Below are 144,179 nucleotides of genomic sequence, written 5' to 3'. Positions count from 1 at the left end.
AAAAATACAGCTTCTCAAATATTAGCCCCCCTCCCCTGGGGCAACTTTCTGGTCCTGGAGAGAGAGGGGGCTCACCACCGGGCAGGAGAGCTTCTCGCTGTCACAGATGAACGTCTCACAGTGTAACCAAACCTTGGAGAGTTTGGGGATGTTCTGGAACCGGAAAGCATTGAATTGGAAGGTTGCCCTGTGATCTTTCCCGTTCTCATGCACAAAGACTGTTTCATCCGTGGGGCAGCTGAAGCACAGGGGGTGGGGGGATGGGGTGTGGGGCGGGGGAGGGGTGGAGAGGGTGAGAAAAGAGAAAATGTTACTCATGAAAGCCAGCAAGAGCTTCTCAGACATGTTCAAGCACAGCAACGACACTCCCCTGGGCCGTATACAGCCCATCATCTTTCCGGAGCACCTTGACCTGGCAGCATCTCACTCACTCTCATGACTATGCGGTCAAGGTGAGGAGCTATGAGATGGGCGTGGTCCTCCCCACTCCAAAGTCAGGCGGTAGCGAGGGGTGAGGGGAGAGACTTATGAGAAGTCACACAGGTGGTAAGGTACCACACATCTTTCCCAAAGGGGTGACCTCTCTGAGATAAAGGCCCCCGCCCCGCCAGAGGACTCGGATGTGTACAGACACCCAGGATGCATACACGATAAAGACAATGGGGCTGGGACAGCATCTCTCAAAGTGCTGCTGTGGCCACCGAAGTCCAAGTTACACTTCTCTGTGTGTGTTGTGAGGTTTTGCCACTGGGAATGTGAATTTACGTTATACTATTTAAATTCTATATTTATTATATAATTTTCTTGCAAAAATATGGTCATATTTTTCATACGAGAACAGAAACAAATGACTGGAAGGAGAGCATCTAAATGTTAACCGTGGCTATTGTGCAGTGGCAGAATTATGGACGGGTTTTTTTTTTCTTCTTTGTATTTTTATGTATAAGTCCCAAATGTAACAGTTGCAGTAAAAAAAAAAAAAAATAATGACACAGATGGGCATTTGTTGAAGCCATTTGTTTTCAGCTGGGGGCCATTTGGCATTGTGGATGTCATGACTTGGGGAAGGCGTTCCTGACATCCACCGGGCAGAGGCCAGGGATGCTGTGCGGCATTGTGCAATGCAGACACACGCCTCCGCCCCCGCCCCCGCCCCCCACAACGAAGAATGATCCAGCCCAAAAGGTCAATGCTGTTGAGATTGAGAAACCGTGGTTTAAGCAAAATACTTTTCCATTTACCAAACACATGCTGATTCCCTATTTAAGTGCTAGACATTCAACCAGCTGTTGGGAATAAATACAGTTGTTCTTGGGAATGCACAATGAGGTCCACATGAGTGTGGCGTTCGTTTTCTGCAGGTGACAGCAGCACCAAGATCTGTCCTTTGTGGAAAAGGCCTATGCGTTCAAAAGCTTAAGACCACTGGACCATACCACAGTGGGCCTCAACGTTAACACACCTCCCGGAGCATGTCTCTGCCTCTATTATCAGTCCAACTCCACGCGCACCAGAGAGCAGCTCAGCTACCCCAGAGGAGCGTCATGGTGTCCCCTCCCCCACCCCATCTCATCAGAACCAGACATGACGGGCCAAATGAGAGACAGCACTGAAGGAGTGTTGACTGTGATAGTGAGTGAGTGAAACAAGGAGCAAACACTGTGCCTTCTGTCGGGACCAGGGTCAGAAGCCGGCCTCGTCTGTGGTGGCCTCTGAGCAGGGACAGAGCTGAGGTCATTTTCAGGGTTGTGAAACAAGACTCTTGGAGGATCACTTGGTCCGTAAACCCGAGGTTCCTGTACAAACTCAAGACGTGAGCTCTTAAAATAGCTCCTTGAAGCTGGAGTGCCCAAGACGGGGCGTCAGCCAGTGGAAAACAGGGTAAGCAGAGCTTTGTCAGGGGCGGGGAGGAGGCAAGTAATGGGCAGGACTAGATGCCTTGGCACTGCTGCCGCTTGGCAATGGCCGTGGCATCTGTGCCTCTGTGACAGACACTTCTGGACGGTGGGATGCCCACAGGGAGGTTTTCCCGCCACTGCCACGGGAGTCTCCGTCCCCACATAGGGTCAAACTTCTGATAAGACATCTACTCTTATCTCTCCACGCACACTTGAAAACTGGTTTCCTCCAGAAGGGCCCAGTGTGACCCAAAAGCATCTGGCAGGTTGTGGGAGTGGACTTCCTTGTTCTCGCTGTTGGCACAGGTCTTTGTGCATGTGGCCCCAACCTCAAGGGCCATTTCAACTAGGCAGGTCATGGAAATAGATCAGGACTCCTTCCGTATGACTGTGTTTAAATGCAGATTCCCTGGGTCACCCAGGGACCTTCTGCATGTGCAACAGGCACCCTTGGTGATTTCTGTGTACACTTGAGTTTGAGGGGCACTTGTACAGACAACCCCAAAGCCACAAGCATTTCTTTTTCTTTTATATTACACATCTATTAGGCAAGCAAAAGCCCCAGAACTACCTGCAGGTAGGCAGAAGCCTTTTCCCAGGTGCCTGTTATCTGAGAGAAGTTCCCATTATCTGGCAGTAATTTTAGGTCCTGGTAAGTCAATGATTTACTTCAGCTGTCCCAGAGGCCATTTGATCCATTATCAACAGAACCTAAATGAATCACTCAACAACAGATGTGAAGTAAGCACCCAAACTAGGCTCCTTTCTCTGCAGGAAGCTGGGCGGGTCGCTCAGAGGTGGCTCTGCTGGCCTGTCCTAGTCATGCCACCCAGGAGACCATGCTACCTGAGCTTGGACCCCAGTTGTCTGTCCTACTGCTCTAGACTTTGGGCAACTTTCAAAACCTGTCTGTACCTCAGTTTTCTCATCCATAAAATAGAGGTTATTACATGCCTTAATAGGGGTTTGAAGCAACGTAAATGAATTAATATTTGTAAAGCTCCTAGCTAGAGCGTTTTGGTATGTTGTTAAGTACCTTTACAAGTGTTTGTTAAATAAAAATAAATAGTTGAAGATCCAAAGTGGCTCAGCCTTTGCTATCTAATCACTTTTGTCCCTGGCCCCATTGTTTACTCAAGCCCTGATGGGTTCTGGAAATAACAAGAGCGCACTGGTCTGCTTGGGTTTGGGGAACGGCCTCTGCTATGTTTACTGTTCATCATGGGGGTGGTGCTCACGTCTCTGGTCTAGCTCCACCTGACCTCTTTTTTCCAAAGTTATAATTGTGAGTGTTTCTGGACAGTTGTCATTTCAATCTTAACATGTCATCCTTGTGCTCAAGAAGAGTCCTGAGTCCCTTATCCAGAAAGCCCTGATCCCCTGCCACCAACAATAAACAATTCTTTACCTTCTCAATCATGGACTCAACAGGACAAAGCCATCTTTGTCACACGTTCCTCAAAATTCTTGTCCTGTCCTTCTCTGCACAACATAACCAATAGGTGGCTAAATTTTGGTCATTTCTCCCTTCCTTGGATGACCTCTCCATTCACTGGCTGCACCTCAGTTCAGGTTTTGTCACACTTGGCTCAGTAGCTGCCCCTGCCTCTAATCTAGTCTTTCCCCTCCCCTGTACTGTTTCTAAACCATCCTGTGCATGACTTTCAGAATTCCCTTTTCATTGTGCAATTCCAATACTTAGGTTCTCTACTCACAAATGTTAAGAGCTCTTTGTTATCTACCGAATGAATAATAAAAACTGATATTATTTAAATCAGTTGGATACTGACTGGGTACTCTGTGCTAAGTTTTTTACATGGATTATCTAATTTAGTCCCCACCAGGGTTCTTGTATCAGACAGATTGGATTTAAACACACTCTCCCTCCCCCTACACCAACTACGTGACAAGACTTAACCCCGCCTGTGACTCAGTTTTCTCATCTGGGAAATGGGGATGGTAGGAACAATATCTACCTATTGTAAGGCAAATGAGTTAATATATAATAAAACTCTCAGAACAGTACTTGGTACCAGAAATCACTACAGAAACATTTGCTAGCATCAGGACTCAGCCAGGAAGCACAGAGAATGTCACTAATTAACTACAGGGTCTCCACCTCTTCCTCCCAGGCTCTGTCAAGCCAGAGTAGTCCAGGATCTTCCTGGCCCCATCTCTCAGGCCTGTGTGCCAGAGAGCAGTACTTACCCCTTGTTGATCAGCTGCCACTGCAAGGGATACATGAAATCGGCTGAAGGTGTGGCCCAGCAGCTGTTCAAAACCACTTTGAACCTGGAAATGAAACCAAGGACATCGCTTTGAGCCAGAGGGTTGTATGCCTCAAAACATCTGGTGATTGAAAAGTCTCTTGGCTAGTCTTTTTTCCTTTTTTTTGTCTTTAAAAATATAAACATGGAGGAAATGTACTTACCTAACGCTTAACCCTTTGGCTTCTACTCCTGCAAACAGATCTGAACCGATCTCGTGTGTCTCCAGGACAAAGGGGGCTTCTTTCTTAATGGAGAACTTGGCATTCTTTGGAAGGAAATTGACACTGGGCATTATGACCTCTCAGACTGAGCAGTTGGGTCTGACAGGAGCCGATGAGTTGGGATGGGGTGGGGGTAGAGATCAATCCAAAGGGCACAGGTATATGAGACCACAGTGAGAAACCCCCAGGACCAGAGAAGCTGCCCCTCCTAGAACGCTGGCACCATCTTAGAAGGGATGAGGACATCACATGTCTGGATTTGCCAGTCTCAGTGAGACACATACTGTATGTCTCATCTGCGCCAAAGAGGAACAAGACTTGTCTGACCGAAAAAAGAGCAGAGTCCAGGAATGCCGAAGCACTGTGCATCACTGAATCATCAAGGGCATGCGCACCAGACACATGCATAACTGCTTTGTACTTATTCCTCTACTGTCTGAGCTGATCCCAGCCTGGGATGGAATGTTTATGATCTGATTCCCAGTACAGTTAACAATAATAACTCATTGCTCACCTACTATGTGTCAGGCACTGCTCTCTCTTTTGGGCTAGTCTCTATGGCAGGATGTTTTGTCTATAGGGATTATTGGGTAGCAAAGCACAGATCGCTGTCTCCGACCCCCCGACACTCTAGCAAAGGGAACAGACCATAGATATTAGGGAAGTAAACTATGTTTGTTAGAATAGACTATAATACATAATATAGAAAACTGAAGCAGGGTAAGGTGGATTGGGAGTGCAAGACATGGGGTGGGGGGGGCGGTAAGCTGCCATTGTAAATAGAGTAGTTGGGGAGGCCTGCTGAAGGATGTGACATGTGATCCAAGGTTTGAGGAAGGTGACAGAGGCTGGGCTTCCAGGCCAAGTAGTGATACAAAGAAACACTTCTGTAGTGCATGCAGAAGACTGTTTCAGCCAAAGTAAAGGCCCAGAGGTGCAAGTGTGGCCGGCAGGACAGCAAGGAAGCCAATGTGCCTGAGGAAAGGGGAGATGTGGCGGTGGGGGAGGTAGGAAGGGAGTAGGAGTTGAAGTGAAGTGGGGGGAGTAGGAAGGGGGACAGGAGTTGAAGGTGATCCAGAGGCTATAGAGATGGATCCAGTTGAAACTGTGGTTTCAACTCTAAGTGCATGGCCATGACTTGAGTACAGAAGTCATGGCCATGACTTTGGTCATGGGCCTGGCATGTATGGTCTTCAAAGGTCATCTTCATCAGACAGTTCTGGGTGAGTTATCAGAAATCAATAGCAGTGTTTTTGGTTGACTTACCCAAACGAGGCTGATTTCTCCATTCTTTGACTCCTGTGGTCATTCACCTCTAGCAATGATCTTTACTCCCTGAGTTTGACTTCCAGAGACAAAAGCATCGTGATGGGAGGACAAGGATCCTGAGCCAATCCTAGCTCCTTCCACTAGTTGGGACACGCTATGGGCAAATCAGCCTTTTGGACCTCAATTCCCCTATCTTCAAAATGGAAATAACCTTTGCCTTCACCTACCTTGCAGAAATCTTTTTATGATGGTGATTTTGTATAATAGAAGCATAAAGCTTAAATCAGGACACTAGTTAAAATATTGAGGTTCATGGACTTGCAGCTTTGCAGAACTGCAATAAATTAACAGTGGCAGCAAGGATATCTGGTTAAAATAAATTTTAACCCCCTTGTGGTTCAAATTCAGGGAATTTGCCGAGAGGCCTCAGAATCACCTTCTAGCAACTCTTACATTATTTCACTGATTGCAAGTCTGGCTAGGGCTCCTGGGCTCAAGTCACCTAGAAATTAGATGTATTCTTCCAATACGTCGGTCTTCTCCACCATTTACATGGTTGCAGTCATTAAACAAGAATGTTCTTAATCACAAGTGATTGACTAACTCAATGTGCACATTGAAGTGACAGATTAACAGTGGCGCTTATTTATTTTTTGTTATTTTCTGAGACTTGTCATATTTCAAGAGACCATTTCAAAATGTGGGAACTAGGGACCACGCTGTGGTCCCCAATTCAGTCCGACATGCCTCTCCTAGCTCCATCACCCAGGGTGCAGCCAGCAGACTATTGGGAGAGTGGAATAACCCCTCTACTCCTAGAGGAAGCTGCTGGATTGTTTCAAAGTGGAAAACAGAATCTACACTGCTGTTGCAATTGCTGAAGCAAAACGCTTTAAGTGTTTTTCCCTCCTAGCCCTATAGCTAAGGCAACGCTCAGCACGATACCCGCCTTGCTTTCTTTATAACATCCAAATTAGGGACCTAGTTCCAGATAGCTTCACCTGACAATAGAAGGAGAGTTTGTTTTGGCATCCCAGGAAAATGAGAATCTTACCACGTAAGCTACTCATTCAGTGAGCTGGGTGGAAAAGCACCTTGAAAACTCCTGCCATCTGGCCTGTCACTTGACCAAAAGATTGAGTCACAACTAGGTGGTGACACAGTGAGGATGGGCACATCTAGGTTAACAGCCAGTGCAAGTGGGCAAGATCTGGGAGCTCCTTCTGCTCACAAGCTCAAGGCGAGATCACAGTGAAAGACAACTGCCCAAAGCTAAATTTACCCTGGAAAGTGTTCTTAGAATTTTCTAGAACCTAGAAGATCACCTCTGACTCACTGCACCCTGCATTGGCCTGACAAGTTCTAGGATATAACATTTCAGTGCTGGGTTCTGCTTTTTAAAAAGGCCACTCAAGTGGATCACACTCAGAGTGACTAAGATGATGCGTGGACCCCCAATGGTGGGAAGAGGTGGAGTGGGAAAGACAAGTTTGAGAGGGTTGAAGGACTGTCAGCAGCAGCATTACATGGCATTATTCCAGAAGACAGAACCAAGACCAGTAAGTGGGGGTTCAGGATGTCATATATCATATACTCATCTAAGACGGGAAGACCCAGCTTGCCTTTGGAAGATGTAGGGAGAACTGCTCAGCAATCTTGCAGAAGGATTTTGGACTTTTCACGGAAAGTCAAAATGGATCACCTCTGCAATTTATTCTGACTCTGGAAGCCTGATTTTGACCTCTGTTGTTTGTATTGGTTCCGTCCCAAACTTCTCCATTTCTCTCTACCTAAGAGGAATGGTCAGCACCATTTCAACGGACTATGTCACCCCAACCCCACACTGATATTGACGTTCAACCCTATAAAGGTAACAATGCTTGCTCTGGAAGCTTTCAAAGTTCCCACTTTAAATGGGGTCAAAGGCTAAAATCATGAGAATGACTATTTTTACAGGTACTTACCTTGTGCTGGGCACTCTGGTAAGCGCTTTATAAGGATTATATCATTTAATCCTCATAACAAACCTATAGGGCAAATACTGTTATTATCCCTATTTAGCAAATATATAGGTGGAAGTCCAGGGAGGTTAATGAACTTGCCAAAGCTTACACGACTAGTAAAATGGTTGAACCAGGCTTTCAAACCAATGGTGTGATGCTCTGGCCTATTTTCTTAACCACAGTGCTAGGTTATGTGTGCAAGCTGACTACATTCCTTTATTGGTTTGGGAGTCAAAATAACTCTTTGCTAAGAAGACCAGTTATGGGGCATTGGCAGGAGTGGGTGGGAGGAGGTAGGAAGAGAAGAAAGGAAGCATGGTGAGTAGAAGTGGTGGTTACGGAGCCCAGCATTCGGAGTTCTCAGAATCCTGAGCAATTAGCAGAGCATTGATTCCATTGTGCAATCTAGGGCACAGCTCTGTCACTGCTAATTTGATGGAAATATATGCAGGGAGCAGCTGTTGCTTCAGAAACACACAAGAATGTCCTCAAAGCGGAAGAAGGCAGGGGAAGAAAAATACCAACCACATGGGTCAGGCAGAGAAAACAGAACCGGTGGTGGGAATATTAATCAGCACAAACAATCCAGTTGTAACATCAGAGCCCCGTTTTTGCTGAACCGTCTGTCCTGTAACGGTCTTGGTGGCCCCGAGGGGCCTTAGCCTCATTCCTAGCACAACTCAAGGAGGCATCCTGTAAAGTTTGCCCGTCCAGCCCAGAGGAGGGCCTGGTTGATGCTGAATAAAGAATAGGCCCCTTCTAGTTCTAAGATTCAATATTTATGTCTGAAACGTGGCCTAACATGGCTGATGGTAGATGATGATTTTCGACAATCCTGGTGCCTTTCCAATTCCCACTGCTGTAAGATCTTCATAAGCTGATGTCTGTCATTTTATCTGGTTAAAATAATAATCATGCACTTCCAGACAGGGACTCAGTTGTAAAGACAGCCTGTCATTAAGACATTCCATGACACTGCTGTCCATATGCGAAGCTTATTTTTCTCTCTGGACTACATTCATTAGTGGTTCCAGTGGTTTTGACGACCTCCTTTCCTTGCCCTGACCCTCAGCACTGCATTAACCGTCCTGATCACAGGCTCGGGGCTCTTCGGGGTTCTTTTTTCTCAGGATTCAACCGTGAGTATGTGTGGCCAGGGGTGCACCTAGGTTTGGTGGGACCTTGAAGCTTATTTACCGTATTTTGCCATGTATAATGTGCACCCATGTTTTTGGCCCAAACTTTCAGGAAAAAAAATCTTTTGTTTTAAATTGTTCAATTCAACGATTTATTTATTTATATTTAGATACTTGTTTTTTGTATTATAAAGGATTTTAGCATTTATTTTTGAACATGTTATGGTACAAGAAATTTTATGTAACAAATAATTACAAAACACAAGAACAGATACAAGGTATTTCAGGCATTACCCATGTATAATGTACATCTTTATTTTTCCCTCAAAAATTTGGGCAAAAAAAGTGCACATTATATGCAGCAAAATACGGTAATTGGAGGGCGTCCTCTTAATTAAAAGAACTAAAATTTCAATACAAAAATTAAACACAAGGCTTTGAAAGGGGCCTGTGCAAGTGGGGGGTTTTGAAACTTTGGCTTCATTCCCTTCTTAGGAAGTCTGCTTCAAGAAACAGGCCAGGGGACCTGTGACCAGACTGGGCACTGCTCTACGTGTGGGATGTGGGACCTGGGGCAGGTCACTTCCTCCTTCTGGGCCTCAGGTCCTCATCTGTAAAGTGGACCAGGTTATTATAGGGTCTCTTCTGGCTCTCATCTTCTGAGGTCAGCAGGGTTAATAGCTTCCAGGGAGTCAGTAAAGCAAGTTCAAAGAATTCAAGGTCCGTGGGGTTCCAGGCAGATGAGTTCTTTTTGGGGGAAATGAATGGGCCGAATGTGATGGCCTCTCCGGATGTCTTCTAGCTCTACCGTAAAGGTTTCTGTTTCTGCCTCTATCTTCCTCTGGCCCACAGGCTAGTGTCACTGTGTCCCCTCACTGCCTCCTCACTGCGAGCTGCAGGTTTCCAAAACAAAGCACCCCCTTGCCATTCAAAATAGCCAGGATTTGGAAGCTGCCCAAGCGCCCAACAGTAGATGAGTGGGTAAGCAGCTATGGGGCATTTACACAATGGAATTGCACTCAGCTGTAAAAAAGATGAAACGTTTACCCTTTGCAACAGCATGGATGGACCTGGAGAAGAGTATGCGAAGGGAAATAAGCCACTCAGAGAAAGACAAGTACCACATGATTTCACTCACATGTGCACCTAACGAACACATTGACCTAATAAACAAAATAGAGACGGAATCCTACATAGAGAGCAGGCTGACAGCTCTGGGGAGGGGAAGGCCGGGACGGTGGAGGAATTGAGCAAAAAAGAAAAAAAAAGAGAGAAAGAACTCATGAGCATGGACAACAGTTTGGTGATTGCAGTGGAGAGGGGGCAGGTGGATGTGGAAGAGGGTATAACAGGGATAAATTGTGATGGAAAAGAATTTTAAAAAGATAGGAACCAACATGGGAAACTTTGTAGGAAGATACTACTACTGCTACTAATGCGCCCTTCTAAACAGCAGGGCAGCTGGGCTAATGGCCATTGCCTATGTAGTTTTTCTGGAGCACTTTATTTTGAGAGAGACAAAAATGTGCCTTTAACTTCGGTGTCAACATAGGCAGCATGCCCAAATTAGACAATGAGGAAGCCCACTAAGTGGAGGGCTTCAGAGGCCAAAGAACTAGGGAGCAAGGCCAACCCCAACCTCTCTCCTTAGCCCTGTCCCAGGTGGGAAGCTCACTACTTCGTGCAAATGTTTTAACATGAGCTACATCATATATATATATGTGTATATATATATATAGATAGATAGATATAGATAGATAGATAGATCTATATATATATCTCTAGAGTGAGCTATAGTGGAAACTAATCTTGATTAATTAGGAGTTAGACATTGACTCTCACACTGTCTATTGACCCTTAGCAACTCATAGGATTTCTCTTGCCTCAGTTTTCTCATCCATGGAATGGGAAAGTTGATCTCTCTTTTTCTGTGGCACCTTTCAGCTCTTCTGTCCAGCTTATGAATCTGCCTTTCTGTTGCATTTAGTTTTTAAAGAGGGTTAGACCAGAGCTTCCATCTCAGCTTGAATTCAAGAACGAAGCTCTGCATAGAGCTTAGGGAAGAGCACATCCCGAGGAAGCATCCCATCACCTCTTAAAGAGGCCACAGGGCAGCGATGGGAACATGGACACCACTTACAGTGTAGAAGTTGAGAGACAATTGGCTTTCAAATGTGCCCATGCTCCCGTTCTTCACGTGAACAGTGGCCACTCTGAAAAGGGGAGAGAATTTTGCATAAGGACTGAAACATGCCTGATTGACAGGGACTGCAGGACACATGCAAGGCAGCCAGCCCTCCACTCTCCAAGCAACTTACCTCTGGTCAAAGGCAGCCTGGTTCACTAAGTAGGTGGAGTGGTAGGTACAGGAGAAGGAGTAATTCACAGGCTGGTTCTTCACGATCACTGTGCTGTCATTGGAAACAATGTGGCTGTAGAAGTGGTAGATGGGGGGCTTGTACTGGGGAAAGGAAGAAGTCAGTTAGGGCGGACCTGTACCCCCATGATGAGAAGGAAGATTCTGGGAAAAGTGATTGAAGATGGCTCAGAAAAATAAGCCCTATCTGATTACATGAATGTCTGCCATTGAGAGTAGCATGCACTTTTTTTTTTTGCCTGGGTGGGCTGATCACTTTTATAAAGAGTTCTTGAGCCTGCTCCACTATGATTGTTTAAAATAATCTACCCTGAATGTTGTATGCCTAAAGGAAATCCATATACCTGTTGGGCTTCTGGCCAAGAAGAACTGGCTCAGGAGTCTTTATTTTCCAACGTCGACTTTTTACCCATTTCCCCTGTCCAAGTCATCTTACGTGAATACTCTCACCCATTTAGGGTGATTTCTAGAAATTGACCATTTCTAGAACATTACTGTCTAATTCTTTGCTCTATTCTTATGATCATAAGCACTATTTCTGGGACTCTTGCCTCCTACTTGTTGAACAGTGAAATCACAGAGTATTAGAGTCTGGAGAAATCTTGAACATGTAATTAAGAAATGACCTAAGACCACACAGATAGTTTCTAGTTCACTTTACCAGGATAGTCAAAGACAGAATGTTTTCATCAATCATGACCATGACTCTTTCCACTTAATCACTGAATCTCTGTGTGGTCTTTAGGAGGTGGCTCCCATTTTCTGAGACCTAAATTCTATACAATCTTCTGTAGTCAAGGCAGTAGATATGCTGGACATCAGAGGTAGAACAGCCTCCCTTCCTGACCATGACTACATCTCTACTGGATCTGTGGCCCCCAACTGGTGACTTTATTGGGAGGTCTCAGATTTCTCCTCTGTCACATAGGATATTGGCAAGAGGTTGTCTGTGGTTCCCCTTAATTCTGATGGCCTTTCCTGGGTATATCATAAGACCTAATTATGAATTGTGTTGTACTTTGGCTACTCCTTTAAAATGTCCTTCCAAATGTACTTTATCACCACTTCAAAGTCTCGGACAGAGGATGTCCCATCCATACCCCCCCAGGAAGGATGGCAGCTTGTGAGCATATGCTCAGAACTCAGAGCAAAGTAGAGGTGGGAAAGGTATGTTGTTCTACTCACAGAAGGTAGCCTAGCTGGCTCTGGCAACAAATTAAGAGAATAAAATTCAAATTCAAAGAGTCACTTAAACTAGGTAGAAAAGAAGAATTTAAATAACACTAACATCCCAAGAAATGAGATTGACTGTTAAAAGGAAATTGGTGAATTCTAAATCCTTTTAAGGATAGACAGCAGATATCATATTCTTGGGCCCAGCTGTCTCATCTTAGCAACTCCTCATTGTGTGGCCTGAACTTACCTCAGATTGGGTTCCACAATACGACTTGTTTTTGGGTGACAAATCTGGGATTACAAATTGGTAGTAACCTCCTTCATGGACCCCGTTGTAACACACCCCACCGAGTGCCAGTTGATGCACTTCCCATCCATAGGGACACTCGGGGATTTTGGTGATGATGGTTTTGGGATAACAAAACACAAGAATGACATCTGGAAAAAGAGTACACATGGTTAGAAATCAGATACGGTGATCATATTAATCTACATAAATAACACAGGATTCTAGCCACACGTGAACATGCAAAACACTTGGTTAAAACCACTTTCCCTGCTATTCTTCATGGGCTATGATAAGTTTTTCTCAAACCTCAGTCACAGAAGTTCTACTTTTATAGTTTTTGCTACAGCTGTGTAATATCTGCACCATACCTAATAAGTGTGCAAAATTGGTCCACTTTTAAATTTTCATCTATTTCAAGGAATATATCTGTGAAACCAGATTTGATTGATTGGAGAGATATATAAATCATGAGTATAAAAAAATTTAAAAACCCCATGAAAATAAACATATAACTTAAAACAAAAAGTCTATTTATTTTTAAAAGTATCTATTCATGTGAAACATGATTCTGGCACAGGACAGAAATCTAACAGTCAAGTAGAAAATAGAAAAAAAAAATGCAGAGCTTTTTTTCTCTACCTATTTACCCGTCTATCTAGCATTCTCTAATTTTATCCAGTATATTTTTACTTCCTGTGGGAAAATTCTGATTGTTACTGGGGGGCTTAAGTGCTTCTACTTGGCTGTATTACTGCATTTTCATAACAGTATATGCACAGAGCTCTGAGCTTTGCAAAGGGAAGTTTTAGGAAACTTTCCTTTCCAGGAAAACGGACCGGCACCAGGACATACCTGCTTTATTTGGAGTGCATGACTTCGCCGAGGCTTCCACAAACACGGCCAACAGGACAAAGGCCCTCATCACCATTGCTTCTCAGAACCTGGTCTTTGCCAGGGGGCCAAACCAAGCTGGCCAGATGTTCACGGTCCTGCCCCGGCCCGAGCCTCGATCATTCTAGGTCAGAAACACGAGCGAGAAATTAGAATCAAGGGTGAAAACAAAGCAGCACACACAGTCTTGGGGGGGAATTTTCAAAGATCTGTAATGCTGTCTGTCCCTTCTTTCTAATGGTTCCTGGTTTGCACTGAGAGGCAAAAATCAAGGTTCATACCACTGGGAGTGTCAATAGCACATGGAGTTGCTCATGTTCCCGACTGTTTCATTCTCTCCGGACTGTGGATGCTGCCTCCCAGATGCTGCCCAGTCCTCCAGCCCCAGTCCTAGCTCGACTTTATATAGGCAGCAGGTGTAAAAGAAACCAGTTTCAGATAAATCACAATGAACACGCATTATCCACTGCGGGCGGAATAAAGGGGACCTTGCACAATAATCCGATGGGAAGCTCAGTTACGGCCACTTGAGTCTAATTTCTTTTACTTCACAGGGTTGGAAAAACTTTTTTTTTTTAACCACTTCAACCAGGATTGGAATAAAACGTTGAATTTTTTTCTCCCTTGTACAAGAAAATAACTGATTGGAGGCAACTTAATTTCTGCACAGTTCCAGGTGACAATTTTCTTTCTCTATGTCTTGCTTTCTTTGCTTTGTTTTTTATTTTTATATGTAAGCTAACTAAACTTTGAAGTTAAGAAGACTCAAGTTCAGCAGTGTTACACCTGACAAAAAAATATAAATAAGCTGTATAAATGCAAATACGTTAAGGTTTTTTCTTCTAGTATTTTTTAAAATAAACTCTGAACTTCAAGAGTTTCATCCTGAGGTTCCTCTAGAACTTCATCCTGAACTATAACTTTTGATTGTTGACCTCTAGGCTGCTAAAGTTTTGTTAGACCCCTGAGCAATGACACTGGAAGAAGGAACTTCAAAAGGTAATGTCATGATCAATCCTTAGTCGCCAAATATAATCCTGCCAAAAAACAACAGATAAAATGTTGCTCCTGGGAACTTGCCAAATATATTTGTTGCCTGGAAATTTTTAACACCCAGAAATTTAAAAATAAAAAATCAGGATTTGTTCCTAATTTTTGTTTTTAGAGGAAACAGGTTTTAAAAAAATCAATCAACTGAGTATATTGTACAGAAGCCACTATAGTCAGCTTTTTGAGAGACAGCTGTGGAAAGTGTAGAAAAGTGCCCTGCCTTGCAGGGCTTTATAATGTAGACAAGAGACAAGATTATCTATCCACCATGACTCAGAGTTAAAAGACTGGGTTAAGTCATTGTTTTGCTACTTGTATTTCCTTTATTTTAGGACACACGTCCTTCCCTCCAAGCCCACATAATTTAATGCCTTGGAAACATTGAGATGTGTCTTATAAGCAATATGCATAAGGAATAAAGTAGAGTTTCCTTACTTCCTCAAAACCTATGGTTAAGTTGATGATATGTCTTACCATCATGGTGCCTGAGGATTGAGGAAATAGCCACATGACAAGCTGCTAAAAATTTCTGTGACTCAGTTTCCTTCTCTGTAAATGAAGGCTATAGAGCAATCAAGAGAGGCTCCTGTAAACTGTAAAGTACTAGATAAATAAATAGATTACATGAACAGACAGCCAACAACTTCTGGCAACATATATTTGTTCATGAGTTGTTTTTCTTTTCCCCAAAGGAAAGTACCATGAAATGTCCATTGAAGGTTTATGTAACATGAGAGATATATAAATAAACATATATTTTATAACATATATGCAATTAATATATTTTATGGATAAAGACCAAATAGGCTATAGAAGAGAGGTGGGGGGAACATGCTATTGTTTTGCCTAGGGTCAAATTTAGTGTGGTCTGAAAATACCAGAAATTTATACTAGTCTCTATAGTTCACTATAGGCATTACTTACAGAGCAGAAAAATACATGTAAATTCTCTAAGTTTCTTTTTACTAGGGCTTAGCACTAACTCTGAACTTTTCCTCCCTCTGTTTTAAAAAACATTAAGCCCTTCCAGTATACCAGGCAATGGACTAGATTCTGGAAAGACACAGGCAAGTCAGTGGACCTAGGGGCTGGGTGGGAGGGCAGGGGATGCATAGAGTGATGGAAGTCTGTACTGACAACATGAGACGGAAAGGAGGGAAAAAGGGAGAGATCAACATGATTGACAGAGGATGTGACAAGCAAGTCAAGACATAGCAACCTAACAGAGTCCAGTTGCATAGATTATTCATCACTGATAATTCAGTATTGCTCTTCTATCTATGTACTCTTCTATGTATTTTTGGGAATTCATTCATGGAAAGGGTTGCAGTGAAAATAAAGGCTTTACCTGCCTCCCAGTGGAAATGTCAGATGATCTCCTACAAGATGCTATGAGGCACTGTAGGGTCAGGCTGGGCAGATAGACTCTGTAGTTGACTTGGGATCAAAAGCCCAGCTCTACCACTTCCTAGCTGTTTGTTCTTGGGCAAGTTACTGAGATTCTCTGAGCCTTCATTTTCTCCTCTCCTGAAAGTGCACAATAATATCTATGAAATACTGTTACTCAGAATACTAAATATACAATAGTACCCCCTTGTCTGCAGGGGATATATTCCTAGATCCTCAGTAAATGCCCAAAACCACAATTAATACTGAACGCTATAAGTGTATACTATATATTTTTTCTTATACTTTCATAACTTTCCACTTGAATTAAGCACTTTATAGTTTCTCTTTGGCGTATCCAAATTGCCAGCATCACTATTCCTACACTTTCAGGCCATTGTTAAGTAAAATAAGGGTGATTTGAACACAAGCACTCTAATATGATGACAGTCAACCTGATAACCTAGAAGGCCAGTAAGTGACTAACGAGTGGGTAGTGTATACAGTATGGATACACTGGACAAAGGAATGATGCGTGTCAATGGCAGGGTAGAGCGCGATGGCACAGGATTTTTATCATACTACTCAGAATGGCATGAAATTTAAAATTTATGAGTTTTTTTTCCTGGAATTTTCCATTTAATATTTTTGGAATGTGGTTGACTATGGGTCACTGAAACCTTGGAAAGCAAAACCGTGGATAAGGGGGGGCCTACTATAAATCAGTTTGCATAGACATGACTTATTTTCCTCTATAGGGGCAGGGCATCAGGGAAGAGTTTCATTTTTATGCTTAGCTCCGCTTGGGAAATCCAAAGAGGGCAGCTTGTTAGGAATGGGTCACTGCTAGATAGCATACATCATTATTGTCATCAGTGCTGAATTATGTCTTATGTAACTAAGAGCACAAGTTCTGGAATTAAGAAGTCATGGTTCTGTCACATTTCCAATGGTGTGATCTTGAGCAAGTAACTTGACCTTTCCAAACCCTTAGTTTTCAAATCTATCAAATAGGCTTCCTATCTCCTGTGTTGTTGTGAGAACCTAATGAAATAATGCATGCACATTACTTAACACAGTGCCTGGTACACAGAAGTGCTTAATACAGGCGCTTCAAGTTTATTCAACTGAGGTTGGTATCCTTGGGCTGGACATATCAGCAGTGTTCCCATATGAACTCTGGGTGTTCTCTAATGGGAATATTTCTCTCTTTAGAAGCCCACCTTAACAAAGAACAGGTGCTTTTGATTTCTAGAGAAGCCTGATAATGATAAAATCTCGCCTACAATTTCTTGGAGGGGGGACCCAGCTAACAATCAGGTACATGATACTCCTTTCAAGGACAAGTTGAATGAAGTCGGGAAGCAGAGTCAACTTTTGTGGCAGGCTAGGTTTCTAGATGTTGCATTTGCATAAGAAACAGAAAGGGACAAAATGTACTTGGGCCAAACAGTATTTGATACTTGCTCTGATAAAAGGTAGGAGGCTCCTATTTTTTCCTGGTAATTACCCGCCATTCCACCACCTGACCCCATCTCTTCTCTGCTTTCCAACACTCTTCCCCTTTCCTGAGATGAAGATGAAGTCAAGGGATGCCATTGGAAGAGACCCAAAAGCAACATCTCCCCCGGAGGCCCATTGCTATTTCTCCATAAGATACACAAATAAAACTGATGGGAAGGTTTTCACAGGATCTTGAAAGAGTCCCATAAAAAAGGGTTTTTATGGCAGACTCTTCTGAAAGGTGAGCTTGTCTCCCCTGTATCTTTCTTTTGCGAATTGCCAGGCAATAGAAACTACCTGTTCTATTGGAAGGTCCTGTATAATTTGTGAAAGTTGGCCCAGACACAAAATTGTCATTTGCAAAATCCCCATCAACATTTTCTTCCATTGCTCAGAAATCATATAGGTATTTGATTGAGTCATGATGACAAACAAGCCAGTAAACTCTTACTGAGTGAACAGATGGTACTTTCAAAATAAAGCTAATAAGCTGCGATCCCGTTTAAAAGGCTGCTCTACGAACTTATTTTTTGAAGCACATTGTTTCGAGTTCATTAAATGTTGGCTTTGTTAAATGGACTTCATTGTTTCCTCTAAGCCCTGAATCAATCAAGCCTTCTTCTACTTTGTGGGAGAGTCTGTTTGCCAATTTGCAAATGAGTGGGTGTTCCCATGCAGGCTTCAATGGTTTGTTCCTCGGGGAATTAACAGTTCTCCAGAGAAAGGAGAGTTCCCCTCATAGAAAACACACTTTATGAAGGAGAACTGGGAAGTAAGAAAGACCCTCTGCGGACAGTACATCAGAAATTTAGAGCAAGAAGATCTGCTTTATCCATTTCTTTCCAGACTTAACGGCCACCAGTTTCAGAGACCCAGATTGCCCAGGGCAGATCCCCTGGCCCTCCAGAAGATCCTCGGAGTCTTATCTGGCTAATCTCTAAGCAGGGGATAAAGACTTGCCCTCTTTTCCTAAGGAGGAGGGTCAATCAGCCCCTCCCTTACCTGTCTCCCCTTCATCCTCCTCACTTCCAGGCAGAACACTGAAAAATAAAAATTAGCTCCTCCTCTTAGCAAGAGTAAGGATCTCATTGCAGGTCTGAAGCATTCAAATTGAATAATTTGTTCTGTTCTTGAAACTTCCCGGAGTATTATTCATTTATTCTTTCACTCATTTACTCATTCATAGGTTCACCAGATACTTAACAAGTGTTATATACTGGGTAATAATCAAATACATAGGTATTATAGATAGTATATTTCTTATATACAGGGTCTGGCAGAAGTAACATCTGCTTGAATGTGGTGGGTAAGGTAATAATATGGGTGTAATATAGTTTTAATTTGAACACTTCACCTAAAATGTCATATGATGTGCTTGAGTGTGATATCATTATGTTACAGAATGACACTTACGATTTTCCAATAAAAGATTTTGTAATGAAAAAGGGGGCGTTATTTGTGCCAGACCCTGTATACTATTTACTTAGGATAAATGTAAGGATATTGAGAAAGGACACAAATAAGCTTTAAAGATAAAGAACAATGGGACAGAGAAAAGACATCTAATATTGACAGTCCTGGTCAAGGAAATCTCTTTTAAGAGACTTAAGGGTGAGCAGTTGAGGAGGGCACTGATGGAATATGTACATGAATATACACATGCTTGTGTGAGTGTGTATGTAGGAGCAGAATATTTTAGGCAGGGGGTGTGGCACTTAAGGAGGGTCTGACCTTGGATGGAGACGATACATTCACCAGCCCTCACACACTCTTCTTAAAGCTCTCTTCCCAGACACCCCAGCAAGTTTTCCTGTTTGACTTTCTGTTTGATTCCCATGCCATGAAAACTTCCATCCTAGATGGATAATGCCGTTGTGGGTTTTCTTCCTCTGTTTGGCACATTAGTGCCTCTTTGGTTATAGATTCATAAGTAAAATCAGAGTGCCCGTCCCTGGTATTTATAGAAACGAGAACTAAGGCACAGACTTACCCTGCAGGACCCCTGTCTGTTTCAGTTGACTGATTTTTCTTCCCAGGGCTTCATGGGAAGCCATGATATTGCCCAGTGACGCGCTGTGGCTTCTTCCTCACTCCCAGCCAAAGTCTAACCAAGCCTGATGCCTTTGTAATTATGCCAGAGATGGAGTAAGTTTCATTTTGCTTCATGTCTGTGGCAGTTTACTATAGGGGTACTGGCCAGCCCAGTTCTCAGATAACAAGAGATAGGTAGAAGAAAGAAGCACTAGGAGGAAAGATCTTATGCAATTATCTTCAACACCACTGTTAGATGACTGTGCAATTGTAAACACCCTTCATGTTGTTCTCGAATATCTGCACGCTCTTGATGGAAGCCAGGCACATCAGATACATATCACACATACTGCCACCTCCCACTTCTGCATCCATGCCGGACAACACTAATTAAGAACCTTTTCCCTTTGACCTTGAACAAGATCTCAGAAGCATTCTCAACACTGTTCTCCAAACACTATTAGTCAATTGGAATTAGTGTATAAATTGAAAACCATTTGTTATTTGTGATGTAAGAATCTACACTGCTTCTAGGACAGGATTATGGTACAATTCTACACAGCATTTACCGTAGTGTGACTTCACTTTTTTGCATGAAGCCGCCTTCATTAGACTGAAAACTCCATTAAGACAAGACTTACATCTGGGAGTTTGCTTAGCATTAAATCCCTAGCTCACAACACAATACCAAGCACATAGTTGATTTAGAAAATATTCACTGAATGAATGAATGACACAAAGTTGTTCCTTGGAAGAAACCGAAGAAATTTTCAAACTGCAATGCAACTGCCCTTAAGCACCAGCCTCTTCCAGAAGGTATAATTCTTATTTCCTTGTGAAGTCAATTAGATTTTGGCCAGTTAGCCTATAGAGACTTGGTCAGTCTCCTTCTAGAGCCCTTAAAAGTGTGTTTTTCTGATTTTCTGTCATCCAGATCATTGCAGTCAAAACTAGTTCTCACTACTAGTTGTAATTACTGCATCTCCTGTAGACACCAGGTGTTTCTTAAGAGAGGCACTTGTCGCATCACAGAGGTTTTGGTATCACTGCAGTGTATGCACCTGCCAATGTTTCCCCTTTGCTCTAAGAACCACATTGTGTCCTGGGGTCTGTGGGAGGAAGTGTTTTCAAAATCCTGCAGCTCCATTAGCATTCCACCTGCAAAATGCATGCTCGACATTGTGACCAGATGAGTTTTAAATGGTGTCATGTATCAAATTCTGAGTAGTGAGATTTTTCTGTTTTCCCTGACCCTGCAAATATGGGTCGCATTTGTTTAATAAATGGGCAGAATGATGTGTGACGGTTTTCAGTCCACTTCCCATATCAATGAATACATTGTGCATTTCTGCACCTAGAGAATTACAATGTTTGCATTAAAGAGTTTGGGAAAGCTACAAACTTGGGAAGTTACAAGGTAGTTTCTACTATTCATATACAATAGGGACCCTGACTGTTATTGAAGACTTAAAAGGTAAAAGTGTTCATTAAAGCAGGTTACAAATCATGGCAGAATTTCCATCATTTCATACATAATTCATTATTTGGTAGAAGGAAATTAAAGCAGTAAGCTATGTTGCAATTTTTCTTTACATGGTCATGATTAAAAACCAAAACTCATTGAATTGATCAACCTTTTGATTTCTGCAATGAAGCTCTTTGCTTGTATAGCTGGAGGGAAATGGTAATTAAAATAGATTGATTGATCAATAGCTATGAGGAGTAAGAAAAATACTGCAGCGATATACATGCGTAATTATAATCTCATTCACCAGCCATTTTCTTAAAGCCACAAACCCAGGGCTGTGTGATGAACCCAGGAGGAAAAGTATCAAAAATAAGCTAGAGGTTCTTCCTTTCTGGGGCCAGAGCTTCTGGGAAAGGATATTAGGTGATTTCAGAAGGTTGTAGCTGGTTGAAGACTATTGCATCGGAACCAGATAGCATTGGACACCAATGGTAGAAGACATGAGCAATGAAGGAATATTGGGCAAGAGCCCACTGGCAATGGGGATGTATACTGGATGATGGGGGACTTCTTATATTGATAAATAAATGGAGTCTCTATTATTTAGACAATTCATACTCATTCTTTAAAGACAAGCTCAAAGCTACCCGCTCTGTGAAACTGTCTCTGAAAATCGCCCTACCTCTGGAGACTTTGAACTTCTGTTGTCTGCACATGCACATGGCATCTAGTTTGTGCTATGTTTATGTCTTGTCTTCTTAAACTATAGCTTGTATGTCTTTGCATTTCCTCAAAATACCAAAAAAATCACAATAGTCATTTATTGGGGAATTATGATATCAGGTCTGTGCGAAAATAGAAAGACAAATATAAAGCCCCAGATCTTAGTGGCTTAGTATGATAGACATTTATTTCTCAAAGGAATCTGAAAAGGCGGGGTCTAAAAGTGGCAACATCATTTCTACTCACAGTTCTGTTCGCTAGAACTCAGCCATGTGGCAATACTAAACAACTGCTGTCTGCCTAGAGAGTAACAAAAATGGGTTTTGGTTTACAGATAGCAGCCAAACATATATAAGTACATTTTGCAAGATTGTGTCTATCTGTCTGTCTACCTACCCACCCATGGGACTGTGGGTTTATTATTTTTATTTTACAAGTTGGAAAACTTTCTTATGGTTTTAAAGCCACACACTGTATTTTCTTATTAATCTCCTTTTTTACACTCTTTTATTGTTTTGTATTTCCCTGTCACCATTCTTATTCAGGCCTCACAACTAAACTGTTGTAAGAGCCTTAAGCTGTGTTTATTGAAGTCAATCAACCAGGTAAATTATTGACATATTGCCCCTGGCTCTTCCTAAAACACAACTCTAACCTTATCGATTCACAATCGGAACATCTTTAACAAAGATTAAGTAAATATTTGTCAACTGACTCTCTAACGAATAAAAAGCAAAGATTGCAGCCTTGGTTCAAGGCCGAGATTAGAGAATTATGTGGAAACAATCTGAGAATATACACTGGGTCCCAGGATGTCCTAACATCGCATGTATAAGCCTTAGAGAAGGCTATGCTCAGCCTTCACTGACTCTGGGGTGTTAAAGAATGACTTCTTTTTGGATAGAATTTTAGAAAGGACCAGGTATCTTACTCCGTGAAAATCTTTATGTTTAGCCACACAGGCTTCTGTCTTTGGCAGAGAGAGAAAGAAAGGGTGCGGGGGACCAAGGGAGAAGAGGAGGAGAGGAGAGAAAACATTGCCTTTAGACATGCCACACAGTTCTTGAATCTTCTCCTTTGATTCCACATACTTAGTGAATGCTAGTACCAGCCTCTTCACTGGCTGTGGGCAGGGAAAGGCTGAGAGAAGGTTCCCGAGCCTTTGAAGGGGCTCTGTTTAATCTATAACCAGTTTATGCACAGGTTATCTATAAGGATTTAAAGCAGCAACCTAGTTGAAAAATGGTATGTTTGGGTGATTAACAGTAACTTATACATGGTTGAGAAAAGTCTCAGTTACTCATGAAGAAGAGGGCAGTGGTGAGTTATGGCTAAGCCGTGGTCCCCCAGCCTTCTCCACTATCTTGCACCGCAGTCCAGGGAACACTTTTCGCAGTCCTTAGGCTCACCTTGTACCCCCACCTCTGCTTCCTTTGGCAGCGTTGCCAGGCCCTGCCTGTCAATCCCATCTACATTAGAAGTGCCCACTGTTGGCCACCCCCTGGGCCCTGGCCCAGCAGAACTGCAGCCATTGTGGTGGTTTCTTCAATGGCAGCCGACTGTGTGGGAAAAAAAAACATCAAACAAGTGAACAGCAAAGGGGTTCATTTTCCCTTCTCTATTCTCCCCTGCTGAAACCTCAAGAGCAGGCCCTGCGGAGACCATGGGAATAGGGTCAGTGGGAAGACCACGTATTTCAGAGTGGCCAGGCGAGTCTGCCTCAGGCCTCAGGCAGGCTTTACAGCTGGCAGGGATTATGGTGATTATCTGGCCAAGAGCAGTTAATCTTGGCATAATGCTGCCACGTCCTCCTCTCTTGCTCAGGGCAGACATTCTGACTGCTCTACTGTCTGCTGAGTCCCTCTCTAGATTGTTAGTCAACCTCAAGAGAGCTCTTTTGCCAGGCCAGCTATCTGAATGGTTGCTGATCAGCCTATAGGTGGACCCACCCCTGGTCTAATCTGCTGAGATAAGAGAGTGAAGTTCAAGATGGATGCAGGATGGATCACATATAAGACAATCTTGGCTTCCTTTTCCTTCACATACGAATTGGTTTATCGTGCATGTTAACGGATCTTCTATCCATGCCTGGTTTATGGAATCACGTATTAGTCTTTTGGAAAATATTGGTATATTGAGTTATGCAGATTTTCCAAAGGTTGTTAGATTTCAAGTATAAAAAAAATCACATTCTTTAAAATCACCAATATCTCATCTGAAAATTCAGTGCGTATTGAGAAGCATGATGTGGTTGTTTCAGTAATGATGGGGAGGGGCATGGCAGTGGAAAGGTGGGTGTGATGGTTAGGAGCGGGGATGTGAAAGTGAAAGAGACCAGCCGTGTGTCTATGGGTAAGTTACTTAACTTCCCTTGGGCCCACTTTCCTTGTTTGGAGAAAGGTGGCCGTGCCAACACCTGCCGTCACGAGTTATTGTAAACACTAAATGAGATGAGGCAGATTAAGTCCTTGGCACCTAGCAAGCGCTCAATAAATGGTAGCTATTGCTATTATCTTCTCATTTTTTCTTCAAAGTCCCATAGGAGGATAGTTTTATCTGGCTCCTTCTTCTGTGCGGTTCAGTTCCCTTCATTTAAAGCACACCTTTCATCTGTGCCCTTCAGGCTTCTGCTGGACAGACCTCTACGGAGAGCTGGGGGCCCGCTTTTCACATTGCCAGCACTGTTGTCTTCAAGAGCCTGGGTGCTTGAGGTCTCAAGGTGCTCTGGCCCCCAGTGCACTCTTCCTGATACTAACGTGACATTTATATCACATGTTAAGGGACCATTTATCCACCAATTCTGTCTCATTAGGCGGTGTCTCCTCATGTGTTGGGAAATCAGATCAAAGGAGAAGAATATGCAGGATCTAAGTTTGCAGGAGAAATTTAGGTCAATCTCCTACCACCTTTCACCTGCACTGTTGGGACAGAGATGAGATACCTTTCTGGTTTTGTTCCCATTTGCTTTTATCTTCATAGGCTGTCTTTACAGAGCCAATTGATTTAGTGATTTTGTGGTCACTGAATATTTCCCCAGCTCATTAACAATTTACAGTGAAAGGACTTTATCTGGCAGTGGCCCAGTGAGCTGTTAGGTTGGTCCAAATAACGCTGTTGATATTCTGGGATGACCCAGAATTGTGCTCATGTATGCACAGCTGTGAAGTCTTTTATGGAAGAATATAGTGCAATGACCTTTTTTCTTTTGAAAAGAAAAAAAAACCCCAGAGTGGCCTAGTAATTTGAATTTGAGCAAATTAGGAGCTGCACGGTAAAGGTGATGCTATTTTTCCAAGTATTAGAAATGTTGGAGAGTTCTGTGATTTGGGGCCCTGACTTTTATACCCTACAACTTTTACTTTACCTTTAGATCATTTATATGATTTTAGATTTTGGTTTGAAACCAATTCTGTTCTCGTAGAGTGGGATTAAAAAGCTGTGGAAATTGATCATTTCCAGTGGACTTAAAATATGGTTAAATTGATAGGAAAGCCTTTCGCAACTCTAGGTACACTTTAAGATAACCAGAGCACAGCGCCGTCTTTCCTTTGAGAAACAGAGGGCTTGGGCTTGGGAAGGACTTATCTATACTCCTCCTCCCACTCAGTTCTGGTTCTGCCCTTAAGCTACTTGCAGCCTTGGGCAAATGGCTCCACTCTCTGACTATTCATTTCCACCAAGCTCCTTATAGGGTTGTGACGAGGACTAAAGGAGAGGCATAAAGTTAGAAACTGGATATCAAAGTATATTGTGTAATCTCTCTCTCTCTCTCTCTCTCTCTCTCTCTGTCTCTCTCTGACATCTCTTGCTACTAACTAGAGAGACAGATGGGGGAGATTGTGAAAGCATTTTCAAAATTATGAAGTCACATAGCGATGCAAGGCACTAGTAGAGACACCATTTCTAATAGTGAAGCTGGCCTTGTGGCTGCTGGTGTTTTTATCTTGAGGAAAGGCTGCTGATTCAGCTGTTGTACTGACTATAATTTATTGGATGTGCAAATGGAGATGGTCCCTGAGTGGTGACTGAGCTGTTGCTCAAATGGCTGGGGTTAGGATGAGACATTTCTTTATGCTCATCTCTTTTGACTTCTTCCTTTCATGTTTCTTGCCTTCATTCTCTCTTCTCCTTTTTTTAAAAATTAGTTCTTACTATAGAAGCAATATTTGCTTATTGCAGAATATCTAGAAAGTTTGTAAAATCTTAGAGAAACAGAGTAAAGTGCATAATTGCATCCCTTTGAGGCCGCTGCTAAGACTGTGATATATTTCTTTTATTGCTGTTACTGTTTTCTAACCATGCACTTTAAAAGCAGGCATCATTGAGAGCCTACTGCTATAGGAATGTTGGTATCCTGCCTACCCTCATCTCTGATGGCACTAGAGTGGAACCTTGATGATCTCTAGGGATGGATGTCAGGACCTTCTTGAATCCCCACATTTACTAACATTTGTATGGAATATAATTTCCCCAATAAAACTTCTCTCCCTATATCACTAGCAGTTGACTCGTGGTTCAGGGCTACTTCCCATGAACTCGTACATGGGTGGTAATAACCGCATTGTACTGTGGCCTGTTGACTGGGCTCCGTCACTAACTGTGAAACTGGATCCCATACCCCAGTGCCCTGCTACTTGAAACTCAACTTCACATGATCAGAAATAACAAATGACGCCATGTCTTGGATTTTCAGGATCACCTGTGAACAGTTTAAACTTCAAATATTCAGCTGTGACTGTCAAGGGCATCCTGGGCTCCAGGCTGTTGAGTAAGAGAGGCAGTTCAAGATTCTCTTTCTTATCTACCCTTCTGATCTCCCAGGCAGTTGGGAGAATTGGAGTCTCAGAGAATCATCTACCCTAGAATCATTGCCATGCCAGGAGGGGTGACCCACAGCAAAAATCTTTATTTCTCAGCTGCTGAAAAGGACTGAGGTGGGGATGACAGCAAGGGGACCTTAAGATGCCACCATAATCTCTCATCAGGGCCCAGTGGAAGTTTCCTATCAAATAGCCACTGGAAAAATGAAAAAATGCAAATGTCGAATTCTCCCCTCTGGGCTTGAACTTGTCCTGAGTGGAATCGGAATTTTCTCTCCCACATCACTCAGGCCCGTGACTGCTGCCGGGGGCTCCTTTTCTGAACACACTGAAACCATTATCCTGCAGGGCCATCCCTGTGTTTTTACCTTTGCCGATTCCAAGGTGCTGATGGTGTCATCCTCCATGGAGCGGGGGGCCTCATTCTACCACGCTTTATGGAACCCGTGTAAAATAACTTCAAGGTGGCCGGTGAGAGGCTGCTTTATGTTGCAAAGGAGAGTGACAAGAAAGGAGCTTTAGGAAAAAAGAACCAAGTCAAATCAGAGAGTCGGCGATGCTGCTTTGGGCTTGGGTTTCAGCTGCCCCGGTACCATAAAGGGCAGCAGCCTTCGCTGCCCGCCTCTGATGGCCGCCTACTGGTTTAGTTACAGGGAGAGGCATAGTTTTACACGTAAGAAAAAGAGCTTGGAGAGGTGTCTGTATTTTGTAAAACCTACAGCCAAGTGTCAGTCACTCCCTTGCTCAAACATATTTAATGGTTCTCTATTATTTCCTGGATAAATCAAATCCCCAGACATCAGTATAGGGTCCTTCAACGATCTCCCTTAACCTATGCTTCCAGTTTGATTTCCTTCTTCCCCATCCCTTCAGTAGATTGATCACAGCGTCCTCATTGTGTGTCATTGATTAACACTGACTTTCGCTCAAGCATTGCCACTCCGCTGGTACCGGCTTCTTTCCTTTCCTACTCTCTTTTCAGGGGCATGTCCCACTTCTAACCTAATTTATAACCATTTACAAAAGAGCATTCCCTTTGATCAGAGGTTATGAACAGGCAGGCTGGGGGCTGATTCAACCAGCAGACAGTGGGACTTGTTTGGCCTCTAGGGTTTTGCGATTTTGAGCCACCATTTGAAAATTGGGAGATTTTGCGTGATCACTTAGCTTTTTAACTTAACCGGAAGAAGGATAAGCTCTGGCAATACTGTGCTCACATGTCTGCACAGCGGTAGCTGTGGTTGCAGAGTAGCCCCTGTTCTCGGATGTGTCACACACCCTGCAGTTGTCACCATCCCGACCTCTCTCAGAATTGGTGTGTGTGCTTCCACCTCCTTCCGCTTCCCACATTCATATTCTCTGTCCGGACTCTGTAGGCATTCTTGTGTTTGCAGCGCAAAACAATAATAATTTTAAAATAATAAATAACACACACGCACACACACACACACACAAAGTCTCCTGAACGCAAAACAAACTCAAGTCCTGCCTAGAACATGAGATTGCGGAATGGGAAGGGGTGGCTGGCTTTTGATTTTCCAGTGAAAACCCCAGTAGCCCCACCCAGGCTGGATCCCATCAGAACTTACGTGGGCAGAAAGCGAGGAACAAGGTGGGGGTGGTGGTGAGAGACAGAGCTCAAGAGTAACGCCCAGGTTTTTCCCTTTGCAATTGGGTGAATGGAGTTGCCACTTACCAATATAGGGAAGACTCTACGAAAAATGAGCTGGGAGGAAATCCAGAGGTTGGTTTCGAGCCTGTTAAACTTGATGTCCTTATGAGACATCTTTTAGGACTTGGATTTTGTCCCCAAGAAAGATGCATTGACGTGCTAAACCCTCCTACCTCCGAATGGGACCGTATTTGGAAATAGGGTACTTGAAGATGTAATTAGTATGAGGAATCATGACTCCAACTTCCTTTCTCTCTGTGCAGAATTAGTTCTAACCCCTTCCCATCAGGGTGAACAGGGGACATCCCCATGTGCCTTCCTCGTCTCTGCTGCCCTCCAGAACCCAGGGCTTTCCACAGTGGAAGGTCAATGGATTGTTGTGGGCAGCCTCCGGAAAGGAGAAAATGTCACAAAAAGTCAATGTGCTGTTCGAGTGGGTTGTGAATGTGAACGGGGGCAGGAGGCAGATGTTTTAGGTAAAGATTTGGGGGTCAGGACCTATGGCCTGTGTGGCTCAGTTGGTTGGAGTGTTGTCCCATAACCGAAAGGGTGTGGGTTCGATCCCTAGTCTGGGCTTGTGCAATCCCCAGTCTGGGAACCTGTGGGAGACAACTAAGCAATGCTTCTCCTTTGCATTGGTGTTTCTCTCTCTCCCTTCCTCTTTTTCTGAAAGCAATGAAAAAATGTTCTCAGGTGAGGATAAAAAAAGGTTTGGCAGTCCGGGTGGGTATGGAGAGCAAGCCTGTGTCAGGCACTGAAGAGTTCTTAGAGCAAAAAAATCATGTCACCCCTTCTATTTGTAATTCAAAATAACGACAAAGTGGAAGCCAGTGTTGTTTGAATTTTTAGTGCTCTTTTCAAGTTATAAAATAACAAATTCCTTAAAAATTTTCTCTCATGGGTTGGTGGTGGGGGTGGGAGCTACTTGTGAATTTCCAGGCTCTTATCACAGCCCTGGCCCCCCAACAAGTGGTGATGAGCCACCTCCCTTTTCTGGTCGCCATGTCCACGTGTGGCCTGGAGCAAGCCACCTCTGTCTGGGTCTCAGTCTCTTATCTAAAGAACGAGGGGTTTGGAATAAATGTTCTCTAAATATGTTTCGTAAAGCTGATATTTTAATATTTTACAAATAGAACTGGTGCTCTATTTGTTTGTTTTTATAAGTTTATCTGCCCAGGAGTCTGTGTTAGTCCTTGCTGAAGGCAAGCAAACAAACATAAATTAGAAAACCTTGTAGTGTGTTGCATGAGAATCAATCAGGTTCTCGGCAGACCTGTCAGACCTGTCCACGTGTGGTGGGCTGGGGAACAGGAAGTAGAGTGAACAGTAATACCCTTGGGTGGCTTTCTCCCCCTGCAAATGGATACACTTTGGGGGCAGAAATGTGTGAGAATGTATGGAACATTCCATTCTGGTATCATCTGGCTCCTGTCCCAATATTATTGGAGGGATCTTGTAACAGTTCAAGCATTGTTTCAAGAGGCTTTTTGTTGCTTTCTTCTGCTGTTCAGAAAGTCCCCTTTTAATCCCCAAAGCTGGTAGTAGAAAGGAGGGGTCCTGGGGGAGACCTTGACAAGTTTGGCTTGTTCCTTTGTCTCACTTCGGCCAACTCTCTCCCTGCCCCCTTCTCCCCAAGGCCAAAATAGAGGAAGGTCCACCTTGACTTCAAACAGAAAAGCTCTTTTCAGGGGTGTGTGGGAGGGCAGAGGAGGTTCAGGGTAAAAGTGGCCATTTTCCAGCTTCTGAAAGAGTCTCCGGTGTTATATGAAAACATGAGAAACAGGAAGGAGAGAAATAGGATTTTTCTCGGATTTATAAAAGCAGTAGAGAGGCGGGGGTGTGCGATGTAGGGGCAATGGAGCCAAGTGAGCCCTCTTGGCTAGTTAGGGAGCCTCCTATATGTTCTGGCTGCTTCTACATTTTCAGGTAGGTGGCAAGTGATCCAAAGAAGCAGTGAGCTGAGTTGGTTCAGCGACAGGTGTGTTGTCCTCGGGGAAAGCTCCAGGGGTTGGCAAGAGTGACACCATCTCATTTCTTACAGGTGACACCATCCTGAGGCACCACCTGGATAAACCGTGCTGCCTAGGGGAAGCTGGTGCCCTCCCTAGGATGGTAAATAATTCCAGGGCTTTGAAATATCCAAGAAGAGTCTTCTTTCCTTCTTTTATAAGTTAGAAATAAAACAAAATAAATGTTTGGTTTTTTTTTTTTTCCTAAAAGTAGTGTATGGCTAGGTATTTTTGGAGACCTCTGAGACGGCAGAGGGGGATGGGTGTGTGCTTGCCCCAGCCTCACAGCCCTGGCCCAGGGCTCCATGCCCCTCTGGGACCTTCTGCAAGGACCACCCCCTGGATCTGGGGGCAGAGGCAGGTCGCCCTGTGGGTCTGCGACTGGCTAGCCTGGGCTTCGAGGGAGGGCCTGATTGTCAAATTTGGCCTAAAGCTTCTATGAAATCCTTTGCCATGTCCCAACCAGTGAATGACAGAATTCTTGTGAGGTTATGGGTGTGACTTGAATGTAAGTCCATTCCCAGAATGTTGCTGGAACTTGTTTCTACCTTCTAGAATAATCAAAGTAGCCATCCTCATCCTGGGTCTCATCGATTACAACTGCATTGGGAAAGTTTGGGATTAAACTGGCAAAAATGCTTCCACCAAAAGTCACTTCAAAGTGTTATTAGTTGTAGAACGTTGTTTGAGGCACTTAGGGGCATCATCGCATTAATTTTTCAAAGCAATCCGGTGAAGCACTACAGTACCCCCCATCATCCCTATGCCTCAGATGAAGAGACTAAGGTTTATAGTTTAGGCTGGTGAGTAGTAGAACTAGGATTATGGGCTCAGACAAGACTGACTTCAAAGCCTCTGTTTTACCATTGTCATATCTTCCCAGGGATGGAATGGATTAAATGTCATGTGTAGTTGGAAGGGACTGCAGGGACCGGTGGGCCCAACAGACTCCCTTTGTTGATGAAGAAACCATGACTGGGTCAGATTCATAGCGGTTAAGAGGATGCCCGGGTTCTGCCCTAGCCCCTCACAGGAAGGATACAATCCTGGCTGTGAACCAGGAAGTGGCCCCTTACCCGATATTGAATCTGCTCACACCTTGATCTTGGACTTCCTAGCCCCCCTGAACCATCAGGCTAGGCTGAGGGATGATGGTGAAACTGTGTGGATCTTCTCTGCCTGGACACAGAGTCAGTGGCCACTTCTCTGGAGCCTGGTGACCTTCCCAGGTCTTGTAAACTGATCCGGGATCACTGGATTGCTCACAAGTCTTCTGACTCTCTTCTCCCCTTGACGGCCCACCTTCTGGCTCACTGTAGTGGAAAGAGCAGAGGCGTGATCCCAAATCACAGGATTAAATTCAGGCTCTAACCGTGACCTTGGACAATTCCTCCCCCACTCCGGAGCTTCACTTTCCTTATCTGTAGTGTTATGGGGTTGAAGAGATAGAATGCACATGTCCCCCAAATGTCCACGGGCCCTCTGTTTCTACGGATTGTGCCTCTTCCAACCTCAACACAAAAGCTAAGCAGTTTGCTCTTTGAATGATCACCACGTGCTTCTGCTCTCAGCCCCTCCTCACTCTGCTCCAGCCGCGCGGCCAGCTTGATGCTTCTCTGACACACTGAGCCTGTTCCCGTTCTGGAATCTTTGCATTTTCTGTTTTTCTGCTTGGGATGCTCTTTTCTTAGCTATCTGCAGGGCTAACTCCCTCATTTCTTTTAGTTTTGGATGAAAGCTCACCTCCTCCATAAAGCCTTCCCTGGCCTGCCCAAACATGACTCCTATGCCCCTCTCACATACCACTCGCTCCATGTCTCCTTTCCTGACTTATGTTTCCTTCCAGTGCATATCACTCCCTACATTTGACATCCTTCTGCATTGTCTGTTACCCCCACTACAACATCAGCTACATGAGAACAGATTTTGACCTGTTGAGTTTGTTATTATAGTCCCAGTGTTTTGTAAGTATTTTTAAATGAAGGAAGGAAGGAAGGAAGGAAGGAAGGAAGGAAGGAAGGAAGGAAGGAAGGAAGGAAGGAAGGAAGGGAGATGGGGGAGACTATATTGTCCAGCTCATCAAATTCACTGTCTGCCTTCTGGGCTCAGCCCTTGAGGGGATTTCCTATCTGGGGACTTTCCAGCTTCTGAGTCTCCAGTTTCCCCCTCCTCTTCACATTTTTCCTGCCCCCAGATTTCTAGATATCTCATCATTTACTTTTGCACAGAAATTTAGCTCCTTTGAATCTATCCCACATGAGGAAGTTGGTCAAATGGAGCCTAGAGTTCAGGAGAAAACTTTTCAAACTCTTTTTTCCCTTGTTCTGTATAAAGTGCTTCTCAGACACCTGAATGCAAATGCCTAATGAGAAGTGCGTTGTGCTGATAGTAGCTCCTGCACACAGTAGGTACTCAGGTGCCACTGAGGGGACTTATCAAGACCCCGGAAATTCAGAGGGGCTGCCTCACCTCACAGCTGGAGATCACAGGAGGCAGATCAAGTCTCCAGATGTCTAGTCTCAGAATCCGACCACACCCTGCTCCACCTTCTCTTAGTTACTAAAAGCTAGTCAATGAAGGTGGGGCAGAGTCAGGAGGAGCTGGGATGCACATAGATGTTGTGGATCACTGCTCACTCATCTACACTCCAGGCCACACAAGGACATTTGTTGGTCACGTGGAAGGGGACTGACCAGAGGTGCTGGAACGACACTTGGAGGGTAAGGACTATGTCATTTTCTCCTACACTTGGCACTATAGCTAAGGTGATATAACTTAAGGCACTCGATCCATTTGGGGCCTGAGCAGCAAGTGGTCTAATAAATTGGACCTGCTTGGATCCAACTCTCTACTCACCTCCAACTTGCTGTGTGTCCTTGAATTACATTCTCAGCTTCTCCTAGCCTTTGGTTTATCCTCTATAAAGATGGCACCCTGGCAAATTAAAATACCAAGTGGTTTTTAGAAGTTGAGCTTGCCCTGGATGCTGAGGCCTTTGTGTACAACTTGCTGAGACCTAAAGCAGAAGTGAGAAATAGCTGCATGTCTGGTGGGTCAAGTTCTCAGTAAAGATGTGGACACCTTTTGGCAAAGCTTCAGGCACTGATGTCTTCCTGTGGGTATTTTAGGTTTGAATTGCACAGCTCAACTGGGCTTGCCGGTTTTCATTTCTCTCTTGTCAGTGGGAGGATCTGAGGACTCCTGTGAGGAAGCTGGAGCCTCGTCTTGACTCTCTTCTCTACCCTTCTGTCTAATCACCACTTTTGAGCAATTCCATCTCCTAAATTGCCTCCAGTGCCCCTACTCCCACAGGTTTCTGTAACAGCTTCCTGTATCCTCCCTGGTTTGCAGAGCAGCTAAGAGTGTGTTTGGAGCTAGACTAGGATCACTCCCGTCCCCTGCGTAAGCCCTTCAAGGCCTCCCGTTGTTGTCAGGTAAAGTCCAAACTCTTCTTAGGGCCCCCATTGCCCTCTATGATCACCTCTCCAGTCCCTTCTGCCACCTGCCCTTTAGAAACTTGGCCAAATGGAATCACTTGGCCAACCTTTTCCCACCTCCAGTCCTTGGTGCATGCTGTTTTTCTGGCTGGAACCGCTGTCTTTACCACCTTCACTTCGGGAACTCCTACGTGATCTTTCGGTCTCTCAATTCCCCGGCCCACCGTCTCTGTCTGCGGCTGAGATTTTCCCTCCTGTGCCAACTCTGATTAACTGGAGGCACCTGCCTGGAAAGGAAATGAGACGGGTTTATGAGACCAAGGTTAGTGGAAAAGAGCTGTTTGCAATGGAAGGAGCAGGTGTGTGCATTGTACCCTGGGCCATCCTGATGTGATCCTTCCTTCCCCTCCTCTGGGTCTGGCCCTTTCTTCCCTATAAAATCCTCCTGCTGCTTCTGCTCACACTGATCTCACCGTCTCCAAATTCCTTTGTGTAGAAAATCAGAGCCACATGACTTAGCCCTGAATTTGTCATACCTGTGTTAGGCCTGGTTTCTGTCTCCTGGCCTGGAATGGACGCTCCTAGAAAATAAAATTTTAATCAGATCCTCTGTTTCCATCCAGCAAGGCTCAAAAGTAGTTGCTAGTGGCTGGATGGCTGCTTGCCCCCTTCACCCTGGTTCCCCAGCACCCTGTCAATGGCCACCTGTCCTCCTCCCTGTAGCCCCTGGGACCCTACGCTTCTAGGTCTCTGACCTCAGCTCCTGCTGTGACCTGTCAACCCTGTGCTCCAGCTTCTCATTGCTCCCTGCTTCCCATCATTCAAGTCTCAGTTCAAATGTCACATCCTGGAGGCTCCTTTCCTGACTCCTCTGTGACTTTCTAGAACCTTACCCTGCTTTATATTTTGCATGCCATGTGCCCGCTTTCTGAAAGTATTATTAATGTGTTTCCTTTTTTCTTATTCTGTGACTACCCACCCCCAAGTCCCCCAAGTGTAAGCTCCCTGAAGGCTGCATCTCGTCTGTTGTTCTCACTGTATCCCCAGGCAACCACTGTTGCTGAATAAATGCATGACTGAGGGAAGGAGAGAATGAATGAATGCACGCATGCATGCCTCAGAAACAGCCTCTCTCTTTGAGATTGATACAGGAGAACCCTTGCACCGGATTGTTCATTTCCCAGGCCTTTGGGATTCTAGCCTCTGGCTCTATAATTTCAGGATAATTATACAAAGTCTCTTGCTTTCTGGGGGAAAGCAAAGTGTTTACTGTAAAGAAATAGAACAAACAAACAAAAAACCAAAGGGAGGAAATGGCTGCTGGATTGTATGGGGACTGGGTGCCTGAAAGCCATGGAACCACCGAGCTGGCTTTTGCTCCTTAGCTTCTCCTGGAGGGAAAGGAGGCCGTGAAAGGCCTTTCAGGGGCCGTATCTGCCAGGAAAACAATGAGCCACCTTCCACAGCTGACTCATCAGGAAGGAACAAATGCCCTTCTGTGGGGCTTGGAGCCTCAGACTGGAGAATCCGCTGAAGAATGTTAAGGGGGTTTAACATTTCTCAGCTTTTAGGGAAAGGAAAGAGGGAGCGAGGGGAGCATGTTCCTGTATCCTTTTTGGTCCTAACAAACAACCCCTGTTCCTCAGTAGAATGCCCCCCCTTTTTTTTCCTGCAATTTTTATTCTCAAAGCCTGTTGTTCAGCTTATGCTCAAAAGCTGCCTTTCCTTCTTCAGGTCCAGGCAGAAAACTGCTTAACCCACTATTGTGGTTCATTCCTAAGTTGTTTTCCTGTGATCAGCTTAGAAAATACAAAGTAGTAGAAGGAAGAAAAGTAAAACAATCTGTATTCTGAGCACTCAGAGGCAGCTCTTCTGGCTTTTATTCCTCTCATACATATATTGTTTGCTTCCCTTATATATATTTATGAAAATTGGACCATGAGATATATACTGCTTTTTCATTTGACATTATATCATAAATAACCATGAACATTCTTATTTAAGAAAATTTTTTTGTTTTCTTATTACAAAATAATACATTTTTGTTATCAAAAACTAGAAAACAAAATGAAATAGACAAGAAAAACACAAGGAAATAAAAATACTTGTAATTTCATTAGAGATAATCACTATACAATTTTATCTATACTTTGAAAACATATGCTTAAACTATAATTATATTTAAAAGCATTTTTTATTAAAAGGTAAAAATACCATCATACTGTACTTTTAGTGAGGACAGGAAATAGTCTTTTATAATATGACCATTTAAAATCACGCATATTTTATACACCATTACTACATGACAGGTATATGGCAGGCGCTATTGGTCCAGTGAAAGTTATTAAGTCACCTTTCCCTTTCCTTTATCTACTATGAAGCTTGTAAAATGAAAAATACCCATCTGCCCTTGTAGCCGGGGCATGGTCACATGATTTGTCCTGGCCAATGAGATGAAGGCAGGTACCTGTCAAAAGCTTCTCTTCCCAAATAAAAATACAGTAACTAAAAAAAGAGAAGACTTTTGCTGTTTACACTTCTTTCTTTTTTCATTTTGGGAGTGGAACATGATGCTTGGAGTGCATCAGCCATTTTGAAAACATGACGACAGTATCCACAAGCAGAGGACAGTATGGCAGAAAAAATAGTAGCAGTTGATGATTTCCATGATAACCTCTCCAACTCTGAGCTGTCTACCTTTGAAATTCATATTCAGTGAGAAAAATAGGCCCCATACTTGTTTAAACCACTATGTGAGTTTTATGTTGCTTGCAGCTGAACGCTCTCCTCACTGATCCAAGGTGTGTGACGTTTTATAACATTTGGAATTATTCATGCCTGTCCTCTATCTCTTCATGCTCTGTATAAAATTACTAACTCATATCGGAACTTGATGAGGCCATGTGCACAATAATATGCCTAATCCAGCTTTATACCTTTGTGTCTCAACCCATAGCAAGTGCTTTGTGAATGGTAGATAATAAGTATTAGTGCTTTTAACTCTGATTTTTTGCATACAGAATGTGTAAAAATTTCTGAAACTATGGATTCAGACATCTTTACAGAAACCACAAACACAAAATGTTTTTTAAAACGCTATGTAGAGCGGTCCAAATGACACGGTTGTATTCTTTGATTTAAGGAATGTTTTCGGTCGCCCAGCATCCATCACTTAATTATTGTTACTGGCAACATATATCAATCCAGTGGCAAAATAACACCTTTGGAAGAGAGGTTGTGTTGAGGAAGACCTGGAAATGATCGGTGAGGAGGCCATGGCTCTGCGCATGCCGTCTTACTGTGATTGCAAGCAGGGTGCGGTCCACTAGTTGAATGATGCTTGGTGTGCCTCAGACCTTTGTAACTGAGGGGCTGGTGTTCTTGTCTGTCTGAGCAGGGGGTGGTCAGCAGGCAGCCCTACGGCCAGGCAGACAAAGAGAAAGTAGGGCAGTGTGGTTGCCCAATGAGCCTTGGGAACGAATTGATCCAGGCTGTTCAAACACCTCAAAACCACTATTTGCCAGGCACTTCTCCTTGATGTACAATTGGGCAATGGTTAGGGGTGGGGGCGGGGACCTTGACCTCTGCTTGTCCACTTGCAGCAGTTCAATGAGAGGCAATTGCTCAATAAGTGTCTTCAGCTCATGTATTCATTGCTTGGCTCAGTCCATCTTCTTCAGCCATGGGGACTCGCATGATGGGGGAAAAGTCACCTGAGGGAATAGTCTTGCTGGCTCCTGCCTTGTGGGAGGCCAGAAAACCAGAAGCCAAAGCCTTTGGTGGATGCAGGAGACAACTGGGCTTTGGCCTCACAGCCAATCAGGTGAATTGCTTGAGCAAGAGAAGAACTGGGAAAGCCAATGGTAGGGATGTACGATGGAGAGGTGCCAGAGGGGAGGGTGGAGCAGGAGAAAGGGCTCTAAAGGTAGCTGGAAAGACAAGAATAGAGAAACCACTGAGCTCTCTTATGTCCTTTCATTCTTCAAACTAATTTTCTTTAAAAGGTAAACGTTCAGATAAATGGGTTGTCCTCTATGCAAAGACCACATTTATGGAAACACCGTAATTGTCTTCTATAAGAAGGGCATCTACAAAAGTCAAGGAGAAAGCTGCTGTGTGAATTAGAAAGGATCATAGGTGTTTGCATATAGAGATCTGGAAGTTGTTTAGGTTACCAACTTCCTTTTCTAATATGGAAACGTCCAAGAGAAGGAAAGCGCTCTTCATAAGATCACATGGGTTCAGGAAAATAGCCTGGCTTCTTTACTTCAGGTCCAGCGATCCTTCCTACATCTTTTCCATGCCTTCTTTTATATTTCCAATGCGGAATGGCTCCTCACTCCCCTACCACCTCTGGGTTCAGACTCCCATGCTCTGGAAATCCCTTCTCCATCCCCTCCCATCCTCTGTTCATTGATGACATTCTGTGAGCCTCTTGGTTACAGAAGAGCACATATCATGTGGCTGGGCAAGGTCATATGATATGACAATGTCAAAGTGTTACGAGCACATTCCACTAGATGCTCAGGCAATATCAGCCTGTCCCCTTCCTCAGCAAGCCCTCGCTCTTTGTGGAGAAAAAACTAACAGGAAACAATTGGAAACCCAGACTGGGTGCTTTGTATGTGCTAAATTACAATGTGAGCTATCTGAAGACAAGGATTTCCTTAGTCTTTTCTTTAAGTCCAGATCCTAATATGGGCTCTGCCACATGGTAGGTGCTGAATATAAACTTGTTGAAAAAAAAAATAAGTGAATGCCACAAAAAAAATGGCTCAACACAATCAGAGCAGGCTCCCAGAAGAGGCAGAGCCTGAGCCAGTTTCCAAAAACATGGCTGTTTGTGAATCCTTCATTTAATCATTACATGAGTTTAACAAATATTTATCGGGCCAGGCGTTCTTCCAGGTGGGAAGGGAGTCGCCATTATACATGGAGAGGTCATAGAGTGTTTACAAGTGAAAAGGAGCTACTGTCCTATTCTGCAAGAGGTCATAAAGCCAGGGGACCTACTGAGGGCCCTCTCATCCCTGACCCATTGCTCCCTAGAACACTCTTTTTCTTTTACCTCCCTGCACAAACATTCTCATAGCGAAAACGTCCTCGTTGGCTGGTTGGCTGGTTCAGCTGGGAGGGAACTGTGGAGTGGAAAGGTGTGCCGTGGCACCTGGGCCAGGTGGCTTAGTGTCCTGAAGCTTTGAACCTCAGACTCTGGCTTTTGCAAAGTGGTCCCACCCTCAGGAGTCTTTTCTCCAGGAGCCAGGGACCCTCATTTGGATTAGTAGAGGGGTTGATCCACTGCTGGGCTCTCCTCTGGGGTTCTGAAATTGTGGGTAATTTGTACCTGCGTTCAGTGCATCCGCCTGCTCTGGGAGGGACCCTTGGGAGACTCTGTGTTGGGCAGCTGCGAGGCTGGCACCCAGGTGGCATCACCAGGAAGCCATCCTAAGGCACATACTTCAGACTGAGCTGTTAAGAGTTCTGTGTAACAGAAAGCTGTTTGCATTCTGCAGAAATGACTATGCAATGAACTATTCTGAAGTAATTGTTATTTAGATGTAAACAAAGAGGTAATCCTGAAGGCTGGAAAAACTTGTGGTGATCTCCAGGGGGTGAATGTAGAGAACATCCTGGCTATCATCAGATTCCAAAAGTGTTCATTGACGCCAAATGGCAAAGATGCACCTATTAAATATTTGTAAGGAAACTTGGTTCCTTAGGGCCAGAGATGCTTGGGAATTGGCTGAGTGGCTATACCTGCATTTCTGGTCAAGCAGAACATTTTCAAGGAAATGAAAGTTATCTAAGATTTTGTCTGCTGATGTGGCTCCCCAGGTAGGAATGTCTCTACCTTGGGACTGGAAATTTATTTCAACCTAGGAAGATCTTATTTGCCTCATTTTAAAAATAAAGAAGATAAGGCACCATGAGAGAAAGTGCTTTGCCCAAAATCACAGTGCCATGCACAACTCTGGAGGTCCCCCTGGGACCCTCATTCATTCCACTGCAACTTGTGGCTTCAGCATAGAGAGGAATATTCTAGTTCCGTACAGACATTGTTTCATTGGTTCTAGGATAGAACTTTACACCGAATCTTCAAATGTGAACTGAGAGGTCAATAGAATTTTTTTCCTATGCAGGAACATAAGTATAGAAGTCTCTGGTTATTAATGGAGATCAGGAACTTCAACTGTTGAACAACAGTTTGGGTCCTCCGAGAAGCTGGTGCTAAAAAACAGGAGTGGCAAGAGAGTCATTAGGGGACAGGTGTCTGAAAGATAAAGCAGGAGGGAGCAGAGGCAGGCAGGCCTGGGGCCTCGCCGCAGGCGGGGGCCCTGTGAAAGGGGGCGCACAGGAGGGATTGGGTAGGAAGAGCCTTCGACCACAGTGCAGCCCTGAGGCCATCTCTGCTGGGCTGATGGAAGGATGCCACACGGGGCAGCAGAGGACTGGCTCTACTGCCCACGTCGTGCCCCGCCATTGACCAGGAGCGGCCTGGGGCAAGGGTGGCCTTGGTGAGAAAGTGTGGTAGCCCCCAAAGGGGCCAGGCATAGACGCTGACAGTCAACGATTCTCCTGCAGCTGGTTGTCCTGAAGGAGAAGCTGAGCAGCACGCTTCTAGGGCTGTGTGCAGTGCATTGTTTGCCTGTGCGCCTTGTAGGGCTGTGCAGACCTGAGAGACACTGTTCTCATCCCCAGGGAGCTCATGGTCAAGCTGGGGAGACCAAACGTGCACACATGAACAAGCAAACATGTGTTTCATAATGGCAAAGGCAATAATAAAAGGAGAATGGTGGAGCAGTCTGAGATTGCCAGGAACAATGTGTGCTAGAGGTTCAAAGAGGGGTCCCTGGAGGAAGGCTTGGGACGTTCCTATTAAGCGTTATGATGGGCGTATGTACCGGGTGTTCTGCATCATTTCAGCCTCCCCCACTCCCACATGCTGCCCCCACCCACTTGGCTTTCTCCGAGTACCTACCAAGTATTAGGCTCTATGCCAGGTAGTGATTATGTGGGTCCCTGGCTTATGATATTGAGGGGCCTTGTAGACTGATGAATCATTAAAAAAACCCAAACCTATAGAATTATGTGTGGGTTTGTGTGGGATTCCTACTGACTAGAATCTTGCCAATATTCACGGTGAGGCACAATGAGCCAAGTCATTCATTTAGCTCCCTTATGTTTGTTAAGCTCTGAAATTCATGACACAGTAGTAGCAAGGAAATCATTTCATTCCATTCACTATGAAAAATAGGACAGATTATAGAAAATATAAGAAAAATAGAATAATGAATCATTTAATCATCACCCAGCTTCAACAATTCTCAACTCGTGGAAAATTTTGTTACATCGTTAGCTTACTCCACTTCCCCACTTTTGTGTGATGTTGGATCCCCATTTATGTAATGTCAGGGATTTCAAAACCCTTCACGTTATTTAATTTCACTGGTGAATATTTTAATATATCTCTGAAGCATAAGGATGCTCTTTTTCTGTTAAAGCATATCCACAATACTACTGTCATACATTTGAACTTCCTGAGCCACACTCAATATTCTTACCTGTAAAATGGGCATAATGATATCTATTCTGCAAGGTTACTAGCTACCTTTTACATAAAGTGCTTAGCCCAGTAGCTGGCCACAGGCATGGTCACATTATAATGCGTATGATCTATGCTAGGCATTGCGGAGGAAAGTAAAAACAAGCAAACCAAAACACCCAAGGCATGATTTTTGCCCCCAAACTTTTCAGTCTAATCAGAAAAACTAAGAAATATTATTAGCTGTATGTCTTCTGCTTTCACAGGACACTTCACAGGCAAACTTGATCCTGCCATAAAACAGAGTGACATTTTCATATCTTCAGAATCTACATCAATGTAGAAATACTTAAATCATTAGCTTTGATAACAGAGGACTAAACAGAATCTTATTTCTGAAATTCCCTAATTATTCTTAGTTTGGATAGAAATCAATTACTATTACCTAAATTTTTTAACACTCACACACATATATTCCTTTTTCTTACATATATCTACACATGAACATCACACAAACATACAAAATGTGTCTCTCACACACACGTCTTGCGTCCTTTCTATGTGCTTTTGATTTGGAGATAGTTATGGCTTTTCTATATTCTAATGATTGGCTTTTTGAGTGTAATCTTGACAGTCTCATCAGTTCATATTATTATTAATGGTTTTAGGTCTTAAAATCTCTGTTAATTCCCTCAGAGTAGGAGCCATTTATATAAAGTCCCCTGGACACCTATTCATCAGTTAGAAGTGTTTTTCTTTCTGGTGGTAACACTATGTTATGTTAAAACCCTGGTCTCTCAGGATTTATTCAAGTGCACACCCTCTGCCATTGCTGAAGGATGATCATTTCATGAGGTTCCGAGGGCCCTGGGAAGCCCACCTCTGTAACGAGACTGGAAAGCTGAGACGCTCTCCCAGCCATGAGAGGTCACGTCATAGAATTCTGGCCAATGAGATGTAAACAGAAACCTGCTGTGGGGGGAGGGGGGAGGGTTGGAGGTGTTGGGTGTTGGTCTTTAGGAATGCTCTTGCTGACAAGAGGGGCAGAAGCCTGGCACTGACTACTTACTCCCTTTCTCTCTTTTCTTGTCCTTGATGTGAATGTGCTATGTGAAATGGTGGCAGCTATTTTGCAAGCATGAGGCAATGGGGGTAATCATTAGTGTTATTTGCCAAATACTTCCAGTGGTCCTTTTTAGGGGTGTGTCACAGAATTGTCTTTCCCTACCCCTTTTGAAAATAGATTTGGTCATGTGACCTCCTTTGGCCAATGAGCTCTGTGTATCTGTTCAAGGCAAAATTCACACCCTTTTTTGGTACATTATGCACAGACCTTTTTTTACCTGCCTCAGCAACTGTGGAAGTAGGTGGCAAGCTGGGGCCTGCTCACTCTAGGTCTCTGAGAAACTATTAATAAGAAGAGGTCTTCTGCGAATATGTGATAAACATGTGGCATGTATGGGAATTCTTTTTAGATCTCTGAGATTTGGGTGTTGTTTCTGCAGCAAAACTGAGCTTGTCCTGACTATAAAGGCAACACATAAAGAGAGAAGAGCAAAAAGGTGTTGGGTAACTGATCCAATGCCAGTAATTGCCTACCTCAAGACTCCTTGTTATGTGAGAAAAAATAACTCTATAATTATTTAAGCCAGTTGTGGAAAGTACTTGCAGTAAGAGTATTCTTACTGCATGTCTACTAAAAAAATTTCTGTTTTCTTCTTACCCTCAATACTTCTGACATTATATGTGTGGGATATTTTTTCCCACACCCACCAATTCTCCAACACCAGCAGGGTGTCCTACAATTCAATTCAGTTCTGATACTGGAGTTAGCATCTGATCTGAAATGTTAAGGGTTCAGTCCCACAAGACTGCCCCTCATTTCAAATGCCAATTTTAAGTCCAGGCCTCTGGTACTTCGGGCTGATCAGCTACAAATTGGGGGTTCCCATAACCCCCTCCTTGGGTTTAATAATTTGCTAGAGAGGCTCACAGATCTCTTAAAACAATTAACTCACTAGATTACCAGTTTATTATATAGGATACGACTCAGGCACAGCCAGATGGAAGAGATGCACGGGTATGGCAAGGTGTGGGGAAGGGGAATAGAGCTTCCTATTATTTGGCTGGGGTGGTAGATGTCCTTAGATGAGGTGTGTACTATCCATTTGACCTCAGCCCCCACTATTCCTATTAATTATACCTAACCCATTTTTCTTATTTATATTACTTGCTGGTGCTAAGATGCTTTCTAATTTGTGATATATTAGACAGTCTTCACACTCAGCTGATAAGTGTGTGTGTGTGTGTGTGTGTGTGTGTGTGTGTGTGTGTTTTCTGTCCTTGGGCAGGGCAGATCTAATAAGGTTTGGGTTTATTTTGATGGACATCCACGGTCCCCGTCGATGGCTTCCCTCACTAATGGCAGTTGTCCAGCTCTCCTGTGGGCTGAGAGACCCATCCTGAGGCCAAGGGCTCCAAGGAGACTGCAGTGGGAAAATCGCCAGGTCACAGGAACCAGTTTCTCTACTCAGGAGCTGACATGGAATAGGAAGGCTGCCACCCACCAGAGACCTCAGGACAAACTTTTACACAGCTTTGAGGAAAGGAAAACTGAAGTCACTTGCACACTTCCCTGAAGGCAACAGGACGTATGTAGCTAAAATCAAGGAGCTACACATATACATGTAAACAGATATGTATTCCCATAGTTATGTGTGAGTAGGGATCTCGATGTATATATGTTGCATATTAACACGCACAAATTTAAAAAAATCACAGAAGGGATGAAGGGACTAAGTGGCAGCTTGTGAGAGACAGAAAAAAAAATGAATCTAAAACTCTCTCATGAGTGGTAGCATGAAATAATAGCAAGATCATAGGTTTCAGAGTCAGGTGGCGGGAGGTTCAAGTCCCTGCTCCATCACCTAATAACAGTGAGATTGCAAGCATGTCAGTTAACCTCTCTGAGCTCTGCTCTTTCCTTCTCTGAAATGGGTATAAATATTCCTACCTTACAGAGTTTTTGTGGAGAGGCAATGTGGCAGGGACAGCATCTACCCAGGACTGGGACCACGGTAAGTGCCACTAGATACTTTTTCTTTTCACCAAGCTGAACCTACTGATAGGGCTTGTCTTGCTTTGCACTCTGATGCCCAGTCCTCTGGGTGCTCTGACATGGGAGCAGACCTAAAGGTCTCCTTTCATTGTCCAGAAGTGGATCTTGTAGATAGTTCGGAGGTCCGAGGGGCCTGGAACTAGCTTAGGACTACTTCGTACTCTTCCCAGCAGTGGTTGCCTGATGTGTGCTGAGTTCTGTAAAGAATGGGCACATGGAAACCAAATGACATTGGCCTGGCCTTGGTACAATGAGTCAAGATCCAGGGGCCACGAGATGCCTGGCTGCTTCCAGACCTTGTTACTCCCATGGCCCTGCTGTCTAGTCTGTGATTTCTACTGACAGGTAAGGAGAGCTTTGCACTGAAATCGCCAGCTCAGAAGTGAGCTGTGGCCGTGCCCACTGCCTGTGCTCGCCTGGCCTGCCTGGCCTCATCTCTCCTCTTGGCGACCTTTGCCCTCCTGCTTCCAGGAGATCCCTCTCTGGTACTGCTCCGCCAGGGCTGTGCTCTTGGGTTGGGGCTGGACAGGTGACGACGGGAAGCTTGAGCTCGGTTCCCACACTTGCTCTCTATCCCTGGCTGAAGTTTTCCCCACACCACTGCACCCAGAACATCTGTCTCTGTTGTTGATCAAGTGACCTCCAGGATCTCAATGAAACATTCCCGGCCTTGGGACAAACTGGGAAGCTGGCCAGCCTTTCAACGGAACTCTCCCCATCTTTTCTTCACGGCCTTCTTTTCTCTGCATCTTCAGACTTTCGTGTTCCCTAATCCCCTTCCACACCCCCCTGCTGCGTATGATGGCTTCTTCATCCAGACCTACCCTGACCTGCAGTGACCCTGCAAAGTCAAGCTTCCTCCCAGCCGGACAACCAGGACCTCTCCTGCTCCCAGTTAGGTGTTAAGGAGAAAGCAAGCTGACCTCGCCTGTGCTTGGGAGTCATATACCTGCCTTTAAATCGTTGAGAGCTGCTTTACTGCTTTACTAGCTCTATGCCTTTATTATTTTTTAAATTTTATTTGTCAATTATAGTTTACATTCAGTATTATTTTGTACTAGTTTCAGGTATACAGTAGTGGGATAATCATACACTTTATAAAATGTTTTCCCTGATATTGCTAGTACCCACCTTGCACCATACATACTAATTACAATATTATTGACTATATTCCCTACGCTATACATTACATCCTCGATAGCTCTGTGCCATTAGAGAACTCATCTTCCTGAAACTTACACACAATTTTTTAAACTGTAGATAATAAAAACTATTTGTTGTCCTCGTTACCATTTCTTCCATAAATAATAGTGAAGCTTTTTTTTGTTTCTTTCTTCTTTCCTCTCCTTGAACTATGCATCTTGGAAACCAAGATTGAGTACATAAGAGAAGAATAAAGACATATTTTGTGTGTGAGGACCTGGAGTGGAAAAAACAGAGGACTTAATTCTGACTTCGATTCTTGGCTGGGTGACTTTTGGCAAGTTACTCAAACTTCCTTACTCCTTATGATTTCATCTTTGAAATAGCAATAGAAATAATACTTCCCTTATGTCTAGGCTTGGGGGAGGGTTATATGAGAGGGAGTGTGTGGCGGGGCTTTGAACACTGGGAAAGCCTGCAAATGCCCACTGGGTCACTGCTATGATGTTCTAACCTCTGGCTGGAAAGAATTCATTAAAAGGCGACAGTTCTCTCACCTGCTTTGTTTCCTTTCTATTTTCCTGTGAGGGGCTGTGGATTTGTGTATAAAAGGGAGTGGATATTTGTACACAAATATTCATAGCAGCACCATTTATAAAAGCAAAAAGTGGAAGTGATCCAAATGTCCACCAATGGATAAATGGATAAATAAATTGTGGTGTATGTATGTAAAATAGAGTATTATTCAGCAATGAAAAGGAATAAAGTGAAACTTGAAAACACTATGCTAAGTGAAAGAAGCAAGTCACAAAGGCCATATGGTACATGATTCTATTTGCATGACCTGTCCAGAGTAGGCAAGTCCATGAGAGATGCTGCGTAGACTGGTGGTTGCCTGGAGTGGCGGGGGCTGGGGTGGGGGATGAGGAATGATGGCTAATGGGAAGGGGGTTCTTTTGAGGGTGATGAAATGTCCTAAACTTGGTCCTGCTGATGGCCAAGTGTTATTCACATAACAAACAGGTTCTCCCTAAGTTCCTTTAAACATCGATCTCTAATACACCGTACCATGTAAGGATTTATTTATATCTCTTTGGAGCCTCTAAGAACCTAATAGGGACCTGGCAGAGTTCTTCCTTTTAATCCTTGTAGCAGCTCCACAAGGAAGGGGCTAAGTGACATGTTCAAAGTCACAAGGCTAGAAACACATAGGGCCATTATTCACTCCCAGACCTGTAGAGTCCCTAGAACCCACCCTTTCTGTGATACTTCTTGGCTTAACAGCACCGATAGCATTGGAAGGTGAGGATGCCTGGAAAGAATGAAGAATGCAGAGAAATTCAAAGTCACTGCCAACTAAGGACCCAAAGGAAATGTGTGTTAAGCATCTCCAACATGTGAGAGCAAGTCTCTAGGGTCTCCACGACCTCTTCAGGGTCACAGTCAACGAACTGTGCCACTGGTGTCAGATGTGCTCTCCCCCAGTGACCCAGCCCCGCTCCATCCTCTTCAGGCCTGGCTTCCTGGCAGAAGCAAGAACGCTGGGCAATGTGGAAGGATCCAGGCTGGGAGCTGGCTGCCCCATGTGATCACTCAGGACTCTCAGCTCCAGCCCCTGGGCCAGGCGCCTCCACTGAGAATGAGATTCCTGAGCTCAGAGCTTCACTCCTCTGATAGAAAATCCCCACCAGGTTCAGCCAAGAAGACACCACCCGCAACATCATTAAATTATAACAAGCGCTGAAACTCACTCCAGAAGCCTGGGTCTGTTTGTCCTTGCAGTCGGAAGGAAGCAGGTGATTGGCTGGCTGAGCTTGGCCTAGCAGGCCTTATCTCTGGCTGGTTATTATTTGATTAAAGAGGCTTCCTCCTGCTGGGGTGTTTCAAAACTGTGCTGGGGAAGTTTGCTGCTGCTTAGCGAATTTTTTTGAGGTCACTGCCAAGCACCCAAAGTCCTCCAGCCTCTGGCCATACAAACAGACACCCAGTGGAGCTTTTGATTCCCTCCCGCACAGACTGGGGCTATCTTCTCCAGAGTTTGGATCAGTTTCGCTCAGCACCTGGTTGGAAATAATTCCTCAGACACCACAGAGTCAAGGATACAGGTATTAAAATATATATATATATATTTTTTTTTGTTGGGGGAGGAACAAATTTCTTATGATGTAATGACATTAGAAAGGGAGTAGCTTGGGAGGTGGGGAGGCTGGGTGAGCAAAGTGGAAAGCAGGAGAGGCAGAGAGTGTGGAGGGAGGAAGTGGAAGGAGACAGAGCTCAGATTCTTGGAATCCTTCAGAAAGACCAAGTCAAGGCACGATCTGTTTGTTGGTGCAAAGAGGCACGAGCTCAGATCATGGTGCACTGCCCAGGTCTACATGCTTTTGCTCCCCATAAAGTCCTTCCTGACATCTAGCTGGTCTCTTGGCCACCTTGTCATCCTTCCCTCTGGCTCAGAACCAGAAGTCCTCAGAGGGTTTTTGAATACTCTATGAGAAATCCAATTGCTTTAGCTTGAAACATCATCAAGCCTGATTTGCAAACGGAACATGGCCTTCAAAGGCTCTGCTTGGTGGCACAAAGCCTTGTGATGTAGATGGCAGAGAGAAAAGAGTGGGACCAGGTGCCTCGCTTGTGAGAATTCATTTCCCACTTTGAGATCTGTGTTTGATGTGTGTTGTCTGTTCTCACCCTCATCACATTCCCAACTCAGTGGTGTTGTCTGAATTTGAGTTGGGCAGATAGAGCTTTATGTCAAAGGACTTCATCACTGCAGATAAAAGCTGGAAGTGTCTGGTACCAGCAGGAATCTAACCACCTGGAATGATGGTGGAAGAGATGAAAGGATGACCTTCATCCTTGCTAGTTGTTAGGTTTGGCTGGGGGTGGCTGAGGAAGCAAGGATATGATGCAAAAACAAGGAAAACAACTTTATTTTGACATTAAGTAGAAAAGAATGCTTTGATGGTAAATTGGTATTCTTAAAACTGATTTTTCCCTGTGCATTTTAGGCTAAGAAATAATCATGCCAACTGTATTTCTTTTCTCTAGTCTTGGTGGCAGTCTTAATTCCCAATGTTTCCCACCACATTGTCTTAATCCTCTATGCTGGGTGGGATGTTACCAGGGCTTTGTCCACACAGCTTCTCCACAGGATGAAGGATTCTTCTTCCTGCTGATTTCCCAGGGAGTTCTCTCTGCTGAGGCCCCATTGGGTTCCCTGAATAATTAGTCTGAGATGTTCGTTAAAGCAAATCCTGCCTCATAACTTTTTTTAAAGTCAGTTTTTTATTTTTTAAAAAATTTATTTATTTATTTATTTTTAGAGAGAGGGGAAGGGAGGGACAAAGAGAGGGAGAGAAACATCAATGTGTGGTTGCCTCTCACGCACCCCCTACTGGAGACCCGGTGTGCAACCCAGGCATGTGCCCTGATTGGGAATCAAACCAGCAGACCCTTTCGTTCAGCAGGCCGGCACTCAGTCCACTGAGCCACACCAGCCAGAGCAAATCCTGCTTCATAATTTTAAGGGACATGTGACGAGGTGGAGGACAAGCCCCGTGCAGGGAGTTCTACCTCCTGGGCCTGACTCTCCTCTGCTCTTTTGGAAGTACATCCTTCCTTGTCCATTGTCCGGATGAACGGTCGGGATCCTGCTTGTCTCTCAGGTTGCCTTTTTCACCGTCCTCCATCTTTGTCCTGCCCTGTGGACACGTTTTCTTTCACCCACCATGGTCTACTGTGTTCCATGTTAGTCTCTCTGCTTAGAGCACTGTCCACCCAGCCTCGGCCCCTGGTCTGGCCAAGTCAACAGATTAATCAGGTCTCTGAGCAAAGCCACTTCCTCTGGTCTGGAATTCACCCTATTGGGCCACTAATCATATTGTCTTCTAATTGCTTATTTCCTGATCCACTGCCCCCATGAGACTGGCAGGTTTGTGAGGGCAGGGACCTGCTCCCAACCAGGTCCCCAGAGCCCGGCAGACTCACTGGGAGTAACAGCTAACATTGATAGAGCACCTTGTATGTGCCTGGCATGGCTCTTAGTGCTTTACACTTGTTCACTCAGTTCTCACAACCCATCTAATTGCTGCAGAAACCCTAAGTTAATACACAACAGTAAATGGTGGACCTTGGAGCCCATGCTTTGACTCCTATGCTGTGGTGCCTTTTGGAGTCAATAATACACAGATTAGTGCTATTGGGCCAATGAGGAGAACACGGCAGCTCTCCCATCTCCTCTGCTGGACCTGTTCACCCGGCTCACCTACTGCTCTTGAACCACGGTGGCGGTTGTGGGCGAAGCTCTGAGGATAAGGTAGTAAGTGGCCACAGGCTGGCCTGGGATGGTTTTAGTTCTGCATTCTGTTCTCTCCGTCAGGATCTGCTTTCCCCGTAGGCCTCTCACCTACCTTTGTAGGCAGATTTGACCACTCCTGGGCTCCTACCTGTGGCCCGAAAGGGGCTCCAGGTCAGGAATTTGGCTGAGCCTTGAAGGAAGTACTTGGAGAGACCACTGGCTGGAGATTCGCGGTGGGTCAGACCCTGTGCTAAGGGCTTTCTCTGGTGTATCTCATTTACCCTCCTTGTGAGATAGTGTGGTCAGCATCGTCCTATGTTTTACAAGAACTAACTAAGGCTAAGAGAGCATAACTAAAGTGCCCAAGATGCTATGTGCACAAGCCGAAATTCAGTTACCGAAGTGTCTAGGCTCAGAGTCTTCTCTTCCCACATACCAGACCCTTGGCTCTGGACTCACTGCCTCCTGGTGATGGGCCCCCTCGAATATTCCTGCCAGGCAGATATTCCTGTTTCTCTGTGTGCAGTGAGTGGGGACTGCTCACTGCTCTGTGGTCCTCAGCTTCTCATCTTCCCTGCGCGGACCCCGATCTAACACCTGGCTTGGCAAGCTGAGGCACCTGCCTGGCAACCTCGGCTCTGAGCTGCCCACAGCCCCAGAATGACCCTACCCTGCCTCCTTCCTCGGGGACTGGTCTTGGGGCATCACAGCTGGGAAAAGCCAACCCAAGGCCCCCAGCTTAAGGGAATCTCCCAGGTCTGACTGCCTTTGTTTGAAGAGGAGCACCGCGTGGGGGAGAAGGCCATTCACATCCACTGCTGAATTTTGCTTTTTCTGCTTGTCATTAAAATCATCTAAGCCCCACTTTCTTCATCTTTAAAATGGGTACAACACTTCTCCCACCGGGTTTCTGTGAGAATAGGGATTCTGAGTTTAACCAATCTCATTGTGGGCCTACTGTGTGTGAGGCCCTGGGATGCAGGGGGAGATGAGGCAGAGAAGGAAAGCTCCCTGCCCTTGTAGAATGGGGGCGGGGAGCGCAGGCATTAAAAAAAGTTGCACAAACTAAAAGGTCATTTCCATCTGTGTTGGGGAAAAGAACAAAGGACTGAATTTAGATAAGGGTGGGGAGCTAGCCAGGAAAGGCTTCTCTGAGGAGCCAACAGCTTGTGCCACCTCAACCAGAGCGCAGTAGGTGCTCAGTATGTGTGAACTTGCTGAAGCTCCTGCCACTCTCTGGGACTCACGGTCTGTGAGTATGTCAGGGCCTGGACTGAATGATTCCTGGGACTAAGTGGCTCATCTCTGGTGTTTTTGATTCTCCTGACTCACAGCAAGAGAGAGCCGGATTAAGCAAGGGTCTCTGGACTCCCTGTCCAGTGCTCTTCTTCCCCTGTTGTCTCTGCTGCTGGAAGGAGGCTGGGTCTGAGCTCAAAGAGGGCAAAGCAAAGGGCGGGATCGGGATTCTGTCCCTTAAGAGTCCCTTTCTTCCAGCACCTCCTTCCTGCTCTTCAGCTGAAGCCCGGCATCCTCACTGCTCTGGGACCACTCCTCCCAAATGAAAATCCCTAAGCCAGGGCCTGGGGACGGTAACCAGGTTCTCTGCGTCCTTCTCCCCACATTGATACCCGTGTAGCCTGGATGACTAACCCTCCGGGGGCAGATTCTGCGCGAACGGCGGGCTGTTGGGGGAGGAGCAGGGAGCTGAGGGTTGGAGAGGAGCCCGCGGTCTTCCTTGGCCGCCCGCGAGCGCTCCCAGCCGCCCCCCACCAGGAGCACCCCGTTCTCTGGCATGGCACACAGTGCCTTTGAGAGCTTTCTGGCCAGCCTTTGTGAAGTGCTGGTTAGCATTTTTCCCAGACGTAGCCAGAAGCTCTGGGAGGTGATAAGAAGGCTAAGCCTGAGGAGAAGGAGGAAAGGCAACAGCCAGTGTCAGGCTCCTGAAAGAATGGTGATGTCAGCACCTTCAATTTCCTCCCACCTTCCCGTGTGGGCGACCCTGTCCCCTTGACCTCCACCGCTATCTCTGCATCTTCTCTTCTCTACCTGGGGCTCACTGTTGCCTCAGCTTTCCTTTAGCCAATCTGCACCCATTGCTTGCTGGCCAGGGTGCTAGATAGAGCCTCCCAGGGACGCCAGTGTTTTAGCCGGTGATTCCCTAAGGGAGCAACCCTGGGGGCGGGGGGGGGGGCGGGGGGGGCAGGGGACAGGCATTAAGGCTGACACTTCGAGGCGAACAACAGTCTTCACGTGAACTCAAGGTTGCAAAACCTCTGGTGGGAGAACCATAGAGGCTTGGAAGCTGAGAAAGAAAAAGATATTCCATGTCATATATAATACATTAGGCCAAGAGCATTTCCAAAGAGACTTGGAATAGCAAGTTGTAACCCAAGGCAAATCTCCCCAACAGGCCCTAAGAGGAAAAAATGACGAGATATTTGCCACGGGAAGCCCACCCTCACCATTCAGTTCCCAGAATCCACAGCCTTGCTAATCCCACCAACATGGAGTTGGTTGAGTAGCATTTCAGATGCATTATGGGGCTCCCAGTTGCATGCCGAGCCAGTGCTGAGGAAAACACTGTTGCTCCTGGGCTCTCCAGCAGCACGGCGGGGGCGGGAGCCCTATCCCGCCTTGTCCACCCGCTGCCTCAGTGCCCTGGCTTAGTGAGCTTCGCCTTTGGCCTCGTCGCACTGCTGCCGAGGCTGGTGGGAAGTTCAGCACAGGCTGCCTCTGTGTATCGGGCTTCAACATCCTGGCAGAAACCTCCCACAATGAGTCTTGAAAGAAAGCACCATCCATTTCCCAGTGGGCTGGACTTTCTCTGTGGGGAAGGGGCGGTTGCTGTGGAATTTAACCCCCCGGGGGCTGCTGCTAACAGCATGGATGATGTTTTCTTTGAGTCAATTCCAAAAAGTAGCTATGAGAAAGAAGGGCCTGGGAAAATGGAAAACGTTGGGATGGGGAGCTCTTTTCAGAGCCGGAGCCGGGCAAGGGGAAGACCAAGGGGAGCCGTCAGTAGGGGGCAGGGAGCCGGCTGTTTCCCCCCCCAGCGCTGCCCCCTGCCCAGGCAGTGCCAACAGCCTTTTCTCCGCAGTCCCTTGGCACCTCCTGGGAGTAACAGCCGTCCCGGCCCCCCTCCTGCTCTCCTTGGGGCACATTTTAATTATCTTGTGGGAGGATGCTCAGGATGGGTCTGCCAGATAGGATGGAAGGAGGGGGACCCTCCGCTATGCCAGCCAGAAATGGTACACACAGTGAGACCATAGAAAATGTGCCTGCTGCTCCTCAGGTTGTGTGGGCTCCTGAAGCAGTGCCCTGTCTGGTGGGTCGCCACCGCTCCTTTGAATGTCAGCTTACTATGCCACCATCCCCACCCCACATCTAATTAGCTGCCTGACTCAGGGCAGCAAGGCATACTCTCTAGGAATTCAAAGCCCAGGGGAAGAGATGAGTAATTAAACAAGCTACCTAGTGTAGCATTCCCATGTGCAAAGTGCCACCATAGAGCAGAGGCTTATTCTCAGGGCAACTCCTGACCCCCCCAGTCCCATCCCCTCACCGCTCCCTGTCCCGGTCCTGGAATACCTTCTGGGTCTCCAACCCAGTTCTTCCCCAGGAGGCTCCAGCGGCTACTCACAGTACCCGCCTTCCAGACAGCAGATGGGTGCTGGTCTGTGATATTCTTTTTCCAGTCTAGGGTGATGGAAGAACTAAGGACAAAGTAGCGAAGTCTTTAATACCACTATCTGTATTCAATTTGAAGAACTTCCCTTTGTTCTGAGAGTCTCTTCTTCCTGCTTCTTGATATGTTACAGCATTCTTTCTTTTAGCAAATGCTGGTGTTTTTAGACTGTCAGTGTTTAGTTTAATTTTAATATTATGGCTGGGCAGAATGGAAAAGTTAGCATCTCTTTTCTTTTACTTTGGAAAAAGGGAAAAGTTGGCTTTCCTTTCCTTGTACTATGGTAGCTCCAAGTGTGGGAAGCATTGCTCAACAAGCTGCTTGTCACTGAGGTTAACACCCATGTCCAAACCCAAGCGGGAGCCCTGGGGTGTCCTTCTGAGTGTCTGATTTCAGGTCTGTAGCAGAGAGCAGCAGAGCTGATATATTCAAATTCCACTCACTTCCCCAAGACGCTAAGCTGGCTGTGGCAGCCAAATCCTTAAATAGACATTACTCTTTTCTTGGCGTCCCAGGCTCCTGTATGTTTAATGCCTTGAGTATCTGATTTCTGGGCCAAACTCATGAAAATCTAAAGGGGAAATTATCTGTCTCAGAAAGCAGTTGCAATGGAAATAAAAGCCATTAGGACTCAGTGTTCTCAGAATGTTTAAATTTTCATTGAAATTTCAAGATAAAAGTCAATCTTCAGAGTCGTGTTAACCCAGATCTCCAGCTTCCACTTTGACGCAGTGTAGAGACTGCTGGGAAAGGTGTCCAGGATGGCCTTTTAGGGGTCCTCCATCCCCCAGCTTAAGTGAAAGCATTTGGGGGTCACGTGATCTATCATTCAATGAAGTCCCCTATTGCATCTCGTTATCCTGTCATTTTAGATATGGTACAGGGCATTGGAATTTCCCAGGATCTTAATGGATATTTAAAAAAAAAAATGTCCATCAGTCAGGCCAAATCCTAATAATACAAGTGGGAAAATCCAAATTCTTGGTCTGCAGGGGAGCGATTCTGTTTAAAATAAACAGTTGTTTAAAATAAACAAGTCGTGTTGGGCTTAGCTGTTTAGCAGTAACAGCGTTTTGCTTTGTGCATTTTGCAGTGTTGGCTTTGCTCTGAGACGGCAATTGCAAAGGAGACTCTTTTGTTTGAACCGAGTGCTTCCTGAAGTCAGGGTTGCCTCCTCGTCTTCTCCTTCTGCCCACCCCTTCTCTGGGACCCAACACATTTCGTGGCACGCAGGAAGCCAAAAATTTGTCCTTGATGACAGTTATCATGCAAATGACTCGTATGTTTTGGAAAGAATCAGTCGCTAGCCATTTCTACCTTGACTTAATATGACCACATAATCATTAATATTTTTAACCTGCATATTTAATTATTAAAAGAAAATTCTTTCTTTGACTTGATAATTGTGATCATTGGTTTGCAACCCTAAGAAAAGGAAGGAGTTCAGTGAAGCTGGTGAGCAGCAGAGGCCTCTAGGCAAGCACTCAGTTCCAAAGCTTGGTCTCCTTGTTTTCTGGACCCTCCCCTGGCTTCTGGGTGAGAAGATGGCCCAGAATGAGGAACAACAGGCTTGGTCCACTTGAATTGACCTCATTACGTTTGGTTTACCTGGGCGGTTATAGTATCATATCATTTTCCATTGAACTGTCTCTCTTGCAGCAGGCAACCCTCTGGCTAGGCAGCCCCGTGAGGTCTGGCAAGAACACTGTAGAAGGTTTCAGGGGATATTTCTCATCATGACTTTGCCATCAACTAGCAGTATGGACCTGGGCAAGTCTTGTTATCTTTCTAAGTCATGGTTGCCTGCTTCATCTGTAAGACATGTTAGATTATATCAGAATGTCTTGACCTCATCGCTATTGAGATAAGGGGTCAAGTCATTTTTTGTGTGTGAAGCTGTGCCGTGCATTGTAAGATGTATACAGGCATCCTGGACTCTATCCACTAGATGCCAGCAGTACCCTTCCCTTCTACTCTGACAACTAAAAACATCTCTAGATATTTTCAAATGACCCCTGGGGAGCAAAATCACTCCCAGTTGAGAACTACTAGATTGGGTGATATCAACTCCACTTTGAGAAACAGCACTGTTAGTTGTTAATTCATCCTATTTTATTGAGCTTCTAGTTTGTGCTAGGCATTGTATTAGGTTTAGCAGTCTAAATTTTATTTATTTTTATAAAAAATATTCAATTGAGAAAATGCCATTTACATCTTGGAAATCTTAATTAGACTAGGTTGGTGTCTACACAAGCATTGAAGTAGAGTGAAAAGAAAGGGAGAGAGAGAGAGAGAGAATCCCTGGTTAGGGTCTTATTAGCCTCATCTGTAAAATGTCAACATTACCTATTATTGGCAGGACCTCATGCTCAGTGTATGTAAAAGCACCTGGGCCATAGTAGACATTCAAAAATTAAACTTGTTCCTCTTTTCTCTCCCCACCCACCCATGAGAGAATCAGATCTGTGCAAAACATTAGCCTTACCCCACCCCATGCCCCCAAGCCTCTCTGATCAGGCCAGCGCTCCTGTGCCTTCTTAAAAATCTTGGTTTGTTTGAAAGAGAGGCCCCAGATCTTCCGTATCACCAGATTGTTGACTTGGTCTAATCTTAAAGGGATTGCCTCTCCCTAGCAAAGAAAAAAGTTCTCCAATAATCAGAGATTTTAAGACACCATGGTTGAATGTTTGCTTATGCAGAAAAATGACAGTAAGGAAAAAAGCAAGGAGGAAGGATCTCCTGCTTTGCACTCCTCCTCCCAGGCCCCTGATTGTGCCATGGGTTTGACCATCTCTCTTGGGTCCTCAAGAGCAAAGGCCATGCACTGGACATCCGTGGCAACTCCTGTACCATCTCCTTCAGGAAAACATCTTGGTATCTGGTAGCCTGACATGGTGAGAGGCATCATGGAATTCCGGTCAAAAGAGTTTGAATCTCCATTTTTTTCTTGGGTCAGATGTTGACCAGGGGCTACAGGGCACATGAAGACAGGGTAGTTCTTAAAACAGAAAAGAAAAGGAAGGCAGGAAGGGAGGGAGGGAGGAAGAAAGACAGGGAAGAGGGAGAAAGAAAAAGTTCAGGCTCAAATCCCAGCTCTGCCACTTACTCTCTGACCTTGGGAAAATTATGTCACCTTCCTGAACCTCAGCGCACACATCTGTGAAGTCTGCAATCACAAAGGTCCCTCCTTATAAGGAGGTTGTGAGAATTAAGTACTAGGATGGATTCAAAACATGTGGCATAATCCTAGTAAAAACACTAAATGCTCAATAGAAATTTATTTTTTATTAGTAACATAAATCATCTAAAATAGTAACTGTGACCAATAACAAATATAACAGATATTAAACAAAAAACAAAATGATGAAAAAAGATGGACATTTGGCTAGATTAAAAGGGATGAGACCGACTCATTCTGTTACTGATAAGAAAACAGGCTCAGAAAGGGGAAGCCAGGGGCAGGGGTGCCCACGACATTGCTGCGGGGACATACATGGCAGGGCTGGGACAGACCTTGCGTCTCCAGAGTCCCCTGTACCTGCTGTGTCTTCTGTGCTGGGGCTGCTTTACTATGTCAGAGAAAAAAAAAGTATTCAGCAATTTTTGTTAAAGATGGCCAGGCAGCCTTTATTCAGGGTAGGGACCACCACCATGGCATTTTACAGTGGGGGAGAGAGATTGGGCTCAAGTCCAAAAACAACACGAACAAGTGGGAATTATAGCCAAGGAGCAGGGCGGAGGCACTCAGTGGATGGCAAATTACTAAGCGGTAACGGTGGGGGTAAGCGGGGTCTGGCTGAACCGACCTAACAGATTCTTTGCTGAAGACAGGCCAGGGGGATCCGACGTCACCTGGGGGGATGAAAGGGGGCAGGTGACAGTTCTGGTTAAACTGACTTAGCAGGGTTTTGCTAAACCTGGATTTTTACGAGTGCACAGTCCGAGTACGTATGAGCCTAGGAGAAGGTTCAGAAGTCCAACTAAAGTTTAATCTTTGTCACTTGCTCAGACATTTAGGGTCCATGTTTAGAAAATTGCATGCAAATTGAGGAAAGTGTGCCTATTGGTTTAAGAACCACATGCTGTTTCCTCTTTCTTCAGGGTACAAGAGAAGTGAATATTTTGTCTAATGTCTGTCTAATGACCTAGGAGAGGAAAATGGAGGGCTGGCAGGAGGCCTCGTCCCCTCGGGCTCTGGCCCACGCCAGCCTGTCACGTGTGCACAGACAAGCACTGCGGACACTGTTGCCTTTGTCCCTCGTCTCCCACCTTCTAAAGTTCAGCCTTTGCCTCCCACCCAAACCCAAGGGTCTGGGAGTTGATCTTTCGCTCTGGTTCTGATATTCAGTGTCATGAACCACCGCTATGAATGACTCAGCAACTGAACCCAGTAGTGGTGGCCTTCCCAATGAGGCTGCAGAGATACCTCCAACCTGCGACTCATATCTTGTCTTCCACCTCTTGCCAGTAACTCTTATGTTTGCTTAGAAGGAAAGCCAACTTTCCAGGCTCAAAGTTTGAAAGAAGGACAGTTTAGACAGTCAGAGTAACTCGGTATACTTTGTCCTTCAATAGTGCACATCTGGGGTCTGGGTGGGATGGAAGGTGGTGTGGATCTGCTGGAGTGTTGGCATGTGAAATCGTGTAATTCCAATGTGAATGGGACCTTGGTTAAAATGGAATACCCCTGCCCTGGCTGGTGTGGTTCAGTGGATGGATTGAGCGCCAGCCTGCAGACCGAAGGGTCGCTAGTTCAGTTCCCAGTCAGGGCACATGCCTGGGTTGCAGGCCAGGTCCCAGTTGGGGGTATACAAGAGGCAACCTATGGATGTTTCTCTCACTCTTATTCTCCCTCCTTTCCCCTCTCTCTAAATATAAAGAAATAAAACCTTAAAAAATAAGTAAAGTGGAATACCTTATTTGATTAAGCTCTACTGTAGTCTTAAATGATGGTTATAATTCTGTCAAGAAGTTGAATCAATAGAGTCATAATTCCTACCAGACCCTTACTGCTGATTTTGCCTTTTGAAGCTTAGTTGTATCTTCCTGCTGTTGTTCTTATTTAAAGAGGGCTCACCATGCACCAAGCACACATTTTAATACTTTTCTTTTACTCCTCTTCTCTTTTTGCTTTTCTTTAAAAGAGAAGAATTTGCTTCTCTTTTAGCATAGCATACCAAATATATATCTCTGCAAATTTTGTCCCCTGGGCCAATGCCTGCCCATCACGTTTTGTAAATAAAGTTTTATTAACACACAGCTACATCCATTTGTTTATGTATTGTCTATGGATGCTTTCATAGCACAACAGAGTTGTGTGGTTGCTACATGTAGAACCCTATGGTGTGCAAAGCCTTACATATTTACTATCTGGTTCTTTCTAGAAAAAGCATGCCGCCTCCTGATTTCAAGCATGAGTGTTGAAGCCAGACATGCCTGGGTTCAAATCAGGTCCTGGTTACCTGCTAGCTTGTAACATGTTAGCTTTGACATTGGAAAAGCTGCATAACCTCTCTGCAACCTAGTCTGTACCATGAGGATAACAGATAAGTACCTATTTTGGAGGGTCGCGGTGAGAATTCAGTGAGACAGTCAGCCCTGTCCCGGGCACAGAGTAGGTGCTTGACAAATAGTGGCTGTTAGGATGATCGTTCATTCCTTTATCCAACAACTGTGTATCAGGTGCTTTCTCTGTGCTAAGCCTGGGGCCTACACCGGTGATCAAGACGTAGAAGGTGTCCACGCTCATGGGGCTCACATTGTAATGGAGACTATTAACAATGTGAAGAAACAAATCAGCAGGTTATTTTCAGATGGTGATAGGGGCTATCGATAAAATAGAGTGATATAGAAGAAAGTGACAAGGCAGGCGACAGAAAACTACCGACCGAGCAAAGGCCGGAACGTAAGAACGGGTCCGTCACACACATATCTAGAGAAGGAATATTCCTGGCAGAGGGGACAATAGATACAAAGCCTCTGCACCAGGGATAAACTCGGGACGGTCCAAGAACAGAAAGGTGGCTTTGGAATCGGAGGCAGAGTGAGGCAGGGGAGACGGGAGAGGAGGAGGGAGCAGAGCTCAGCACGGGTGAGAGCCGGTCGACACCTGCAGCCCCTGCGAAGATGTCTGGCTCTCAGAGGCAGGGCTGCAATTGGAGGCCATCATGGGGAGGCAACAGAGCTGGGTCCTTGGCCTCCCTCTGGGACCCTTATTGTAAACATATTATTCTTCCTCTTTGGTCTCTGGCACTGGTGACTGTTGGAAACAGGGGATGAGTGGGGACCTGGTGAGCCCTGGTCAGATGACAGCTCTCTGTTGCAGCCCATGACACCGCCCGGCTGGACACAGCCACCTACCTCACTTGGGCTTTTCTCCTTACAGTACCCCTGACTCACCCGAAAGATCTTCTGGCTGATGTCATTTTTCCTCTGAAATCATTCCTTATCAGGAGCCTTTAATGCTTCTCCAGGTGGAGCACTTAAGGTGAAAATCAGTTAATGTAATCTTAAAACCCTCTAATAAATTTCCAGCAACATAAGACCACCAGATAATCATTTTGTCCCTGGGGGTCACTCAGAATTCACAGCTCAGTTCCCATAATTAACATTTCTTTTGTGTCTGAATCCTTGCACAGGCGTGAAGAGCCCCAGTGATAATATTTTACCTGTTTGAGGTTGAAAAGAAGGCTTTAGATACAATCAGTTACTCAAACTGCCCTCAGAGTTGCTATAATAACAGCCATACAGCACTCCCAGTTTCAAAGCGCAGCTGCATACTTGGCTCACTCAAAGGTAAAAGTACACCTTTAGTTTACCTTCCTTTATCCATTCTGAGTGACGACTCCTTCTCCTCTCATTCTTCTCTTCATTCTCCTCCTCCTTTATCATCATCAGAACCCTTTATTGGAAAGTACTTAGCTGGCGCAGAGTAATTAATACTTCCTTTACACTGTGCAAATATGTGTTTCTGTCTCATCTTGCTTTAGACATTGTGAAAAGAACCAGATTCAATTTGGCTATCTTCCAAATCATGCTCTCAAACTATGATTCTTGATCTGGGGTCCATGAAGGACTTCAGAGGGCCATAATGAACCCTCTGAAATTGAATGTAAACTTTTACATGCACATTTTCCCCCCTCAGGAGAGAGTCTAGAGTTTAATCAGATTCCTTGAATCCAAAAGTTAGGAACTGCTTAAAAGATTTTACTGACTAAATTAGAGATGCTCCTCAAGAAATGATGGCGTTTTGTTCTGATAAATCTATGGTAAGTCAAAATTGGATTTAATACATCTAACCTACTGAGCATCACAGTTTAGCCTAGCCTACCTTAAACCTGTTCAGAATACAATATCCATAGAAACAATGGCAACACAGGACACTGCAGAGTATTGTTTGTTTACCAGTATAACTGGTTGTCTCTCGATGGGGAGCTGCGGCTTCCTGCCACTGCCCAGCATTACGAGAGAGCATCACATTGCGTATCGCTGGCCTGGGAAAAGATCAACACTCCAAGTATGGTTTCAGCTGGATGCATATTGTTTTCACCGCAATATAAAGTCAAAAAAATTTTAAGTCAAATCATCATGAGTCTGGGGCCATCTGTAGAGTTATGAAAAGAAAACTGTATGCCGATTTGTTACTAGAGAAGGAAAACTTGTTGGGGTTGGATCAGGGGAAACCTGTGATTCTAAAATAACACATTTATTGATTATGACCTGTGAATGCAAGTGGGATTGAAACCTTCCTTTTCGAGGTCTGGACATTTTCCTAGGTCTTATGATAACAGCAAACATTATATAGTGCCTACCATGTGCCAGGTACTGATTGCCCCATGCCTTACATATTTTAACTCGTAATCCTCACAACAACCCTATGACGTAGGTATTATTATTAGCCTTGTTTTACAGATGAGGAAAAAGAGGCACAGAAGGATTAAAGCCATAGATTAAGTTTACATGAAATATTTCATAGTTCTGGATAACATAGTTTGTGAAGCTGTAATTAATGGTTCAGAATAATTATCATTTTGGATGTGTCTGTACAGCACCCATAATTACGACATGGTGGCCTAATTAATAACAGGTTTCCTACATGTGCCATCTCTGGTTTTGTAAACAGAAACAGATTGCAGGTCACACTGAGAGGAGACTATTCTGGTTAATTACAATTTGGCTGAGTCACTATGGTTTATGAAATGGGATTACTGACCAAGTAGAAAATTTTATTATTTTAACTATTATCACCGTTAAAAAATTTTACACTGTACATAAGGCATGTTATAACCCTGTAGGGTTTAACTAAACCTTATCCCTGGAGAGTTAAAATTCATTCTTTCCAGGATTTGATCAATTGATGGGACTTTAGATACAATTCACCCTCTACCTAGATTATATTTATTCAACGGCAATGAACAGTTGACCTAGAAATCTAATTGGACTATCCCCAAGAACATAATTTATAAATAACCTAGAGTAACACCAACATTATGGATATTAAGATTTATTTAACTCCATCTGTATATATAGTGATGACTTGGAATTCTACAACTCATGTACATGTGTTAAATTTACTCATGTGTTCCAGTGATTTACGAGGATAAAGTAGGAACCCTGGACCAGAACTGAGAGCCTCTGGAAAGAGTAACTAAAATAAATAATTTGATAATGGGGGCAGATATTTTTCCATCTAAGCAAAAAAAAAAAAAAAAAAAAAAAGTGCAAACAAGGATGAATAAAGTATAAGTCACCCTGAATGAGAGGTTTGGCTCCACAACCCACCCAATCAGCTGTATAACAAAGTGAGGTTCAACGACGGGATTGAACTCCATGACCCTGAATTATGGAACCCTATTACTCAGTATCTTACTTTCATGTTAGAGGTCATCCTTGTCATAAGTTTAAAGTCTTCTGTGGAGTAATATGATGATAATTATCAGAAAGTATTTGCATAAAACTGTAGTCAAGTAGATTATTTGTATTCAGGTTTACCTTGTATCAGGTAATTTAGACAACTGGAAACGGGGTGGATAATACTCTTTACTTTGGAAACCTCTTCTTTGGGGAAATCTGTTAAATTATAGCTCAAGACAGTTGTAAGGAATATGTTTAGAACATCCAAGAGAATAAATTTTCCAAAAGAAAATGTTGGGGCTTCTATGTCCCTAATAATGTTATATTTTTAAAAAAGTATTCTAGAAATAGACCCAGCTGAATTTAGATTGATCTTCCTCCCAGTTAGACTTAATAAGGCTCCAGCTTGCTTCGAACTCTTTAGAAAAAGATGGCTTAAATGCACAGTAGTTCTGCTTCTCCTTGTCTTTTCTATCTAACAGTTTTGTTTTTGCTTGCTTTTTTTTTTTTTTTTTTTTTTTGGACAAAGGCCAACTCCAAGGGAGGGAAAATGCAAGAGAGTCTGTCTCCAGTCTTGTCAGAGCTTTCCCTTTCAAGTATTTGCAAATTCCTTCCCTCAAATGCATTTGGCGGGTGTGTGCTTGCCTCCCAGCCTCTGCTCTGCCTCGTACTCAGCAGCAGCATTCAGTTCCAGTGGCTACCAGCCCCTGTGTTGCTGGTCACCACTGGAGACCTGCGCCCCTAATCTCCTTGGTGGTTATTTACGTTGCCCCCTCTACCATGGTTCAGGAAGTGGCCTGAAGGAGGAAGGGAAAGTCTGCTTTCTACCTCTCTATCAGCTTGCACACATGGCTTCCCCAAGACCTAAAAGGCCTGTGTCCCCCAAACTCTGTGTTTCATAGATTCTATGTTGAGTACTTCTATTCCAAGACCTAGCTTTGTCCAGGGCTATTGTAATAGCCATTTACACACCCCTTTATTAAATTGTTAACTAGTCATGTCGTGTATTTGGACCTTCAACAAATAGCTCTTGAACATCTGTTTTGAGCAAAGCACTGGACATGTTAGACTACAGAGGAAGGGAATAAGAAAAGTCAAGAATGATACTTAAGAGAAAGAAGTAGATATTAGGTGATAATTCTACAATTGAATATTCAATTATAATTGTGATAAGTTCCCATGGGGGCAAAGCATATGAGAATGGGCCTGACTTAGTATGAGGGTCAACACAGGTTTTTATGAGGAGATGAGATTTAATTACAAAGCACAATCTGGAGAGAAAGCAGGGGACTGAGTGGGAGACGATTGTGAGCAGAGGCGGCAGTTCTGCCAGGGAAGCCTGGAGTCTGGCTTCCCTGAGGAACTGAAAGAAAGCCAAGGTGGCCAAAGTCAGAAAAACACAGGATGCGTGGGAGGAGATGAGCGCGGTGAAGTTAGCAGGAACTGCCAGGCATTCGAGGCCATATTAAGGACTTCAGTCTTTGTCCTAAAAACTTAGGGAATAATTGAAAGGATTTTAATCAGTTGGCATGGGATCAGGCAGAGGTATGGGCGTGTTTGACAGAGTCAGTGTTGCATTTTCAAATCCTCATTCTGGCCGACGTGTGGGCACTTGGGGAGCGTGGCGTGCTGGAAGCAGCCGCGAGGATCCCGGGTGCTGAGGCGCTTCGCCTCCCGGGGAAGGCGGTGACGGCCTGGGCTGGCACAGCGCAAAGAGAGAGGGAGATGAAAAGGAGGATGGGTTTCAAGCTATTAAGGAGGTAAAATTGCGAGTAGTGTTGGATTGGATGTGAGAAGAAATTAAGAGTGACTCCTAGGTTCTTGGTCTGTGAAGGAGAAAGTGTGAGTAAAAATGAAAGGGGGTCTTAAGCTAGGAAAAGAGGTCAAGAAAAACCTTCCAGTTGGGTGGAAAGAAATCCAGGAGGACACAGGACTGTGAAAGTTGGGAAAAGGCCTTGCTTCTTAACACTTAGAGCTTGTCCTTGCTCCATGAGCCATGAGTGCCCAATAGTCTGACGTGAGGTTACGCAACAGTAGGGAAGGTTCTGGAAAAGACTGGACATGTATAGTCTAGTCCATGTTAGGCTCCGTCTTCCAGAAGACAAGATGCTTTTTCTCCAGCCAGCACTTCAGCTCCACAAAGCATATTGGACAATATCATCCAAGAACCACCAGTGATTTTTTAGGGAAGTGGTCTTAAGCAATACTTAGGAACCAAAGTTTTTCCTAAAGACAAGTTGTCTTCAGACATGCAATTCTGGGCATGACAAAGACAAGTTTTAATGATGTCACATAGGGTAGTCTGGCCTGTTAGAAGTAACCAAATCTCTTCATTCCAGATTGGGACCTTAGCTTTATCCAGCCCAACCAGAAGGTTCACTGAGGTTGTTCTGATAGTCACTGGGATTTTTCATAAATGTTTAGTTATCTTGCTTGGGGGACTTGTTAGGATTACACTTCTTCACCCACTTGCTTTAGCTAATGAAATGGGCATAGAAGTGACGTGTGGCTTCAGAGCTTGTGTGTGGTTCCCTGTACTCTCTGCTCCCAGCCTCAGCTCCCAGCCTCAGCAATCACGGAACCAGGAGGCATGAGGGAGCCCCCTTCAAAGGCCTTAGTGAGCAGAGCCCCTAAAGAACCTGCAGTTGATACGCCCCATACACAGAAACAAGACAGAAACAAACTTTGTTGCCTTAAGACAATGTGACATTTGTTACTGTATCGTAACTTAGTCCCTACTGACTAATAGGGAAACACTCTTCCCAGAACAAAGTAACTTTAAGGGCTCCTATGAGTTCCAAAGATTTTAGGACAAGTTCTTTAACAGGATTCAAGCTCAAGGCATAGGATCTCTCTTTTGTCCTCGGAGTATCTGCAAGAAGAGACTAACAACAATTGTAATATGTACTGCTTAGTAAATCTTTACCATGTGACAGGTACTGTGCTGATTATTTTCATATGTTATTCCATTGACCTCAAAATAATGCAATAAGTAAGAGGAAATTAGCAAATCTACTTTAAAAATGAGAGAATTTGGGCCCACGGAGGTTAAATAACTGACACAGGGTCACACAGCTAGTATGTGAGAGAACCGAGGTTGCAAGGCAGGGCAGAGCCCTCAGACATTCTGCTAAGAAGACTTGGGGCTATCTGCTGATGTCCCAACAAGCCGCTCAGTTCTGAAGCCAACCACCTCTGAGTACTTTATAGAGTGAGGTTAATATTAAGATAGGCTTTCAGACTCAGGATCTGGTGGCCCAGTCCTAACTACTAGGCTCTCACTTAAGCTGCCTGAAAACATATTAGTTCTATGTTTGGACTCCAGAGTCAGATAAAGATAAATTCAAATTGGAGTTCTGCCTCTCCTCTACCACTCTATCTGCACCTCAGTTTTCTCATATGAAAAATGGGAGCAATAATCGTTCCTAGCTCTTGGAGCTGTTGGGAGGATCGGCCCTCTTTTGTCTGTTGACCCTCAGATCCGCTCCTCAGCCTTCCTACCCTACTCTGTGCTTGAGAGCTGACCGTGGCCTAACCCCCTCTTTAGGCTGCCTTGCTCTTTGCTTCAGCCAGTCAGAGGGGCTGGTGGGTCCTAGCGGGGCAGGAGGAGAAAAAGGCCTAGGAGGGTGTCTCCTTCTTCCTCAGGTGACATCTCCAGCAGTGACAGACAGTTCTGTGGGCTCAGCTCCTTCTAGGCTGCCCTTCTCTCCTTAGTCCCAGCTGTCACCTAGGTGGCTCTGGCCCCTGGCTCTGTAAACAATGAGAGTAGCCACTCCAGCCCCCACAGAGGGTAGCGACCCCACTCTTCCGTGGGGAAGCGGGGGCAGTGATCTTCTGCTGTTGCTGATCTCTGGGCTGCCTCGCCCTTCCCTTTCACTCTTTCTGCTCTTCTAAGGCCTTTCTAAGTAGGTCTCCATAGGAAATAAAGTCCCATTACCAGCTGTCTGGTGTGGGCTATGTTTTCCAGATTGTATCAAGGCTAATACAGAGGATTGCTGGAGAGAATGCCTATGAAGTACTTAGAACAGTGCTTGGTGTATACTAAGTGCTCAGGACATGGTAGCTTACACAATGGCTTATTACTTCTTCCCTAGATTCTCTGCTGCCAATTCGTCATGGGCAGGTGTCTCCCTTTGTCACAGCTCCTGGGCCACTGCCCATTCCTCCTCCAAAGGCGTAGGCCTGGCTTCTCTTTCGGTTCATCCTTCTCTAATATGTACAGGGTAAAGGGCATGCACGTGTGATTTCTTGTACTACATTTATGACACATGTCACAATTTTATTTTATTTAATTTTTTTTAAGTTTTTTTCTTTAATCCTCACCTGAGGACATTTTTTTTTTTTCCATTGCTTTTAGAGAGAGAGGATGGAAGAGAGTAAGGGAGAGAGAGAAACATCTATGAGAGAGAAGCGCCAGTTCGTTGCCTCCCATATGCACTCGGACCGGGGATCGAACACATAATCTGGGTGTATGGCCTGGCCGGGAATCAAACCTACCACCTTTTGGTTATGGGCTGATGCTCCGACCAGCTGAGCCACACCGGCCAGGGTCGCAATTTTACTTTGAGTTTTCCAAACTTCCTACTATAGCTTAAAAAGCCCTGCCCTACCTGGCCCATCTGGCTTCCTAACCCCTCTCTCTGCCACTTCCCCTTTACTCTGCCTCAGCCCATACTGTTCTGTTCTTTCTGCCAACCACTGCCCTCCCTCGGGCTTTGGCAGGTGTGGTTTTCCTCTTTCTGGAAAGATCTCCTCTGGCTTCTTCCATGTTTCTCATGCCCCAGTCTCCCTGTAGCTGCTTCTCCCATAGAGAGGGCCTGCCTGGCCACCCTATCTGATACCAGTCACCTCTGCTATTCTCTGTGACAGATGATGTTTGATTGTTGTTGAACTTTTCACATTTTGTTGTGATTTCATTTGTTTACTTGTCTAGTACTTTCTCCCTACACCCTCCCTCCCAACATGCCATGGGCCATTAGACTGTTAATTCCACAAGGACAGGCCCTCTGTGTGACAACTTCATCTCTGTACTCTCAGTGCCTGAAAAGGTGCTTGGTACAAAACAGGCTGTCAGTTAACATGTTATGAATGAATGGGCGTCCAATTAATCAGTCTCTAAGCTGCTCCTGTCAAGGGTCCCTAGAACTCCAATGGTGATATTTTTGGGGTTCCCTCTTCTCCCTTACCCTGGCACTTGTGCCATGTAGGAAGCCTGAAAGCAGAGGCCCTGGCTCGGTTCAGGGTGGTCTCCTTCATCGTTGCTCCTTGCTCAGGCCCGGCATGGTGCATGAAGCTCCATGGCCTCCACAACATGATTAGCGAGTGGGACCTTGGCTGAAGGTTCCCCAGATTGCAGATTCTTCACAGCCCTCCCTCCTTTGCCCTACTCTGAGACTTGCCACCTCCAACGCCCTGCCTTGGAGGACTTCCAAATCAGGACCGTGATCAGAACCTTCAACCCTCAGTTCCTTCTCAGTGCCTGGGCCATTCTGGCCTCTACCTCCTTCTTGGACCATCCAGCTTGAATCCACAGAAGAAAACAAGGGCTGTAGCTTTTACCTTCTTGGCAACCAACCCCAGCCAACAGTTTCTCTCTCTCTCTCTTTTTTGCTTTTAGTAACAAACAAGACTGTTAATTGCAATTACCCCAACATCCCTGAAGGCCTTAGGGAACCTCAGAACTTAAGCCCCAGAACCTGCTCACATTTCTAGGAGAAGGAAAACAAATGCCTTTCATTTCTTAAGAATGAACTAAAAATGATTTTAAAAAAAGACTTAACAAGCGAATTTCTTAATTACCCTGCTCTACTGGTTATCAGATCCAGTACTCAGGCTCCCTTCTAGAGCTGGTGTCCGCTGAGGCACAGCTAGTGGCTGGAAGTCTGGACCCGTACCTTGCTCCAGCTGGCCTTTCTCCACAGAGTCGGGGAAGGGGGCTCGGGTGGGGTTGAGCCTTGCCATGCATGCAGCCCATCCTGACGGACTTGCCAAGACCGGTCCTCCCAGGAGTCTGACTACCTGCTGCTCGGCTTATTTGAAATTTCTAGCTTCATCTGCCTGATAGGGCAGTTTTCAGTCAAACTGAAGTCCTTATTCTTCCACAAATGCGGTAAAAGTGAGTCAGACAGTTCCGTTTTCTTCTTACCTAAGGTACTTTCAAAATGGCAGGCTCTAAAGTCACTTCCACTGCCACCCACAGGCATGATACACTGGCAGGGACTGTTCCCCAGCCCTCTCTGTCTGTGTCCCCCGATATGTTCCAGTTATTCTTGAGGCCAGAACTGTGCTCCGAATTAAATATGAGTCAGGAATGCATTTTCCTATGAGGAGCACAAATCAAGATTAGAGTGGCTTACCACAGAGATTTAACAAAATCTAGGATTGTGTGATTGGTGGTGTTGGGCTTGGAAATCAAGTTACAGAGCAAATAGGTTTAAAAAAAAGTGAAAAAGAAGCCATGCCACATGCGTGTTTCCTTTTATTAGGTAAGAAAGACTTCCAGATATCCTCATACTTGCTCTGTCAGTTACTGAGAGAGGGGTATTAAAATTGCTGTTCATAATCATTAACTTTTCTCTTTGCAATTCTGCCAGTTTTTGATTCATATATATGGAAGATCTTTATTAGATTCATTTCTTATTGAATTTATTGGGGTGCCACTAGTTAACAAAAATATGCAGGTTTCAGGTGCACAATTCTACAACACATCATCTGTGCACTGTATTGTGTGTTCACCGCTCCGAGTCCCCGCCCATCACCATCGATGCCCCCCATGTTCCCCTCCACCTCCCTGTACCCCCTCCTCCTGGCAATCATCACACTGTTGTCCACACCTGTGAGTTTTTTCCATTTTTCTTTCCGATGCATAAATGTTTAGAATTGGTTTTCCTCCTATAGATAGACTCCTTTATCATTGTAAAATGATCATCTTTATTTCTGGTAATATTCTTTGTATCGAAATCCAGTTTGTCTGATATTAACATAACCATCTATTTTTTTTTTTTTTTTTGATTATCATTAGCATGGTACATTGCTTTTCAGTCTTTGGCTTTTATTTGCCCTTACATTTCAAGTGTTTTTTTATAGGCAGCATGTAATTGTTTTTTGCTTTCATCCTCAAGTCTGACAATCTGCCTTTTAGTTGCGGTAATTACTTATATGCTTGGATTTAAATCTAACATCCTGCAATGTGTTTTCTCTGTACCCCATCCATTCCTTCTTTTTTTTTTTTATCCTCATTTACTGCCTTCTTTTAAACTCATGAGAGTTTTTTAAGTGATTCTACTTTATTTGCTTTGTTGATGTATTAGCTGTAGGAGTTAGCGTACATATCTTAACTTCTCACAATTCACCTTCAAGCATATTGGACCACTTTCTGCTTAGTATAAAAATATTAGAACAGAATATTTGCCCCTTTCTGGATGTTGAGCTGTTGTCATACATTTTATTTCTATATATGTTAGAAACCCCACAAACTAATGCTGTTACTTTGCAGAAAGCAATTATCTTTTAACAGAGTTTTCTAAAGAAGAAAAAATTTCATTTACCTACCTATGATTTCTTGAGATCTTAATTCCTTTGTGTAGACCCAATTTTCCATTTGATTATATTTTCTTTCTACCTGGAGAATTTGCTTTTAACATTTCTTATAGTAAGTGTCTGCTGGTGATATATTCTTTCAGCGTTGGTATGTCAGAACATGTCTTTATTTTGTTCTGTTTTTGAAGTATGTATATTTGGGGAAAGAATTCTAGATTGACAGCTTTTTTCAGTACTTTAAAGATGCTACTGCATTGTCTACTTGTTTGCAAATTTCTGATGAGAAATCTAATGTCAATTTTATCCTTGTTCTTCTGCACAGTGATGTCTTTTTTGCTCTATGACTGCTTTAAGTTTTCACTTTACCACTGGTTTTAAGGAATGTAATTGTGATGTCTCTTGGTGTAGTTTTCTTCATATTTCCACTTAGAAATTGTTGAGCTTCTTGGATTTGTGAGTTTCTAATTTTTATTAAATTTGGAAAGTTTTCAGCCATTATTTCTACAGATATTTTTTCCTGGCCTCCCTGACTCCTCCTCACTATCATATTTCTCTTTACTTTAGGGACTCCAATTGCATGTTTATTAAGCTCACTGATACTCTGTTTATCGTTATGTTCATTCTTTTTATTCTCTTGTAGACAAGTGTCCTGTGCGGCTGCCTGTTTTATTTATTTTGCCTGGTTTGGTGTAGTTGTCTTAGGGAAAGAGTAAATTCAGTCCTTGTTTCTCCATCTTGGCTGGCTGGACTGGATTACTTTAAGTTATTGTGGTTCTGTTGATAAGACAGATTGCCAAGGGTGTCACTTGTTTCCAAAACAATTCTCATTAAGTAACCTGAAGATGTGCAATCTACATCTCCTGTAAGTACAGTACACCCTTGTGCAATGGGTGTTATGAGTCCCACAAACAAACATCACGTAAAACTATCTCATTTCCCCATACGGCTTACCTTTTAATTCCTGTAATGTTTTCTCTGCTTCATTTCCCATTACTTTCTGTTTAGCAGTGACTCAAACTTTGAGGCCTTTTTTCTGTTTTCTCCCTGCCCCCTCCTTTTTTATCTTTTCCTTTTTTGGTCAGGCACCAGTAATTTGTATATAAAATTTCATGATGTTTTGAGATCAGAATTCATTTTATTCTGGTTAGCATAGTCTTTGGGTACTTAGGTGTGTGTGCCTGGCACTAAGGAGCTTGCGGGTTGATAAAAACAGGGTATTAAACTTCAAGGTATATATGTCTCCACGATTGTTTTAAAAGAGGGCCACACCTGCATTTTGGGATAGATTTATAACAAGTAGAAAGTTCAAGAGAAGGAATTCCTGTTTTTCTTGTTCCTCAGCTCCAACAAGTCTGTACTGAGCACTTAATACTCCAAAGTGTTATAGTGTTTCCTGAGACTGAGGCAAGTCTTTGACATTGATGATTTCACTATCTTGTGGAAGCATGGCACAACAGGTAAAGACCCCAGGTGTGGTACCACAGTAAATCTGTGCAGTTTCACAGGAGAGGATCATTATTGAGGGCTGAAGAGATTAAGAAAGGCGTGGAGACCTAGTTCAGGAAGGAACAATAGAATGCAGGGGAAAGTGGTGGCGTGATCACAGTTAGGCGTATGACTGTCCATGTTGTGGCTGGGGACAGTCAGAGCTTGAAGCAAGGGACTCCTGCCGGAAAAGAGGTAGAAAAGTGGAAGCTTATCTGTGAATGCCCTGTGTGCCAGGCTCAAGCATTTGGATGGTTTTTCATGGGTGGACATGACCAAAGATTTGTTCTGAAGAGAGAGTTAATGTGTGCAAGGGACACGGTGGCAGATGTGGTGAGGGCAGGGACTATTTTGTAATCTTCGTATTCCCAGCTGTTAGTTCCTATGTAATGCTTGCTGCTTAAGCGCGTTTAAGAGGTTATCTTTTTATTCCTAATTTGCTAACTTTCTGTGTAAGCACTGGCCTTGTCTACGGCAGGACAAATATTGCAAAAGAACCTCTTTGTCCCCAGCGTTACTTTGAAGGGCTGAAGCGAGGCAAATTTGGATTCAGACTGTTTCAAGACCTATTTCTTTTTAAATTCATTTTCTTCCTTTAAGGAAAAGGCACTCAGCCAATGTTACAGAAATTACACAACAGGGCCATCCCCAATCCCCGTCTACCCCCATCCCTAATAAATTCCACATAGTCTTACACACCTCTTAAGAAGGCAGACCACACGTATACACAGAAACCCACCGCGCACACTCTTCGTGGAGATACAAACTCCCAGCCGAGCAGTTGGCACGATGCAAACTTAGGCACACACGCTCACGTGAGTCAGCGACTGGGCGGAATGGTCACTCGCTTGGGCCCCCACACACCCGACTTAGCCACAGACACACACTCCCGCGCGCACAGGCTGCCCGGACACCCCCACGCACTGCGCAAGGCCCTATGCCACTCCAGCCCAGCGGACTCGCGGCTGTGCCGTCATTCCCGGGCGCCCGTTGCGTCATCAGAGCGCGACATTGCAGCAAGCACCAGCAGAGACTCAAGCACCGGCGGAGACTTGAAGTGCCGGCGGCTGCCGCCTCTGAAGCCGGCGGAGCGCCGAGGGCTTGCGGCCCAGGCGGGAGCGGGCTGCGGGGGGCTGCTGGGGCCGGGGACTCCGGGACAGGTGCGTGGTCGCCTCTGCGCTGGAGCCCGCGTGACTCCTGCAAGTTGCCGGGGTGGTCTGTGTCTCCCTGACCCCTCCCCCGAGAGCGGGGATCCCCCCGGAGAAATGGGTTCCAGCTAGTGCTGGAGTAGGGGTCAGGATTGTGCTTTTCTGGGGGATCAGGTTGAGGCCGGGCTTCTTCTATGGACCCAGTACCCTACGCACTCGAATGGGACGTGGGTCATTGGCTTTGGCGTTGAGGCAGCAGGGATGCTCTGAGAGTAGCCGGTGCGGGGGACGTTGCGATGACAGATGGCCATTGATTGATTGATTGAACTGAGCGCTCACTGTGTGTCAGATACTGTGCTAGGCTCTTTATATGTATTTTCCATTCATCCCAGCACCCCAGGAGGTAAGAGCTATCATATTATGCACATTTTCCAGATGGGAAAACCAAGGCATTGAAGTTAACAAATTCGTCTAAAGTCTCACAAACGGTAAGACGGGGCGGGGGGTGGGGATTTGAACTTGGGCATGCTTGACTTCAGATTTGCCTTCCTACCACTGGGTGTATCAGAATCCGCAGCTGGCTCCTCGCAGCCCATAGCTTGGCACCTCCGATTTTCTTTCTTTCTTTCTTTTTAAACTTCTCGACCTTGATAAACGCTGTGGGGAGAGAGGAGCGAAGCGTGGACTTTCTTTTGGCACAAGACGCTTTCTCTTCCCCTCCTTCCCTCGTCACTGGGGCCAGCGCGTCCTCATTTTCTCAGGTAGCACTGGCTCCCCCTGTTGTGGCTACATGAAACTGAGAGTTGAGTTTTCTGTTGTAATACCGAACAGCTTCCCTGCCACGTGCGTTGCTTTACTACTCTTTTCCTCTGGCCTATTGTGTTAGATTGTTACCTATGTTAAATTGTTAAGGACACGTATAGTAGTTATGCTGAGGATAAGTCATTGCAGCAAACATATGTGGCGACTGAAAAGAAATCGGAGTATGACCTCTTAGGAACACTATAGAGCTGGAATTGACCTTTCAGAGTTTTAAAGGAATATTTTAAGGCCAGGTGAGAAATAGCCAAAAGCTGTCTTAAAAAGAATTTGAAACTTACGCCCTTCCCCCATGCTGCTTTTCCGGTTAGAAGTTTTTACATTTTAGGCTAATATCTACTTTCTTTAGCCATTCATTCTTAGCGAACATTTTCCTGTAGGGTAGGAAAAGATTGTTGAAAAGGATGAAAACTTATCAGTCAGATATTTCATAAAGGGTAGTTTTGTTGTAGAGCTTTGCAGATGTACTAAAAGTGCAAATGGTTCGTTTAAGGCATCACAAGAAAACTAAGAGCTTAATTCAGTTTAAGTGGGAAACTTCAGAGTTGCCCTCATCACCTTTGTCTCTTTTGCGTTATTCCCAGCACATAATTTTAAAAATTATCTAATTATGTGCATATATATAACTTACATTTAATTAAATAAACACATGCCTTCATTCCTCCAGGAAATATTCAGTTATTAACATGAAATAATTCTTTGTCATGTACCTGAAATAAGCTATTATTTACTCTTACAAATACATAGCTGTTTTGTTTAGAAAGTCTAAAGGTACAAAGATTGAGTATTGAAATCAGAGCTGCCTTAGTTCATATAAACATCAAAGTCTGTTTTTACACTTTGACTGACCCTGGTAGAAGTCTGTCTGTAGTTCATTTGACATCTTCTTCTGGAACAAAATCACTTGGAAGTCAGAATTTTGAGTTCTGGTATTTACTCTCTGGAGTCCTCATTAATGTAAATGGTATATATATTTTTTTACAGCACATGATTTAGGAGGTACGCTTTATGCCATGGATGAAACTGCATTAACCCTTGGCACGATAGATGTTTCTTACTTGCCAAGTTCAGCGGAATACAGTGTTGGCCAATGTAAGCATGCAAGTGAGGAATGGGTAAGTTTAAGATTAAAATTTGGATTAAAAATGGTCAGCCTAAAGATGTTCATTGCAATGTTGTTTATGAAGGTGGAAAGGCTGGAGCCGACTTTATACCAATAACTGGGAAGAAAAGACTGAATAAGAAATTTAACTGCAGACATGTTAAAAAGCAAAAATACTTTTGCATAGAAAAAAAACCTACTAGTATTTGTTTTGGGTAGTATAATTATAAAGATATTTTTGAAATGTTTCTGTATCTGTTTTCCATTATCTCTAATAAGTATACATTTCTGATGGAAATAAAGTTTAAAAATATTAAAAATGGGAGATAAATTTTAGTATGAACCCAATCCAAAGGGCATATATTGTGTTGTTTTCTCTATTTCAATATAACATGGCATGTTTGAAATATTTCTTGGACACTACCTGCTTTATATAAAAAATGATGATGGAGAGGTTTTTTTTCTGCTTACTTTTGAGAATACTGTACCAGTGGTATTTGAACAACCAATGAACTCAAAGTTAAGAGAAAAATGTTTAAAACAGAAGAACAGAGTTTGACCCTAACTGTACAGTACAGCTATAATTTCAATTTCAGCATTTACACTTTATTGTTAGGATAAATGAGTGTTCTGTGAGTATACTTTGTTTTTTATTTAAAGCAAAATACTTCAAGCTGTATTATAACAACTTGCTTACTCTGTAAGGCTTTGGTAAATAATTCTTTTGTGGGAAGTGTGTGATTTAAGAGAGAGTAAAATTAACTGTTAACATCAGGACCCAGGAGTTTGATTTGATTCATCCTGCTCTCATGAGAGGCTCTTTGAGCTTTTCCAGCTTTATTTTAAAACCTTGAATGCTGCTTTGAGTGTATAGTAGTCTTTGCCAGCTACTACTATTCTTAGGTGCTTAGCTTTTGCTCTTGTTCAAAGTGCTGAATGAAAATCACTCTGAGAAACACATAATTATGCCAACTACTCAAAGAAAATGTGTCATAAGTTTCTCTTTTACCTGGGATATCTTAGTTTTATAGATCACGTGGACAGCTAGAATTTTCTTGCCATTTGGTGATCACTTTTTCCTTAACATTTATTAGGATGAGTGTGGTTTCAGACCTACTGTGTTCAGATCTGCAACCTTAAAATGGAAAGAAAGCCTAATGAGCCGGAAAAGGCCATTTGTTGGAAGGTGCTGTTATTCCTGTACTCCGCAGAGCTGGGTAAGACTGTTCCTGCTTGTTGACCTTTAGTAAACCCTTGAAATACACGACATAGATTTCCAGCTTTGTGTGAATTTGGTATTGGGCAAAAACCAAATAGACTGAATTCACTTTTAGGATTTATTTTTATTCCTTTTTTTCTAATTTCTATTTTTAGAATTTAGAGTCATATTTATAAACCAAACATTGCAAGTAAAGATGTTGACTCAATTTTTCATTCATGAATTCATTAAATCTTGGTCCAATAGTTGACGCTAGGCGAGAGTTGGGTTTTTTAGTAGTTTTGGTATGACGTTAGGGGGAGAATAGGTCTTACTTTCAGTTAACCCTTCCAAAAAGTTGGTGGGAACCTTCTTGTAACGTCTAGAAGTTGAACTTCAGCTCTGCCTTGCTGAGTTTCTGTTTCGGGCATGAGTGGGGCAGGGTGTTTGTTGACTCTGATAGTGAAGAATGGTCGCTGAAAGCTTAGGTGAAGAGTTAAGAAAGAGTGTGTATGGGTTTGTTGTTTGTATTTCGGTGAAAAAAAAAAAAACAACCACAAGCCCTGGAAAATCTTCCACATTAGGGTGCGGGTGTTGATATTTGAGAAGAGCCCATTAGATGAGAGGCTGCTCCTGAAGGCAGCGTGCTGCGCCAGAGGGTGAGTTCGCACAGGAGGCAGGCTCTGCTGGCGCTGGCGCTGTGTCCTGAGGCAGCAGAGTACCCGTAGGAAGGCGCACCTGCTTGTTAAGTTCCCTTTGAAATGGGTCAGTTATCACAGAGACATAGACATTCTGCCCTTAAAAGGCCTGTCATTTATAGAGATGGCTTATAAGCTGTGTGAACAGGGAACTGTGCTGTGTGAATGTTTTACTCAGGGTTGGCTTGGTAGGAAGTAGAATTCTGAGTCTGGGATTTCCTAACCTGGAAGAGATTTGTGTGGGACCCAAGCAGTTTATGTTAAATATTCATGTCTGCTCAAGAATGGGTTGATAGGAATATTGTTACTTTTAGTTTTATTTCATTTTCTTAATCCTCACCCAAGAATATTTATTGATTTTAGGGAGAGAAGAAGGGGGTGGGGGGAGAGAGTGAAATGGAGAGAGAGAGAGAGAGAGAGAGAGAGAGAAACATTAGTCGGTTGTCTGCCATACCTGCCCCACCCAGGGATTGAACCTGCAACGTAGGTATATACGTGCCCTGACCAGGAATGGAACCTTTACATATATGGGACAATGCTCCAACCAACTGAGCCACCCAGCCAGGGCTAAATATTGTTCCTTTTAAGTCACAGGTACCTTGTTGCAAGAATTTAAGAATTTGGTAGCATTGAAGGATCATGGAAATTTTTAGACCAGGAGTAAGGCCAGTTTACATGAATAGGCCAATAGAAATAAAGATTTAAGTAGAAGATCATGTGGTTTTTGTTTTGTTTTGTTTTTTAAGACCTGGTATCTCATCTAACTGTAATTTTGAATGTTCAAAAAACTGAAACAATGCTAATATGTTACTAAGTCAGGAGAGAGTATTTGGTGGTGGTGATGGTTTGGGGTGGGGATAGGTGAGTAACATAGCAGGTGATTGATTTTTGCCTAAATATGGTACCTGAACTTTAGGTACTATAGTACCTGAATATAGGAGCTGAACTTGATCTTAATATTCTTCCATGGCATGTGTGTTTAGAGTAATATTTGTTTGACAATATTTTTATTGTAATTTTTTGATATTTGCTACCCTTTCTCTGAAATCTTATTTTCCTTTTCTCTAAAAAGAGTTCACGTAGTATTTTTACATCTTTTGTTGATAACACATTACCTCAGCATAACTTTTTGTTCACATTAACTTACAGACTTTTTCTTTTCAGCAGTTATTGCCTGGTTATTTTTTAAGGTTACCTGTAAAGAGGATGACTTTTAACCATACGTTACCTCATCAGATGGAACAATCATTTTAAAGGAATGGAAAGACCATGCTCTTTGAAGCAAGATCTAGGATTGAATCTTAAACTTAGGCCAGCCTCAACTTTCCTTCTTTAAAATGGCAGTAATAATTCTTATGTGTCAGGATTATTGGGAGATTGAGTAATCTAATAATACCTACATGTTATTCTTTTTTGTTAGTAATTAAACTTTATTTGCAGAACAATAATCACAGTTTTATTTCAATGGCAGAGCGTGTAGCCAGTAGTACTGAGTATAGACTAATACATAAAGTGTCAGTACCACGATACAAAGTATCTCCTTGGCATACTGTGGAAACTGGCCATGAATCATTTCCCTTGAACATCAAAAATTAAGTCCACATTTACACATGAAGGTACGCACTCACTTGGAAGTTTTCAAATACAATTAGTAGTGATTCTCCTGTTAAGTTTGGAACAGATGATATGTTGGTATTCATGTAAAAAAACAACCAATTTCTCTAGATTGCTTTCATTTTCAAAGAAAATTTACACATGTTATTTTTAGCATAGTAGTTTTTTATTCTGGCAACACTGAAATCTGCAGTGTCTCGGTCAATGACTTATGTGCTCTGTAGCTTCGTCTCATTGGGGTTTCATTGTGGTTGGAGGGCGGTCGGGAGGGGGGTGGGGCAGGAAAGGGGAGGCACTATTTTCTTTGCAAGGTGTTAAGGATTAATTTTGAGTTTGTGACTTTCTTTAAAGGCTAAAAGGTACTTTTCAATAAAATATCATTTTTCTTCATGACTTTGGTTTTTGAAATAGTGTCTGACTTTTTGAAGCAATGCCTAATTTTATGCTTGAATTTTGAAAGTTGTCAGATACTAGTAATGTAAGCTTTTCACCAGCAATCCAGTTGTATATTTATATCTATGTTTATTTTGTTTTATGTAGGATAAGTTTTTCAACCCCAGTATCCCATCTTTGGGTTTGCGGAATGTTATTTATATCAATGAAACGCACACAAGGTAAAAAGAAATTTCTTCTACTTCTAATACATCTCAAAAGAAAAAGTCCATCATAATTTATGCACTTTAAGATGAATCTCATTTTGTTTTTGAGAGTTAATAGAATATAAGCTTCTGACACAAGTGGCTTTATCTAAAATTTGGAAACAATATAACCACCTGAGAGACCTATTACTGTTACTGCTGCTGTGATTATACAATAAACATTTTCTTGAGAGAGTAGATATCACAGCTTTCTCTAACTTACTCATGTATTGATTTTGTATCTGAAGTGCTCTAAATTGTGATAAAGATTTGTCTGAGGAGAGGTGTAGGCTTGAATGTCTTTTGATCTATTATGACTAGTTCAAACTTAAAAAAAGGGTAGCTGTTTTATACTTAAAAAAAGTAAAGCTAATCTAGAGTTTTAGAGAATATTTTCCTCTGTTGAGCAAACGTTCTTTGATATATTATTAACTTAAGACTTTTCTTAGAATTCTTACTTCCAAATTCCAGGCAAATGGGGATAGGCTATTAGACACCAGTGTGAGAGAAAAGAGGCTTTGTTATGTTACGTGCGAATCTAGGCTAGGAGAGAAGAAAGGAGGGTGGGGAGGGGTGTGAATGGCCTGGAGGCAGGAGAGGCGGGCCGCCAGAACTGCTACCAGTTCTTACAGTTCTAAGGGTGAGTGCCTGGCAGAGGTAAGCCGTAAGCTCAGGCGATGAGAAATGCTTTTGCATTTTTATGAAAAACTGATCCAGAAAATGAAATATTTAAATTTTAAGTCTTTCTGGTGCGACTGTTCACATTTTGATGGCGAGGTCACACGAACGTGACAACATCTGCGTATATATTAGTTAAGACTTGTTAAAAAATACAGTTGAAGTCAAGGGATGTATTTTTTTTCCCATTTTCATGCTACCCTTTCCCCTTCCTTCCTCCCTCCCTCCTCCTCCTCTCTTAAGTTTAAAGGTGATAGGAGAAATTTTGGTTTATTGATACATTGTTTCCCTTGGTTGACGTGATTAAGATCCTAAGAAAAGAGATCTCATAGGGTCCCTCTTTATGTAAGTTCACATTCAATGTATAAAGGCAAAGGGTCCGTTTTTTGCCCTCAGTTGCAGGCAAAGAAAGAAAAGTTATATTCACAAGACAAAATGAAACTATTCAACGTAATAAGCTGCCTGTAGAGTTGAGTTGGCTTTTTAGGTTTTGTGTGTTACATGAAGCAAAGCCTAAACATTTTTATACACACACGCAGACACACACAGAGCTTTCAGTCAATTGCAAAGGGGTTTCATAGAGAGTTTGGACTTTGTACATTCTAGTAATAATTGTGAAAGTTTTCAATGAAGAAAGAGGTTAGAATTAAACACCTAACATACTGGGCCAAGTTTTCAAAGAATTGAGACAAAGGAAAGGAGGAAGAAAAAGAGAATGTCAGGAAGGAGAGATGAAGGAGCATGTGATTCATAAACAGTTTTCCCTCAAAACTCTAGGGGCTTTTTTGATTCTTTTCAGAAATGATGAGTTTATAATTGAAATCTGTTTATGTGAATATCATTGTGGAGAAAATGATAATGAGGCACGATATAATCACTGTGAATGGTATCCGATCATTGCATAATGAAAGTTTGTAGCGTTCTTATTCTGAGATGCCTGTTCCCAACCCTCTCATCCAGATAACACACAGTCACTGGTAGGAACATGTCCTATCCTTTAGTCATGTTGAATATTTTTTTATTAAAGCAAGAACTTTTCTGGTTTTGTGGAGCTATAATATAACCTTAGAAGAATTACTATAGCAACAATAACAAAAATTAGCCCTGCATGATAGGAAAAGACTTCCAAATCATCTTTTATAGCCCATAGCTATAGCTATAAGCTGTATATAGCATGTGTGTACACACACACACACACACACACACACACACACACACACTTGCTTCTTTTTATGGTATTAATAAAGTAAGCTATTTTTATTTTTGTTTTTATATTTGGGTTATTATTTGGCAAAATGACTATTCAGGCATCTGTACACAAATTCCACGTTTAAATTGTCGCTGAGAATACATGAAAGAAGTTGGGAATGAAGTTATGTGAACTCCTAAGGAGAATTTGCTACAGGAGAGCCCCAGTCTCAGGAGTAGCTGGAATGAGGCCTTGTTTTAACAGGAGAGAAACCCCTGTACAATTTAAATAACTTGTTTTGAGCGTACTAAAGTGCTTCTCTGCTAAATGACTTTCCCGTTGCAGGCACCGAGGATGGCTTGCAAGGCGTCTTTCTTACGTGCTTTTTGTTCAAGAGCGAGAAGTCCACAAAGGCATGTTTGCCACCAATGTGACGGAAAATGTACTGAACAGCAGTCGGTAAGGGCTGTTGTAAAGGGGAGAGGCTGGGATGGGTGATAGGAGTGCAGTGATATTTACCTTTAGAGTCTCTGGGACTCTGTCTCCAGAAGTATTTGCATTTCCAAGTCAAATGTTAAGCATCAAAGGGAAACCAAGGAAAGGCAGGGCAGGTGGTTTTGGTGAGCGCTGCCCTGTGGGAACAGCAGTCTTGTTCTAAGGTTAGCAAACCAATGGCTTTCAAATTCCTGAAAGGCAAGCTGGACCAGACGTGCACAGGTTTCCAGAGTTTCTGTAATAAGAGTTTTAAGACATTGCATTTTCAATTTTATAGTCAAAAGAGAAGTGAGTTTGGTATTTCTGTCGAACAGTTATTGAGCACCTAGGCACAAATATTTGTATTAGAAAGTCACTGTTAGGAATTTTAAGAGAATAAGATACTGTCTTTGCTCTTTGAGGAGCTAGCTTACAAATGGAAGAGACTGGCTTGAACTCAGATGGCGTGGGCACATGAATCATTCTGAGGAGGAGGCGTTAGGATACGGGGCGTTTGGAAGAAGGTTGGTCTCTGACCCACCCCACTGGTGTGGCCCGTGTCCCACATCTGCCTGGATTTGAGGAGCTGGAAATGGGTGGATCGAAAGATGCTCAGCAATGCCGCCCTGTGATGTGGTCGTTAAGGTCTGAGCAGTGGTTGCAAATAATAGGCCCTCAAATATTTATTGAATAAATGACCGCATATTTGATAATGCAGATGTAATAATCATGTCAATTACTTGTGAAAACATTCCTGGCCAGGTTGAAATAAATGCTATTCAAAGAATAGACTTAGGGTGATCAGTGTCCTGTGGGGTGAGTCTTCTTTTCATATTAATGAATTATGGGGCTGTGTGGAGTTTTGCTGTACAGTTGTCTAATATTAGCAACAGCAGGAGAAAATACCATTATTTGAAACTCCTTGGATTGTCATATATTCTATTTTCCAGGTAAAAACCTTCAAGCATGTTTTATTATACCCAGATAATTTCACTAGAACCTAGAATATTAGAAGTGAGTGAAGGAGGTGTAACCTCATGCATTCTTTCCTACGCCATGTGGAAGACTTGTTAAACTGGATAGAGTCTTCCCTTTGACCTCACTGCTTATTGTTCTGTGCTGTTTTAATCTTCAGCTCTGTCTTTTAAAAACTATTGGTTTGATTAGAAAACACTTGCAAACATTTATGTCCTTCTTGAATCCTTCCTAGGGAGTTTTATATACAGTTCTAAAGAGCCACAATATAAATGCCTAATTAGGTCTTCAAAGTAAAATCAGACATTACTTTGACAGTGGGTTTTGGAAGCCTCTGAAATAGAAGCCTAAATGGATTACCTTCTTTTTCTCCCTTCTGCTAGTGTGCAGCTTGTGTCTCTCACAGAGTAACTGGAACATTGAAATTCACAGAGCTGTCACACAGTACATTTGAATTAAATTCCTAAATCGGTCTTCCAGAGTTCTCAGGGGTTCATTGCTTTTGGAATATGATATCCTTAATATTTAATAGACAAGCAATGAAAAGATTTCTAACTTGAGTTTTTTCTCTCATGTTACCACATATTAGAGAGAAGGTACATTTTGTTTTGTGATTTATAGCCACGGTTTATGAAGCACTGAATACAGAATGTAGCACACAACCAGCTGCATTGCCTGACTTTCCATTTTCAAATCAGAGTGCAAGATGCCATTGCTCAGGTGGCAGCTGAATTAAACCCTGACGGTTCTGCTCAGCAGCAGTCAAAAGCCACCAGTAAAGTGAGGAAGAAAGCCAGAAGGATCCTGCAAGAAATGGTTGCCACTGTCTCGCCAGCCATGATCAGGTAATACAAGGCCAGGCAAGAAGGTTTCAAGAAGAGCCATCCTGTGTTGAGCAGACAAAACTGAACCATTGGACTTTCATTTCTAAGCACAATGCTCTCGGTCCAGGACATTTTAATATATTCTGATGTTAAACCCAACTCTTTATATTTCTACTCAGCTCCCATGGGAAGTAGTGCTGTGGTAGGCTGGAGGTGTCTTAACCTCAGCTAATTGATAGCAGTCGTATTACTGCTGATATTTGCTCTCTGGACCAGCTGTGAGCAGCTTTCACATACCCATCTCTTAAAGGGAAGGGCTTTCTGTCATTCTGCTCACCGAAATACTCGCTTGGCCTTGTGCTTCTGAAGTCTAAAGTGTGCTATTAGAGTGAAATGTAAGATTTTAGTCCATAATAAATGGACACTTTTATAAGTAGTATATACGTAAAGTTAGCTGTTTATAAGTAGTATATACGTAAAGTAGTATATACGTAAAGTTAGCTGTTTAATTCCACAATTCAGATACACACACATACACATGCACACAGAGTCACTTGAAAGCAATATATATACACACATACATTTAAATTTCTTTTTCTCTTGTTTTTGTTTTTACTTTCAGACTGACTGGGTGGGTGTTGCTGAAACTGTTCAACAGCTTCTTCTGGAACATTCAGATTCACAAGGGTCAACTTGAGATGGTTAAAGCTGCAACTGAGGCAAGAAATATGTGGATCTGTCATTCTTTCTCCACATTTGTAGAGTGATTTTAGAATTCTTTTGAAAGTGTTCTCTTGTTTACCATTGTGCGTTGCAACCCATTGGAGAGCTGTGTGTGTGAGGAGGAACAATGGGGTAAAGGGAGACCTACCAGCCACGTGCAGGATTGCTGTAGTGGGTTACCTCGCAACAATTCTGAAACCCAGGTAGAACAGTCCCTAATTTTATAAATGAGGAAATAAAAGCTCTGACAGATTAAGAAATGTTTACAAGTAACAGCTAATAACTGACTTGCCCAGGATTTCAAACCAAATCATACTTGACTCCAAAACCTAAGCCGCCTCTCAGAGATACAGACTTAACTTGAACTCTTGATTACTTTTACTTTCTTGATCTTTTTTTTTTTTGTAGCTGTTTTTTAGCTAGATAAATATTAAGTTGAAAGAATTCATGTTATTAGGAAATGATTTTTAAAGACTGAGTCACTGGTTAGCCAGTGTTTGAATGACTAACCAAATATGAAATTGCAAAGCATGATTGAACTTTGCATTTGAACTATAAATGTGGCACTTTTGCTTTTACTAGATGAATCTACCACTTATATTTCTACCGGTTCATCGATCCCATATTGACTATCTCCTGCTCACTTTCATTCTCTTCTGCCATAACATCAAAGCGCCATACATTGCTTCAGGCAATAATCTCAACATCCCCATCTTCAGGTAAGATCAGCTTCTTTCGTAATTGAAGGTACAGAAAAGATTATATTCTGAACTTCTGTTTTCTTTATTATACCTTTTGACATATTATTATAAAGATATTATATTTTTAATTGTCATGATAAAAGTAATACATGTTCAGTGTGGAAAATTTGAAAAGTACAAAAAAGGATTAAGAGGATCACTATTATTTTTGTGTTTTATATGGATACTTGGGGAACTGTGAGTCCCTAAACTTTATGGGCAATATTTACCAAATGGATAAAAGGCAATTAGAAAGACAAGATGGCAAGTTACTGTATCTGGCATGGCAGGAGGGAGCTGGGGCTGAGGAGATGGGGTGGCGATGGGGTAAAGGTAGGTGAGAAGAACCACACCTGTTAATGTTGGTCTTGTAAGTTAGAAGAGCTAGAAACCTGTAACAACTACAGTATAACATGAAGCTGTGTTCTGAATAATTTGGAGATTTTCAGGAGAATAAAGTGCATTCCATTCAGAGGAAATAGCCTGTGAAGAGGCGGAGAGGTTCGGCAGCATGGTTTGGGTAGGCTGCAGCAGCCGACTCAGGGGGCTTGGGGTGTTGGATGCAATGGGAAGGGCCGAGGCTGGGGACGGTTACTGCATAGGTAGTGAGGACTAGATCAGAACAATTTTTAAGCCAAGAGTTTAGAATGTGTTCTGTACTTGAGGAACGACATGGTCAGATTTGCATTTTGAAGCCTCATCCTGGATTAGAGGGAGTTAGAACAACTCTGACTCTATCGCGGTAGTTCAGGCAAAAGGTAATGAAGGCTTAAATTAAAAGCATAACAGTGCTATTGGAGAAGTGGACATTGATGGGAAAAGTGTTTAGTAAGATGAATTTACAAGAGCAAATGGTAGTGCAGATGCAGACCTCAACAGAGGGGGGAGGAGGGAGGCGGGAGGAACTCCCAGGTGTTTTACCACCAGGGACCTGGGTAGGCAGTGCAGCTGACCACCAATGGGGAATTGGTGAGGCGTAGGTTTAGTTGGTTAGGGAAATTGCAGTTTCAAACTACGAAGCATAAAGCAGCTGCAAAATCAGCTCTGTGAGTAGCAGAGTAAGAGGATGAATTGAGAGAGTGACCGGAAGGGAAGTGGCCTGGCAGGTTGTCTGGGGAGGGCCTCACAAAGTGGCGGTCATCACCTTTGCAAGCTGTGAAGGCTGACCCTCAGCCTCCCCATCCAAGGAGCTCCTCCCTCATCGCGTAGCTCAGAGTTCTGTGGCTGACCGGACTGTGAACGACCGACAAGAAGCCATCCTTTCATGAGGTCAGCTGATCCTCAGCTATGCGGTAGACAAGAGTGAACAAGATCCTTAGACATGGCCTTCAGGTAGCCCACGATCTACTGGGGAACATGGACAAGGAGCTAGCTATCAGCCAGTGCGATATGACCCCACAGGGCAGGCATGCTTTTCCAGGGAGTAGTATCTGTGTTTACTCTCCTGGGCATTTCTTCCCGGTATTGAGGAACCTGTGAAGCTGAATTAGAAGGTCATCAGAAAGTCGCTGGTAGGCTTAGATTTAGAGCAAAGCCTGGGTTCTAGAGAAGTCTTGCCCCGTAATAGTTTGCCTTTTTCACCATCAGAATAACTCACGTACTCATTCTCTCCAGGTTCTCAACCTGGATCTCTTGGAGGTACTTGCTAAACACTGATAATTTCTGATAACTCAGCTGTCCTCATCATAGAACTCTATGCCAGTTATTGTTAGCCCATCAGTCCTCCAGACATGACAGACTGTAGATGACCTGGCCTATTTATTAGCGCCGTTCTTTTGTCACACGCCAGTCTACACATTCACAAACCACTTTTCAGGGTGGGTTATTTTTGTGGTTGGTTCACCTCATTCATTATGAACTTAGGCTGCATAGTTTTAATCTCAAAGAGTTATATTAAACTCTTAAGAGCATCTTATTGTCGCCTTTTTATACAGACTATCAAATAGTCTGTATAAAGATATCAAATATATATACTCACATATTTATATTACTGTCACTGGAAAAAATAGATGTCTCTGAGTTGGGAGAGGTTGACTTAAGTACTAGAAAATTTCAAGTTCATGTCAAAAGTCAATCAGTATTATAGAAAGAGGCCTGAGGTTGTGAAAAAAAATTGTTTTATTCTTATGTGTAGGTACATGGAGCGAATTCTTGTTTCATGTTTTGAAAAGATGCTTATGTTTGGTTTCAGTTTGATAAAGCTATCCTTGTCTCACAGAGACACTCTCTGAGCAGTACTTATTTGAGAAAATTTCTCCAAAGTAGCTTTTGTAACATCACATTCATTTTGTAGTAAATGTGCCAGTAGGCAAATTTTGGGATGTCTAATGGTCGATGTCTTGAGACCCTGAACAGAGTTTTAAAATTTAGCAGTATTTCATAATCCAGTTAAGCTCTGTAGCATTGAATTTGCAGGGTGACATATCACATTGGCTTTTCTTGGCTTGGAATGGATGTAATACAGTCTCAGCGCGTGGAGTGATATTCTAAAGACTGATGAATAATGTAAATGACCAAAACATCAATGCTATGGAAAATGGAAATATGTCCACATTCTCACTGTCAGCAGCTTCAACAACACATGTGGTTTATATTCACATGGCAAATGTTTTGAAGTAACTGGGAATATGAATATTCTTTTTATATTTTCTTTGTCAATATTTAATGCATTTTTGAATTTATAGTACCTTGATCCATAAGCTTGGGGGCTTTTTCATACGACGGAAGCTGGATGAAATGCCAGATGGACGGAAGGATGTTCTCTATAGAGCTCTGCTCCATGGGGTAAGTGTCATCTGTAATTATCCTTAAAGCTGTTATGATAGTCCTCACGATGGAAGGAAAGAGACTTGACTGAGATTTTAAGAAACTGTTGTCTGAGGAGTTATTTGATTGATTATTGTTTGGGTATGGGTTTGATGATTACTTTTTTGTTGTCACCAATATAGCATTAGAGGAGCTATCTTGTTGTAAATAACAAGTAAATAATTCATAAGTATTATTAATTCATAATATTTATAATTATAAATATTAATAACAAGTAAATAATAATAAAATATTTTGTCAGTAGTGAAATTATGTGTGTGTGTGTGTGTGTGTGTGTATTTTTTTTTAAATATTTAACTTTGCTGACCCTTTTCTAAGATGGGGGTCTTGAATTCATGTTTTACTTTCTCCTGCTATGCCAGCATATAGTTGAACTACTTCGACAGCAGCAGTTCTTGGAGATTTTTCTGGAAGGCACACGCTCTAGGAGTGGAAAAACCTCCTGCCCTCGGGCAGGACTTTTGTCAGTTGTGGTAGACACTGTGTCTACCAATACCATACCAGACATCTTGGTAATACCTGTTGGAATCTCCTATGATCGTATTATTGAAGGTCACTACAATGGCGAACAGCTGGTAAGAGGACTTCCTATCCAAATTCTTCTTTGCTTTCAAGTCTGTTGCTTCTAGAGTTAATTAGGAATGTTTTTGGTACCACTTTGTTGTAAAGCATCGTGGGAACCATGGCAGGGTGGGTATGGTGAGTAGCTTCCCTCTTCTGTGTCAGCCGGTTGGTAGTGCTAACGTGGTGCCTGCCTGCACCTGGAGAAGGGACGGGATTGGAGGTATCGGTGCTGGCCTTCGCCGTGAGACCAGGAAGTGGAAGAACATCTGGCACTGAGATGTCTGCTCTACGGTGGGGGGGTTTGTGTGGCTTGTTTTCCCCAGGCCTTGCTGTTTGTGTGCAGATTTTAAGTTAAGCCTGGAGGGACTGCTGGGACCACGTTGACAAAGCAACTACAAATTGAGAAATGGCAGTAATGTTTTTTGTAAACTTTTCATTGAAGTAAATATAATAGTTTTAGAAGAATGAATGCACAAATCATAAGCGTGTAACTGAATTGTGAATTTTCACAAAATGAACACGCCCAGGTAACCAGCGCTCCATACAAGAAAACAGGATCAGGACCCTAGGAATCCCCTTGTGCCCCTCCCATTGCTGGCCCCTCCAGGGTAACCACTTCTCTGACTTCTTAAGGAATAGAGTAGTTTTGCTTGTTTTTGACCTCTGTATAAATGGCATTAAGTAGTGTGTGGTCTTGTCACATCTGGTTTTCTTTGCTCAAGCAGGTGTTTGTGCGATTCACCTCTATTCTGGCATTTACTTAGAGCTTGTTTATTCTCATAGCTGCATAGTTTTCCAGTGTATGACTATACCATCGTTTATCTACCCTATTGTAGAAAAACAATTTGGTTGCTAGTTTTTGACTGTGATTACTTTTGTACCTCTCTCGATGACCGTGTGTATGCATTCTCCTGGGCATGTACCTAGGAGTGGGATTGCTGGCTCATAAAGCGTATGTGTGTCCAGCTTTATTTAGTAAATACTGCTGGACCGTTTTCCAAAATGCTTTTACCAACTCAGCATTCCTGCCGGCATTGTGAGAGTCCCAGAGGAATTTAATTTCTTTTTTATTTAGTGTGGAAGTCTTGGGCAAGGTACTTTTTTCAAGCCTGCTGCCCAAGACACGTCAGAAGCTCAAGGACACCTGATAATTGGAGGCTTTAAAAATTAAGTGACAGGTCTGGATTAGTATCTGTCTGTCTCATGAGATGCCTCCGTCTTTGTTAGGTGTCTGTTCTGAATGTGTGTTCCACTCCCTGAGTGTCTCATGAGGTCATATTTGAGTCCTATGTCCATTATATACGGCTGTCGTTGTGCCTTATATATATTAATATTCAGCAAATGCTTACTAAGTGAATAATTAGCTTAAAGGTCCCTGTGGGGCAGGATTTGACACAACTGTCCAGTGTTAAGTATTTGGACTCTGGTGATCATCAAACCTTAGATAAACAACGTTTTTGACATCTTTATCTGAGAACTACAGAATATGCATAATTTTTCAACCTATGTCATTTTTGTCCTTCATTAGTTTGTAGTTATATTTTTGTGAATGATGTAAATAGTGTACTGAATGAGCATTAAATGATTTGTTTGTCAGTGACCAAATTACCTCTCCCAGTGACATGACTACATCTTTTGGAATCTTTGAATGCTAAATATTTTCTGACAGGTCTCCATCAATGAATAACTTCTTTACCTTGTTCATTCATTGTTTTTTTTTTTTTTCCCCCAAGACAAACCTCTAGTTTCCATAAAAACAAACAAAAATCCCTGTTCTTTGGATAGCAGAATGTTTGCATATGTGTGAGCTTTATTTCTTACCATGTTATTCTTTCAAAACTGGAATTTAGGGGAAACCTAAGAAGAATGAGAGCTTTTGGAGCATAGCTCGAGGCGTTATCAGAATGTTACGAAAAAACTATGGGTGTGTCAGAGTGGATTTTGCACAGCCATTTTCCTTAAAGGTGAGCATCTGTTGGAATGAAGCTGTTCACAGTGCTGGCATAGCGTGCTGTTGGGCGGTCTGGGCTTGCGTCCTGCCTCTGGTCCTACTTCCATCGCCTCAGCTTCTTCTCTTGTAAAATGAGGACCATGTCAAGAGTGGCCTTTCCTAGGCTTTTCTACCAAAGTACACCTGTTAACCAAAGACAGTAAATATCTATCTTTGGGAGATACTGAGTTCAACATTTATCACTATTTTTTTAAAAAGCCATGAGAATTTTGCATGTTGTTTTATTATATATCAGTATTTTATTTTGTGTTTTTAAATTGCTTTTAGGGGAAATTTATCAAAACATGACCCCTAAAAGCTGGGCACAGACGACAGCGTAGGATGACGCTCTAACCTACCGAGCGGCACCCAGGACCCACATTCCCAAGGGATGGGCCATCCTCATGGAGCAGCCTGGGCCTCGTGGGTCCCTGAGGCCACGGCAGTTTTAAATTCCTAAGGTTTTTGAATCGACTAAAGAGAAAGAGAGGAGTGGGTCATGGCCCTTCTTCTCCTTCTGTTCCATTTCCCGGTTTTATTTTAAAAGATTCTAATTTCCCTGCTAGATGCTTTCTGGCCTTAAAGTGCTTTCAACTTAGGAACCTCCACATTTCTTACCAGTTTGAAACTAGTGCACAGCTTCTCTAGCTTGTCATGATTTGCCCTCGGGTGGAGGTTCTTTTGAATATCATGTGACCTTCAGGTCGCCGGGTTTCCTTTAAAAAGCCTGGTTATAGCAGCTATCACCAATAATAATATTGGGAATGTCAAATAATTTCTCAAAGATGTGAGAAAAGTTAATTTTTCTCTTTTAATGTAGAAATGATTTTGCTTAAGCATCATCCTGTGCGTTGTATTTTCAATTCTTAGATTTTGTGCTTGATAACTTTCCATGAGTTATTCTGGACCTCTGAGGACAGTTCAGGATCTAAGAAGTATTTCTCATGCTCTTTAGCATGGCTCACTTTATAGAACAACTCCCTTTTTACTTTTTGAATATTGAATATATTTTATGTGTGTTTCTGTAAGGGAGATGACAAGAATCCATGTTTTTCCCTCCCCAGGAATATTTAGAAAGCCAAAGTCAGAAACCTGTGTCGGCCCCACTTTCTCTGGAACAAGCTTTGTTACCAGCTATACTTCCTTCAAGGTGAGGTTTGTGGACATTTTTACATTAACTAAACTTTCAAATATCTTATTTTTAATATTGCATAGAAAAATAGGTTAACTTTAATAAGAACGTGCATGTTCTTGTTTTCACTTTCGAGCCTAAGTAACTTCCCTTTTGGTTTTACGAAGGATGTTGAAGTGATATGGTTTCATAGTTTGAGGTTTTTGATTTATTTGCATTATAAAATCTATTTGATTTTGTGAATCAGGTAGGCATTCTTATTTGATTTATGCTTTTGAACTGAATTCTTTTTGAGAGTAGCTTAGATTATGTGCATTGTACGTAGTACAATGTGCAAGAGTTTTTCTGTGAATTTTTCAGAATTAAAAATGAGTCATAACTGAGAGAAAGTGAATTTTAAAACCTTCCTTTAAAGTGTTCAAATGTCAAGGGTTCATAAATGTTTTAAAATGAGTTATCTTGCTTTGTGCATTTTTTTTTAGCCAGTGGGTTTTAGAATTGATGTACTAATAGACTGTTTAGTTATAACTAAGTAATGTGTTTTTGCCAGGAGAATGTATTACACATAATAGAATATATCATGAAGAAAAATAACCCACAGAAATAACCTAATTGTGTTTTAAGTTTAGAATCTGTGGTAATTTACAATATTTAATACATTTATACCTTAGGCCCACGTAGTTTGCTCTGTAAAACAGTGGGACTGTAGAAGTCTAATTTTTAAGAGAACTTTTCAGACCCAATGATGCTGCTGACGAAGGTGCAGACACGTCCATTAATGAGTCCAGAAATGCAGCCGATGAGTCGCTCCGAAGGAGACTGATCACCAACCTGGCTGAGCACATTCTCTTCAGTAAGTGGAATGGTGCGCCCTGTCACCTTACAGTTCGGATTCAGCACGGTGCGGTGCCAGCCCTGCAGGTTTCGGAACCTGCCCTCGTTTGGTTCCACTTCTAGTTCTAGTATGTAACACACAGGTGGTGATAGGTGAGTCGTTAGCAGGAAGGTGAGGCTGTGGGGTTCGAGGTAATTGAGTGCAACATCTCACGTAGTGCCTGATGGTTAGTAGACACTCATGCTTTAATAACTATTTAGTATTGTCAAAGTGGTCTGTTACCTCTTTTGCTCATGAATTTGTTTCCTTGAATTAACTTGTAGTGCAGCATCTAGGTTTACAGTTGCATGTCCCTTTCCTTTCTGACCTCATGATCGGTCATTCAACACGTACTGAGGAGCATCGTGTGTGAAGCCTTGTTTTAGCTGTGGGGGATACACATTGAGGAATCAGTGGTTCAGCACTTCAGGAGCTTATGCTGTTCCCAGTGGGATAGTTGTACACAGATAATTTAAGTAGAGTGAGCTGAGTGCAGAAGTAGCCTTCCTTAAGTTCCAGATGGCAGTGTTGTGTCATGTTGTAGAGGTCGCCTTATAGTCCTATGGTGGCATCAGGGTCCCATGGTGTGCAGGCCGTGCAGGATCTTCTCTCCATTTCCTGGGCCCCACTTCCGGTCAGGTCAGAGTCCCAGCACTTCCTGCCGGCACTGGGGCGGAGGTGTCCTCACCTCCTCCTGCGCCTTCCACTCCGGCTGCTCTTACTCCTGCTCCACGCTGGGCCAGAGCACTCTTTCTCAGGCACATCTGATGCGTCTCTCTTCTTCTTTGTTTAAATTCTGGATGCTAAAAACAGTACATCCTTAGTGTTGGAAAATTGGAAAATAAAGATAGAACCCACTACCAAGTAACCAGGGGTGTTGCTGTCTAGTCTCTGAAAATCTTTTTTACAGTTTTGTATTGTGCTCTTTTCCATTTATAACACAAATATTTATGTTTTTAAAAAACTTTATAAACATTCTTTTTAATGGCTATAAATATAACACTGGGTACTGTTTTGTTTTTTAAACACTGGAGACAATATCAATGTGAGCAAAGTATTCATGAATTCATTATTCTCAGAAAACTCACAAATGGTGTGTTTCAGATGATCCCATAGGTGTTCCCATATTTAATTTTTATGATTATAATTTTTTACAAAAGCGCATTGGGTTATGGACTATAGTCATTTTCAAATTTATTTCTGTCCCCTTCTTCCCTGCCTCTGAGAGAGGTTGAAAAGAGGAAGTGACAATATGCTGAGTGCCATCGCTGTGGGTCCGGTGGCAGGCCAACCCCTTTTGTTCCCACATGGCCGAGTGAAGTAGGTGCTATTCTCATTTACCAGGGAGGAAGCTGAGGCTGGGAATTCAAGCAGTTTTCCCCAAGTCATGAAATTAGTCAGCATAGAAGTTGGGTTCTGAACCCAGATTTTCTGACTTTGAAACCCCCCACCCCCTGCACCTCCTCTGTGAATACCTCTGTGGGAGGAGTGTAGAGCTGCAGTTACTAGTACAGTTACTAGACTGCAGCCAGGAACAAGTCAGGGTACACAGCAACAGGGTATCCTGTAGAGCTCGTAGAACAGGCTCAAACTTTGGGCCTTGGTGTTTCCATAAAGGCGTCTCTTGGTTATTTGGTAACCAAATTCCAATATCCTGGATTGAAGGTGGACCTACCTTAGACTGAGTGCTGTTATATGATGAATAATGATCTCTAATGGCCCAGCACATGGTGTGATGTTGTAACTCCCTTTTGAGAAATCACCTTTATGGGAAATGTATGTGGTAGAGGACTTGTAAGTTGTAAATACTCCTAATTAAGATTTAGGTACTTTTAAACCCCCCCCCCCTTTTTTTTTAAAGTACAACTAAAGCTTTGTGTTTGCCTTTCAGCTGCTAGCAAATCCTGTGCCATTATGTCAACACACATTGTGGCCTGCCTGCTCCTGTACAGACACAGGCAGGTACGTCCGCAGTGTCACCTGGGGTTAAAGAGTAAGTGTTAAACAGTGAGTGTGACAGCGCTTTGTCAGATGTTCAATACGGGATGTGGAATATCAATTTCCTGACATTCTGGGGGACCCGCTTTCTAACCAGTGTTTTCTCTGCATTGGTGTTTTGGCCCTTTTTCTGTATATGCCCATGGGAGCTGCAGGAAAGTCAAGGCAAGAAAAAAATCCTTGGAAAGGCCTCTTGGCCTTTTGGGAAGTAGGTTTTCCACTGTCGTGAGACCATTTCTGTCTGTTTCTCTAGGGAATTGATCTCTCCACATTGGTGGAGGACTTCTTTGTGATGAAGGAAGAAGTCTTGGCTCGTGATTTTGACCTGGGGTTCTCGGGAAATTCAGAAGACGTGGTCATACATGCCATACAGCTGCTGGGAAATTGTGTCACAATCACCCACACCAGCAGGAATGATGAGTTTTTTATTACTCCCAGCACAACTATCCCTTCAGTCTTTGAACTTAACTTCTACAGCAACGGGGTGCTGCATGTCTTTATCATGGAGGCCATCATAGGTATGGTGGGCCCTGGAACATTTTCACAGAAAATACCAGGGCCTAAAACACATAGTGGTGTCTACTTCAGTTTGGATGGTAGCCCCTTGTTTGAGGGAATGCATTGCTATAGTTTTAGCTTTCAAATAAAAGTATAATCTGCTGTATTACTATTTATAGCTTATTTTTACATCTACTATTCAACAAGCAGTTCCTGAATTACTGCATGGTATTATATTTATGACTCAGGGAGAGAGGTAAGGTGTCCTGCTATCCAGGACCTGAAAAACTAAGTGAGAGGAGACATTCGCATGGCAGCGATGTGGGTGGTGGGGGCTCATTTGTGATCAAGGGGCAACAGGGGAGGAGGAGAGCAGAGGGGACTGAAGCCCCTGAGGAAGGCATTTGGTAGAGTTGGGATCACATGGACTCATGAGAAGTGACTCCTCAGGGGATTTCCTTACATTTCTCCAGTGAAATGCAGACAATTATTTTTGATGTAACAGCCTAGAAAGGTTGTCTGCGTTACCCGAGCCAGTGGAAGTTTTTCTAGGAGCGCCAAGGCTGCTGGCTTCACTGATGCTCTCGTTTCCTCAGCCTGCAGCCTTTATGCAGTCCGGAACAAGAGGGGGGCTGGCGGGCCTGCCGGCGGGCCCTCCAGCCTGATCAGCCAGGAGCAGCTGGTGCGGAAGGCGGCCAGCCTGTGCTACCTGCTCTCTAACGAGGGCACCATCTCTCTCGTAAGTAGCAGCTTTTTAGTGTTACCTGTTCTCTTAAGCATTTTCATGAAACATACACTGCCTTTGTTTTTCTCCTAGAGACTTTTTGCTCCTTTACTGAGACTTTACATTCTATTGCTGGTCTCAGTGACCTCCATAGCGACCTGCTGTTTACCACCCAGATATGCTGTTGGGGTCACTGCTCAAGTGACCCCTTTGTGCACCTGTGACTGCGCAGCATTCTGCATCAGTCAGATCCAAGGTTACTGAGCTCTTGTTAGGCTGGGGGCACTGGGTCAGAGGTTCATAAATAATTAACACGTCCTCCTGTGGATGATAGAAACACAGAAGATAAGAGACAGAAACAGCCTTAAAAACCATCTGCTCAACCGTCTCTCACTTTACAAATTGGGAAACGAGGACCCAGCAGTACTAATGAGCATTTTTGTTATATCCAAGCACTTGTAGATATTTATAACGAGGGATACACATTAAGCAGTAGAGAGATAGTTAAAGTCTAGTATTTTCCTCCACTTGTATGAATGCATCTTGGGACATTTATGAGCATGTGTGTTGTGAGTACAGCCCTCTTCCACGGTGGTCTTTGTATGTGGCATATTGGTGGCCCTTGAGGGGCGGAGGAGAGAGGAGAGGGTAGATAAGTTTCCCAAGATTGCCTTTATCCTTTTCCTGGGTCTTTTTGAGTTATTTTAATACTGTGTTTCTCATCTACCACCTTTATGTACAATCTGTCCTCTATGATAGCTTTTGCAGAGAAATTGTCTTTATTAAGAAAAAGAAATAGGTGGCGGGGCCTAACGGGCAGCCCATGGGGGGCTTGCTTCACTGGGGGTGGGGGAGACACCGAGCTTGGGAGCACCCTTTGCAGGTGATGCCACATTGGGTGCTCTGCCATGCAGGTGAACGAGGTCTCTCCCATGGCCTTTCCCATGACCATGCATATTTATCAGGAGGGTGGGCATCGGAAGTCTTAGGATTTGCCCAGTGGAGTGAGGTAGGTTATATCATGGAAGTATTTGACAACTACCTCGTACAGTGTTTTTCTGTTTTTAGTAAAAGAAGTATAGGACTGTGGCATTGACATTTATTTTTAGTTATTTATTTCTTAATTTAATCTTTATTGTATTTTTTTCATTACCATTTAGTCCCCTTAAACCCCCTTCCTTCCAGCAATCCTCACACTGTTGTCGTGTCCATGAGTCCTTTTTCCTTTCTGTACAGTCCCTCCACCCCCTCCCCCCCTCCCCTGCCCCGCCCTTAGCTGCCATCCTGCTCTCCACCTATGAGTCTGTCCCCATTTTCCTTGTTAGTTCAGTTTGTTCACTAGATTCCACATATGAGTGAAATCATGTGGTATTTGTCTTTCATGATTGGCTTATTTCACTTAGCATGACGTTCCCCATGCTGCCCATCCATACTGTCCATACTGTCCAGGTCCATCCATACTGTCGCAAAGGGTGAACTCTTATTTTTTATGGCTGAGTAGTATTCCATTGTGTAAATATCCCATAGCTGTTTTATCCACTCATGTTCTGATGAGCTCGTGGGCTCCTTCCATATCTTGGTGATTGTAAATACTGCTGCAGTGCCTTGACATAGACATTTAAATGTCTTGTCTTTTCAGCCTTGCCAGACATTTTACCAAGTTTGCCACGAAACAGTAGGAAGGTTTATCCAGTACGGCATTCTTACAGTGGCGGAGGTAAGAGGAATGGCTTTCCTTTATTTGCCTTTGTTTAGTTTCTCACCCTTCATTTTCTTGTCTTTTCTACCAATTATTTTAACCAATATTACAACCAATTACATTAAGCAATAATTACCTTTGATATATTGTCAAGTCCAGATGAAGAGAAGAGAAAAACCAGAATGAGGAGAGAGTAAATGTCCTTCGGGATTGTTTAATATTTTAGTTCCTTTTGTGTGATTGGTGTTGTCTAAAACATAGCTTGACTTAATTCCAGGCATCCTGAAGTTGCTGGAAGATGAGCTGTTTTACCTTTCAGGGTGCTTGTAGCTTGCGCATAGGCATCTTTCATTTTTGGGATTTTGTTTTAATTTTGGTCAATGTAGTAGACTGGTTACGGCCTGGGGAAGTAGATAATCAATTTAGAAAAGGTGTGGGTATTTTTATTTGATGTGTGTGGCAGCTTTCCCCCAACTTTCTTTCCTTGCTGTCTCCTGAGTGGTTCTGAGGTTGGGAAGGGGAATGGATTGGTGTCGTAAATGTCTGGACAGAGAAGAGGAGGGAAGGGAGTGAGAGCAAGCTGCCATGGCTGGGGTCCAGCTGGCAGGGGTTCGTGTGCCTGTGCATGTTGGCTTACGGCTGGTCATCTCGTTGGCATAGCAAGATGATCAGGAAGATATTAGCCCTGGTCTTGCTGAGCAGCAGTGGGACAAGAAGCTTCCTGAACGTTTGTCTTGGAGAAGCGGTGAAGAAGACGAAGACAGTGATTTTGGTGAGGAGCAGCGAGATTGCTACCTGAAGGTACTTTGGTGAAAAACTCTGGCGGACATTACACTGATGTGTTGAGGCTCATGTTGCCACTAGTTAATGAGATTTGAATAAACTGGGACTCTGGTGACTTGTTCATAGCCAAAGCACCTAGAGAACAGCTGTGGTTCTTTCTACTTAGTACATAAAGGCACCCAAGCTGTTTGAGTTGAATTAATACATTAAATTGTGAGTATAATTAAATGGCCGAGGAAACAAGAGTGAAAGTTCAGGAAGGCGAATGTCCTGGTGGAAGCTGTCATGATGCTCTCACCGAGCGGACAGGCGCACACCGGCGCGCACAGCTGCTCTTGCTCCTCAGGCGGCGGTGTGTCTGTTCGCCCCTCGCCCAGGCACGACAGTGCCATACCAGCTGTGGGAGCGAGGTCCGTAGTAGCTGTCAGGGGCCTGGCTGCTCTTTCTCGGTCATTCTCAGTCTTGCTATCCCTTCTAAAATTTTATGCATCCAGATCTTTACCTTCAGTTAATACAAATCCTATCGCAAGAGAAATATTCAGGTTTTTAAGTTTGATTGTCCCGGATTTAGAAAGATCAGTTTTGTCTAATTTGTAATTTTAGAGGTTAATAATCATGACCCCCCTTTTCTGAACGCCTGCAGTGGGAAAACACCCCTGGTTTACACACACACGCAGAGTCAGGAGGTTCAGCTTCTGGAGATCCCAAATGCCTTTTAGAAGATTCTTCCATTTGGGTTTTATTAGTTTCAAGATGGGCAGTGACCTTGTGTGCACACACAAGAGGAGCTTATCTGAATATTCCTGTTTTGGGGGCACAGCGAGAGCCTCCCTGAAACACCTCCACTTCCCTTCCCCCGCTAGACTGTGGGTTGAAGGACAACTGAGGGTGGCAGGAAATGGGGACTGGGAAGGGCTGAGATGATCTTGCGGTCTTATCATGTGACCTTTTTGTACCTTTGAGTGACTGTCGAGCCAGGCTCCCAGCCCTGTAGAGTCTTATCTTGGGACCAGCTATTTTCAATGATGACAGTATGTCATTAAGTATGTCATTTAAATATGACAAGTTCTAGCCAGATGCTCAATGAACACAGACCTCAAGCACTGTAAAAGTCAATGATTATGAAAAAGACTGCATTTCAAAACCAATAGTCATTTGCGACGGAGGTTCTGTGCACACACAGCATCAGGCTGTTTCTGGGTAGCGACAGTGAGAACCATGTTCTCAAGCTGCTGGGACCCCCAGAAGTCCCTCTGTCAGCGAGTCGTCTCATCTGTGCCTTCTGCTGACTGGACCTTTGCCCTTGCCCAGGTGAGCCAATCCAAGGAGCACCAGCAGTTCATCGCCTTCCTGCAGAGGCTCCTGGGCCCTCTGCTGGAGGCCTACAGCTCCGCTGCCGTCTTCGTCCACAACTTCAGTGGCTCGGTCCCGGAGCCGGAGTACCTGCAGCAGCTGCACAAATACCTCATCACCAGAGCGGAGAGAAACGTCGCCGTCTATGGTGTGCATGCCACTGGTCTGGGTTCTTTCAATCGACGACTTGTTTGATTACAGGAGTCTGCTGATTGTAGGAAATTGGGGGGAAGGATTACAAAATTGTCCTGACCTCTCATTCCACAGTCCCATCTTTTGTGAGATGCTTGCATGTTGTTGCATGTAGTTGTTTGTTTATTCTTGTTGCTCTGTAGTAGGCCATTGTATAAATGCCACATTTTATTGATTTATTATGATGTTGATGGGTATTTGGGTGGTTTGCGGTTCAGAACTACTATGAATAGTGTTCCTCTGCACGTGTTTGAATATGTCTTTGGGTGAACATAGGTGTGCATTCTGTTGGGCGCATATCTAGATGCAGAATTACCTGGTCAGAGGGCGTGGTGGGTCCTAATAAATGCTTCCCAAGTGGTGTAGCGATCAGTCTGCACTTCTACCAGCAGTGTCTGGTCAGTTGCTCCACATCCTGGCCAGCACTTGGTATTGCCCATTGAATAAGAGGTGTGATTTGCTTGGGGGTAGCATTTTATACATTTATGGTTTAGAACTGGAACTATTTTGAATCAGTAACCTTTAGAGACAGAGGGATCTAGAGATAGACTTCTATCTAAAGACGTATATAGGTCTGATTGAGATCCATATCTAGAGATGGGGCTCTAACTACAGATACAGATGGGTCTGATCTGGATCTCTATCTAGAGATAGAGTCACTTCACTTTACGGAGGAGGAAACTATCCAGGTCACATAGCTAGTTAACGGGCAAGCCTGGGCTTAGAGCTCTCCTGACCTCTGCGCTGTGCTCTTTCCGGTCCTACTGCTGTAGGAATCATCTGTGCACTTTAAAAGGATTCCTTCATGTCCCATTTGCCCCACGAATCCCTGCAGGATGGCTGTTTTAGGTATTTATCCTTCCCTTCCTTTTCCTTCCTTCTTTCCTGCCTGCCTCTTTCTCCTTATTTTTCTCTCCTTATCTCTCTCTCTTTTTTCCCCTAAAAGATGACAAAGTAGGTCTAAAGACGCGGCAATCATTTGAGACCTCACAGGTGGCCAGCAGCAGCCGCAAAGCCTGACCTGGGCCTGCACACTTGCTCTCATTTTCTTTGTAGCCTCCACACTTTCTTACTGTGGGTGGTAGGCATTTGCTGGGCCTAAACATTTGACAGGTCTTATTCTTTCTCCACAGCTGAGAGCGCCACATACTGTCTTGTGAAGAATGCTGTAAAAGTGTTTAAGGATATTGGGGTGAGTGTCTTCCCCACTCTTACAGTGTGAAAGCTTGTGCTAACTTCTGTTCCCTTTCTATTTAGATCTAGCCTGCTTGAGCCTCCTGTGTTGTCCTTCAGAGAAGCAGTTTGTGCTGGATTAATCATGAGGGCATTTCTGGGGACGGGGTGGGGCATGTTGAAGGTGAGGCCCATCAGTACAGATTTGTCTGGAAGTTCCAGAATTTTGCTGGTTTTTCACCTTCAATCCAAAACCATTTATATGTAACGTGTCAGTGTGTTTTGAGATGCTGCTACCGCCTGGCGGGGATGTTAATTATGCCATATGATTCTCAGTTATTTTGTGATATTTGCCAGTATCGCTAGGAGTGTCCTCATCTGTCCTCTACTTTCACGTATTATGCGGCATGTGTGTTGCATGGAGGAACAGTGGCCTTTGTAAGGGACTGTATGTGACTATTTTAACATGAGTTGTAGAGTATATGCACTGGTTGCACTGGTTGGTGTTTTGCCCACTAAACAAAACACCGCACCTGCACCCGTGACCTCCCACGCCATGTTCACAAACACATGCAGTACTTGTCCTTAAAGCCATGATGCGGGTTTATATGCCTTCCTCCTCTGGTGGGTGGGAGGGTGGTCTAGGACACAGGTCAGGGTGGGTAACAGAAATGTCCCCTTTTGGGTGTGCATTTAATTTAATCTAAACTTTCTCTCTAGGTTTTCAAAGAGACCAAGCAAAAGCGAGTGTCTGTTTTAGAACTCAGCAGCACCTTTCTACCTCAGTGCAACCGGCAGAAACTCCTGGAGTATCTCCTGAGCTTCGTGGTGCTGTAGGTGCCCCCGGCACCTCTGGCAGGTGAAGGGCGTGGGCGAGCCTAGGCTCCGGCCCTGGCTGGGAAGCGGAGGGCGCTGTCGTGTGGCCAGGCTGCCCTGTCCTAGTGTGACCTCCTGGAAGACAAGTGCCTTCTCCCTCCACGGACCTGCGGGCGCGCCGGCTCTGAGGTGACCCGGTGGCCTGCAGGCGACACTGCGCAGGGCCCCTGCTTTTGTTTGCAATTCCTAATCAGTAGGTTACAGAATGAAATCTCAGAAAATGATTTTGGAGCTTATTAAACACTTATGTTTTAAGCATAACTGTTAAGAACTAATTACTGTGAAGGGCAAAAGCACATAGCTGTATTCAGAACTGAATCTTGTGTAGTGTACTTAATAGTGTCGGGGAATTCGCTGGGATAGTTTCTGATTCACTGTTAATCTTCCTTTAAAAATAATTAAGTCACCCATTTACTGTTTTTTTCCCTCAGTTTTATCTTTGTCAATAGAACTTGAGTCTTAAATGGGAATACCTGTCATCCTGAAGTGCTTTACGAAAGAACAGGAAAGACCAGGCTGGTGCACAGCACACCCAGGTGCCCCTGTGTCCTTCGCAGTCTGGTTTAGAAAGTGTTTTATGAATCACTTGAAAACACAACGTTTGATTAGGTCAGGGATACAGATAATGTGCTCAAACATCTAACACCAGGAAGTACTAGATTGGCTGGCAAGATTCAAGGTGAACTTGGCCAGAAAACTGACTTGGAAAAATTTCACAGAAAAAAGCACCGTTGAGTTTTCAATGCCCATCAAGCATTTAGGAGTGACTTCTGTTTCGTGTCTGTTCCCTTTCTCACCCCTCAGCTGGTGCCTGCCTCTCACAGGTACAGCCGTTTTTCTGGAGATCCTCCAACCACGTAGCAACGGCCTAACGCCATTAGCCCGGCCTGATAGCCTTTGTGGGCGGAAGTGCCCCAGCTGCGGGCCGCTGGCCCAGGGCTCTCCTGCACACACATGGGCTGAGCCCAGAGCCGGGCCAGGTGACCGGTACCCGCGTGAGGGGGGCAGGCTGACCCCTGGGCAGCATTGGCGGCGGCCCTGCTGGCCGGGGCACGGTCGGAAGCATTTATGGCTCTTTAGCTTTGAGGAGAAGTCATGGCTCTTTAAAAACCAAATGGGTTGTATGCCTCAACTCCACTGCCATGCAGTGGCAGGCCATTATGAAAGCTTGTCTGTTCATAACAGGTAGGTGCCTTTTTGTGAGCGGGGAGCGTAAGTGTTAGTTAAGTGTGGCAATTGTGGTGATTTCCTAAAGATCATGTGATCCTAAAATGTTTTCTAGCAGCTCGTTGTTCTTTCCCTCTGTGGTATTGTGGAATGAGGAACTTTTCCTAATGAACATTGTACCTAGCCTTTGAATTTAATATAAAAGTACTGAGAATTAAGTTTGTATTTTCATAAGCTTGTATTTTAAACACTAATCGTATTTCATGAATATTCTTTGTGTTTGGGGAAAGAGAAAGCTACTGATTGACATTTCCCTTTGTATGAAATAATCTCATTTGAAATTCAGCAATAATAAGTGCTGTGGTGGCCTTCCACTCCTCTCCGATGCCCCGTCTGGTATATATCCTTTCTTGACAGGAGCTCATGTACCATTAAGCCATCGTCAGTGTTGTCGCGGCTCTAGTGCGGAGTGGGGTCTTCCCCTTGTAGCATTTTATTTCACTAACTGGAGTTGTGTGTTTGGGGATACACAGGGAGGCCCTACCGATCCCCTTGTGTATTCCCTATCTAGGCCAGCAAACATTGCACTAGTCTCTTTTATTCGTCCTCTAAAGTAAAGATCCAGGAGTCCTCCGACTGGCGCTTGGCTACCTGGAATGTCAAGGTTGGGACTGACTTCCTCGTGGACACTGCTGCCCTGCTTGTGACTTCCGCTGAGAGCCGCTTGCCTGGCCAGGCTGCGCAGGGAACAGCGGCTTCTCTGGCTGTGCTTCCCCTTGCGGTTGGTTTGTTTTCTAGAAACCCAATCAGATGCTTTGAGGAATGCAATATGTGATTCCCTAGCTCCCTCGCCACTTAACTCACTGTGAGACTAAATATGCATGCTTTTTTGTAATTAACTGGTGCTTTGAAAACCTTTTTTAAGGAAGAAAAATCCCAACCAAAGTTATGCTCATCCAGGCAAGCTGACCCCTGAGTTCACGTTAGCACAACTCATCCTTCAGTGCCTCATTGCTGAGAACACATACATCATCACAGCAAGGCTTCCAGACAGCAGTTTTGCTTAAAAGATTTATTCTTATTTTTTTCCAAAAGCGAATGGCTTCCACATAAGATTAAACAAATTAGGTGCTTGTAAATAATGTATTACAGTTTACTCTTCTGCATTTCTCTGAGACCGAAATGCATGCCTTCTAGGGAAAGACTATGAGTCAAGTTAAAAACACAAACAAACAAAAACCCCCAATAATAAACAGTAGGAGACTGCACTCTTTCAAAATGAGAATGTCCTAAGTAATTCAGAAGAGGGGAAGGAATTTTTTGCTCTCTTGAACTTTAAGGAAAACAGAGGGGAAGAGCTAATGTGGAATCGTAGAGCTAGTAGGAGAAATACCACGAGCCTTCCTTCTCAGATCGATGAAGTCTCTTGAAGTCCTGAGGGTTACATTGGGAATTGCAATGAATGTAAGCTCGGCCGTGGAATTTGCTGTCCCCTCGAGGGGAAAAGCATTTCCCACAGTTCTCTGTGCAGTGTGGGCGCTCTGCGTGACGTCCCTGGTGTTCTGTGGGAGAACGCATCACTGGTATCGTAAATTTGGATGTGGATCCCGTTTCCTAGACACACACAGTGCACTTCAGCGCAGGCAGGGCTCAGGGTCTGCGGGGACTGAGCCTGGCTCACCCAGCGTTTCCAGACGCGCCACCCCAGGACCTCTCCCCTCTCTAGGGCATCAGTGAACCTCTCACTAGTTTCCCTTGGGAAACATTTTGGGAAACACTAGATTGGGTAATTCTTAAGCGTACAAAACAACTAACAGGTGGCACAGAGGCAGAATTTGCATGAATTTTGCACAATCAAATGTTAACATTTGATGGCCCCGTATTTCTTCCTCTAGAGAAAATAAGCACCGAAAACTGTAATACAGGTGGTCAGAGCTCTTTCCTTTGATGGAAAGGTCAGCCACCAGTGACCCTGGGTTTTTCACTAAAAGTAGCAAAATTAACACAAAGATTAACTGGGGTACATAATGAAGATTTTTATTCCAATTTAGAAAAAAATATTGCACAATTGAATGTACAGTAGATTTTTATTCACAGATGGTTCTACTGTTTAGCAGTGACAGGACCTATTACTGAAGTTTATAAGACTTAATTTGGAATGTACATCTGTTTTTTAAAACACTCTTTTTAGGAACTTGAGACTTGGCAGCTGGCATTTGAGTTTAATACAAACTAATGATTGCATTTTGACTTTATTTCTAAATATCTAAAGCTCAGAAATGCCTTGATGGAAGGTGTTAAACTATTTGCCTGTTGTACAGAGAAACATTAAATTGTGTGAAAAGGGTTACTTTTACTGTGAAATGACATGGCATGATTTTGTGAGCGATACTTATTTGGGAACCTTGATTGATTTTTATGCCTGTTCATGTATTGTAAGAAGCACAGAATTGTAGTTTTGTTTTAATAAACCAAAAAAATGAATATATTCTTGATGTTTTGCATTTGTTAATAAAAGTTTCCTGCAGAATTCATTACACAAACAATTGTTCTTGTTTGACTTTACATAGAATTTTATTACAATGCTTAAAAGAAATAATCTTCCATAAATTTATGTAAGAACCTGCAGAGCATGATTTTATTGTGGTCTCAGAGCTCTTGACATACGAGCAAGCATTTTGAGAAGCAGATATCTACATCTTAGCTATTGCTCTCCTTAGTAAATATTCGCATCACAGATAGATTCTTTGGGTGTCTGTAAAACTTCTTTACACTGGGTGCTTCTGTCATATTTTTATATAATCAGTTTACGAAAGTATATACTGACGTGTGGTTTTTCCTACCAATTCATAATAACCTCAAAAAATATTAGTTTACTTATAAGTAAGGGAAGTATAAAAGCACTGTTATCTGTGGATCCTTAAAAAGCACTCAAATGCCGCCTTCTCTCAAGAGTGCGCCCTCTGCGAGGGGTGCTTAGCACCTGCCTGGTGATGCCCTCCATGGCCTTTGGGCACATGATGTGGCGGGGAACCCGACCCCAAGACCGCCCCATCTGTCCTCTGCCGGCCTCTGTACCTGAACTTCGCGCCTGAACCCTGCCATTCCCTCTGGGGTGCTGCTGCCACGACTGTGCCCTCACCCTTCGGTGCATTCTTTCTTCCTTTAGCTTTAGTAGCACTTGCTGCCCCCAAATATGACCTTCACTTACCACAGCAAAATTGTAACTTTTACAACCAATCTAAGTAAATACGAATTTTAAAGCCTAATGCCTCTTATAAAAAAAAAGTATTTATTAACTGATTCCAGAGAGAAAGGAAGGAAGAGAGAGGGAAACATTGATTGATTGCCACCTATACACACCCTGACCGGGATTAAACCCAGAACCTAGGCATGTGCACTGACCTGGAATTGAACCCGCAATCTTTTGATTCGCAGTACAACGCTCCAACTAACAGCCCCACCGGCCAGGGCTGAAGCGTAGTCTCTTAACGTTTAGTCCTGTACTCACTAATTTTATCTTTCCCTTTGAGTCTGTCTTGTACACACATACTTAGTAAAATTCTAATTTTCCGCCGTGACAGGCACAAAAGCATTCTCTTGGCTGTTGCCCACATACCCGCGATGTCAGGACCACGGCCTGGCCTCTCCAGAGGCTGCTCCCGCTCCTTCAGTTCCCACGGCCCTCTTGCCTCCATCTAGTTCCCACGTGACTTGGTCCTTCTCCCTCTCTTCCTTGTCTCCTGTCCTTTACCAGGCGGTCCTGGTGGTGTTGCTGGATCCTCTTTTTTAAAGTAAATTTTTGTCTGAAATTTGTATTTTTTTAATAGGAAAACCCCCAATTTTTGCATACTGGTAAAACAAACTGGATCATGTCAACTGTTTCTCTGGGCCGTTTCTATCCTGCCAGCTGCCAGTTCCTGTCTTCTGAGCCAGGACAAAGAGGGTAACAAAAGGATTCGCTCAAGGTGCTCCTCCCAGGAGCCAGAGGCAACCCAGTGTTGGGGAAAGGTTGGCCTTGACTGTGCTCATCTGAGCGAAGCAGGGATGAAGCCTTGAAGCCGGGCTCTGGGGAGGACCCCGGGGGATGCTGAACCACACAACTGGCATCTAAGTCAGCCTTTCATGTCCAGCTCGCTGCCTTGCCCGTATCAAGGAAAGTGTATGTCAAAACAAGCCAGTATTGCTACGGCCGGTGGGCTTGTACTAGTGTAAATGCTACTTCAGACTTTAGATGACTAGAATAAACGAATGAACAAAGTCAGTTTCTGGCCTTCTGGGAGAATACCTTGCTGCAGGTCCTTCTGCAGGTTAGTTGAAAATTAGAAGGAAAAGAACCTGCCCTCAAACACCTGCCAAAAATCCTCAATTTACCAAGCCAAGATATAGAACTTAGTGGACATGAGATGGCTGTGTAAGGCAAGAGCAGGTATAGACACCTTTCTCCTTGCTTCTTTCTAGGGTCTCTATTAGTGGGGCTGGTCCTACACCTAGATCCTTATTTTTGCCTGCAATAGTCCTTTTATAAATATTAAAAAAGCCCCCTTTAGCTCTCCAAAGAGTCTAGGTTTGGATTATATATATATATTTGTGTATGTGTGTGTGTGTATATGTGTGTATGTGCACACACACACATGCACACCGTCATGTTTATCACCTGAGAACTTGAACCATCGCCTGGTTGACTTGCAAAGAAATATTTATAAACCAATTGCTGCTTCCTGAATCTTGGCACATTCTGGGGGACAGCAGAGAAGCTATTTCCTAATTAGGACAGAAAGTTTAGCTCTGAGAGTAGCATTAAGAGTCAGTCACTTAGAATTCAGCCCTCAAGCTTTACAGAAGAGAAAAATCACCCATGCTCACACACTCAGTTGGTAACAGTCTAGAACAGGAGCATCATATTTGGGCTTTCAGTCCCATGACCACCAGCCAAATGGAATGTGAAGATATAAGCATGATGTCAAGCTCCTGTCCAGTGAAGTAGGGATGATCTGTGTCTTCTCTGTGGAACCTGGAAAATGACATAATGTGGTGCCACTAGAAGGAAGTTAATTGGCTCCAGCAAAACAATGTGCTAGACATGCTCAGACCTGGGATGCAGTTGTGCGTATAGAGTTAGGCATTCATTGGTTGATTCTTGCATGTACCCTAACCAGGGATCGAACCCACAACCTTGTCATATGGGGATGACACTGTAACCCACTGGACATCCAGCCAGGGCTGATACGAAATAACTTTAAAGGATGAGATGCTTTGTTATTAAATGTAAGTGCCTGGAAAGGTCTTTAGTAACATGAGATTTATAAAGTCTGCAAATTAGAGTTAGTACCTGGTTATATGACTTTGGGTTTAAGTCTTGATTTCTCCCATTTGTAGACTGGGACAAAAACATAAAAAAGAACCCCATGTGCATCACTGGAGTGTTGGGAAACCCAACTGAGCCCGTGGGTGGTGCTTTGAAAGCAAAATTTATTTTCTAATTGTAAAGACAGACTCCGGTCATGGTGCTGAGTTTTTTGGGCAGGGCGCTTGCCGTAGGCTCTGTGGGACCCAGGAGGTTCCTGCACCTTTCGTCTGCCGGTTTCTCACCCGTGCACACTGGTGAGCTGTGGGCTTACTTCAGACCACAGGCCTGCCTTGTTTGTTTGGTAACTTTGAATCATCATAGAAATGAAGTCAACCCTAAAGATGTCAGAAGATCTTTCTAAAATCTACAATTGTACTAAAATTCTAGCTTTTGTTAAAACCAGGCCTGCATTTTACATGGAACAATGGGTTGGTAACCAACAGAGGTCATTCCAAAGGGCGTGGGCCCCGTAGTTTGCTACAGTTTCCCTTGCCCCCTTCTCCCCATGCACAAAGGCCAAGGGTCATGGGGTCATGGAAATATTGGGCTTGCACAGTTCTGTTTATAGTTTTTAAAGTAGAGAGCAACATTTTTAAATGCATGTCTTTGTTTAAAATGGACCAAAAAACCCATTTGAGTCTGCAGGTGGGCCGTGTGTTTTTTGAGGGGAGAATAAAGTAACAGATATTGAGCGTGAACTAACAGCCGTGCAGGGCAGCCAGCACGCCCCGGGTTACAGGTGAGGGTGCACCATGGGAAAGTCTTGGGAAGCACCTCAAGTTTCTTAAGGGAAGCATGACCAGCTTGGCCCCCAAACCCCTGCACTTTCCACGGGACCCTGGGGATTCCTCGACCTTGAGCTTCTTCCAGAGTGTTTGGAGCTCAGGATCTGGCTGTGGTAAGTCCCCACGGTCACCACATTTGGGAGTGGGGTAGGGGTGAAGGTGGAGGGAGAAATAAGAGGGGGCGGAAACCTTAGGCAGTGGGGCTTTCCGATTACCCCGTTATTTAAGGCCCACCTCCCAGGACCCACTTGTCTGCCTCGAGAGTTAAACCTGCCCCACCGGGACAAAGAGGGCACAGCTGCTGCAGGGGGGGGAGCCAGTCCAGCTGCCGTGGAGGGCGATGGATGGGGCTGGGGCTTCGGGAGGATGAAAAGAAGGCCGTGCCCTGGAAGTCAGGGGTGAGTTCATTTTCATGGCTTTTGTAGGATACAGAGGCCCAAACTGCCAACGGACTAGAGTTTGGACAGGCAGGGTCCTGCGCCAGAGACTGGGGTCTTTTGGGTTGACTGTCTTTGTGATGTGACTGCAGCTGAGGTGCTTATTGCTTTGTGGTCCAGTGCCTAAAACCTGGCTGAGGCCGCCTGGGTTCAAGTACCAGCTCTGTACTCTCCAGCTCTGTTTCTTGATTAACTGCTTCTGCATATCAGGGGATACAGTGAAGTCATAAATGTCTACGAAACACTTAGCACCAAGCCTGGAACACTGTCAGTGCTTTCTAAATGTTAGTTCTGTTACGAGTCTGTGTCTTTTCCGTAACAGAGACGTTTTGGCAGGACCCTGTGCTTTGTTTGCCTCTGCCTGCCCACTCCCTCCCTTGGCCAGGGTTTCTGAACTCCCTGAGAGATGTCACTTTGGAGAAGAGGGCAGCAGCGTTCAGCACGAGTGCTTTGTGCTTCCCCCGCCTCCTCAGCCTTCCTGAGGTCCTGAAATTTCAGGGTGAATTTGCTTGCATCTGGCCCCACCTGCCCCAGGACGCAGGGTGTGGCCACGCCACACATTCCAGCTTTGTCCACGAGGTGGCGCCAGAACTCCATCTAGGGCTCCTGGACTTAGGGCTGATTAAAAAGTTTGGCCACCGCCCCAGACCTGGGAACTAAAGTGTGCTTCCTGGGAAGGCCTGGGGATGCTCCTTAACAATAGGGCTTCTCGCGGACACAGGAGACCTCAGGATGGATCCTCCAAGGGGAGGGAAGGGAAGGGAAGGGAAGAGAGAGGAGTGGTGATAATGGGAATTAAGGGGCAGCCGTGGAGCCCCAGGTCCCCTGCCTTCCCAGTCTCTGTTTCCTGTCTGCTCTCCCTCTGGAACAGAGATATGAGTGACAAGGCTTGAGGCAGACTCTGCTTTGGTCTCACTTCTGTGGACTTGCCTCTGCCCATCGCCTTGTGCTGGTCCAGGGCTGGTTCCTCTGTCCCTCTCCCTGGGATGACGAGGTGAGCTCCTCTCAGGTCCCCCAGCCCCCTCTGCCTTCTAGTCCTGAGCCCTCCAAGATGACCTGTGCTTTCTGTGCCATCACTATTCACCACCGTCAAACCCGACGACTTGGGGCTCCTCAGACACAGCCTCCTTCCCTCCTCTGTGCCTTTACTTCTGCAGTTTGTCACCTGGAAGTGATTGTTCCTTCTTCGGAACTCTCATTCCATGGACCTTTCCATTCACTCATTGTGGTATTCATTGAGTGCCTACTGTATGCAGCCAGGTACTGGAGGCACAAGGAAGAGCTGACATCCTGTCTCTCTGGCAGCTGACGTTCTAGGTGGTGAGATGGGCCTTGGGAGCAGGTGGGAGTGTACAGTGGCTGTGATGGGTGCAGCGTCTGACAGCAGTGGGGGCTGCGGGTGCGAGACTGTGGGGTGCGGGCTGGGGCAGTTTTCTCCCAGCAAGTTGATTTCAGCTAAGAACCCAAAGGCGGAGGACGAGCCAGCTTCCTGAAGGGGGCCAGGAAGTGTGGTCGTTCCTGCAGACAGACAGACCAGAAGGGACAGACAGTCTCTTCTCCTGCTGGACCGTAGAGAAGCTGGAAAAAGGCTCAGGTCCCGCAGCTGATCCTAGAGGGCGCCAGGGCACAAGCAGGAAGCCGTGGGAGGGAAACCTTCTAGGGTCAGCTCCTTAAAGGGTGCTGTGGCTGCTCTGTGAACAGCGGCCTTGGGGGAGGGCAGGAAAGGAAACTGCAGTGCAGAGAGAACCAGTCGTGTCCGGGGCAAAGGTAGGGAGGGGGGTGGGCTTGGGTATATTCTGGAGATTGATGGGCATGTCTCCTCTTTATCACAAAGGGATGTGGTCCAGAGTCACACCGAATGCCAACTTCAACGGCACAGGGAGGTGAAGAGCAGCCAGCTCTGTGTGGGCACAGGAGGGGCAGTGTGGCCTGGACAATTGATTTGAGATGTGATTGATGGGCTCAGAACTCCCTGAGGGCAGGGACTGAGCTTGATGAAGCTAAGTGTCCCTGAAATGCATTTCCCGGGGTGGCCTCCCTTTGGCAAAACATGCATAAGGATTTGATACTGTCGTACCATCACAATGGGACTGAAGCAGGCCCCCTCGCTGCCTGCCACCTGCCGGCCTAGGAGCACTGTGGGAAGCTGGCAGTGGTGGCGCAGTGTGGTGGGGTCACAGCCGGCCATCGCTCTTCTTCCATCAGCTCTTCTCTGCTCTGTTCCGTGCCTTGTGGCTCTACGCTGAGTCGGCCCCACTGTTATTACCGGAACAGTGAGCTCCGATTGGTCCCACTTCCTCCCTTTTATGGCTCCTCTGCGTACTTCTCTGCAAAACGGGGTGCTAATGGTTTCAGGAGTCCTACAGTGGGGCTTGCCGTGCAGAATGGGGTGAATGGATGCCTCCCACGCCACCCAGAAGCTCCTCCGGGAAGCCTCTATCCCATTGGCACTTCACTGCCAACAAACTTTGCCAGCTGTAAACCCACTCCTTCCTGATTCGGCCACCCAGTTAAGTCTTCCTTACAGCATGACCGTTGTGCCTTAGTAAAGTTGAGATCCACGAGCAAGCAGGGAAGGGCCGGGGGGAGAATGTGTGACTTTGTGTTTGGATCTGCGGGAAGATGGGGAATTGCTGAGCAGGGGCCAGGGAAGGGATCCCCACCCCCACGCGCAGGGAAGTGGGTCCTAAAGCGGGAGGCTCCAGGTGGAGGTCAAGACCCAGGGCCCTTACATCCACTAGAGGGCGCCTGCACCCTCCCGTGCGCCTCAAGGGCTGCTGCCCGCTTTCTAGGTGCTGGTAGTGGGAAACAGCTGGGTTATCTCCAGAACCTCAGAAATACTGTAGCGCCTAGAACTGGTGTCTTATGCCGTCTGTGTCCCCTCCTCCTCTCTGCTGCTCAAACGGGGCTGCTGTTTCCTTGGACATCTCACAGCTCTGAGCCCACCACGGCGGGCGTGATCTTGGGGAATGGGGACACCTAGTCAGGGCCCCTGGGACTTTGGTCTGCCATGATGGACGCCAGAGGGGCTCCCCGAGCTGGCCCCGCTGTGTGTAGTCGGGTCTGCCTGCCAGGAGGTTGTGGCGGCCTCCTGGGTGGTGAGTTTGCGGGGAACGAGAACCTGCCCCTCCGGGCCCAGCTGGATCCTGCACTCATAGGAGCTCATCACATCCCCTGAACCGGGCGCCTACTGGGTGCCAGCTCCCAGCTACTGCTGGGTGGGACCGTGGGGCCTCAGAAAACAGTGAGTGGGTGAGAAGGCGGTGTAGACCGGGCTTAGCCGGTCCTGCAGAAAAGGCTCAGAAGCTGGGGACACTGAGTGAGCAGCAGGAAGAAGCAGGGGAGGAGGAGGAGGAGGCTGCAGGGGAGGAAGATGAGCTGCTCTGGGCAGCATGGAGGAGGATTCCGACAGGCAGAGGTCCGCTGCTGCCAGCAGAAGGTTGGGCCCAGTGGCGACCGGGGCCTGCCACTGTTCTAGCACCCAAACACCACCCCCAGGGGGTGGCTCTGCTCCTGGCGTGCGCCTCGCACTCCTCCAGGCTGCTTCGGGCCGGGGAAACAACGGGGGAGGTTTTCCTTATTTTGCCCTGACCTTCAGCCATGGGGCCAAACTCTCTGGAAGGGCCAGGCAGACTGGCCATCCTGGGCAGCAGGGGCGTGTGCGCTCCCCTGGGTGCATGGAGGCCCTGACGGCTGCAGGCGTGGGGGGCCATTCTGGAGGGCCTGGTGGGGGTGGGGGGTGTGATTCTCACCGCCAGCATCTCTGAACATTGCTGCCCAGCGCAGGGAGCTCCATGCAGCTCTGCTGTGGGTTTGCGCCCCGCCTCCCTCCTACCCCCACGCCGGGGCTCTAGGCACGTGGGCCAAGCTGGGTTTTCTTCTCCCAGCAGATTTACCTTCTCTTCCGGCCGCCGAGGACACTGCTTGTCTGCTGGCCTCCAGCAGCCATTTCTTCTGTCTGAAATAACCCCTCACTGGGTTCACTGTGTAATGGGCTTGTCTAAGTGTTAGTATATTTGGGGTTAAACGTCACTGGTGGAAGGTTCCCATCATCCCTGAGCCTTAGTGATGGACGTTGTCCAGAGCCAGAGGACTCCGGCGAGTGCGCGTGGAACACGAGGGAATCAAACGGAGGGCGAGGCCGGAGCGCTGGAGGGCGCGATGCCTCTGGCGGTGAGGATGGGTAGAGGGGTCCCGTTACAAACATGGGCGCCCCAGAGCCTGGGAGGCCGTGGGCAACAGCCAGGCTTCCATCCATTCTCTTTGACAGTGTGACTGTAAGTGTGACTTTACAGAAGAGGGGAGGCACAGAGAGGTTGAGATTCCTCCCCAGGGTCACACAGCAAAGCAGAGAGACAAAGCAAGCCTCGCAAGGCCGATTTCGGCCTCCTAATTCTCAGAGCTCTTTCTGCAAAACGGGACGCTGAAGGGTTGGTGGCCCGGAGTTCATCTATTCAGTGGGTGAAATAATTTTTACTGAGTGCCGCGGGCAGCTCCGAGTCTAACGGGAGCTGCGGACGTGTCAATAGGCCGTTAGGAGGAAGGGCGATGGTGGCGGCAGAGCGGTGAGCCCGGGAAGCCGGTCAGGATGACGCAGTGGAGGAACTCCCTCCGCCGGGCGGGGAGGCAAGCAAGCCTTCTCAGAGGGAGGGAAAGACAGTCGAGTCCTGTTGGAGGATGACTCGGCAATGTGATGCCCTGTTGGAAATCTCCCAAGGGAAACACACCAAGTGCAAACAAATAGCAGAAATCCTTGACAGCGATGGAGCTCTTACTAAACACCAATCCCTACAAGGCAGGAGTCCTTGTCCAGGGCACACGGGCGCCGGGCCGGCCGGGACAGAGGGCCCCAGCTGGTCAGTGGCAGAGCTGGGGGTCTGCTGGCCAGAGGTCTTTTTTTTTTTTTTTTTAAATTCTATTCATCAAACGCTCACAGCAGTGGGTAGAATCGTGGCACAAAGCCCCAGCCCCATCATCCTGCCTCAATAATTGCCAGCCTGGCCTGTTCCATTCCACCTCTGTCCTCTCTACTCCCCAGCTCTGGATGACTTCAGAGCAGGTCCCTGACATCATAGTGTTTCATCCAGGAATGTTGCCTCAGGCAGCTCTGAGGGTGCTGACTCTTTTTTTCTTAAATATTGAATCTGTGTTATATTTTCCCCATTACCATGTAGTCCCTTTATGCCTCCCTCCCCCAGCAATCTCCACACTATTGTCCACGCCCATGAGTCCTTTTTCTTCTGCGCTCAGTCCCTCTACCCCCTAACCTCCCCGACCCCCGACTAGCTGTCATCTGTTCTCCATCTATGAGTCTGACTCTGTTTTGCTTGTTAGTTCAGTTTGTTTGTTAGGTTCCACGTTTGTTCGTTATTTGTCTTTCTCTGACTGGCTTATTTCACTTAGCATAATGTTTTCCAGGTCCGTCCATACTGTTATAAAGGGTAAAACTTCCTTCTTTTTTACGGCCGAGTAGAATTCTATTGTGTAAATGTCCCGTAGTTGTTTTGTCCACTTGTCTATTGATGGACACTTGAGCTGCTTCCATATCGTGGTGATTGTAAATAATGCTGCAATGAACATAGGGGTGCTTATGTTCTTTTGAATTAGTGTTTTGGGTTCCTTCAGATATATTCCCAGAAGTGGGATCACTGGGTAAAAAGGCAGATTCATTTTTAATTTTTTTAGGTATCTTCATACTGCTGTCCACAGTGGCTGCACCAGTCTGCATAAACGTCCCCAGTCCCACCAACAGCAAAAAAGGGTTCCCCTTTTTCCACATCCTTGCCAGCACTCGTTGTTTATTGATTTATTGATGGTAGTCATTCTGACAGGTGTGATGGTATCCCACTGTGGTTTTAATTTGCATTTCTCTGATGATTAGTGACATTGAGCATCTTTTCATATGTCTACTGGCCCTCTGTTTGTCCTCTTTGGAGAAGTGTCTTTTCAGGTCCTTCGCTCATTTTTAATTGTTTTTTTTTTTTTTGGTGTTGAATTTTATAAGTACTTTGTAAATTTTGGATTTAACCCATTATCAGATGTATTAGTGAATATGTTCTCCCATTCTGTGGGTTGTCTTTTTACTTGGTTGATGATTTCCTTTGCTGCGCAAAAACTTTTTAGTTTGATGAAGTCCCATTTGTTTATTTTTTCTTTTCTTTCCCTTGCCTGGGGAGATATTGACTCTTTATAAAAACATAATCACAACATCATTATCACTCCTGAAAACATCAGCTGTCATTCTTGTTAGGGTTCAATGTTTGATTGCCTCAGGGTTTTGTTTTTTTTTTTAAATGGTTGGTTTGTTCAAGTCCAGATCTCAGCAAGAGCCATACATTGCAAGCAGTTAAGTCTTCTATGTTTCCTTTGAGCTGAGGTTTTCCTCTCCTTCCCTCTCCCCGTGCAATGTATTGGTTTCAGACATCTGGACAATTATTCTGCAGTTTCCCACCAGGCTCTTGCTGTTGGCTTCCTCAGGGTTCTGCATAATGTCTCCCTCCGTCCCTGTACTTCCTGCAAGCTGGAACTTGGATCTGGCAGCTTGTTCTGACTCAGGTTCGGTTTTTGTAGTGCTCATATTTTTAAAGCACACAATCAAAAGGCAGCCCGCTGGGCAATGTGTGTGCATGTGTGTGTACCCACACGTGCATATAAGCCTATGGGCTGTTCTCTCCCCCCTTGGCTCACTTCCCAGAAACCACTGCTCTCTAATGGTCACAGTCTTCTCCCAAGTTTAGAAAGCTGCTTCAAGGCTACTTGCAGACGAGCAGAGAGGGAGCAAACAGAAGTGTCCCCTTCTCCAAGCCAGTCCCCTGAGATGCTGCCTCAAAGACTTCGTCTGCAGTGGGGACAGAATTCTTTTTGATGTCTGCACTCCAGTTTCTTCCCCTGCCTCCTTCTGTTGCCCATATCTTGACTTAGCGTCTCCCTTGTCCTGGACCCTAACAGGTCCGAGGACCCAGAACTCTTTTTCTGCTCCCCCCGAGTCATTCGGCACCAGCTCTCTGCTGAAGCCAAGAAGTTAGACTTGAGCTCTGCTTCTGCCTGAAGACCTTGTGGGCTGATGGGATGGTTTGACATGAAACTGCCACAACAGTAATTCACCCAAACGCCCACCAGCAGTCCCCATGGATGCCCTGGGAACACAAGAGGAGGAGGGTCCAGGGAGAGTCAGGGAGCCAGGTCTGCTCTCCGCCCCTCCAGCTGGATGGGAACCACTCACCAAGCCAAAGACTGAGCCCGGGGGTGTCAGCTGCAAAATGGAGAAGGAGGCCTTGTGCTCAACGTCTCAGATTCCTGTCCTGGCAACAGAACTCTCTGCTCTGTGAACCACCCATCGACACAGGGGGTGAGGGAACAAATACCCCTGGGTTGTTTCATACCCTCAGAGTGTGTGTGGTCCAGTGGCCAGCCACAGCAGGAGGCATTCTTGACTCCTGTCCTTTGTAACTCATATCCAATCCATGGCCAACTGTGTCAACTCCACCTCCCAAACAGATTCCGAGTCCGCCCCTGCTCTCCACGTCCCGACCCAAGCCCCAGCCACCCTGGTCCCCCGACGGCTCCTCACCTTCTCGTTTTTCCTCTCCCCCCTAATCCATTTCAGACACTGCAGCCTGAGTCAGATTTTTGAACCATGAATTCCATCACACCCACCCCTACCTGAAATCCTGTAGTAGGCTGAATCATAGCCCCCAAATGCATGCTAGGGGTCATACAGGATTAAGTGACCCTTCTACCCAGGGATGGGTGTCCTTTCAAGAAGAGGAGAGGACACAGACTGGACAGATGGGAGTGATGCCAACAAGCCAAGGGACCCCAAGGGCTGCGGCACCACCGGGTGCCAGGAGGAATCTAGAAGGATTCTGCCCCAGAGCCTTTGGAAGGAGCCCAGCCCCGCCAGCCGCCTAGTCTCAGATTTTACCCTCTAGGACTGTGGGAGGATGAAGTGCAGGTGTTTTAAGCCATCCAGTTTGGGCACTTTGTCGTGGCCATCCTAGAAAATAGATACAAACCTGTACTTAATAAATGTCATTCCAAAGTGCACCTGGGCTTCAACCCGCAACCACTAGCATGCGCCACCCGGCGCGGCGTAGTCTGGCCTCTTGGCTCCTGTCGTCCGGCCTGTGTGCCCCCCACGCCTCACGTTTCTGCTGTCCTTCTGCTCATCCCAAGGTCTCACTTCAAGTGCCGGTTGCCGAGAGGCCTTGCCAGAACACCGCCTGCCCCCCGACGCTGCTCTAACCCAACGCGGGTCCCCCTCATATCATCCCGTGTTGAACTTCCTTCATAGTACTTATTATCAGTGAAAACGTTAACAGGCTGTGGGCTATTCCTTTACCAGATCGTGGGCTCCTGGTGGGCACACGTGTCTGGCTTGTTCGTCCCGTGTCCCCAGCATACCCGCAGCTCTGCAGATGGAGTCTGGCGCCTCATGGGTGCTTCATAAATAATTGTTGAGTAAGTGAACCCAACAGGCTCAAGGGAAAACATGTCATGAGATGAGGCTGGACGGGGGTCCAATCAGGGTCACTGGGGCATCGAGAGGAGAGGAGGGGAGGCCTGGAGTTTGGGGAGGTCAGAAGTGATGCAATCCACAGTCCCTGGGGTGGGACAGATTGATGACAGCGGGTCAGTGCCAGCGCTCTGAATTACATTGTAAACGTGAGGGTGAAAAATGCTTGTCACCATGTGCCCGTCTCCTCTGCCAAGTGGACAGAACGTGGCCCTGCTTGCTGGTGACAAGCGCCCTGCGTTTGAGCAGGAAAGGCCCTTCAGCTCTCTGGGCTGTGATTTGCAGCTCCCGGGCAGAGGGCACGTGACCAGGATTTACATGAGTCACGGACCCTTTGGGCAGGGACTGTGGTGACTCACAGCACCCAGCAGATTTACGGCACAGGCAAGATGGCAGGGCCTTGGGGAGCGGCTGCCCCAACTCCAGGTCTGCAGATGGGTCCCCCGAGGGCCTGGCAGGGCACGTGACTTTCCCAGGATCCAATGTGGCGTCCTCTCTGGGGCAGCACGAGACTGGAATCTGGGCCTCCTGGGCTGTCCCCACCTCCTCGAGGCCTTTGCTCTTAGAAAAAGAGCAACAACCAAGCAGGGAGCCCCTCTCGCTCCCTGGCAGGCTGACGCGCGTGTCACTTGATCTGCACCAGCTTTTACTGAATGACAATCAAGGTGGCAGTTCTATTTTAGAGTTAAACTCTTCAAAGCTTCCCAGTTTTACTGCCATCATGGCCAATGCTGGCAGGTCGCTTTGTTCTTCTGTAGCTTCCTCTTCCGCCTCCACTGCCCTTTGGTCCTTTCCCGTCTGGGGACCTGAGACAATGGGAGTGGAGGTGGGACAGAGCAGCGTGGGCCCAGAGGAAGCCCGGGACCTCACCCACCTGTCTTGATGTCTCATTAGACGGTCTGCTCCATCCAGGTGAGGCCTAGTAACCTGGCTTTGTGCTGGGCATACAACTGGTGCCTAATTAAGGCTGACGGAGGCAAAGCCCAGGGTGGTGTGAGTACCTACAGTTCAGATGGCTCTTTGTGTAACTTGCCCACATGCTGCGGTCCCCGTGGTCTCCCTCACTTACAGAGATGCAGCCTCTCAGAGCCAGGAGGACCCTGGGGCCCAGTCCCTCCACCTGCCCAGGTGGGGAGCCCGACGACCATCCTTGAGTCTTTCCTTTCCTCCCCTCAATGTGCAGTCCAGCTCTGAGCCCCGCAGGCTTGGCCTCTGCCATGTGTCTCTCTGACAGCCCCCAGCTCCCCCTCGCCTCAGCCGCCACCTCAGCGCAGGGCCCGCTGTCGCGCCAGCTCCCAGAGAAACCTTTTTACTGGTCCCAGATGCTGCCCTTGTCTCCCATAGAGTCTGTGTCTCACAAAGCAACTTTAACAGGGGTGATACTTTTAAGATGAAGTCTCTCAGATCATGTCAATTCTCTGCTTAAAACTGCCAATGGCTTTCCACTGCGCTTGGAGTGAAATTCTGACTCCTTCCTTGGCCCACCGGTAGGGCCTGCAGGTAGGGTCCTCATGTGTGGGTCTAATTGAGTAACTGATTCCCGGTCATTTAGTCTTTCTGAATTATCTGTAACCTACTTGCCCCAAACACACCCCCCCTGGGTGGGACAGATGAATGACCATGTCACAGCTTGCTCATGGCAATCACACCTGAGCATGGGCTTTGTATTTCTCTCCCAACCGTATCGGCCTCCTGGATAATTTTGGGGAATGAATTGGTTAGAAATGGTAAAAAAAAAAAAATAAATAAATAAAAAAAAGGACCCTTTCCCTTGCTGGGAGAAGACAGGATGGAGGAGAGACAATAAGCTAGTTTCTGGAGGAAGGGACCTGAGCCAGGCATGACATTCTAGTCTTGATGTCGTGCACTTGTTACAAATGACCTTGGTTTCTTTGGAGGTAAATAGATTACACTTTATAACTAACTGTGGGAGCGTGTTCTCTCTGCACCTTCGTTTCTTCACCTGGAAAATGGTTTCCCAAGGGTACACGATTACTCCTTAATTTCCCTGAGTTCTTGTTCAGGTCAGATTTCCCATGGGAGGCCGGCTGGTTCTGACTCCCAGACGAGCCCATTGGTTAAAAGGTGTCTGCCTCCTCTCCCATACCTCAGCTTCTCGTTTCTGGTGCAAATTCTCCCACAAGCACTTGCTCTGTGTCTTTGGGCAAGGTGTCGCACATCTCTGGGCCTGTCGCTTACCCTGTGGTAGGATCATATGTTTAAAATCATAGCTGCTTGTTATGTTTTTTTCCTTCTTGGTCCTTCCTTCCATTTATCGATGGAAGTGTGTCTCCCTATCCCTCCCTGTGATAGCAGACAGGCGATGAGGAAGGAATTCTCTCCCTGGCTTTGGGGCTTCCATAGCCTAGACCCTTGGAGGCAACAGAAAGGACTCATCTCAGAGAAAAAAACATTTAGAGGGGACAAGACTCATTTGAGCAAGGCCCTCTTTCCCTCCCTCTCCCCAAGCGGGGCTGCAGGTGGAGGCTCGTGTGGCGGGGTGCAGGGAAAGCGCAGACGGGGGGAGCCCCAGAGGGGCCTGGCTTCCGCTCCCCAGGCTGAGCCCGGGAGACGTGGCAGCGTTGCCAAGTTTGTTTGTGGGACTGAGGGCAGAGGAGACTCCTGTCTATTTTCCAGGGTAGCAGCAGGGCCCCAGGGGAGAATGGCTTCTTCAGGAACAGCCTGGATAGCCTCAGTGCACCCTCAACCCAAAATGAAAAAGGAGCACCAGATGATTCTAGAAGGGTCCTGAGAACAACAGGAGCTTAAGGGGCAGGAATGGGGATGGCTCAGCAGTGACCTGCACGCAGACGATGTCAACGTCCAGGTGTCCTTTCCTCATCCCTCCCCCCACCAAACCTCAGCATTGCACTGGGCTTCCGGAAACTTCTTTGCAACCTCAGGGAAAAAGGAAGATGGGCCTGAATTACTTGATGTTCATCTACCACCCTGATTAGATAAAAAAGAGTATTTTCATACCCCTGGCTGATGCAAATTTGAGGATGAGCTTAAAAATTGGGGACAAATTGGGGCACGGGGTTTGAACTGACAAGAAATTTGGCTTGGAATAAAAAATGCAGAGAGGGAGAATGAGAGAGAAAGGGAGAGAGAGAAATTGGAAATCAGCCCCCAACCGTGGCAGCCCAGCCGGTGGGCAGCAGGTGGGAGCAGTCCACAGGAGATCAGTCCTATAAACAAAGCTGATGGCAACCACAAGAAACCACCTGCAACTTCGATGAAATGCTGGCACCCGAGCTTGGGGCTCTGAGTAATCCATCTTGGGAAACAAGGAGCCATGAACCTGTTAAATGGTATCCACTGGAGACCTGTTCAGCTTGCACACAGCCGCGAACGGCAGAATCTCTGCCCCTGGAAAGCCAGGTGGCGCAAGTCGTGGCGGTGGTCCCACGGTCCCTTTGCAGCGAACTCGACCTGCAGCAGATGCCTGGGTTGGCAGCTCCTGGGTCAGCTGAACCCACGTGGTTGGCACTCTGAGAGCATTCGAGAGGTGCATCTGTCCCTGTTTATTCTGTATGCGCTCTTTTCTTCCTTCCAACGTCCACTTTCCTCTGAGCAGCATCTGCCCGTCAGCCCCCAGGGAGCCTGGTGCTCCTGCCTCCCCTGCGAGCATCAGGTGGGTCCTGACTAGGAATGAGGCTGTTGCAAACAAAAGTTATAGACAGTTGGTGCATGATGGATGTGAGAGCTCTGGCCTCTGATGGCCTTGAACTCCAGGCCTGGCTCCACTGCTATCTGTGGGACCATGGACGTGTGACTCAAAGCACTTTGAGCCTTAGTTTCCTCCTCTGTCAAAGGTGATATATACCGCATGGAATGGACGCACTGTTTAAATGAGGTAATATAAGCAGTACTTAGTGCAGTACCAGCTACCTTGTACCTGGTACCTAGTACCTAACACCTAGTCATAAGTGTAACTTTAAGACCACAACCAACCACACCCGTGAAGGGTTTACGTAACCCTTGCCATAGTAACAGCCCCCAAGATGAGGACACAGCCCAGAGTCCCCACAGCACGGGAGCCCAGCGCGTGGCTTTCCAGGCAGGCCCGTACTCCCTCCGACCTTGGCGAACTTGTCTTTTAAGCCCGTTTTTCCCACTCCTTTTGGACTGTGCCCTTTTTTCCTTTTCCACAGGGCAAACCTGAGAGTCCCAGCTGCACGTGATGGTGGAAGCTGACTCCTCCCAGGCAGAATTGCATTAGGAGTTTCCATTTCCTGAAACCCTGCCCGTTGGACCGAGCCTGTTTCCAATTACCGTACCTTCCCATAATTAGATGAGAGCAGACTGAAAAAATGGCTTTCATGGGAGCCATTGGCACTGGATTGGCTTTGCAGCTTTTAACCTCATTATTAATAATAACCATCTTGGTGATGAACTTTTGACCATGCACTCATCAAACATCCTGTGCTCATCTTCACCGGAGAAGCCAGGCATGCGCTGGAAAGGGACTGCCGGAAATAGGAAGGTTGGAGTTCAGGTCCTCGGTTATGCTTGAAACTCACTTCTCTGTGTGCCTCGGTTTCCTCATCTGTAGAAGGAGAGAGTTAAACCCTATGACCTCTGGGATCCCTTTTATTACTTTTGTGAACTTGCATGCTTTGGGGAAAAAAAATTAAACCACGGAGCTCTAGAGTAAGTTGCTCAGAGAGGCAGTGACCAACCAGTGCCCTTTGGCTTTTGAAATTACTTCTCTGGAATGGACCTTTAGTGGGTCCTGCTGGGAGGGAGGGGTTGAGAAATGACCCCCTAGGTTGACACAGCTTTCAAAAGAATATCTGTTCGTGCTAAGGGTGCTCCACATTGGCTTTAATCGTGCCTTCCTAAGTAGTTCTTAACCCTGGCTTTTCATTAGAGCTATCTGGGGGAGTTTTTCAAAAACTTCGAAGACCAGACCACACCTAGAAACAATTACAACAAAATCACTGGACCTGGGATGAGGCATGAATAGTTTGTAAAGATTGCCCGCGTGATGGCATTGTACGAGCTAGTATGAGAATCATAATGCAAGAACAGTACATGTTATGGTTTCGTGTGGATGTGAAATCACTGGGGATTTTGCTAAAATGCAGATTCTGATTCAGTAGGGTTGCCGCGGGACCCGAGAGTGTGCATGTCTGACAAACCCCCAGGGATGCTGCTGCTCAGCCAGGGCCACGCCCGGTGGGGAGAGACTAGGCTCCGCCGTTGGGCACGCTGTCAGAAACTCAGGCGCAGGCGTCTGTCCATCTGGGACACTTATCTGCTCACCCTCATCAGCAGGAGAAAACTGAGGAGTGTGAGTGCCCCATCGGGCTCATCATTTACCCCTCTTCAAATGGGCAGTCTTTAAGTACTTGTCGTTGAGTGAGGTGGCATTGGTTGTGGCAAGGATTTTTAAACATTGTGGCTTGCGTGTTCTGTCTGCCCCAGAGATCATGGGGATTCGCCACTTTAAGGCTGGACAGCATCAGGAGCTCCTTCCTGTGTCGTGGGAAACACCCGCTGTGCATCTCACCAGGCAGCCTTACTGCCAGTCATGGAAGCTGACGTGGCCAGATGACAGCCTGCCCCAGGGCAGCCTGGGAAGGGCCTTGGCCTGAGCTTGAAAAATTGAATGCTTCTGTCCAAGACTTTGACAGAGCACATGGAGTTGACAGAGGCGGCAGCGAGGGTATCCAGGTCCGGGGGTAACGGTGACGACAGTGGTGACCCGTGTCCAGCACCAGTGGCAGTTGTTCTTAGTCAGACCCTGGCTAGGATTCTGGTAACCCCGCCTTGTTTGATTCCAGGTGCTCCAGTTATTTTGTGAGCTACTCTATACCCTTTCAATAAATATCTGCTTAAATAGGCTTGATTTCTATTGTGTAAAATCAAGATTCCTGAGTGGTACCCAGGGCTGTTGTTGGATTAAATAGAATAATCCATGCAGTGACTTTGGAGTTCCATCCAGTATATAGGAAATAACCAATCAATGTAAGTTATGTTGATGGAGAAGAAGAAGAAGAGGAAGGCATAGGTGATGGGGAGAAGAAGGAGAAAATGTGAAGGAGGCTGAGAGGGACGATATTGAAGGGACTTGCTTTCAATAGAGAGATCACGAAGAGTCCTCAAAGGATATGTTATCAAAGCCCAGATCTGAAAAATGAAAAGGAGATGATCATGTGAAGATCATGTTAGATAGAGGGAACAGCATGTGAATGAGCTCTGAGGAAGTGATGAGACTAGAATATTCCAGGAATTGTTAGGTCATTGGGGTGGAATCATGGTGACTGAGGGAATTAGGCATGAGTTGCAGAGTGGAGTAGTGAGTTTTCTGGGTCAAAGTAAGAAATTGGCATGTAACATTAAGCCTGAGAACACTGGCAAAGCATTGCCAACCCCTGCCCCTCCTCCCAGTCATGGATACCCTCTGGGTGATACCTAAGCCTGGCCTGCCCTAGCACTTCAGAAATTTGAGATAGAGCCTTGGGACATGGGTAGCCATCTTCAAAATTGGGACATGTGTGAAGTTCATTTTGGGGTGGATCCTTCACCCCCTTGGTTGGGTTCCCCTTCATGCAGGCTCAAATACTTACTACATTCATCTGCCTGGCTGTGGAAGTCTTTCTTCAGAAGTCCTCTCTATTAGTCAGTACGGGATAGGCAATGCTGTGTTCGCAAATACTCCCCAAAGTTCAGTGGCCTAACACTGCAGATGTGGTCTAGCGGCTCTCCAAGGCAACTGTCCTCTGTGCAGTAACTAGGTGATCCTGGCTGCTTCGATCTTGTGGTGCCATCATCTCTTCAGGAGGCTTCTTGGTCACCATGGCAAGAGATGACAGAGGGGGAGGGTCAAACACCAGCTCTTTAATGCTGGTCATGGCCCATTGGCCAGGACTGGCTATGTAGCCTTACTTAAATGCAAGAGGGGTGGGACCACTCACAGGACCAAGTGGAATGTTTGGTGTGCATGATCGTTTCTACCATAATCTCTAATCAAATCCAGTTGAGTTTATTACCTTAAGAGAAACCGACAGGAAAGACCAACACTTTACACTTGTTTCTTTATCTTGGTTAATCCTCACCACAACCATATGAGATTAAAAACTAATATCATCTCCATTATAATACAGAGAAACAAAAGTTTGGAGAATGTATTACTTAGAACTTGTGGTCATAAGAACTTGACCTCATAAGTCAAGAATCTAGGTCCAGTTGATATAGGCAAATAGAGGGAAATTTATTCATGTCAGTAGAAATTCTAAGGACTTGGTAACAGCTGGATGATGCCATCAGGACTCCACTTCAATCTGCTGGTCCTACTGTCTTTTGTGTTGGTGGACTTGCTTGAGGTGGCAGCCCCAGAAGCATCAGGTTTATGTCTTCTCAGCTTTATAGAACATAAAGAAAGCTTCTTCTTCTCAGAGGTCTCAGCTCTAAATCCTAGGACCGAGCCTCCTTGGTCTAACTTGGGTCACGGGCTATGCCGACTCAATTGCTGTGGCTGAGGGGTTGGAATATGCTGACTGATCTCCTGGGCCACACACTCACCTCCATAGCTAGGGAGGGGGTAGTTAGGTACCTTCAATTTAAGGGAAATCATGGCTTTGTTATGGGGAGAAGAAGCCATACATACTCCATAGGCCAACCAAGAACCCAAGGGAATAGACAACTACCTCAGTGACTGTCAACAACATGCATAAATTTTTGCAGTTTTTGAGTGGCAGTGACAGACTTTAAATCAGATTCTGCTTGACTCTGAAGCTCATGGCTTTCCCTATTGCTCCTCTAGTACCATGTGACCTGCCATGGGAAGTCCTGGGCACTTGGCCCACCTGATGGAGCCATGGTCTCTCCAGCCTAGTCCACTTTTGCAGAATGTTCATGTGATGTGAAATGTGCCTCTTGCCTTTTAAGGGGAACACGTGTCAGTCCAAATGTTCCCTTCCATGAGCGTGATCACAGTGGAGCTATGGTTCTAGCCATGGAATGCAAGGAAGACCCACACCCTCTCCATTAGGGATTTGGGGCATTGGTGTAGGGGAGGGCAGATGATTTGGGAATACTTGAGACCCTGAGGTTTACAGCATGTCAGTGTGTCCTCACTGTGTCTGGGGTAGGAAGCTCTGATGGGCTTGTCAGCTGGAGTCACCTTAGGTCTGTGGACTATGCAGGAGCCACAGCTGCTTTGAGATGACAAGACAGGCTCACCATGTACTGGCTGGGAGCTCGGGCCACCTCCTCTCTTATCACTGAAAAATGTACCTTCCCACCTTCCCACCTCCCTCTGGCCAGCTTTTCCTCCTCCACTTCCTTTTTATAAGATTTTGATTAAGATGGGAAAAAAACAGATAAAATAACAGTGACCAATGCTGGAATTTTACCAAGCATAGATTTTCTTTCCCAATGATGTCAGCTTCCTCCCTGTGAAAAGAAAAGTTTGGACTGAGTGATCTCACTGGTCCCTTCCGGTTTTCATGGTCTCCTCCCCTGACTCACCACCCCCTTGCCCCTGTGCACAGTCTGGAACATGGTGGAGAGCTGTGTCAGTACTAAAGCAGCTTCCAGGATGAAGCAGCTTCATGAATCAGCCAGAGAACAGCAAGAGAGAACAGCAAGTGGCCTTTTTCGGTCTAGAGAGGTCCCATAAAGGCCATTTTCAAAATCATGATATGTGGAAGGACTCCCATTAAACCACAGTCCTTCTAAGAAATAACAGGGAGCCCCAGAGAGTCTAATTTAGTAGATCTGGGGTTCAGCTCCAAAAAGTGCATTTCTAACTCACACCCCAAGCTAATTCTGGTGCAGGGAGCACAAGAACCAAACTCCAAGAGAAGTAGCCATAGACCAGAGTGATGTAACCTCAGTGCCATTGACATTTGGGCTGGATGGTTTTTAGTTGTGGGGGCTGTCCTGTGTACTGTAGATGTTCAACTGCATCCCTGGCCTCTACCCACTAAATGCCAATAGCAACCACCCACACTCCCAATTAGTATAATAAAAAATGTCTCCAGATACTGTTAGTTGTCCCTGGGGGGTAAAATTGCCCCTCTTTAAGGACCACTGCCCCAGACAGCATGGCTTCTACCTCAGATCCGTTGTTGTACATTTTGATCAAAAATGAACAGGTTGCTAGAGGAGAGGGATTTGCGTCATTGATGAGGAACAGATATCCTTCAAATGAAGCCAGGGCCAGCTCGTGTGGTGGGTGTCTTTTGATCCCCAAGACAGCGTGAGGGAGAGAAACAGATGTCCTTTAGGACATCCCTCTGGTGGGACTGACTATGTTACTACCTAAGTCACATACTTATGGGAGAGGGAGGCCCACTGACTTCCCCGAACTTCCGAGAGACCGTTTGAACATCGTGAGCTCTTGGTCCCACCAAGCTTCTTTGTCACCTTGGGAAGTAAACACCCCAACAATAAATGTTTAACTAGACTTGCTTTAGGTCCAGCACTGGGCTGAGTGCTTTTTGCATATATAATCATTTTTGATCTTCCTAGCACGCCAACTTTATAAGATGGCTTTTATTATTATCCCTATTAAATGAGAAAAGTATGTTAAATAGTGTGTCCAGATGGCTGGCCTGGTATTTAAACTTGGAAAATATGACTCCAGAGACCACACTGTAAACCACCGTCTGTTTGGAAAAAGTCCAGCTATTGCTAATATGATGAGAATAGTTTGTACCACATTGATGTTACCTGGCAGCCAAGGAGAGTGGCCTGGAATGCACATGCGTGAACAATGATGACTTCACTGTAGTAGTCAGTGGGGGCGGTGGATGTTGTTGAGTGAGCGTGTGTATGGTGTGACCATAGCATTCAAAATGACTGAGTAGAGCAATGAGTCTGCATCAAATTTTGCATTAAGCTTGAACATTCCTCTGCAGATACTATTCAGATGATTCAAAAGGCTTTTGGGGATGATGTGCTGAGTGCAGTGCAAATAAGTGTGGCCCAAATGCTTCAAAGATGGTGAAAAACAAAGTACAGCAAAGTCACAGCAAGATCAAACCATGTTACCTGTGTTTTTTGATTGGGAAGCTGTTGTCCATTACACGCACACCCCTCCAGGCCACACAGTTAATGAGTACTGCCTCCACGTTCTTCGTTGGCTGAGAGATGCGATACAATGATAACAGCCGCAGCTATTGGCAACTGGTGACTGGCAGCTTCCTCACAACAATGCTCCTGCTCCTGCATCAGGTCTTGTGCAGTTTTTTTTGAAAAACATCAAATCACCCAGGTGACTCAGCCCTCCTACAGCCCAGATTTGGTGCCCTATGACTTTTGGCTTTTCCCAAAACTAAAATCACCTTTGAAAGGAAAGAGATTTCAGACCATTGATCAGGTTCAGGAAAACAATGGGGCAGCTGATGGCGATTCCAACAAAGGATTTTACAGAGTGTTCTGAGCAGTGGAAGGGATGTTGGGAGAACTGTGTGAAGTCCCAAGGTGTCTACTTTGAAGGGGATGGAGGCGTCATTGTCTTATGTACTATGTTTTTTGTATCTTGTATCTTCTTCAAGTAATATCTCTATTTTTCACAGTATAAGGCTGGATGCTTTCTGGACAGACCTCATATGTATATTAATATGCCTCTTCCCCCTGTCCTGGAAAATATACCTCAGTCTTGCCCAAACACCAGGGAAATATGATTTTAGGTGAAAACATGTTATAATAAAAATTAAAGGATTCTTTTTTTAAAAAAAAATCCTTACCCAAGGATATGTTTATTGATTTTTTTTTTTTTAGAGAGAAGAGAGAAAGGCAGAGAGAGACATTGATCAGTTAACTGCCTCCTGCATGCGCCCTGACCAGGGATCAAGTCCGCAACCTTTTGGTGCACAGGATGGCACTCCGAGCAACAGAGCCACCTGGCCAGGGCAAAGGATGCTCTTTGAACTAAGCTTCCCTGATTGGGGACCAAGATACATCACCCTGAGCAGGGCGGGGGTGGGGAGCATAGATATGAAGTCCCACCTGGAGTATGTGGCCGGACACCTCCTTTTGCCCATGTTCCTGTCTGCTTGGAGTTTTGGGGTGTCTGGGAATAAAGAGGAGCAGTTCAGGAGGTGGCAAGCAGGAAACTGAGTGGGGCTCAGGACATCTGTCTACACCAGCCTTCTTCATGGGGAGGTTTTAGGCAAATAGGCGCTCTGGGTTAGGTGGGGGCTATGAGGCTTCCCACAGGGCCTGGTTTTATTCCATTAAGGTTAGCGAGTGGGAGGAAGTGAAGGTGGCATTTGGAATGGTTACGGCTTCTGCTTGTGAGCACATTGCTGTAGTCATTAAAACCCTTAACTCACGGGTGGACTGGGAACAGAGAAAAGCCAGGAGAAGTGGACCAGCAGGTGAATGAGACCACAGAGCAATAGTGAGCAGGGAATGCCTTGGAGGTGCTGCGACCAGCGATCAGTGTCAAGTTTATTGTCTTGTGGCCAAAGATGCACTTGAGCAGACAGTGAGAAAGGGGAAGGAGGGCAAGAGGAGCAGGTCTTGTGCTGAGGGTGGGACATGTTATAGGTTGTTGGAGAAGACAAGAAGAGGGGTAACGAAGGGCCAACCAGTGGTGGAGAAAGTTGGCATGTTTACAAGACATGGAAGTAATTTGCCTTGTCTGTATACATGAAAGTGTGTCAGGGCACAAACAGGCCTATTTAAATAGCAGCCCTGGTGCTGAAGGGGGTCCAGGAGGGTAGGATGGTAGCTGTGGAAAATAAAACACAGTCTCAGTCATGTGTCCATTGGGACTTGTTTGCAAATAACAGAAACCCAATTTCAGCTGATTTAAGCAAGACACAAAGCAAAGTAGAATGAGAAGGGGGGGTGTGTGTGTGTGTATGTGTGTGTGTGTGTGTGTGTAGGGTCATTAATTAACCCAATGGAAAATTCCAGTGATAACTTGTTTTAGGCAGGGGTGTATCTAGAAGCTCAAAGAATGTCACTAGGGCTTTGCGTCATCCTTTGACCTTATTTTCTCCTGCTAGCCTCTACTTAAGCAGGATTTCTTGCACGATGGTCCCCAATGTGCCTAGGTTCAAGTCCCCAGACAGGGGGTCTTCTCTTTCTCATTAGTCCAAGCCAAAGTTACCTATTGCAGACTCATTGGCCAGTCCTGGGTTCTGTGCTTTCCCCCAAACTGGGGATTCAGGTCAGAACCACACAAACTCCGTGGCTTGAGAGTGAGGGAGAGGCCGCACTTGGGGTTGTTGGGGAGGGCTCATGTGGGCTCATGATGGATTCCGAAGGGCAACCGGTCTTTTTTGCTCCATGTTGAACAGTGACCCACAGCCACTGGCTTGCTGGTCATGTGGTGTTCATACAAACCCTCTTGACCCCGAGTTTCCCTGCTCGCTGACAAGCTTGGGCTGGCAATTTGACTTCGTCAACAGTCACATCCTAACTGATGATTTCTGATTTTTTTTTTAAACAAGTAAACTTCAGGGCTGCGTTTAATAAAAAATATCACACAGAGTCATAAGATAAACATAAAACATCATCTTTTTTTCTTTTTGACGCATAAGCTTCTTAAATGGATGCCAGGTCTTTGCATCCCTTCTAAGTCTTTCATCACTGGTCCCGGTGCAGTGGCTCCTGTAATTTCTTGTGTCCCAAACTGATTCATACAAACCTCAGGAATAGGAGCATGTGGCCTTCCCCTAAGTTGTGCTTCCTTCTCTGCAGAGAGGCCACCGGGTAGAGGAGGGGAGAGGAGTGCACAAACATTTCATTTATTTAAAAATGGTGACAGCCACAGCTATAGTGACAACTAGTTTGCAGCGCAAGAAGTTTCTGATTAAAAGGCTTGGTACAGTCTTCCCCCATTGGGTTTTAGAGGCTTGGACTATCCTCTTATATCCTATCTTTGGTCCAGAGACCCTTTAGGAAAGGAAACAAGGTCTAAAGGGGCTTCATGTAAGCCCTTCCCAAACTCCAGCCTAGATCTCCCTTTGAGGCAAGTCAGCAAGGCTACATGCTTTCCACTTATCTTACTGGGCTGTGACTTTTCCCTCATATGATCATTCATACTGGGGCATGACAGAAGGGCAGGGCAGTGGCACCCTCTGGGTGTTGCCTTACCCATACCCTCCCTGCCGGGTGGGGCGCTAATGGGACCCTGATTCCCTTCTCTTCAGAGGTCCAAGAACATAAATATTTCCCACCCACAACTGATCTTGATTGCATCTTCCAGCATCTCTCCTAAGGTCACTGATGTTACTTTCATGTTCTATTGATATTATAGAAATCTTAGTGATCCCTTGGATTTATATGGTTGTTTAAGTTCTCAGAAAACAGATTTTCCTTTTGATGTAGGGAAAAAAGGGCCTGAATCCTATTCCATAACTTTAAACTTCAAAAAGCCATGGTCATCCTCAGTCACTGGGAAATGCAAACCAAAACCATGAGATGCAGCTTCATACACATGAGGGAGGCTATAATAACATGATGGATGATGATATATGTTGTTAAGGATGTGGAGGAAGTGGAACCCTCAGATACTTCTGGTGGGGATTTCAAATGCTGCAGTGACCTGGAAATAGTCTTGGTGTTCCTCAAAGCATTAAACATAGAATTACATGTGACCAGGCAATTCCACACCTGGGTACATATTGAAGAAACATAAAGATATGTCCATGCAAATACTTCTATGTTCATAGCAACTTTATTCGTAATAGCCCCAAAGTGAAAACAATCTAAATGCTCATCAACCATAAATATATAAATAAAATGTAACCTATCTGTTTAGTAGAATATTATCTGGGGTAAAAAGGAATGAAGAATTAATAGATGCTACAATATGTATGAAGCTTAAAAACATTATGGTAGGTGAAAGAAGCTAGTCACACAAGACCTCATATTGTTATTGTATGATTTCATTTCAATGAAATATCCAGAATAGGCAAATTCATAGACACAGAAAGTAGGAAGTTTTTGAGTAGCTGGCATGGGGGAGGGATGGGAGTGACTGCTTTATGTAGGGGTTTCTTTATGGGGTGATGAAATTGTTTTGAAATTTCACAGTGGTAATGGTTATACACCTAAGTGATTTGACCATTGAATTGTGTACTTTAAATGGGTAAAAGTATAGTATGTGAATTCTATTTCAAAAAAACAGACATATATGGAGGGAGGGAGGGAGAGAGAGAGGACACTAGAAATTAGTTGAAGAAAATAATTCGGTGTTAAAGTTACTTCATGAGTAATAATGGTAGACTGTCCTTTTTTCTCCCCAAGCTAATCACCTCTGATCATGTGTGAGGTCTCTAATTCCTTATATTAGCTCATGACCATTCTTGTTTTTGAGCAGGAGGACTTAAAATTCTCAATTTCAAAGACAAATATGTAGATCTGAACTGTGAGGTTACGGTTCCCTGGGACGGTCAGCTGCGGGGAATGGGCAGCGAGTGCCTGCTGATGATGAAGAGGCGGGAAGCACGTATCTCACCCCTCAGAACGGAAGAGGACAAACAAGACTGTTAAAGGAAGTCCAGTTTCTTTCTCACTTAAGAACTGAAAATGTTATCATTTAGAAGAGCAATTCAAAGTGTTTTGTCCACCTCAGCTCTCACCAAGTGCGATGACTTACGAGAGCCCCATGCTCCCAGGGCTGGGCTGTCTTTGCTTTAGTGTTTGAGCCAGACCTGGAGGGCCACTGCCAAGGCCAGAGCAGGGAGACCGGATGGAGTCTGCCTTCCCCAGAGTCAGAATCAATGTCCTTCGCTCGCCAAGAGGACAGGGTCATCTCCAGTGGGCTATAATGCAATTTGGTGTTAGGGACTGGGTCCCAGCCCACTGGAAATCCTCGGGGCTCAGCTCTGCGTCTGACACCTGGCAAGCTTTCCATATTATTTCCCTGAACGCTAAATGTTAGCTAGGATTCACTGAGTGACACAAACAGGCACAGGTTCTTGCAGAAATAGCAAGGGAGATGTTAATCAAATAATCACATGCAGATGTAACGATAAGCTGTAAAATGCCTTAAGGGAAAAATATGCGAGGGCATGTGGAATTATCGATGGCTGCATATGGCACATGAAGTGCCTGTGAACTGTGCCTCTGGAACAATTTGGGTCTCTACGAGCGGATGTGTTTAGACAGAGGAGAACGTTCACTTTAGCTGAAACCAGGGCTCCGATGGTCAGGACTAATTTGCTGGAAGGAACGCTGCTTTATTCCAGCCTGCCTCCTTATTGGAGAGAAGGCAAAATGGACAGGGCTTTCTTGGGAACAATCTTGTAGGTGAACATTGGTATTCTGTGCCACCAATTACTGATGGAGTGCAGTCAAGAACCAGGAGGGCACCAATGCCTTGAGGAGAGGACTCTGTGCTGCCCCCACGTGGTGAAGGGGGAGCGTGCTCCTTCCCACTGCCTTTGGGATTTCCCGTTCAGGTATATACCAACCAGCCCTTTTCCATTGCTTAATTACCTTCATTGTTTTGATATGCGCTTGTTGTAAGACGCTCTGACCTCATATCCATCAGCCTACTGGATATGTCTCTGCTTGGAAGCTCCCTAGAAACCTGATATTTAAAGTATCTGAAAATGAGCTCATTACCAAGTCCCCGGCTGTGTCTCCTTCTATACTCTCTGACCTAGTAAATGGCATCACTCGGTCCTTGGGCTGGAATCCGAGTGGCTTCCATGCCACCTCTTCTCCCTCTCTTTCCAGTGCTAATCAATCACATTCCTATTCACCGTAACTGTATATCCTGTTGAATTTATCCTGTGTTTTCTATCCCCAGTTCTGCTGCATTAGTGATTTTGTCACACATGACTGCAATTATTTCCTACTGGCCTTCTTGCCTTCCATCTAGTGTCCCTTAATCCATCTTGTGCTTTGTCACCAGGTCATTCTAAAGTGCTAATAACACCACATGAATGCTCCTGCTTCAAACCGTTTGGTGGCTTCCTACTGCGCATGGATCAAGGTCAGGCTCCTTAGTGTGGACGTAGGTTCTCGCTCCTGGCCCGGCGGACCAGAGCCCTCTGGGCCCAGACTCCAGCCCTCAGCCTGCAGCTCCCCGTGGCCAGGAGGCTTGTTCCTGCATTTGGCTCAGGCTGCCCTCTCCTGGTCTGCTTACCTGTGTACACCTCATCATTTAGATTTGGCTCAAGAGTCCCCTCCTCTCTACATACAGCCTTTCCTGCTTTCTTCTCCCAGTTCCCATCCAAGACGAAACTCACCACTTCCACTCTGCAGGGTTATATTGCAGAGACATCAAGAGCAGAGGGTTTGGAGGCAGAAAACGCCAGTCCGCACCTTACTGCCCCTGTTTCTTCTCTGTGTGACCCAGGGCAGGTTACTGAACCTCTCTAGCCCCCAGTTTCTCCCTCTTTAGAATGTGGAGACGACAGTGCCCTGCTCATAAGTTCTTTTCTGGATTAAAGGAAGTCATCTGTGCATAGCCCTCAGTAACCATTCACTCGGATTGGAACGCCCAAGGTATTTTGAGCAAGTTTTCACCCTAGGAAGGCAATGCCTTAGTGTGCCTTTCTTACATTTGTGACTCCACAGCCAGATCAGATCGGGTCTGATGAGGACAGGTAGGTCTTTGTTTCCTTAGTTCCTAAACAGTGCTGGGGAGATAGTAGTAGCCTCTTAAACATTTATGAAAAAATGGAATTAAAGTTGCAAAGAAGGGTGAGAATCATTTCATAGCTTCCTATTGAATCTCAGTGGGTCTCAGGAAATCAATTAGCTACAGTTCCCTGATGGATGTGATTGAGAGTCCACCCCTCCAAGTGGGCACCTCGGCTGGGGACAAAGAGGAAGTTGAAAGCAAGAGTCCAATGTGCTCCTGAATTCCCAGTCCCTCTGTGCATCATGCCAGTGGTAGTCTTGCTTTTTTTTTGTTCCTGACATATGAGAAGATATCTCAAATAATGAAAGTGTGTGTTAAAAAAACCCAAACCTTTAAAAAGTTAAGTTGTTTGTTCAAGAAACATATAAGAAGTATTTAGGCTTGTTGTTTTAGTCAAAGGTTATTATTTGATTTGCAGTTTGTTGGGGCAATTGCTCTTGTCCACAGCAAAAACGTTCCTAAGCACAGAGGACATTGGCCTGTTTCGTTGGAAATAGGCCCTTTCCAGGATGGTTTGCAGTTACCAGCTTTGTTTAGCTGTAAATAAAATATAAACAAAAGGATCCCACCCTCTATTCATTTTCTGATAGAGCTGTATATTTAATCAGAAAAAGACAAAATGCTCTGTTGCCTGGAAATTATGGTGTGCACCTTCTATAAATATCATCTGCATCTACCTTTGAGTTTAGGGGACTATGTATTAAAGGCAAAGCAAACAGTGCAAATGCATATCTTGTAGAAATCCACAACTACATGGTGTTTTCCTGATTAGTGCTTGAAGTCACAATTTGTCATAGAAATCAAAATGGCTTTTCTATCACTCACTGTTAATCAATGAATTGACTGGTAAAAAATAAGAAAGAAACAATTCCCATGAACTGTTTATTATATTTTTTCCTTGCACGGAGACAAGTTTGTTACCTAGTTTCTGACACCATAATCTATGATCCTAACAGCAGTTTGGCCTTTTTCACCCCTCAAGTGTGTGTCACTTGAACAGGAAAGAAGGGCTGCGATGGACGGTGACATTTATTTCATGGGAAGAGTTTGGTTTATGGGTGAGTGCACATCGCTGGATTATGAAAAGGTTTCTACTGTTTTTATTTTACAAAGAACTGGAATAAAAACATAAGAATCAGCCTTTCTCTTGGTGAAAATATTCCATATTTTTGTGTGTGTTTATTACCCGGACACTGTCTTTTGCCCTGTTTCTCTTAATGTTTTATGTCTGGTGTCGTGGACTCTTAAAATATTAATTCCTCAAAGTGCTTTGAGATCATCCTCAACTGGAAGCTTCTGGAAAGATTTACAGTTTATTATGATTTTCTATGTTCTAAGTTGGAGGTACTTGAACTTCATTCACTTTGACCCAAGAAGCCAAATGTATTCTTTTCTTCCATTTCTTTGCTCCTCCCACACTTTCCTTATCTAAGCAATACTAAAGAAACTATTGGTCACCTCTCACTCATTTTGCCAGTGGCCTTGAGCAGCAGCCGCAGCCATGAAGGACACTGATACTTGCTCCATCTCCCAGGCATCCCTAGCAGACGGTGCTCAGTGTGTGTGGTGAACTGAAGTTGGCATGAAACTGACAACATAAGACTAGTTTTGTTTTACTGAATTATCTGTAACACTTGGCATAGTTGAAATACTTCCCAATTCTCTGCCTGCCTGTTTTAGTTTAAAATTTGGGTCTTCTTTTTTTTTTTATTGCTGTTAGTGCTTAGATAATATGCTGTGCAATTATCCCTCTGTTGTGCTCATTTTGGTTTAATTGCCTATTTTTGTACTATAATGGAGCAAGTCAGCAGAAGACCACGTCCTTTGTTTGGGAGTATTGTGTTAAGATATCTCGCCTAACTTCATAAATTATTTGTAATTCCAGGCAATATTGCGACTACAATCTTCGGACACTGACTCCTTTCCTATTCCTCTTGAAATTACTTAAAAACCTCACACCCCTCCATGTGACTAGAGAATCCGTTGTTTGGTTCAATTTCTCTTTCTCTTGTCTTGACCATTGCTTTCCTGCATTGTGTAGGTCTGATTTTTGCCTCAGCATTACCAGCTTCTAAATACACTAGATCCTTGGCTTTTGCAGATTTCTAAACTCATGATGTTGACTATATTCTAGAGGCCCCAAACTTATTCCTTTGCAAAGACAAGAATTAGAATTGTATATGCTAGAGGCTGGTATTGTAGAGAGAGGTTCTTGCCAATAAAGGCACCTGACTGATTCCAGTCCTTAACATGGACTTACTTCCCCATCAATAGAAGGTTCTAGCTGCCTCTGCGCAACTTAATTGTCACTCATCCTTAGGCATATATTTATGAACTAAATTATATATTATAGAGCAATATGTGAACGTCTGAGTTTGCGGTGGTTTGGGACACTGATTCCTGGGAAATCCCTCTCGAAATTCTGATTCCTTTGGTCTAAGGTGAGGCTCGAAGATGATATTTTTAAAAAGCTCCCCAGGCAATTCTCCTGTGGGTACAAGGGTGGGAGACAATGGGCCAGGACAGCGACTTTCAACCTTTTTCATCTCACGGTGCACAGAAACGCATCCCTAAAATCCTGTGACACACCAAAAATATATATTTTTTGCCGATCTGGCAAAAAATAGGTATAATTTTGATTCCTTTACACCGAACAACTATAGTGTTGGCTGTCATTTTTTAAAAATTTGATGATCTAAGGGAAAAGAGGTCAGTGCCCCTGATGAAATAGTCAAGTATTGCATGTTTTGAAAACTCTTGTGGCGCTCTGGTTGAAAGTTGCTTGGCCAGGAGATGCCTCAATCCTTCTTAAACACCCAGTTCAGTTTAAAGGACTTGAATGATCTCCCATTGCTATGAAGAGAAAGACCAGCCCTTTTAACATCCCCTAAACCGGCACTTCTCACAACCTGGCCTCTCCATTCCCACTTCAGCCTCTTTCGGTGCTGCTCTCATTTTCTTTGTTCGTATCTCAGCCTCTTGTGTGTGCCGCGCTCCTGCCTTCTGTGACTCTGGGATATGCTTCCCTTTGTGGAAGCTCTTTTCACTCCCTTGCCCCAGGGAACTCCTACGCATCCTACGGATCTTAGTCCAGCCACTGTTTCCTCAGGAAAACTTCTCTTGGTATCACCTTTGTCCACTCTGTGGACACACACACACACACACACACGCAACTAGATGAAATCCCATCATTACTCACTCTTATGGTTTTTATAGTAGGATCTCTCCCTGGTTTCGGTGACTCTTTGCCTGGTGCCCGCCTCGCCAATGATGCTGTAAACTCTTCTTTTTGCTAAACCCCTTCTTTCAGCACGATGCTTGCAGGTAGTTGGTACTGAACAAAGTCGCTGAGTGAATGAAGGAAAGGTTTGCAGCATCCTCTATCTGTTATATTTACTACTCCACCATCAAAATAGGAAAGAATCTTTAGTGAGTTAGAACTGAATGGAATTTATTATAAATTCCTGGCTAAATACTATGCAGAACATTGTTCTAAGCCACGGTTTCTCAACCTGGGGACTATGACTTCTTGGGTGGGTAATTCTTTGTCGTGGGAGGTCTTTCCTGTGCACTGGAGGATGTCAGGCAGCATCCCTGACCTCTACCCTCTAGATACCAGGATAACCCCAGTTATGCCAAACAAAAATGTCTCTAGACACTGCCAAATGTCCCCTGAGGTCAAAATCAACCTTGGTTGTTCAAGGCAACTTGGGGAGAGAGACCAGGGTCCCACCACCATGGCTACCCATGGTGGTGGATCTCCGTCACAGTTATCTGCTCTTCTTTGGACTGCTGGGGAAGGAAGAACTTGGTCATTGCTCAGTTTATCACAGACGAATTTTTGGGAAGAAAAGAAAAAGAAGAGTTTGAAAATGTTGAGTCCTATCCAGAGGGCTTTCTTCTCTGGGCCCCTGACAATTTAAGATATGAGATAAAAAATAAGGGTGGCGGTGATGGCTAATGACTAGGTTTTGTGGGCCACTTCATAGAGAAGCCGAGGGGCAAACCTGGGTGCATGAGGGAAAATGTGCCCCTCAGAGCCCTCCTGAGTCACAGCCCCTGTTTTGTGTCATTTTGGCAATGTCTGGTTCTTCGAAGGTTTTCTGTTCAACTTGCTTCCAAAGTTGGTCAAAATCATCAAAATGATAAGGAGAGCCTTTTAGAAGGCAAGGAGATTCTGATGGGTCAGGACGGGAATCTGAACATGTGAGGTGCCCCCTTGGTGATGTTGGTGAGGCTCTCCACTTGGGAGACACTGACCTGAACCACTGACACTGCCTGAGAGCCAGTCCTTCAAAACCACCCCAATTGCATTAGTGAGTAATGAGGTGGTGAGCTCTGTGCTGAAGAGTCAGCGTTTGGGGTGTGTGCATGTGGGCCAGCATTTGGTAAAAGGGCATTTAGATATTTAAATATTTAAATGATATTTAGAGCTGGGACAATGCCTGTAGTACCTAAGACCTTTATTACCAAAATCCATTGGAATATTTTTGGCTGCCATGAGGAGGTCTCAATTTCTCTCAGTCTCTCTCTCTCTCTCTCCCACCCCCCGCTTCACATTTGCTTAATGTTTTTATTTGGGGAAAAGAGAGGACAATTGTGAGAAAGAGACTCTAGGCATTTTGTATCAGGCAAAATTTCCCCCTACATTGAAGTCTTTGAAAAGTTTAGGAACGACTTACGAAACAGCATTCTGCTGGCACCCGCACACTGGGGACCCCGACAGGGGGTGCAAGGGTGGCACAGGGGTGTGTGGGGGGCCCCTGGGTGTGCCCAGTTTTTCCCCAGAATTGCAATATGGCCAAAGAGGGAAAAGGCAGAGAGAAGGCGAGAGCTTGTGTTCTCAGTGAGCTACTGGGCTTACGCAGCAAAAATTTCTTCCCACCTTCCAAGTGGTACTTCCTGACTGTGTAGCAAGTTCAGTTTGTAAGAGTCTGTGTAAAAGATGTCAATGCACATGTCCAAACAATTATTCCTGTAAGGAAGGAGTTAGTCATGTTTCTTATTGTAGACAAATTGGAGGAATAGGGTTTGGATTATGGGACATGAATGTGATACGACTGTAATTATTTGGAGATGATTTGAATGAAAATGAAAATAAAGCCTGCTTGTACTGGGAGCTCAAGGACATCAAACAGTCTTTATACGGTGGAGTCTTGGATGAAAACTCTCTTGGAAATGACAGTCTGAATCCTAAACTGTTAGTCCACTGACTGGGTCGTTTATTCGGCTGGGCTCTCAGCACTTCAGGGGGAAAGAAGCTGTTCTAAAAATCTTTCACCCTTCCGGAAGCTCTTGTCTAGTTTTAGGGAAATGGACAAATTATTTCTTAATGCTTCATTTTACCACAGCACTTAATCCTGCGGATGTTGTTGCTGATCTTGTTGGTGCCTTAGGTTTCAGCAATGACTACGTTTTGTTGGGTTGAATGAAGATTGGCTTTAACAATGTCCAGGTTCCCCTTCTTTAGCTCCAGTATTTGCAATGGTCGACTAAGGAAAACATTATTGTTTATTGATGTGGTGTTGAACATATGTTTGCCTAATAACTGGGAAGTTTAACTTGGATAGAAAATACTTGGGGAGCTCAAACCAGAACCATGGAACCTGGATATCTGGGCGTGCAAGAAGCTACTTGACTATGTAGCAGTTAGAGTTCAGGGCTCGAATCCCCTCGGCCAGGCTCCAATCCAGTTCCATCACTTTTAGCTCTGGTACGCTAACGGTCTTCCTATAATCCATGCCTTTGCAATGCACCTTTGCTCCATTCTTTAAAGCATAGATTCTGTTTTCCTACCCCATGCATATGGGCTAGCCTTGACCTACCAGCCTTGGCGACCCGCCCCAGTCACAGGGAAAGTGATACTGTGTGAATTCCAAGATGAGGCCTCAGGAGCTCTTACATACTTCTGCGTTCACTATGAGCACTGCATCTAACCTGCGGACAGGCCAGGGCTAGTGTGCTGGAGGCTAACGGACCACAGCCAGCTGACATCCAGAACAGAGGTGGCTAAAGCTTCCAAAAACATCAACCTGCTATGAATGGCAAAAGCAGAAGGGACCTAGCCCAGAGGAAATGGAAATGCGTGGCTGAGCCTAGCTTAAAGTCTCAGGAGTGTTTGTAACTGCAGCAGCTAACTGCTACATTAACGATGTCATCATGGCCACATTGCTTCATTTTTCTGCTTCCATCAACATAAAGTGAGTGTAATAATGTTATCTCAGAGCAATGCTTGTAAAGCTCAGGGCCTTGGGCATAGAATTGGGTTGCTCAAAAAGTTTGTTTAGTTTTTTCCATTTGATGGCTCCAGTAGTGCTTAGTTGTCTTTAACTTTGAAACAATTTTGTTAGATTGTATTGTGATAGGTGTCCTGTCAGCATGCATGGAAAAAAACATCAAAATTGGTGAATTTTTGTGCAGCCATTTTAATATTGAAGATGGAAGAAGATATACTACATTTTTGGCGTATTATGCTCTATCATTTAAAGAAAGGTAAAAATGCAACTGAAATGCAAAAAAAGAAAAAAAAAGATTTGTGCAGTGTATGGAGAAGGGGCTATGACTGATCAAATGTGTCAAATGTATCAAAATGATCAAATGTGTCAAAAGTGGTTTGCAAGTTTCTTAGTACTATTGACATTTTGGCCAAATAATACTGGCTGTGGGGCTGTCTTATGCATTGGAATATGTTTAGCAGCAGCCCTGGCCTCTACCCACTAGAAGCCAATTGTGGAAGACAGACAATGTACTCAAAATATCCAAATCAATAAAGTTATTGGTGAATATAAAAAATGTGTCCTTTATTTTATGGAAAAAAATACAATGAACTTTTCAGCCAACTCAATAGATTGGTGATTGCACACTGGGCCTTATGTTTGGTGCTTCCAGGGACATCAAATACCAGAAAGATGTAGTTCCTGTCTTCAGGAGGCTTACTTATACTGTTTTGGTGATCTTTTGCACCAAGTATATATTAGAATCACCTAGGAAGGGTATCCAAACCTTTGGCATCTCTGGGCCACACTGGAAGAAGAGTCGTCTTGGGCCACACATTAAATCCACAAACACTAATGAAAACTGATGAACAACAAAAAACAGGTTTTAAGTAAATTTATGATGTTTTGTTGGGCTGCATTCATAGCCATCCTGGGTCATATGTGGCCCACACGCTGTGGGTTGGACACCCCTAGGCCCTAGAGCTTAAAAAAAAAGTGATGTATGGGCTCCAACTCAGTCTGATTAAACCAGAATTTCTGGAGATAGAATTGGGGCATTGGTATGTTTCAAATTTCCCCCAGCTTTGCCCAATGTTCAGCCAGGGTTGAGAATTGCTGACTTGAATGGCAGGTACTTTTCACATCTCAAATGATACAATAGGCAGAGTGGTTCCAGAGTTGGTTAATTTATGGTTCAACTATTTCAAGAACCCCTGTTATTTCCATGTTTTTTCTCTGCCTTCTTCCCTAGGCTGGCTTTTGTCTCAGCCTCATGGTTGCAACATGGCTGCAGTGGTGCCAAACATCACTTCAATTTCAGATGAATCATGAGCCATAAAAGAAATGGCTTCTCCATATATGTTTCTTTTTAAGAGTGGATTTCTTTTTAAAAGGCTTTTTAAAGCCTTTTATAGAAGTTCCATAGGAGATTTTCCCGATAACTTCTTGTCCAGAATAGTGTCACATGACCAAACCTAAACCAATCTTTGGTGAGGCAAATAAAACTATTGTGATCTGCTGAGATCAATTTATGACTCACCATCCCAGGGCTGGAGAGGCAGTCAGTTACTCTGAGACTGTGGCCAAGCAGATATTGGGGACTTTTCCAGGAAGAAATGAGAGGAGAGACATGACGGATAGATAGCATCTGGCAGGATAGGACAGCACCTGGCAGTATAGGACAGGCTGTTGGGGACAAGTGAACTTCAGCACCCCAGTGACTTAGCACAGCAAAAGTTTCCTCTACCATCATAAAGTCTGGTGCAGGTTAAATGAAGTTATTCATCCACTGACTTAGATCTGTTCCCATGTTCTTCCATCTTGGTGGGCTCCACCTCACCACATGACAAGGGACAGAGTGACAGCAGAGGCTCTTATGTTAACTTCCTTGACCCAGAAGGGACACCCTTTACTTCTGCTTATTGTCCATTGACCATAATTCCCCTGACCCTGACCCCCTGGGAGCCTGGGAAGTGTAGGCGGGACCTTCAGAGAATTTCATCAGCACGGACCGTCTTTGCCATAGCAGGCAATAAGCTGGAAGTAGAGGCAGAGGAAGAAGAGGGTGCATGTTGGTTGCATGATCACTTTTTGCTTCTAGTCTCGCTGGACCCTCATTATCTCTACTACAGAGATGGAAATACCGGTCACCATGTACACTGATGCATCAGGGATTTTTTAAAAATAGTTTTTAGAAATTTTTTAAAGAACTTCTGAGCACCTTAGCAGCAGGAAATGCATAAATATTTGGCATTATTACCAAGCTGTTTGATGGCCCCAGAACTCCAGTCATTATTCAGCTGCGTGTACACATCCGGACATGACAAAAAGTGATGATACTTACATTTAGAGAGAAAAATGATGCTCCACAGCTTTGCTCAGCTTCCTCATGCCTTGGTTCTGTGGCCCCGAAGACCCATTCTCAACACAATTAGTCATTTTCCAAGTCCTTGAATTATTTTCAGAGAGCCATCATACTGACTCATCTGCTTTTTCAGAACTAGGTGGACCATGCTTGTTTACAAATGCAGGTGCGTTTGTACATCTGTAGGGCTGTGAATTGATTCTTGTCATTAAAGGAGACTATAAATGCTTCCAGAGGGAAAAAGTATGACTTCACTTCCCTATAGTACCTAGCTGGCATGGTCCTAGGCTTGCGATAAGAGCTCTGTAAACCCATTGACAGCAGATAGATGGACTGTAACATCTCTAGGGCTGGAATGTGCATGGTTCCTGGGGGACTTTTAGTAATGCACAACAAAGGTCAAGTTTACTCTGTGAGCATGTGAGTTATCTGTATGCTCAGGATGGCATCTTTCCCCCAGGCTGGCATCACTAAATAACAGTGTACAGATGCTCAGAAAACAGTAAGTATTTTAAAGCAACGTTGCTTCCCTTAGTTGAAGGTCATGAATCTGGGGACATCAACTATCCAAATGCGGCTAAGACGCAGGAAGTAAGCAGCAAAAGAGCTTTGGAGCAGATGGAAGTCATAAGAAAACTCTTGTGTTAAATTTCCTCATACCAGAGTTCCTCAGATTCTTATTCACAGCCCGAGGACAACAATTTTACCCAAAGTTCTCAAAGAAATGACCCTGTGGCTTCACAGAATGTTATAGCAGCAGTCAATACAAGCCAGGTTAAAGAAACTCAGTTTTCCATGCAATGGAGTGCATTTGTTTTCAATGACAATACACCTCCATTTTGATTAACACAGAAATAGGTTCACTCTCTGTCGCTGAGGACCAAGGTCGTTTGGAGAGCAGCAGGTAGAGTTGGCCCTTGGTTGGAGAGGCTCCTGCCCTCACAGAGTTTACAGCATGGTGGGAGAAAGAGAAGAATCGACTGTAATTGCATTATTACAGGGTGAACAGAAGTGTGGTTGGGACAAAGGAGGACCAACTACCCCAGGCTTGGACAGTCAGACAAGGTTTCCTGGAGGAAATTGTGTCCAATAATTATTGCAGTGCATTGTGTGGTGTTGCCGGTACGTTACCGAGTTTTATTGCATGACAGCATATCATCAATATCATTAATTAACACTTAATTATAATTAATAATAATGATAGTAATGTTGAAGGTAGGACCAAGGAAGGAGGTGGCAGGCAGAGGTTTGGAGGAAGGAGAAAACTCTTTAGGACAAGGAATTGATTTGGAAAAGGTTTCAGAGAGGCTGCAGTTGGAGGAAATGAACACGTTCATCTTGGCTTGCAGTTTTCAAAAAAGTAGCACTAGTACTGCTGGGTGTTAAAATTTTGAGTTCAATTTTTTTCTGTATGCATATCTATATTTTTTCATATGTATCATAAGCACATTTTATTTTCCAATGGAAAAAGTTCTGTATATATTTTGCTTATTTTGAAGATAAAGAAAGACATGTTTGTTGTTTGGGGCACAGGTGATTCAGAGCTTGTGTTCTGAATACTGCAGACAAATCTTACTGAGACACTGCGGACTGAACACAGTGAGGGGACTAGGCCACCATACAAGGCTTTATTTAGATCGCCAAAGGAGTATGACTCTCTGCGTTGTGTGTCACTTTGGACCGTTTGCTGGAATGCTCCATTTTAACATGAAGAAGGACCCTGGAAAGGACCCATGTCACAGACTCACTGTCTTTTTCTTAAAAATACAACATCTGCGTTGTTCTTTGAAGACCTTTTACCCCCTATTTGGTGGAAGCTAATGAGTTCTAGGAATCCATAGGAGGCCTCGGGGTCCCAAGCCCTTAAAGGAGAAATGTAACTTTAACTTCTTCCTGCCAAATGGAACAGCTCCAAGCCCTCACTCCCTAAAGACTGGCCAGGCAGGTCCTATCCTGCTCAAGTGATGTGAGAATGGGAACC

At 44.7% G+C, this 144,179-nt stretch overlaps 2 protein-coding genes across 9 annotated transcripts in view; one reads left to right on the top strand and one right to left on the bottom strand.

Moving 5' to 3' along the window:
• The window catches only part of TECTB (tectorin beta), a 17,536-nt gene extending 3,969 nt beyond the window's left edge, over positions 1-13,567 (bottom strand). The window contains exons 1-7 of the mRNA XM_054581756.1: positions 13,492-13,567; positions 12,598-12,788; positions 11,116-11,258; positions 10,938-11,010; positions 4,330-4,433; positions 4,107-4,190; positions 76-238 (exon numbers count right to left, since the gene is read on the bottom strand). Of these exons, the coding sequence (XP_054437731.1) occupies positions 76-238; positions 4,107-4,190; positions 4,330-4,433; positions 10,938-11,010; positions 11,116-11,258; positions 12,598-12,788; positions 13,492-13,567 (834 nt within the window). The remainder of the gene's footprint in view (positions 1-75; positions 239-4,106; positions 4,191-4,329; positions 4,434-10,937; positions 11,011-11,115; positions 11,259-12,597; positions 12,789-13,491) is intronic.
• Positions 13,568-47,312: 33,745 nt separating this feature from the next.
• Positions 47,313-104,507, top strand: GPAM (glycerol-3-phosphate acyltransferase, mitochondrial). Of its 8 annotated transcripts, XM_054581510.1 has the most exons (23): positions 47,313-47,538; positions 60,054-60,210; positions 72,833-72,928; positions 74,244-74,374; positions 75,456-75,578; positions 78,412-78,485; positions 80,722-80,835; positions 82,524-82,670; positions 83,272-83,368; positions 83,955-84,091; positions 86,797-86,896; positions 87,301-87,513; positions 89,353-89,466; positions 90,557-90,642; positions 91,362-91,477; positions 93,390-93,460; positions 93,750-94,014; positions 94,591-94,733; positions 96,358-96,435; positions 97,078-97,218; positions 98,512-98,701; positions 99,879-99,937; positions 100,639-104,507. In XM_054581510.1, the coding sequence occupies exons 4-23, from the start codon at positions 74,273-74,275 to the stop codon at positions 100,753-100,755; spliced, it is 2,487 nt and encodes an 828-aa protein (XP_054437485.1). In that variant the 5' UTR covers positions 47,313-47,538; positions 60,054-60,210; positions 72,833-72,928; positions 74,244-74,272; the 3' UTR covers positions 100,756-104,507. The 8 variants fall into 8 exon arrangements, with proteins under 8 accessions (XP_054437485.1, XP_054437487.1, XP_054437482.1 ...); XM_054581512.1 differs by lacking the exon at positions 60,054-60,210 and having other exon boundaries at positions 74,244-74,351; XM_054581507.1 differs by lacking the exon at positions 60,054-60,210.
• The last annotated feature ends 39,672 nt before the right edge of the window (positions 104,508-144,179 follow it).

Source organism: Pteronotus mesoamericanus, unplaced genomic scaffold (assembly GCF_021234165.1).
Source record: "Pteronotus mesoamericanus isolate MK-2021 breed Mesoamerican mustached bat unplaced genomic scaffold, CSHL_Meso_final contig_657, whole genome shotgun sequence".
NCBI lineage: Eukaryota > Metazoa > Chordata > Mammalia > Chiroptera > Mormoopidae > Pteronotus > Pteronotus mesoamericanus.
The sequence above is the reverse complement of the archived record's forward strand: the minus strand, read 5'-3'. Positions and strand labels throughout refer to the sequence as shown.

Coding starts and splice junctions, on each gene's coding strand:
- GPAM (XM_054581509.1), top strand. CDS start 74,273: ATGGATGAAACTGCATTAACCCTTGGCACGATAGATGTTTCTTACTTG. Junction 93,461..93,749: donor TCCTGTACAGACACAGGCAG/GTACGTCCGCAG, acceptor CTGTTTCTCTAG/GGAATTGATCTCTCCACATT. Junction 99,938..100,638: donor AAGTGTTTAAGGATATTGGG/GTGAGTGTCTTC, acceptor CTTTCTCTCTAG/GTTTTCAAAGAGACCAAGCA.